The 108,007-nt window shown below is 48.6% G+C and overlaps 3 protein-coding genes across 4 annotated transcripts; all 3 read right to left on the bottom strand.

Moving 5' to 3' along the window:
- Positions 1-1,117: 1,117 nt before the first annotated feature.
- MYBL2 (MYB proto-oncogene like 2) lies at positions 1,118-31,321 on the bottom strand. 2 transcript variants are annotated; one of them, XM_081256254.1, is made up of 14 exons: positions 31,095-31,321; positions 26,868-26,961; positions 21,522-21,593; positions 20,552-20,644; positions 20,145-20,365; positions 17,759-17,918; positions 14,325-14,612; positions 10,753-11,172; positions 8,487-8,626; positions 6,925-7,027; positions 5,014-5,127; positions 3,663-3,767; positions 2,221-2,367; positions 1,118-1,634 (listed from the first exon to the last, which is right to left on the bottom strand). In XM_081256254.1, the coding sequence occupies exons 1-14, from the start codon at positions 31,112-31,114 to the stop codon at positions 1,506-1,508; spliced, it is 2,106 nt and encodes a 701-aa protein (XP_081112380.1). In that variant the 5' UTR covers positions 31,115-31,321; the 3' UTR covers positions 1,118-1,505. The 2 variants fall into 2 exon arrangements, with proteins under 2 accessions (XP_081112380.1, XP_081112381.1); XM_081256255.1 differs by having other exon boundaries at positions 6,925-7,024; positions 31,095-31,319.
- An 11,342-nt stretch (positions 31,322-42,663) lies between these two features.
- Positions 42,664-77,312, bottom strand: IFT52 (intraflagellar transport 52). Its single transcript, XM_081256771.1, has 14 exons — positions 77,151-77,312; positions 73,804-73,928; positions 73,041-73,128; positions 68,672-68,801; positions 68,303-68,378; positions 66,948-67,019; positions 61,396-61,522; positions 57,972-58,058; positions 56,605-56,673; positions 52,104-52,258; positions 48,111-48,198; positions 47,014-47,122; positions 44,767-44,912; positions 42,664-42,934 (listed from the first exon to the last, which is right to left on the bottom strand). The coding sequence occupies exons 1-14, from the start codon at positions 77,169-77,171 to the stop codon at positions 42,887-42,889; spliced, it is 1,341 nt and encodes a 446-aa protein (XP_081112897.1). The 5' UTR covers positions 77,172-77,312; the 3' UTR covers positions 42,664-42,886.
- Positions 77,313-80,997: 3,685 nt separating this feature from the next.
- Positions 80,998-101,080, bottom strand: SGK2 (serum/glucocorticoid regulated kinase 2; the record flags this gene model as incomplete). Its single annotated transcript, XM_081256453.1, has 14 exons — positions 100,883-101,080; positions 95,328-95,573; positions 94,151-94,210; positions 93,247-93,296; positions 92,683-92,740; positions 92,392-92,475; positions 91,359-91,490; positions 89,954-90,066; positions 89,622-89,658; positions 88,499-88,585; positions 85,760-85,855; positions 84,916-85,071; positions 82,779-82,868; positions 80,998-81,162 (listed from the first exon to the last, which is right to left on the bottom strand). Exons 3-14 carry the CDS (start codon positions 94,184-94,186, stop codon positions 80,998-81,000), a joined length of 1,104 nt encoding a protein of 367 aa, XP_081112579.1. The 5' UTR covers positions 94,187-94,210; positions 95,328-95,573; positions 100,883-101,080.
- Between the last annotated feature and the right edge of the window lie 6,927 nt (positions 101,081-108,007).

The following is a 108,007-nucleotide window of genomic DNA, read 5'->3' on the forward strand; positions in this document are numbered from 1 at the left end:
ACAGCCCTGTGGGGAGCAGTCAGTGACAGCACCTGGGTCACCAGGGGAAGGGATTTGGAGGTGGGCAGAGGGGTGTCCGGGCCAAGAAATCAGCAAATGCACAGGGGCATGAAGCTGGCATGGCCCAGCCATGGGATTGGCTGGAGTGTCCAGCTCAGCCACGTGGGCAGGAGGCAGGTGGGAAGGGTAGAGGCCCGTCCCGGGTCTCAAACGAACACCAGGACGCAGCCAGGCCCAGACCAGGCTTGGCTATGTGTGACCGATGGGGGCTGCCTGGGGAGGGCTGTCAATGCTGAGTCACAGAACCCTGTGTGCAGCCGACAGGACAGGGCTGTGTCGGAAACAGGCAGACTTGAACCCTGGCGTCCTAACTCCCAGTCCTCTCTTTAGAGGCTGGGGACCTCAGGCAAGAGGACCTGCCCCCGTCTCCCTTGGGAACCAGAGGCACTGAAGCAGGGTGTGGATACCGGGCTGCCCAGACAGATGCCATCCTGCGGTGAACTGAGACCACAGCCCCCAGGGATGGTCACATGCCCTGCCCGACGGACCCCACTGCTGAAAACATCACTCCCTGATTTAGACCCCTCTGAATCAGGCACCTGCCCCTCTTCAATCCCCAGGGACTCTTCCCGGCCACCAGTCAAGTGGCACAGTCTGTGCACTGGGCCATGACCAGGGTCCAGAGTCCAGGCTGGAACTGCTGCCTTGGTCTTGGGAAGTTAGGGCCACTGTGGCCAGAAGGTTCTGCCCAGCTGCCGGTCACGCCTTGTTTACCAGCCTGATCTGGGGGTGGGGCTCATCACAGGCCAGTTCAGCCAACCACCACCCGCGGCAAGGGCCAACCACTGCTCCACCCCTTCCCCAAGTCCTCAGAGCTTTGAGAAACACCCACTGGGTACAGAGAAAACTGCCTCCAGCACATTGGGTCCCTGGGGCCAACAGAGTCCAGAGACCCAGGCCTGGGCTGTGCAGACAAGGTTGCACTCTGAGGATGAGGGCCCCGGTCCCCGCATCCCTCAGGGCCCTAAGGACAGTCACCAGGAAAGCACTGTCACCAGGGAACCTCGAGCAGGATCCAGGAGGAAGGTGGGGTCCAGAGCACAGGAGAAAGACTTTTATTCTTTCAAGAAAATGTACCAACGGGTTGAAGGAAGGAGAATGCTGGCCACATCCCCTGTCCTAAGCAGGGGTCTGAGATGAGGCCAGGCCTGACCAGGGCTTGGGAGAAGCTAACGGGGCTCCCTGTGGCACTGAGGGGAGGGCTGGGCCAGCTCAGAGGTGGGACTTTGTTCTGTTAGCACCAGGAACCGCCCACAGCTGCAGCCGGACTCGGAGACAGGACAGTGGGTGGCCCTGCTCTGTCTCCACCTGAGCAGTCTGGGGAGGGGCCGGCGGCAGAAGGCTCCCTGCAGGCGGTCATCTTTGTGTGATTCTCAAATTCACAGCCTAGACTTGGCCCCCCAGCCCCCTGTAAACATGAGAATGGGCTCGTGACTGCCAAGCCCCTAAGACAAGATGAGGGTCCGAGATGTGTGGCTGGGCTTCAGGCGGCCCAGGAGCTGCCGGGCTTTCTCCTGCATGAAGAGCTGGTCCCTGGTCCCCCCGCAGGCCACCATCTTCCAGGCACTGGTCATCTGGGAGGAGGCAAAAGGGTTACCATCCAGGCAGGGGCAGTGTGCTCCCAGGGAAGCCTGGCGACCCTGGTCGGGGAGGGGTGGGGACATTTCTATGACGCTCCCTCCCTCTAGAAGCCACAAGTCTTTCTGTGCTCACTGCACCTTCCTGGTGGACCTGGGGAAGTCACTCCCATCTCTGGGAGTCCTCAGATGTAGAGCAAGGAGGCTGGACCAGGACACAAGCCCCCCACCCCCACCCCCACCCCTACTATGCAGCACCAGCCTCTGCATGAGGAAAAGCTACAGCCACGCAGGCTGGTGAGGAGCAGAGAGGGGTTGACCTGTGCAGAGGGTGAGAGTAGCAGGCAGGGCCCCCCCGCCCCTCAAGGACAGAAGTCACAGAGACGATGTCTTAATTACGAGTGAGACCACATCAGGAAGGAGGGGCTTAGTGGAGGGGATGGTCTCTAGTACACAGATTCCCTGAGGGAGTGACGTCCGGACAGAGATGTGAAGCCTAAGTTAATCAGGAAGAGGCAAAGCCTGTGCAAAGGCCCTGAGGTGTGAAGCACACAGAGCAAGGGTCCGAGGAGGATGCACTCACGGGGGCAGGAGTTGCAAAGTGGCCTCGGGGCTTCTGGGCCGCCGGCTTCTCCGGCTTGGCCTGCAGGAAGCCCTCGTTGAGCAGGCTGCTGTCCTCTCTGCTGCCCGACGGGGTGAGGCCGGAGGAGCCTGGTGGGATGTTGGTTGGCTGAAACCAAAACCAAATTGAAGGCTCAACATTTTGCCATGAGCTCTTTGTGGGAAGGAGAAAACAAAACAGCAGGCACATCCCAGCACCACCACCTCTGTTGGGATCTTGGGCAGGATATTCCTTCTCTAAGTCTCAGTTTCCTCTTCCAGATGGGAATTCATTTAAAGATTCAGTAGGAAAACAGCTGTAAAGTGCCCGTTTCAGAGCCTGGCACCTAGTAAACGCCCAATAATGCTGGTGCCTTTTTACATGAATCTGGTTCCTCCCCGTCCCAGGTGGAGACAAAGATGCTCCAGCTTCTCCTGGGACCAGAAACACCCACAGAGGTGCCTGCGTCGACTAGAACTCACTGGGAGCTGCACAAAGCACCCCAGGACTCCCAGACAGGCCTTTACCCTCCTAACAGCCTACTGGGCTCAGTGCCCTCATTACAGGCAAGAACCTGAGGCTCAGGGACCTAAGAGATGCCACAGACCAGGGCCTGGTGTCAGGACTCACCCTAGGCCCCCCACTCCACCTCCTCTGCTCTTAACCACTTGCCCTAACTTTTTCTGCTAATTATTTTACTTGCCCAAGGCGATGCTGGCTGCAGGTCTGGCTGGTGGGCACTAAGTCCCCAGCCTGGCGGGGATGCTTGGCCCAAGGGAGGTTTGTCTGCACGAGCTACGAGAGCAGCAGGCCACCTGCAGGATCTGGTCAGGCAATCCTGTCTCATAAGCTCTGCCACAGCCCTCACTGTCTGCTACCAGCGGAAGACGGGCTCACCCCACTGTCTGCTGCAAGGGATCAAGAGCATGGCATGGTTTCTGGGGCCCAGGCTCTGTGTAGGCAGCAGCCCCCTTGCTGGAGGTTGGCCTGGGAACTGGGAAGCACCCATGCCAGAGCTGAGGTGCCCCAATCCCCTGGCTATGCCCTGAGGCACGTCGCCAACCCTCTCCTGGGTCACCCTCAGGAGCAGAACGCAAGGGAAGGCGCTGGGGACTCAGAAACCACGGCTGTCAAATGGGTTCTAGCAAAGCAACTCTTGCCAAATAAACCTTTCTGTGAAAGACACAAGCAGGGCTGTCTGGACTGAAGCCAGGGGGGTGGTGCCCAGCTGCCCCCTCCCTGCTGAGCCCGGCACGTGGAAGCCCAGCCCAAGAATCACCAGACTCCACCTCCAGGGTCCTCTCCAGGCTAAAGGGCTCAAGAGGCAAAGGCCCCCCGGGAGACTCCATCCCCCCAGCCTTCTGCAGCTCGGGTGGGGAGTAGCAGGTAGCCTCACAGGATGGCTTCTCTCCCAGACCCCTTACCAAAGGCAGAGCCTTGGGCAGCGTGGACATCATCAGCTTCACGTCCTCATCCACAATGTCAAGAGCCAGGGACTTGCGGACTTTCTTGATGGGGCTTCGCCGCAGCTGAGGGAGGAGGAGGTGCTTAGGGCAGGCGTTTGGATTCCCCTGGGTCACCACCAGCACCTGATGATGCCTGCCCCAGCTGCCCTGGTCACAGAACCAGGCCCTGGTGCAGGGGAGTCCTTGAGCATGCCCGGCTGGCGAGGATTTTCGGGGGGGGGCATGGGGGACCGGGACACTTTGGCCCTGCTGCAGACTCTGCCCACAGAGCAGACTGTCCTGCCAGACGCTCAGTGTTGGTACTGAGGACACCAACGCCATCCTCCACCCAACCTCATCCCCAAAGGGACCAAGCACAGCCTCCAAGCCTCTACTGCACGAAACGCTCTCCTAAACAGCCAAGTTACAGCTAAAACACCTACCTGCCGGTGAGTGACATGGAGATGTGGGGCCCAACGGGACACAGGCATTACAGGAATGCTCAGCCCCACCCCCGCACTTCCTATAAGCAGGCCAGGGGTCAGCTCCAATGTCAGGGAGGGGCTCTGAGACTAGTACTCACCCCCCAACCCAGCACTGTGCCCCAAACAGGTGCCACCACGGCTCAGAACCACCTTCGGACACAGAGAGGCCACGGAGGGTCCCGGCCATGCTCTACATACACGCCCAGGGGCCCAGCCCAGTGGGTCCCTCCCAGCCTGGCCACCCACCTTCCCAGCCACCCTCCACCCCGGCACACTCCCATCTTCCTTGCTCCCCAGGAGAGCACCTGGGAAGAAAGGGGCACAAAGACAGAGGGGACATGGAGCCACCTGCTGTTGGGAAACCCCACACGCCAGGCGGCGGGAGAGCTTGTCCAGTATGGCCCGGCCCTGCCCAGAGCAGCTCCCCACCTCACCGGAGCCCACTGTCCCCGACCTGCTCGTGCAGCCAGGACACCTGGCTGGCTCCATACCAAGGATTTCCCTTGAGATCCTCTTTGTGCCCTTTCTACCCCCTTAACACCGTATGTACTGAGTCACTAGGGTGTTTGCCGTTTCCACCCACTGCACTCCGGGAGGGAGCAACCGCTCTGGGTCTTGCTCACTGTTCTGACGCCCGACCCAGCCCAGAGCCGGGGTCCAAACAGTGCTGAGTAACTAAGGCACCAGTTCAAAGGGGAAGAGGGAAGGGTCCCAGGCACCAAGGCCTTACCTTGGTTGGTTTCACAGACAACCACTCTGCAGGAACACAGGGCCGGGGCCACAGTTCCACTTGCCCCGGTGCCTTATGTCTACCAGACCCGCTCCCCACTCCGCCAGCCACTCACCCCAGCCTTCCTCTTCTGCTTCTCGGGCCTCACTTCATCCTCAATGATGAGCTCGATGCCGGCCTCGGAGCGCAGCACCTCCTTCAAGTCCTCCTCCAGGTGCGGGGTCTGGGGCTACAGGCAGGGATGTGAGTGAGGCCCTGCACCCAGGCCGTAGGACACAGGCAGAGCCTGCTCACGGGAGCAGTGGGGCGGACGCGGGCAACGCAGGGAGGAGGCCCAGTGCCGGGACACTGGCCTCACACACAGTATCCATGGCCGCTAACTGCCCTGCCTGGGACACTGGCCTCTGCTCACTGAGAGCCGCACAGGCCCGGAGTGTCCCCACTTGACCACAGCCAACCTCACACAACCCGGGGAAATAGCTGTCTACCTCTTCCACGAGGTAGAAACGGAGGCTCAGAGAGAGTGAGACCCCAGCCCAAGGCCACACAGCTGTGAGGTTAGAACCTGGATGCGCTCAAAACCCTAACTCCTTCACCCCTTGGTCCCACAGTAACGGGGACATTGATTCCATTTCCCTTTCTCAGGCCTGGGGGCTCAGGCGGCAGAGACCAGGGGAGGGAGAGAGCTACTGAGCAGCAGGGGTCGGGTACAGTAACACACGAGAAGTCACTCTAAAAGCCCCCAAGTGGGCTTCCCTGGTGGAGCAGTGGTTAAGAATCCGCCTGCCAACGCAGGGGATACGGGTTCGAGCCCTGGTCTGGGAAGATCCCACATGCCGCGGAGCAACTAAGCCCAGGCGCAACAACTATTGAGCATGCGAGCCACAACTACTGAGCCCGCGTGCCGCAACTACCGAAGTCCATGCGCCTAGAACCCGCGCTCCACGAGAGAAGCCACCGCAATGAGAAGCCCATGCACAGCAATGAAGAGTGGCCCCCGCTCGCTGTAACTAGAGAAAGCCCGTGCACAGCAACGAAGACCCAACGCAGCCAAAAATAAATAAATTAATTAACTTATTAAAAAAAAAAAAAAGTAAAAAAATAAAAGCCCCCATGTACTTGAATTATCGCTGCCAAGGGCAGATTCACCCTCCAGCTGTGCCTGGAGAGCACACAGACCTCTTAGTATCCGGGAGCCGAACCCCACTCAGACAGGAAAGGGCAGTGCTGACTGGGGCCTGACCTGGGGCCTGTGCAACTCCACCAGCTGCATCCCAGGATGGGGAGACCACGGCCCCACCACCCAGACCCCACGTGGTGAGCACAGAGGGGAGCTCGCTGCAGGCTTTGTCCACAGGAAATGCTTCTCTACAACCTGCCTTTCTCCCACCTTCAGCTGGTTTCTAAGACACAGCCTATTTGGGAAAACCCGGGGTGCCAGCTCTCTCTTCCGCCCTTGGGGAAAGCAGGACCGTCCCATGAACCGGGAAGAGTCAGGGGAGAAGGGCCATTCTCACACTGCTGGGGAAGCACGCCAGGAGGTGTCTCCTCACTGGCGAGCCATCTCCAGTCCCCCCCGCCCCGAGTGCTTTCCCGTGTTTTGCAAACAACGGGCAGTTGGTCAAACGGCTTCGGTTTGAGGAGCAATTCGCCACTTTCATGAACCAGCCCCAGCGCCCGAGCAAGTCCTTCTCCATCCCAACTCCTGCCCATGTTCTGCTTGGCATGGCCATGTGCTGAGTATTCAGTCATTTATGCACATACATGCTGAATGCCAGCTTCCACCACCCCAAACTCCCAGCTTCACCGGGACGCCACCGTGGCTCCAACACCCAGCACCGCCTGGCACGTGGCAGCTGCTCAGGAGACGTCTGATGAACTGGTAACTCCACCCCGGGGGCCCCATTTGTAAAACTAGGGTATCTGCAACTTCTCAAGGCTGTTGGGAGAGTCTAATGAGATCTCAGAGGGACGGGGCCCTGTGAACCGTAAATGGCTGGAGGACCAGCCCGGCCGTACCACGTACCAGGGGCTTTAGTGGTCCGTACTTCTCCAGGGCGTTCTTGAACGGGGTCGGCGTGTGAGGAGTGCTGTCCCTGGAGTACTTCTGATCTGGGGTTACAAACCTGCTGGGGACAGAGGAGGAGGTGTCACGACGGGGCTGGGGGCAGACACCAGCTGCTCTGCTGCAGGCGCCCGTGAGTCCCACACCGCCCTCCACCGGACCTCTGCCTCGGCAGCAGGGAGGCCACCCCCGGACACAGTCTCTTCCCATCACACTTGCCCACACACCCACCTCCCCACCCCCGAAGGGAGTTACGGGGGCTGAGAGGAAGGGCTATCCTCAGAAACGGGAAAGAACGGGGAAGAGTCCGAGGGTCCAGCACACCCGAAAGGCTGGAAGAACGACTGAGAAGGCTGCTGTTCACTAGGATTCTCCGTAAAACAAGGCCGGCCTGTGGCCACACTGCAGAACCAGCGAGAGAAGGGGGAGGCGAGGAAGGTGGGAATCCAGGAAGGCCGCATCCCTCTCCAACCTCTCTCCGGAGAAGCAGCGACTCCTTTTGTGGTTCCAGCTGTCTGTTTAAGAACTTCAAGTCCAGGATTTTGGCTTGAATAGAGAATCATTTCTCATGAAACGTATCTAAGTATCAATTCTTTTTCTTGGTTCCAGCATACGTTTAAGAGCTTAGATTTGAAGTCCAAGATTTCGGCTTGAAAGGAGAATCATTTCTCAAGAAGCCTACTTATGTTAAATGTTAGACCAACTCTTGAGAGACTGACTTCTGACCAAGCGATTCATACATCTTTTCTGAAATTACATATCATTACAAGAACTAAAACTCCTGAACTGATTCCTGAATTACAACTTAACTGCTGAAACATAAATAGCAACTCTTCTCCCCCGGCACATGTAACAAGCAGAAGACCAGTTAAGTAACTCTCTCTACCTGGAATTCAAGAGTCACGATGACACAAGGAAGGAAACTTATTGTGAAAGCACCTCCACAGAAGCAGGTAAGCAACCTGTACAGGCTGAAGGTGAAACGCTGTGCTTCATACGCACGGGAGGTGGGGCACGGCCGTCCCTCCTGACTAAGCACCAGAGAGACGGAGAGAACCGGGGGCTCTTCCGTCCTTCACGTAGGGCTACTCAAACACAGTGGATCTGCACTTGAAATTTATAAAGGATGCAGAGATTAAATTTTTCGTGGCAGTGTGGACTCTCTCCATTTCTGAGATTAGAAAACCATCAAGTTAAAAAATAAAAACGGGGAATTCCCTAGCGGTCCAGTGGTTAGAATTCCGCGTGCTTTCACTGCCGAGGGCGCAGGTTCAATCCCTGGTCAGGGAACTAAGATTCCTCAAGCCATGCGGCGCGGCCAAAAAAAAGAAAAACAAAAAAGAAAGAATTAGAACAGAGGTGAAGCGGCGGACTATCCTGACGGAAGTGAAGAGGTGTGGTGACCAGGAGGAGGCTGCCTTCCTGTAACAGAGTCTCAGGTGGTTTTCCAAGGGGTCCCTCCCCCAGAGAACCTTCTCCACCAGGCCGGCCACTGCTTGGGGAGGGGCAGGCCCAGCACTCACGCAGCGTGTTTCTGGTGCAGGGGCGTCTTATCCCGGTGCAGCGGCGTGGTGACCACCACCTTCTGGCTGCACACGGGGGTGGACGTCAGCGAGGGGCTCTCCAGCTCTAGTGTGTCCTGTTTGTTCCAGAAGTTCAGAAACTGCCAGGAAGACAAAGGAAACAAGACAAGGTGATGACCTAAGAGCCCACCGGCAGGCGCCAGAGAGCAAAGGCCAGGACAGATGGGCAGGGACCCACTGAGCAGGTCCATGTAGACCCCAGGCCGGGCATCACCCAATCCTCGTTTTGCCAGGAGGATGGGAGGTCCATCTCCCATCCCCACGTGCTGCTGACAGTGTACTTAAGGCAAAGGAAACTGACCGAGAGCAGCTCCTTTTCAGAAGAAAAAAGAAAGTAGCTCTTAAATGAACTGCGACAGACGACAGACAGGGGTCTGTGATGATAGAGAGAGATGGTGACATCAACACTTAGACACACCTTCTCACACCAGAGCTGAGCACTGCACACTGAGAATTTCACATAGTTTTCACAGATCCTCTGAAATGTAAAGATTCCAATCCCCCTTTACAGATAAGAGAGGTTTGGATTCTTGCGCTGAGTGCTAGAGGCGGGTCTCAAACCCAGATGTGAAGCACCACCCTCTCCCCTCTGCCCTGAAGGTGCCCTTGGCAGCTCAGGGCCACCTGCAGCCCTCAGGCCCACTGCCCTCTGCAGGGTCTCTGGGCAGGGCAGCTGCACTCCGTCACCCTGGGCTGTTCTCTGGGCAGCTCCAGCCCTGCTGTCTTCCTTCTCCAGCCAGCAGCCCTCACGGGAGGCCTGCTATGGGCTAAACTGTGATCTCCCCAAGTTCACATGTTTACACCGTAACTCCCAGTACCTCAGACTGTGATTGTATTTGGAGATGGGCCTTTAAAGAGGTGATTACGGTAAAATGAGGCCACATGGGTGGGCTCTGATCCAATAAGATTGGTGTCCTTAGAAGAAGTTTAAAAAGAAGAAGAGATTATAAGAGAAAAGAGGTTAGGACACAGACACTGAAGGAAGACCACCTGAAGACACAGAGAGGAGATTACCACCTAGAAGCCAGAGACCTCAGAGGAAACCAGTCCTGCTCACACCCTGATCTCGGACTTCTAGACTCCAGAACTAAGATAATGAGTACGTTGTTCCGGTCCCCCTGTGTGCAGTTCTTTGTCATGGCAGCCTGAGTGAACTAACACAGGGCACCTTGCAGAAACACCACCAGACATCCCGACACATAGGCCTGGCCTCAGGCCCTCTACAGCAGAGAGGGTGGCCTCTGGAAACATGCCACGACTGGGCCTCATTCTCTCACGTCCCCACAGGAGGGAGGAGACCCTTGAGACCCAAAGCCTCTGCCCCCCCCCGCCTCCTGCCTTGGGCCTGCCTCTTGCCCACCCCTCCAGCCTACCCCCCACCCCACAGCCCCCAGCGCAGTGCATAACCCCTAGCTGTACCCAGGACCCTCCGAGGCCCCAGCCCCCATCCCTCAACCCTCCTCCTGTCCCCATCAGTCCTCCTGCCCCCCATCCATGAGTCCTAGCTCTGGACTTCACACCATACTCTGCTCTCCCCTTGACTCCAAGCCTTTATTCAAGCCGACCAATCGATCAACAAACCCCACCTGAGACACCACTCTCTGAGTGCCTCCCTCACCTCTAGGAAAGACAGGGCCCTTCAGGCTCCCCCCAACACTGTCTATTACAAACAGAGCCTGGGAAGCAGTACTCAACACAACAAGCTCTCAGCGACTCAGTAACTGCTCCTCCCACAGCCCTTTCCTCAGGACATGCTGACCACCAAATCCCCCACCCCAGCCATCCTCTCACCCCAGCCATCGTCTCCATGGGCAGGGCTGTCATCAGCCCCTTCCCTCCCCAGGGCTGGCAAATCTGCTATAAAATCGGTGCTCAGTAAACTCACTCTTTTAACACACACTGAGTCCTCTTCCCTTCTTGGTCTGTTTATCACCCTCTGCCCCCAGCTCCAGCAATCCCCCTTCTCATAGAAGCCTGCCTGGCTGACACCCTTTCCCGACTAGATGCACCCTAAGTACCATAAGCTGCCTTTTTCACTCCATTCATCACGTTTATTTGGGTCCTTTTTTATTAACTGGTCTTCCCATCAGCACGGCTGCTTCATGAGGGCAGGGCCAGGCCTGTTTCTGCCCTCCAGGGTCCCCAGCACTGGGCACAGGGGGGCTGTCACCGCGCCCAGAGAACAGTCGGGGTGGGGTCCACGCACCTGGGAGGGCGAGAAGGGAAGGGTCTTGACGGGCGTGCTCTTCGGGGTGAGGCTGTTGCAGGAGTCCAGGAAGGACAGGCTGGCGCTGTTCTCCGTGACAGGTGACAGGGCGACTCGCCTCTTCTTCTGCCGCTTGAGCACCGAGGGCGGTGTGCTGATGCCCGAGCCCCCCACGTCAGTGCTGGGGGAGATGGGGATCAGCTCGCCCCGGCTGCTCCGGCTCAGGTCAGAGATGGTGTGGCCATCCAGGCGGTACTCGGTCACGCTGGGCACAGCGGCGGCAGGCTGGCGGGTTGGCGGGGCCTGCTGCTGCTGCTGCTGCGATGGATGGGGCTGCACCGGACTGCCGCCAATGCTGCCCTCTGCAGATGGCTCCTCGGGGAGGTCAAACTTACTCAGGTCACACCAAGCATCGGGGTCCTGCCCAGAGAGGGGGTTTAGGAATAACTGCAACGGCTCTGCTTTTCTACCGGTTGATATACCACAGGGCTCATTCGTTAAAGGAAAATACACAAGCATCAAGCATGATCCTACAGGGACTTCCCTGGGGGTCCAGTGGTTAAGACTACACGCTTCCACTGCATGGGGCATGGGTTCGTTCCCTGGTCAGGGAACTAAGATCCCCCAAGCCGCGTGGCCCAGCCAAAAAAAAAAAAAAAAAAAAAAAAAAGATGATCCCACAGCCCAGAAACGATCACCTTTAACATTGTCTTGCCTTTCCTCAGATTCTTCTAAGTCTTTGTATTTGGAAACATAACTGAAGTCATATCGTGCCTATGGCTGCTTCCTGTTATTTACAAAAATGTTCTATGCGTTTTTAAGATATACAAAAAGCACAAAGAAAAATACAAAGAAAATTCACATACCCATCAATAAGCCTAAGAAATAAAACCTTATCACTAAAACTCCAGGTCCACCTGGCACATCCTCTGCCTGCATGCAGGAAATCACTGCCTGAATTTAGTATTTACCATCTTTATGCATTTGTTTATCAATTACCACTTACATGTGTCCCTAAATATTTAGTACTTTCAATGTTTCTAACTTTAGTACAAATCATTTCTATTTAACTTGTTTTTTCCATTTAAAGTTTCGGTGAAGCTGGAATAATGATTGCACCTCATTCTATTACCTATGAGTTTAATATTTACTATCAATATTAGTTGTTATTATAGTGAAAAAAGGTCAACTTTTAACAATTTTAAGGGCTGTAAAATATACCATCATTTGAACATGTTACATGATTATCCCCTTTCTATAGGACATTAGGTTTTCCCCCCTAATTCTTTTTTTTTTTTTTTTTTTTTTTTTTGCGGTACGCGGGCCTCTCACTGCTGTGGCCTCTCCCGTTGTGGAGCACAGGCTCCGGACGCGCAGGCTCAGCAGCCATGGCCCACGGGCCCAGCCGCTCCGCGGCATATGGGATCCTCCCGGACCGGGGCACGAACCCGCATCCCCTGCATCGGCAGGCGGACTCTCAACCACTGCGCCACCAGGGAGGCCCTCCCCCCTAATTCTTAAAAATTAAAAATAGCATCTTTATGAACATCTTGGATGTAAATCTTCTCCTGCGTTTGTAGCTATTTCCTTAACAGATTACTGGAAGTGAGGCTTTGGGCCCAAGGCCGTGAGCAGGTTGAAGGGTGTTGATTTGCCAGCCACGTACCCAGAGAGCACCACTGGGCTCCATGACCCTGTCAATCACAGCGCCTCCTTGGGTGCTTCACCTACACTGTTTCCAACCCCACAGCCACTCTGCTAGAGAAGCATTACTTTCCCCTCTCATACTGAGGAAGCCAGGTCAGAGAGGGTGTGATCGGCCTGAAGTCACTAAGTTTCCAAGAGCAATTCTAAGAGGCATGCCCAGGTCTTTCTGCCTTTGCCCAGTAAATTACAACCCAGCCCAAGGGCTTCTGGATACAGAAGTTTCCACTGGTCCCTGGAGGTCTGGCCCTGAATGGACCGAGACCCTAGTGGTGACTTCTTCTGGTCCTTGGAGCTCACAGAAGCCTGGCAAGTTCATTGCTAAGGGGGGAGGCCGGCTCAGAGCTGTGCTGTCTCCAGGCATTCCTCCCAGCAGCCAACCCCAACCTCGGAGAGGCCCCGGAATGGATGGCATCTAACAGACCGGAGCACATGCTACAAGGACTGCCCGGAGAGACAGACGGCAGTGTTTCTGCAGCTACTATCACTCCCCATCAGTCGCCGAAGGTCATCGTGGAGAGCTCGAGCTCGGCACTCACCAGCTGTGTGACACTGGACAAGCCTCCTAACCTCTCTGAGCTTGAGCTGAGTCCACCACCCACTTCACCGGCTGTTAAAGAACTAAGAGCATATACAGAGGTAGCAAGTAACAAGCCTGGCACATGGCAGGCACTCAAATGTTAGAAACTATCATTACAAAAGCAGCACCGGGCCTGGCATACAGCGGGTGCTCAAGAGAGCAGTCTGAGGATGGACGGAGGCAACACCGTGAAGCACCAGCAGTGCAGAGTGGGCCCACTCTCACCTCAACCCTTCCTCAGAGCCCAAAGGAGGGACAGCCCACGGTGGCCCCGGGGCTATTTGCTGAACAGACTGACACACGCATCGCTACTCTGAAATCCCTTGTAGTGAAGGGGACACCACAGTCCCAGCCACTAGGGGCAAGAGGTGAGACCCAGAGCCAGAGGGTCTGAGCAGACAGCCCACCTGAGACCCACCCCACCATCCAAACGCTCATTGGGCAGGACAGTGGAGCACAGCATGATGGTTAAGACCTAGGCACCTTACTTGCTGTGTGACCTTTGACCTTTGGGTACACTTACTTGATCTCTCTGAGCCTCAGTCTCATCTGCAAAACACAGAAAGGACACCCCTCACAGGATACCGTGTGGACTATATGTTAAGCCCACAGCCTGGTATTTAGCAAATGCTCAATAAACAGCGTCAATGTTCTCAGCCAATAGGAGGAAGCCCAAGTGGGAAGGTGAGTGTGGGTGCTGCCCACTGAACCCCTCTACCCCTGGTCGCCAGCCTCTTGCCCACCACCTCCTAAAACCCACTTCACACCACAGGCCTGGCTGGTGGACCTGGGAGGTCACACCAAGAAGTACACCCCCCACCGGGGTGCCTTCCCCAAAGGGGCACAATCCACAGCCAGCGCGGCCCCAGGGGTGGCTGTACCTGAGTAATCAGGACCCACTCACCACTGCAGCCCCAAACCCTGGCCCTTCCCAGGGTCCTCTCCAGGGACACCCAACCACCTGTGCTGCCACAAACACCAATGCCCACCCGGGCTGTGTTACCGCTTCAAACACCCTCCCCCGTCAGCCCTGAGGACTCTGGCTTCCACCGCGAGCCCTCCCAGCCCACCCTGCGCTGTACAGGTGAGGCAGGAGCTCCCCGAGGGCAGGCGCTGCACAGCCACTATCTTGGCATCACCAGGCCCCGGTGCTGGGCTGGGCACTCGGCACCACCTGAGCCACATCAGCGAGACAACGAACGGACGGAAGGACGGACGCCTACAGAGAGAAAGCGCTCCCTGCTGGGGGTGCTCGGGGCCCACTGTGAAGTGCCGTGACCAACATTACCGACTCGATCAAGTCCAGGGCTTCAGAGAGGCTGGAGCCCACGGCAGGGATGAGGAGGTTTGCGGCCTCCACCACCCACTTGTAGGGCAGGCTGGTTTCCGGCGAGGAGCCCTCCTGGTCCTCACGCTTGGGGAAGTCCTCCAGGGGCTCTGGCGTCCGCACTCCGTCCAGCTCTGTGGGGACAGGCTCCTGCTCCTGGGAGGGGGCAGCCGCCGTGGCCTCCTCCTCACTGCTCTCCTCTTCCTTCAGGGCAGGGAAGGCCGGGGGCCAGCTGGTCACAAGACTTCCCTGGTGGGCACAGGGCACGCGGTTTGGATTTTTCATTATGACAGATAAACTATGCCGTATTCCAGCTAACAGTGCACAACCCGAATCTAATAATAAGGAAACTCAAGTGAACCCAGATTGAGAGAGAGTCTGTAACGTAACTAGCCCTACCTTACGCTTCAAAAACATCAGTATCGTGAAAGACTAGGAAAGGCTGATGAACTATTCCAGATAAAATTAGACGAAAGACATATGACAACGAAACAGTGTCTAATCCTGGGCTGGATCATGGGCAGGAAAAAGTAGAATCTAGATGGTAGATTAGTCAAAAGTCCCGCACCAATGTTAAATTCCAAGTGCGTACTGTCGTCACACAGGTGAATGTCCTTATTTTGAGGAAACACACACGCAAGTATTAAGAAATAAAAGGCACAATGTATGGAACCAACTCTCAAATAACTCAGGTTAAAAAATATGCATATTGGAACTTCCCTGGTGGTCCAATGGCTAAGACTCCACGCTTTCGCTGCAGGGGGCCTGGATCCGCATGCCACAGCCATTAAGTAAATAACTAACTACAGGGTCTTTTAAAAAAAATAAATGTACATAGAGAAAGATAAAGCAAATCTGACAAATGTTAAAAATTAATGAACCCAGTAAAGGATATAGGCGAGCAGTCTTCTTGCAACTTTTCTGTATACTTAATATTATTTCAAAATGAAAGTTTGAAAAAGGAGTGGAGACTAATTTTGTGACAGAAAAGAAATAAAGAAAAAGAGGTAGATCGTTATGGCAATCGCTCTCTTGGCAGAACCTCGGAAACAAGCTTGACTCGTTGACCTGACAGCCCCCGAGGAGCCTTGAAAACAGCACAGGTGATTAACACAGGCCTGGTGGAGAGCGAGAAGCGGGGTCCCGTGTTACTGGGGGGAGAACATGGGCTCTGGATGCAGACAGAGCTTTGCCATTTCCCAGCTCGGGCAAGCTTGTGATGAGGGTCAGTTTCCTTGCCTATAAAATGAGGACACTGAGGCTTACTGAGCAGGGAGGGTACACAGATCAACAACTGTGTGAAAACCTTTCAACCTAATTAGTAGCTATTATTGCCACTGCTGTCAAGTGAACAGAATGGAAACGGTTTGTGATATAAGCAAAGGAAGAAAAGGAGATAAGAGCAGATTGGATTAAAAGCTTATAACTGCTATAACTGGAGGGGAAGAATGCTATGAATACTATTTAAAAGCTACCAACATGTGATTCCCACTTCAGAAAACAGCCACTTTGAAAAAAGTCTGGCAATTTCTAATAAAGTTCAGTACTTATCATTTATAATTGCAAGCACTGACTAGTGAGGTAGGCCCATACACACAGAACAGGCAAACGTTTTCTGGCAGGCAATCTAGCAAAATGTATTAACGTCTATTTTGTTTTTGTTTTTTGGGGGCGGGGGGTGATGCCACACGGCACGCGGGATCTTAGTGCCCTGATCAGGGAATCAAACCCAAGCACCCTGCACTGGAAGTGGGAGTCTTAACAACTGGCCCACCAGGGAAGTCAGTCCCTTATAGTTTTTAAAGAATGTATCTATCTACCTCTAGGAATTTCCCAAGAGACAACTGAGCACATAAGCAGTGATTTAGCTACAAGGACAACCACAAAAAGTCAGGTGTAACCTTAATTAAATAAATTACCAGCACAATAGAACCATTAAAATGACAGTGGAGAGGAGTGGGTGAGGCTGAAACCCACACTGGAACCTGACCTGTGTGCTCAGGATCAAGGTCTGGAGCTCCCCCAGACCCAGCAGGGCCAGCCTCCCAGACACAAACCTTCACGGGGGTGAAAACAGAGTCAAGGAAATGACTTTCAGCCAAGGAGGATTTTCAGAGACCTACTGTCCACTCTGCCCTATCCTGAAAGACGACTTCTCCATGTTTGCTGACGCACATTGTTTCTCTCTGGGGCACGGATGCTTTTTATTTAATCAGAAGTAAAAGCCTGGAAAACATATTACTTAGGTATACAAGAAACTGAGAAGTGAACTCCTCTGGTTAGGGGACCCATGGGGAATCCAGACAGGAGGGAGAAGTCCTTTTACGTTTCACTTTACAGCTTTTTCAACTGTTACCGCATAGATGCTCTCATATCTGGGAAGCAAGGAATAGTCTCTGAAGCTGAAAAATCCAGAAAGAGGCAAAAACATGATATAACGCTCCAGCAGGGTGTTGCAGAAGCACTGGATCAGTGAACAGTTATAATCTGGCCAGCAGGAAAAGGAAAGGTGGAGTATTAAAAAGAACTATTCAATAGTTCACGATTACAGAAAAGATTGGAAAACAGTGTAGAGGAAGCGTGTCACCTGCCATGTACCCAGCAACGTCCCATCTTCATACTCTGACACATGTGCTTCAAATCTTTGTTTTTTGAGAATAAATCATATGAGATAGTTCAAAAATAACCATAAACACCCAAAACTACTATAATATTGTAAATCAACTATACTTCAATTTTTAAAAAAGTATGCTCTGGAGTATAGGATGGGAGATGTTAACAATTGTAAATGTAACACCATATGACTTCATTTATATGACTTCCTAGAAAATTATAGAGACAGAAAACAGATGAAGGGTGCCAGGGACTAGGGATGGGAAAAGGGCTGAAAGAATATGGGGGGTGATGGAGATGTTGTGTGTTGACTATGGTGGTGGCCACAGGACTGTTTAAAGCTGTCATGACTCAGACCTGCACACGAAACACAGTGAATTTTACTGTATGTGCTTGTACCTCAACAAATCTGATTTTTTTTTTAGAATTGCATATGTGCTTTTAGTATGAAAAGGCTGGAAACAGCAACGGGTAGGAAGGAAGCTGTTGAGGACAGGAGGAGGCTGAGGACCTCCCCACCTGACCCTTCTTCACCTGGTGTCGGCTCTGGCATCCTGCATCTGTGGACAGATGAGCACCAAGCATGGGCACAGGTGACACAGGGAAAGGGCCTCGTGAGAGATGAGGCCACAGTGAGAACCTCTTGTAGGATTAAGGAACAGCCACGGAACAGGTGAAAAAGGAGGAATAGGTGTTGGTGAGACGGCATCGGATACACATGAAAACAAACCAACTAACCCAAGGCCAGTGGCAGAGGTGCCTGACATCCCCGCCCCACTCACCTGGCCTTCTGAGGCAGGGGCACTTTGGCAGCCGTCCTTGTCCTCCACCTCCAGCAGCAAGTACATGGGCTTGCTGTCTCTGGACTCACTCAGGAAGCCTCCCGTGTCCACCTTCCTCTTGATAGTGGAGTTCCAGTGATTCTTCACAGCATTGTCTGTCCTACAGGGGCCAACCGGGGATCTTTGACCCCAGCACTGGGGCCCGTGCGCCACCAGGCGCGTCACTAGCCTCCCTGAGCTGAGCTCCCGCTTCTGTAAATGAGGGTTCAATCTGAGGAGTTCTAAGGGCTCTTAGCTCTAAGATGAAGTCTGACATGCTTGCACCCTGTAACAATTTACGGAATATTTCCACACACCTCTGAGAAATAAGCAAAGGTCTTATTCAGCCTACAGGGCAAAATCCTCACACTGAAACATTCTGGGAACTCTCATTCCCTTTCCCACTCACTCTGCATTTGTAGAAACCGTAAGCAAGCTGCTGGCCGCTGGCCCCTGTCCTGAGGCTCAGTGACCTGGAACACAAGCCCTGATCACGTCCCACAGACAGAAAATGGCCAAAGGGGGCACAGAGGATCCACTACTGACCACTCTGAGCCTTGGCTTTTTTATCTGGAGAATCAAAAGACTACTTCACTCGCCATCACTTGCTGAAGATTAAAGAGGAAACATATATGGTATAAGTCAGAGTAGTACACCACACTACAGAAGCAGAAAGTAGCACAGTGGTACAGGAGTCAGGGAAGCGTGGAGGGAGAGAAGCAGACAGGTACCGTAGGACAGAGTAACAGAGTAGTAGGAGCAGACAGCAGGACGAAGCACAAAGTACGAAACTACAGAAGCACACAGCAGCATCACAGTGAGTAGCAAAGGGGCTCAGCAGCGTCAGAGCCCACAGACCTACAGCAGTTCAGAAGTGCAGACACACAGAGGCGCTGCCTTCTTTGGGTTTCCGAGCAGAGCACTTTTCCCTCGAACCGTGAACAGAGAATAGCAGCTTGACGGAGCCACCAGTCTAAGAGGAGGCTCTAGATCTCTGTTCATTCCCACTGCAGGCTGTCAGGACACAGTGCTGACTGGGCAGGGGTCGGGGCACGGTGCGGAGGTGGCCAGGGACTGACCACAGTTGGAAAGGACAGAGAAACCTTCCCCGAGGAAATAACGTCCCCACTGAGAACTAAAGGATGAGAGCGTGTTGGCTACATGATGGGCACAAGTTAGAGGGCATCCAAGCTGCCAGGAGCACAGGGCGTTCGTTCTCAGCAAAGAGCTCTCCCGTGTCTAAGGGAGAGAGGAGGTCGGAGCAGCTAAGTCCCCACAGATGAGCAAGGGTGACGGGAGATCAAGGCGAGGCTGGTGGCATCAGCCAGGCCAGGCTGGCCACACGGGGAAGAGGCTCGAGTCCTCAACCCAAGTGTTATAAGAAGTGCCAAAAGGAAAACACACTCCGGGGTTTGAGTTTTGGAAACAGATGATTCCAGACTCCAGGGGAAAGAGACCATCGGGCATTTTATTTCCTCTCCTTCCCAGGACCGCAATGCCATGGCAAAGAAAGGAAACAAAATAAGGTAAAAAGGCACACAGACGGGCTTCCCTGGTGGCACAGTGGTTGAGAGTCCGCCTGCCGATGCAGGGGACACAGGTTCGTGCCCCGGTCCGGGAAGATCTCACATTCCGCGCAGCGGCTGGGCCCGTGAGCCATGGCCACTGAGCCTGCGCATCTGGAGCCTGTGCTCTGCGACAGGAGAGGCCACAACAGTGAGAGGCCCACATACGGCCAAAAAAAAAAAAAAAAAAAAAAAAAAAATGCACACAAACGAAAAGAGCAGGGTAGAAGACAGTGGTGAGTAAGTGATTTTTTTCCAGAAGATGGAAAGCAGTTAGGGGAGCAGTGAGCAACTTAGGAGACTGGGAGTTGACCCTGGAGGAGGATTCTAGCAAGAATGGAGCCAAGTCGTCCTAATGCTCCCTGCAGAACACCAAGAGGCCCAGGGCTTGGAGGGGCCAGGCCCAGCGTGAAGAGTAGGGTGAAAACGGGCAGTGGTTCAAACGTCCAGATCCTGGCCCTGACCTCACAGGCAGGAGGAAAGAGGTTTATTCTCTAAAAGAATAACCAGGCCACCCCGGCCACAGCAGAGGGCAGGGATGGCACAGAGCCGAAAGCGGGACCAGATGAGAGTCTGCACAGTGAACGGGAGGCCCCCAGGCCCCCCTCCCTTCCCTGTTCCAGACTCCCTGCAGCTGGGGCCCCCCTCCCCCCCCTCCCCTATCCCCTCCCAGCCCGGCAAGAATCTGAAGGACTCGTTCACTTCTGGGAAAAGTGAGCAACTCCAGAGAAATCGGACTGGGCCTTGGAACATCCCCGCAAAGGCCCCGGCAGGCGGCTCACCTCCCCGGCAGCATCTTGGCGATCTCGGCCCAGCGGTTGCCCAGCACCTTGTGGGCCTCGCAGATGATGCGGTCCTCTTCCTCCGTCCAGCAGGACTTCTTCACTTCGGGGTTGAGGTGATTGTGCCAGCGCTCGCGGCACTGCTTCCCCAGCCGGCCCTTCAGGTGCTTGGCGATCAGCGTCCACTGCTTCGTGCCGTACTTCTTGACCAGCTCGATGACCTTGGGGGAAAGCTGCTGTGAGGCCAGCGGGACCGGCCCTTTTCCCACCCCAGCACCGACCAGTGGGATGTCACACACCCAAGGTCCAGCTGGACAGCCCAGCCAACACCCAGGGGAGCCTCAGTCCCTTGACTCCCGGGGGTGGATGAAAGCCCGCCATGTGGCAGGCACTGTCCTGGGCGTTACCTTCTGGTCCTCCTCTTTGGTCCATGGCCCCTTGACGAGGTCTGGATTCAAGACCCTCAGCCACCGGTACTGGCACTGCTGGTCAGTGCGGTTCTGGGAAGAGGACAGGCACCCGTGAGAACTCCTGGGATGGTGGCCCTGGACCCCGGACACACACAGGTCTCAGGGGACACCTCAGCGGGGTTCTGTCTTGTTCCCTGCACCACCACACACTGCCTGCCCACGGGAACACGCATGGTTTCCCTGTGCTACCAGAGGGCCCGGATGGAACCAGGCAAACTCAGAACCATGTGGGAAGCCACCGCCAGCTGCCCTAACACAAGGGGGCCGCCCTGTCCCAGCCTGCAGGCTGTATCAGGGATCCTTGCTTGCTTCTGGGAGGGTAGTATCTCCCTGAAGGTTTCAGACCACATGGAGGAGGGGGAGGTGAGGAGGGTCTGGTGACTTGGTCCCTGAACTGCCCGATGAGCCAGGAAATAAGCCGACAGCAGCTCCTGCCACATCCCCTCCCTGCCAGACGCCTGCAGTGCTGGGGATGGGGGACCTGAGGGGGACCCACATCACCAGGAGCCTCTAGATGCTGGACATGGTGGCACCAGTCAGCTCCGCAGAGGCCTCACCATGGAGCCTGCTCAAGTATTGTTTCCCCTCAGTTTCAGTCTCACGGTTGAGAAACCGAGCACCAACTCGCTCCTGACTTGCAGGAAGAAATGCAAATATGTCACTGATCTGATTTCATGATCACGGAGCCCAAGACCCCCAGGCACACGGAGGCTGCTGCGTGGAGACGCTTACACCAGGGTGCCTTGGATTCCGGTTTGGGAAGAAAGGGCCTAGGAAGCCTGGAAGGTTGTTTTGTTGGGAGAGCTGGGGGGGACTTGGTAAGGAACCCCCCTTTCTTCTCCTTGACAGAAAGTCTGTCCCGGGCCCACTGTCCTGGGGGAGGGGGCCGCAGAGGGGCTGCACTCACGGGAAAGTGGCTGGCCAGGAACTTCCAGTCTTGCTGTCCAAACTGCCTCACCAGGGCCCTCAGCTGCTCATCCTGCCAAAGCCGGAAAGACAGAGGGCTCAGCTACACGTGTGCAGAAAACAGCTGCTCTTGACGGAGCCCTCCCCAAAGGAAACAGCCTCCCTCATCCACTCAGTCATGAAGTGACCACCTACTGCACACCAGGCACGCCAGGCATGGCAGCGGGCAGCATCGGAGCTGCCCAACCTTACGGGAGTTAAAGTCTAGAGGAAAGCAGATGTTAATCAAAGGCTCCTGCAAACAAAAGGAAAGGTGCTGGGGGGGTACGGAGAGGTCGATGGTGAGGCCTATTTGGGGGGATCCAAGGGACAGGCTCCAGGGAAGTCCAGTGAGGCTAGAATGCAGGAAGCAAGCAAGAGGGATGCAAGGGGGTTCTGGAGGGGCCGGCAGGGGCCAGACCACATGCAGGGTTGATTCGGGCCTCTGCGTCATGCAAAGCCACTGATGCACTGAAGCAGTGGGTGGTCACGGTTCAATGTGCTTGTTATGAACTTCACTTTGGCAGCTGCAGGAAAAGGGGCTACAGGTGGGCAGAATGAACGAGGGGAGGCCATTACAGGCACCTGGGCCAGAGACGACAGTGACCCAGCACTGGAGATGGGGGACGTGGGCAGAATCAAGAGCACTCAGAGGGGAAGGAAACCAGTACCTGCTAAAACGTGCTCCTGAATATAAACTACTGATTTACGCCACAACACGAAATCACAGCACCACTGTGATGAGGGAAAGAAGCCAGACATAAAGAGTATACATGGCGGGCTTCCCTGGTGGCGCAGTGGTTGAGAGTCCGCCTGCCGATGCAGGGGACACGGGTTCGTGCCCCGGTCCGGGAAGATCCCACATGCCACGGAGCGGCTGGGCCCGTGAGCCATGGCCGCTGAGCCTGCACGTCTGGAGCCTGTGCTCCGCAGCGGGAGAGGCCGTGGCAGTGAAAGGCCCGCGTACCGCAAAAAAAAAAAAAAAAGAGGATACAATGCATGATTCTGTGCTTAAGAACTTCTAGAAAATGTAAACTAAGCTATAGGGACAAAAAGATAGTCAGTGGTGTCTGAGGTCAGGGGTGGTGGTAGGGAGAAATGGACAGCAAAGGGAGCAAGAAATGCCTGGGGTGATGGAAACGCTCTACAATGACGGTGCTGGGAGTTTCATGGTAGCACGTCCATTGAAACTCGCTGAATTGTACTTTAATGGTTGTCATTGATTGTATGTAAAGTATTCTTCCATCGAATCAATTTTTTAATATCTTATATATATAAAGGAAATGTAGGAAATTCCCTGGCGGTCCAGTGGTTAGAATTCCGTGCTTTCACTGCCCAGGGCCTGGGTTCAATCAAAAAAAAAAAAGAAAAAGAAGAAAATGTAGTATATCCATACAGTAGAATATTATTCAGCCTTAAAACAGAAGGAAATTCTGTTACAAGATACAACGTGGATGACCCTTGAAGACATTATGCTAAGCGAAATAAGCCAGACACAAAAGGACAGTGTATGAGTCCACTCTTGTGAAGAATCTAAAGCAGTCAAAATCATAGAAACAGAAAGTAGACAAAGGTGGTTGCCAAGGGCTAGGAGGTGGGGGGTGGGAATTAAGTGTTTAATGATTCAGTTTTGCACGATGACAAAGTTCTAAAGACCTGCTGCACGGTGAGAATATACTTCACGTACTGAACTGTACACATTTAACGTTAGGTGTTTTTACACACTCTCTCTCTCTCCCTCTCTCTCTTTTTTTTTCTCTCTCTCCTGGACAGAAAAAAAGGCCACCAGAGAAATCCAGACCCTCAACTGCAGCTTGGCCACAGCCCAGCATCGGTTGGACAAAGTCCCCATAAATCCTGTAGCTGAGCCAGCCCACGCGCACAGAGCCAGCCCCGGACACCCGGCCCTCCCCTGCTGCCTGCCCGACCTGGCCAGGCCAACCCCTGCCTTCTGCCCATGTCCCCTGTGTCCATCTCCAGCACCACCATCCTCCCCGACGACTGGGGGGGACACTTTCGTCTCCAGCTCCTGCCGGACCCCATGGGGTCCCTCCACCCGTCCACTCCCGCCTGCACTGTCCTCGTCCCTCTGCAGCCATCTTCTCCCACCTGCCCGGCACAGCACCCTCTCCAACTCCCTCAGCCTCAGGCTGCCCCCAAATCCCTTGCCCACGCTACACACAGCAGACTAGCTCCCTGGAGCCCAGCTGTGGTCATGTCCCGCATCTGCTTCAAAAACCTTCAATGGCTTCACCTTGCCAGCTGAACAAGCCTACATCTCTGAGTCCGAAGTCCAAGGCCTTCCGGGATTGGACCCCATTCGATCTTTCCATCTTAATCAACCACGCTTCCTCTTTAAGGACCCTTCGCTCCAGCCAAACGGGGGCTCCTCTTGCTTTTCTCCACCTATAACCCGTTTCCTATTGACTTACCCACCATTTTGAACACCTGACTGCTGAATTTCCAAATCCTTACCCCATGAAACTGTTCTTAATTTCTCAGACAACAGTAAACTCAACTTCTAAAAGCATTTTGGGGAATTCCCAGGTGGTCCAGTGGTTAGGACTCTGAGCTTTCACTGCTGAGGGTGCGAATTATAATCCCTGGTCACGGAACTAAGATCCCACAAGCCTCTAGGCCAAAAAAAAAAAAAAAAAAGAGAGAGAGAGAGAAAGAGAAGGAAATTTTTAAAAAGGCATTTCGGGGCTTCCCTGGTGGCGCAGTGGTTGAGAGTCCGCCTGCCGATGCGGGGGACACGGGTTCGTGCCCCGGTCCGGGAAGATCCCACATGCCGCGGAGCGGCTGGGCCCGTGGGCCATGGCTGCTGGGCCTGCGCGTCCGGAGCCTGTGCTCCGCAACGGGAGAGGTCACAGCAGTGGGAGGCCTGCGTACCGCAAAAAAAAAAAAAAAAAAAAAAAAGGCATTTCGACAATTACAGGTGGCTCCTACATCTAGGAGGCTTAGTATAAGACAGGAGAGACACCAGAGTGAGCACAAAAGACACTAGTCTTGGGACTTCCCTGGTGGATAGTGGTTTGGAGTCCGCCTGCCAAAGCAGAGGACATGGGTTTGAGCCCTGGTCCGGGAGGATCCCACATGCCGTGGAGCAACTAAGCCCGTGCACCACAACTACTGAGCCTGTGCTCTACAGTCCACGAGCCACAACTACTGAGCCCACATGCCACAACTACTGAAGCCCATGCGCCTAGAGCCTGTGCTCCACAACAAAAGAAGCCACTGCAGTGAGAAGCCTGCGCACCACAACAAAGAGTAGGCCCCGCTCACAGCAACTAGAGAAAGCCCGTGTGCAGCAATGAAGACCCAACGCAGCCAAAAGTAAATTAAAAAAAAAAAAAAAAAAAGACACCGGTCTTGCCAGCACCATGATGGCCATAGCATGTCCACGGGCCTGGGCATGGTCCAGGCAGAGAGATGCTCTGGGGTAGGGACCCCATCTTGCTTGTTCTTCTAAGCCTGCAAGAGTGGAATATAGTCCCTGGTCCACAGTGGGATGAACAGAAAAGGCTGGCTTAGCACTCCTCTGAAGAAACATCTTTTATGATTTAAGAGTGTTTCACAACTCAAACAGTAAGGGGGGAAAAAAAAAGACTTAAAACTAAACACATACAGGAAAATAGAGGTAGAATAAAAAGATAAGGCCAGTAGGAGTCTAAATTGGTACAACCAAGTCAGAAAAAAACCTGACAGTTTCTAAACTAAACATACATACACCATTAGCGTACCTAAGTATCCTCTCTAGATGAATGAAAACATAATCCTCAAAAACACTTAGGCAGTAAAGAAGATGTGGCACATATATACAATGGAATATTACTCAGCCATAAAAAGAAACGAAACTGAGCTATTTGTAATGAGGTGGATAGACCTAGAGTCTCATACAGAGTGAAGTAAGTCAGAAAGAGAAAGACAAATACCGTATGCTGACACATATATATGGAATTTAAGAAAAAAAAAATGTCATGAAGAACCTAGGGGTAAAACAGGAATAAAGACACAGACCTACTTGAGAATGGACTTGAGGATACGGGGAGGGGGAAGGGTAAGCTGTGACAAAGTGAGAGAGAGGCATGGGCATATATACACTACCAAACGTAAGGTAGATAGCTAGTGGGAAGCAGCCGCATAGCACAGGGAGATCAGATCGGTGCTTTGTGACCGCCTGGAGGGGTGGGATAGGGAGGGTGGGAGGGAGGGAGATGCAAGAGGGAAGGGATGTGGGAACAGATGTATATATATGACTGATTCACATTGTTATAAAGCAGAAACTAATAATAAAAAACAAAAAAACAACAAAAAAAACCAAAAAACACTTAGGCAAGAATTTTCACAGCCGCTCTATCCACAATAGCCAAAAACTAGAAATAGCCCAAATGCCCATCAACAAGGGAAACATACTATGGTCTATCCATACAATGGAATACTATTCAGGAAGAAAAAAATGAACAAATTACTGAATCATGCAACATTATGCTGAACAAAAGAAGCCAGATAGAAAAGAGTAGGGCTGTATGATTTCATGTGTAGGACATTCGAGAACAGGCAGAACAATCAAACAGAGAGACATGGATGGGCGATTGCCTGGAGCCGGGAACGATGGACCACAAAGGGAACTTCCGGGGACAGTCAAGGTGGTGCTTATGTGAGTAATAGAGACTTATCAAAACTGTTGGAACTGCTCACTTTAAAAAGGTGCATTTAACTGTATCTAAATTATACTTCATAAACTTGATTAAAGAATAAAATCAATTCAGAGCTTGATATCGCAGACAAAATACAATCATTTTTTAAAAATGATAGTAAAGAGGGGGTTTGCAGATTTGGCTAAACCTCCCAGCAGTTAAAGGACAAGAAGCACAATTAAAGTCCACGATGCAGAACACACCAGCCTTCAAGAGACACAACAGCAATTGCTGGCCCCAAGGTCTGGGAGGTGCATCCCCCTAAGGGTCCTCAATACTGAGAGTGCCCAGGAATGCTCTGAGAAGAATCATCAGGCAGAACCAGAGTGCCTATCTGCTTCTTTTTTTGTTTGTTTTTTGGCTGCACCACGCAGCTTGTGGGATCTTAGTTCCCCCGACCAGTGATTGAACCTGGGCCCCCAGCACTGGAAGCACCGAGTCCTAAAGCTGGACCGCTAGGGAATTCCCCCATCTGCTTCTTTCATCAGCTCCTCCTCTTCATCATACTGGTCGGGGCATCAGGCAGACACAACCCAGGCTCTGTTCCTGGTCCAGCCTCCCAGCTGCCATCACCTCCACCCCCGCAGTTGCCTCTCGGTGTCACTCACCTCCTCGTGGGTCCACTTGACCTTGCACTTGCTGTCTCGCTGCTCCGGCACATCTGAATCTGTGTCCTGGTAGTGCAGCTCATCCAGCTCCTCACTGCAGGGAAAGCAAGCCAAAGGTCAAGGACATGCGTCTCTCTACCTGCTGCTACATGATGGACGGACACTGTGGACTGTGGCCATGACCTCTAGGGAAAGGTTTTGGGGACGCAGGCTTTTACTGTAGTTAAAATGTAGGTACTTCCACTCTCCTCTTTTTAAAAACTTTTTAATGAAATGGGATTATGGGCTACTTTTTTCTTTACTCTCTCTTTTTCCAAAATTATTTATTTATTTATTTATTTTTGTCTGCATTGGGTCTTTGTTGCTGCGCGCAGGCTTCATCTAGTTGCGGTGAACAGGGGCTACTTTTCGTTATGGTGCACAGGCTTTCTCATTGAGGTGACTTGTCTTTGTTGCAGAGCGTGGGCTCTAGGCGCACAGGCTCAGTAGTTGTGGCTTGCGGGCTCTAGAGCCCAGGCTCCAGTAGTTGTGGCGCACCGGCTTAGTTGCTCCGCGGCATGTGGGATCTTCGTGGACCAGGGCTCGAACCCGTGTCCCCTGCGTTGGCAGGCAGATTCTTTACCACTGCACCACCAGGGAAGTCCTCTTTACTCTTTCATTTTCAGTTAACACTCTAATGATTTCAAAAGCTACAAGAAAAAGGAAGTTAAGATTTCACCAAGGACTTCCCTGGTGGTGCAGTGGATAAGAATCCACCGGCCAATGCAGGGGACACGGGTTCGAGCCCTGGTCCAGGAAGATCCCACATGCCATGGAGCAACTAAGCCCATGTGCCACAACTACTGGAGCCTGCGCTCTAGAGCTGACAAGCCACAACTACTGAGCCTGCACGCCACAAATGTTTAAGGCTGTGCGCCTAGAGCCGGAGCTCCACAACAAGAGAAGCCACCGCAAGGAGAAGCCCGCGCACAGCAACAAAGAGTATCCGCCACTTGCCGCAAGTAGAAAAAGCCCATGTGCAGCAATGAAGACCCATCACAGCCAAAAATAAATAAATAAATTTATAAAAGAGAAAAGATTTCACCAAGAATATTATATTCAACACCAGACACCTATTTCAAATTTTCTTTTAAATAACAAAACTTTTTCAACTTGCATGGGTATTTTAAGGATTAAAGCTGATGATGTATGTGGGCTTCCCTGGTGGTGCAGTGGCTGAGGATCCGCCTGCCAATGGAGAGGACACAGGTGTGAGCCCTGGTCCGGGAAGATCCCACATGCCGCAGAGCAACTAAGCCCCCGCGCCACAACTACTGAGCCTGTGCTCTAGAGCCCACGAGCCACAACTACTGAGCCTGCGTGCTACAACTACTGAAGCCGGCGTGCCTAGAGCCCATGCTCCGCAACAAGAGAAGCCACCACAATGAGAAGGCCGCACAACACAACCAAGAGGAGCCCCTGCTCGTTGCAATTAGAGAAAGCCATATGCAGCAACAAAGACCCAACACAGCCAAAAAAAAAGCTGATGATGTATGTAATCATCAAGCACCAGGATTTTAAGAAATATTGTTTGAGAAAACCGTTTAAAATACATTATCTCAGTAACTATGCCCATTTTTGCATACCCCTTCTCAATCCTTGCCTACACATAGGTCTAGTTTATGGAGCGAAAAATCAGAGTACAAGCAGCTTTGAATTCTGGATGCTTTTATTTTCTAACAGGTAATTTTCCAAGTTACTCCAAAATCTTCCTATTTATCAGGTTTAATAGTTACAAAAATGGAGATCATGCTATCCACCCCCAGGCATGTCCAGGGCTCACAAGAGCACCCTCCCAACTCCACTAAGTCACCTCTGTCAGGGACATTCCGAAGTCAGGCATTTTTAAGTGGGAAAAAAGCCTACACGTCTCCAAACAAGCAAGGCAAGCACAGGCCTCTCCAAAAGAGGAAGAGGACTTCCTTCTGTGGCCACGCTCCTTTCCCCTTCTCAGCATCTTCCTAATCACACGCACACTCCCCAGAGCACATTGGAAATCCTCCCCTCTCATAACATAAGCACTTAGGCTGCAACTGCCTGTCTCCTTGACAACCTGGACAGAGGTCCGCTCCACCTCATATCTGTAGGGCCTTTGGGGGGTAGCAACAAAATGCCTTAAGAAATGTTTGCTCTGGGAATGGCTGGATATAGGAATGAATAAACATGCAGAACTGCTGCCTGTTAGTCGATAAGAAATGCTAATATAAGTAAACTTTTTAGAATTAGGAAAGGGACAGATGGATTCCTAAACCCAGCAATACACCAGTCATAGGAGGAGCTGGAATTCAGCCTTGTCTTGTCATTCCCAACCCTATTCATGGGGTCCTCCACTATCGCAAAGTAGGAGGCAAAAAAAGCTCTACAAGATGCTAATAACAGAAGGAAGCTGGCTTTAACATTAACTGCCCCCAGACTCCGTTTTGACAGAAACTACCTTTGGTTCTCCAGCACCCAGCTTCTGAGAGAAGCTCAGCAAATGTTCCTTCGAGGAAGAGACTGTTTCTGTGTGAACACTCTCTGGTGCTCGAAAATACTCTATTTAATGGGGAGAGCAGCTCAGACGGCTGGGAGAATTCTGTGAGGTAATATACTTCTATCACCAACACGACGATGACTGTCTACTTCACGTGCATTCTCATTATCCCCATTTAATAGATGTGAACATAGAGGCTCACAGGGGTTATGCCACCTGCCAATTCCACTAAGCCAGGCTCCAGCCGGCACCTTCCAGTCCTCATCTCGTAATCCCAGCTGGAAAAGCAGAGGCGAAGTCAGTAGTGGCAACCACATGGAGGTCCAACACACCCTTTCTATGCCCTTTCATGTGCTGGGCCCTGCTCCAGATAGGGTGAGTCAGAAGCTGAGCAGGAAGTGGAACACTGGTGCCGAGGAGAGTTACAGCGAGTGGCCAGGAATCAAACTGAATGCTGTTCCAGGGTACAGAACTCATCCCTCAGCTTGGGGGGGGGGGTCCTCCACTGAGCCCCAGGGGAGAAGTAGCAGAGGACCTGGGGGTTGTCTGGGGCCTTGGTTGTTGCCTGGAGTTAACACTTCCTGAACCAGAAATTCAGGGCCTGACAAGTGCCTGCCCAGAACAACCCTTGGGAATTGGAGCTGCCCTGAGAAATTGTCGCCTGAGGAAGACACACCCTGAGCCTTACCACGGCCCAGGGATCAGATGCTTCCTTGCTGAAAGGAATTCTAGGGAAAGCCAGCAACGATGGCTTCTCAGGTCTATATGCTGGGCCTGAGAAGGCAACCACCATCTGAAGTGGGGTTTGAAGTTATCTGGGCTGCATGAATCCAGGGAGGGAACAGGGCAGAATCCCATTGTTCTCCGTGACTCCCAGGCTGGTTGAAAAGCCCAGAGCTCAGGCACCGGGTGCACGGGTCTAAGACACGGACCTGGAGCCCACAGACCTGGTTCCTGGCTTGACTCTGCTACTCATTCTCTGGCGAGTTAAGTAAGATGGAGACCGCAGTTCCTGCCTCCACCCCAGGGGCTGCTGGCACAGAGCAGTCTCGATACACATCAGTCTCTCTTCCCCTCGCCTTCAACCTCAGCTGCCCCAAACCCCTCATGTGGAACAGGAAGACAGGTCTCCGAAACGAAAACGAGCTGGGGTCCGCAACCCAGGTGGTGGGGGACCAAAAAGTCACCCCCCCCGCCCCTGCATCCTTCCTAGGTCGGGGGAGGGAGCTTGGGGTTCTGTGTTTCCCCGAATGTTAAGAAATGCTCACCGGCAAATCTGAACCCCAAAAGGCTTGAACGACAAGAGTCTCCCCGGCTTTGGCCGCCCGCTCGCCGTCACTTGGAAAATCACTTTCCTTCTCCAGGGGTCGCCTCCCTCCCCGGTAAAGCCCCTTCCAGCTGACACCGCCGTCCCACCCCCACCCCGCAATTAGGCGGGAGACAAAATGACATCATGCAGGGCTTGGCCCGTGTCCCAGAAGACCCGCCCGCCCCAGCTCCGGGGCCCAGAGAGCCGAGCGAGGGGCCCCCGAGAGACCCCGGCTTCGCGCGCACCCCCCGCGTCTCCCCGCGTCGGGCGACACAGGACACTGCGTTTCCTGAGGACCCCACCCCCGCCCGGCTCAGAAGGGCCACAGCGAGGGTGGGGGCAGAGGTCGAGGTTGGGGAGAGGTCGGGGAGGGGGGAGGGGCCCTTAGCTTCCCGGCTCCTCTCACCCGCGTGTCCGCCGAGACATCCCCCCGGCCCGGGCCGCGCCGCGCTCGCCCGCCCGCCGGCTGAGCCCGGAGCGGGAGCCGGGCCGGGGTCAGGGTGCGGGCTGCTTCGGCCGCTCCGGGCCCCGGGGCTGCGCTGCGAAGCGTCAGCGTGGCCGTAGGTCCCGCCGCTGCTCGCAGGGGCTGTGAGAGCCGCCGGCGCGCACAGAAGCACTTTTCTATCTCCCGCCAAGCGCGTCGGCGCCGCCCGGGCCTGGCGCGCGGGCGGGCTGGCGTGCGCGGGGCGGGGCCAGCGGGCGGGGCGTGCTTGGGGGGCGGGGCCGGAGAGCCGAAGAACACCGCACCTGCGCAGAGCCCTGAAGCCCCAGGGCAGGGAGAGGGCGTGGGTGTGGCTCAGAACCGGCAGCCAGGTGACTGAGGCCTGGCTGGAGCCAAGAGTGATCGGGGCGGCCCTGGAGGAAAGACTGAGGAAAGGGAGTGAGCCGCAAGGATGGGAGAGCCAGGCCGGGGAAACCACCTGTGCAACAGGGCCAGCTCTAGTCCAAGCCGCTCCTGCGTCCCTACAGCCCCACCCCAAAGCGGCCCCCTGACCCCCACCTAGACCGGGTCTGTGCCTTGAAACCATCTCCCTGCTTCCTTTCCAGCCTCGAATTCAATGGCTCCAGCTCCTCAGCTTGACTGCTGGCGGCCAAAAGCGAGCCTCCTAGAATGCAAAAGTGATCTTGACTCTTCAGAACTTAAAATCTAGGTCCTTTCCCTCAGGGTAAAATACTCTGTAATCAGGTATTTATAGGATTCTGCCAGATCACCGCCCCACCCCCCAACCCCCCCCCCGCCCCCAGCCAAAGAAAACTCGCTAGCGTCCTGGCCTTTACTCGGGCCCAGTACACTTCCTACCCCTCCCACCCGACTAGTTCCTGTTTATCCTTAGAGTCCCTGGCCCACAACCTGCTTGTTGACTTGTGCGTCTCCCCATTTGAACTATGGGCTTGCTAAGGTCCAAGTGGCCCCTCAATTCACAGCAGTATCCCCAGGGCCCAGAATTCAACTGTTGCACTGAATTCAGTTTACTACATGCTTAAACTCCTAGAGGCTTAGCAAGGATTTTCCATTTTAAGTTGCCATTTACCAAGTACCTCCTGAGTGTCACCCCACATCCAAGACAGGGTGATGAAAGAGGGGTAACTGAATTATGAGACAGGAGCCTGGGGAGATGGGCTTAAACCTCAACCTCTTAGCCCCTACTTATGCCTCGGACCCCACTTCCAGAAACTTCTGGCCACCTGGGGACAGTCCAGCCCACTGCTGCAAACTTCACTTACCACAACAGAAGGAACACTGACATCTTATTATACTTGCTAGAAGCTTCCACATCAATTAATTCAGGGCTGCCCCCACCCACTTCCCTCATAAAGTAATTCATGTGGACATCCCCTTTTCATTGCTAGGGCATAATATTTAAGAGTGTAGGCTCTGAAGCCAGACTTCCTAGGGTTTGATTCCCAGCTCCATCATTTACTAGTTATGTGATCATAGGCAAATAACTTCTCTGTGCCTCAGTTTTCTCATCTATAAAAATGAGATTTATCAAAGACTTAGATAGCTTTTACTATGTGCCAGCCACTGTTCTGTACGCTTTATACATTTTAATTCATTTAATCCTCATAGCAACCCTATGAGGTAGTATTAGTATTCTCTTCTTTGGGCAGATGGGGACACTGAGACACAGGCCTCCCCCCAGGTCACACTGTTAGTAAATGGCAAAGAAGGGATTTAAGCCTGGGTTGTCTAGTTCCATAGTATATGCTATTAATCACTACACTGGTACCTACTTTGTGGGGTGGTTTTAGGATTAAATAAACTTATATATGTAAACCACTGAGAACAATCTCTGGTACATAATAAGCCCTATATTACTTTTTGTTGTTATTATTATAACTCTTCAGCTGCTCTCATGCTTGTCCTTTGAGGTCTAGGAAGTTGCTTTGCACACAGCACACATTCTCACATGGATTATTAGTCCCATTTCAGGAGAGAGACAGGACATGCTAGCTCAGGCAAGGTATTTGCCCAAGGCAAGAGACAGGGAGCAGCTGTCTCCAGTTGCTAGCCAGTTGACCAATACACTTACCGACTGAAAAAGAATGCACAACCTAGAAGTTGAGAATTTTGTTTTCTTCAGCAGTACTACTGAGGACTTAAGCCTGGGATATAGCATCTCAGATAGCTGAGGGACTGTTCCGAAGAGGTAAGGGTGGAGCCAGGATATATAGTAGTTTTTGCAATAACGAAACAAAAAAACCCCAAGTAGTTGGAAATCAAAAGATTACTGCTAATTAAAAGAAAACCAGACATCTTAAGTTAATGAATTTAGCACTCTTCTATGTGTGGAAAGATGCAGAAGTCTGAGCTTATTGAAATTACTTGTTTGATACACACCTTAACTATCTAGGGCCAGTATCCTATTTTTCTCCAGCCTGAATCCTCTCAGGGCGCACCATCAGGGGTGGCTGCAGTGGCTGCTGGCTTGATGGCCACAACATCCTTTGTTTACTGAAGTGGCAGGTGATGTTCTTTGTCCATATCAGAGTCTAAGAAGCCTGGAGTCTGCTGCGAGTCAGAGAGCAGGGACGTCACCCTGGCACCAGATGGAATCTGGTTATCTGCACAAGTGTGTCTTCTCCAGTTAACATCATGCCAACAGATACCCCTGGAGAGAAGACTCCAAGTGTCCTGGGTGCAGCCAGGAGTGGTCCCTGGGCTCAGGACTGATAACATACAGACTGCACTCTACCAGGAACCTTTTCCTGCACATGCCCACCTTGGACAGGGAGGCTTCAGTCATTTGGTCATTCCACAGTTTGCCCCACCCCAGGTTCCAGACCCAGGGCCTGCCCCCGTCTTGGGAAGGCAGCATCAGCCTGGACACAAAACAAACACGGATTGATGACAAATAAATGATAAGTAGGATCACATGTCCCTCTGCCTGGCGTCTTCCCCTCCACTTACTGAGCACCTCCCTTTTCACCCTTGTCCTCCCACCACCTACTTCCTCTGCCCATAATTTTACTGCTCACTCAAGAGCAGACAGCCCCACATTCACATTTCAGCTTCAGATGTTGACCATAATGTTTGGCTCCAGGCAGGTACTCACAGAAGGGGTTTTACACATTTTTAATTGAATGAATGAAATGTTAAAGATAACATTTGGGCTGGAGAGTTGTTAGGAAGGCACAGAACTGGGGGAACTTGGAATGCTAGAGTTTCGACTGTGCCTTATAAGGACCATCAAAAGAGATTTTGAAACAAAGGAATGTTTTTCAGATACTTCTGCCCAAGGAATTCCCTGGCGGTCCAGTGGTTAAGACTCTGCACTCTCAATGCCGAGGGCTCAGGTTCAATCCCTGAAGGGAACTGAGATCCTATGAGACACACCGTGCGGCTGGAAAAAAAGAAAAACGTTTTAAAAAAAAGATAACGTCTGCTTCATCCCCAAGGGCATCAGTGTAGAGGACAGAGTCATGGCAGCAGGTAAGTGGCCGGAGGCATGAGAGGTCCAGGACTAGCAGTGAAAATGGGAAACTTTCAACAACAGGGTGGATCCCAATGCAGGGAAGCAATTCAATTAACTGATTCAAGAAATCAGACCTCAACAGAGAAATTTCCTCGCCCACTTCTCAAAAGATTGAGATTTTATGAATAACTATTTGCAAAGCACCTATATTTGAGTTCCAGCAAAGGACCTGCAAAATATTCAGGTCAGAAAATAATAGCTGGATTTTACTGCGGAAGACACCATGGGCCAGGCACAATACCAAGAGTTTTGCCTTCATTTTCCATTTAATGCTCATCACTATGTGAGGCAGGTATCAATCAATAAGCTCCCCATTCTAAAGATAAGGAAACTGAGGTACACAGGTGTTAAGTTGCCATGATCACACAGCTAGTGGGCTGGTGGCTTGAAGCAAAGCACCCATACTTTGAAATGTAAATTGAGAGTACAGTTTGTGAAAATATGTCGAAATGATTGAGGCTGGGCTGCACCAGGAGCTAGTCATCAGGAGACAATCCAACATCCATACTCTCTAGAACCTCACCAGCTGATAGGAAAGACAGTGAGTAAACAGAAAATTAGATCTATCAGGGTGAAGATAAAAGCAGGGGCTGTGGGTATCAACCAAAGGGGTCACTGAAGGCTCTTCAAAGCTGGGTGATTTAGGAATTTGCAAGGTGGCCAGAGGGAAAAGTCAGTGCCTATCAAGGAGAGAAATATTAGGAAGTACTCAGACTGCCCAGAGTTGAAGTCACTTTTTTTTTTTGATTTTTAAAAAAAATTTTATTGGAGTATAGTTTCTGCTGTACAGCAAAGTGAATTAGTTATGCATATATCCACTCTTTTTAGATTTCCTTCCCATTTAGGTCACCACAGAGCACTGAGTAGAGTTGAGTTGAAGTCATTTTTGATTCTTCTCTCCCATCATTTAATCTGACCCATCTGCAAATCCTATTGGCTCTACTACCCTCAAACTCTACCTTCAAAATATATCCGGTGGCAAAGCACACGAAAAGATGCTCAATACTATTTCATTTGGGAAATGCAAATTTAAAACCACAATGAGATTTACACACCTATTACAATCGCTGACTAAAAAGACTAATCACGTCAAATGTTGAAAATGGGGAGTAATCAGACTTCTCAAATACTGCTGGTGGAATGTAAAACTGTACAACCACTTTGGAAACAGCTTAGCAGTTTCTTAAAAACATATACACCTACCATATGACCCAGCCATATGGAGCCAAGAAAAATGAATGCACATGTTCACACAGAGCCTTTTACATACTTTTATTTGTAATAGCCCCTAACTGGAAACACCCCAAATGTCCATCAACAGGTAAGTGGATAAACAAATTATAGGTATAAAACAAATATATCCACTCTGACAATAAAAAGGAATTACTTATACAATGTGAATCTCAAAATAATTATGCTGAAAGAAGACAAAGAGTACACACTGTGTGATTCCATTTAAACACGACTCCAGAAATTGCAAACCAATCAACAGTGACAGAACCAATCTAAAGTGACAGTGGTTGTAGAGAAGGGATGACAAAGGGACACGAAGAAGTTTTGGGGGAGTGATGGATATGTTCCATTTGCCTGACTCTAGGGGTCCCTCTTCAATCACTGGGAGAAGTGTGGGGTCATTGACCACAGAACAGGGCAATCAACCCTGCGTGGGCTTGTCCAGACTCATGCCTGCCCCAGCTGTGTCCTCATTTATGCAATCGCAAAGAGTGAGAGTTTGGTCTCTTAGAAACCTCCTGGGAATTTCCTGACGGTCCAGTGGTTAGGACTCCGCACTTCCACTTCACCGGGCACGGGTTCCATCCCTGGTCAATCGGGGAACTAATGCAAATCTCTTGCATTCCTGATGAGGGGGATGAGACTCCAAGAGAAGAGCCAGGATCCTGGACTGCTTTAATACACACACCACGTCCAGCCCACACCTCTGACTTCTTATCCTGGGCCTTCTGGGGCATCAGCTTTCACAAACATTTAGTTCTTCCTTTTGTAACATGGCCACTTGCAGTTCAGCAATCAAGCTGGAAGGAGTCGCGGATTAAGGAGTTAAGGCACAAATTCAGGGAGGGAACGAGCGACGGACACCAAGGTCTAGTCCAGAGGCGAGTGGAAACCACCTGCACGGCCCAGCCCGGCCAGGCCCCGAGGCCGCACTTGAAGGTAACATCACCCACCTCTGTGAAGATGGAGAGGGAAAATCAGGCCTTGGAGTCCACCTGGCAGTCTCTCGCCGCCCACAGTGACCAGGGACAAGAGACGTGACCTGTTTCGAGGGGTCCAACTAGTGAATAAAGGCCGAAGATCCCAGGCCCTCTGACCGCGGAGCCCGCGCCTCCGCCCAGAGCGGATCCACTTGCAAGCGCGCGCTCCTGCTCAGGCTCCGCGCGAGGCATCGCGGGAGTCGCACCGCCTGACGTCACTATAGGGCGCGGGCTTGGGGTTAGGTTGGATCCCGGCTGCTGGGCTGCGGAGCTCCCGCAGACTTTCTCCCGCGACGCGGTCTCGCCCGGTGACCCCGCCGGCCCCGCGCCCTCTGAGCCATACTCCCTGGGAGCCTGATCGTGAGAGGATGGGTGAAAGGCCCAGGGGAGGAGAGGGAGCAGGGCAGGTACGTCGCCGGCCTCTGACACTATGGCGGTCACGGCCCGGAGCCCGGTTGACCCCCTTCTACCTCGAGCCGTCCCTGACTCGCCGTGTGGCTCAGCAAGCCCTGCACAAGCCCCCGACACTGCAAGTTTCCTTCACGCTATTTGTCACCGTCAGCAACTCTTACGAGGTTAATTTCTCTCTCGCATTGTGAGCTGCAGGAGCGCAACCCTAGAATGAAACAATAGTGGGCTTCGTGTTAAAATTTGGTATAAGCAAGATTTATTACTCTTTTTAAAGTACATATTTCTTCCTGTCTCTTCAAGGCAGCGGAAGAAATTAATAACATTGGTTGCAGAAAGAGGAACTAAATGGCTAAAGAGGGTGAAATTCTCTTTCAACATCCTTCAGCGCCGTGCTTACGTATTACCTAACATTTTTTAAATTAAAAAAATTTAAATTTCCTTAAGGCATACGTAGCGCTCTAGGACCTTTTACAGGAGAGTTTGAAAACCTCTCATATATGATTTTATGAATAAGAAGTAACTTAGCAAAAGCCACACAATGGATCTATGATCTATCATAAGATCAAGTTTTCCTCCGTGCTCTTGGGGGAGTAGAGAGACCTTTTGTCACCCATACATCTCTCTCATTATGTTATCACCTCTTCGTTGTTTTTTTTTTTTAAGATTTATTTACTTATTATTTATTTTTGGCTGCATAGGGTCTTAGTTGTGGCACACCGGCTCTTCGTGGCGGCCCGCAGGCTTCTCTCTAGTTGGGAAGTGCGGGTTTTCTCTCTCTAGTTGTGGCATGCAGGCTCCAGAGAGCATGGGCTCTGTAGTTTGTGGCATGCGGGCTCTCTAGTTGAGGTGTGAGAGCTCAGTAGTTGTGGCCCGTGGGCTTAGTTGCCCTGCGGCATGTGGGATCTTAGTTCCCCAGGACAGGGCTCGAACTGGCGTCCCCTGCATTGCAAGGTGGATTCTCTACCACTGGGCCACCAGGGAAGTCCCTCCTCTTCGGTTTTTTTTTTTTTTAATAAATAAATATTTATTTATTTATGGCTGTGTTGGGTCTTCATTGCTGAGCGCGGGCTTTCTCTAGTTGTGGCGAGTGGAGGCTTCTCATTGTCGTGGCTTCTCTTGTTGCAGAGCACGGGCTCTAGGCGCGCAGGCTTCAGTAGTTGTGGCACGTGGGCTCAGTAGTTGTGGTGCACGGGTTTAGTTGCTTCGCGACATGTGGGATCTTCCCGGGCCAGGGATTGAACCCGTGTCCCTTGCATTGGCAGGAGGATTCTTAACCACTGTGCCACCAGGGAAGCCCCCTCCTCTTCGTTTTGATAACAACATTTCTCTGATGAGAGATTTTTTGAGTTCAACAAAGTCTCCAACAATTTTTTTTTCCGCTGCTACCTGCTAGGACTGGTACTACCACTTTATTGTTTTGTGTGTATGTGTGTGTTTTTTTTTTAAAGAGTAAAGTTGAAACACCTGTTCGAGTCAGTTAACTTTTTCATCTCAAGTGGCTTATGTGCCAGAAAAAGTATGTGCACATAGGTGGACAGCATCTGGGATAAAGGGCTCATGTTTGAATTTAAAAACAGCCCTGCTCGTTATCTTAACCAATTGTTTAGACTTAACTTCACTAATAGTGGACCAATCTGACATACATAGCATCACCTATGAAATATTCTTGCCAAAAATGTTTAATTCAAAGCTAGCCTTTTATGTCTAACTTCCAGTATGCAGGAAATAAAGGAAATAAAGGGACAAGTTAATAGACATCAGATAAATCTAGAATGTGGGACACCTAATTTAGTCTCTTCAAAAAGTCAATGTCATTTAAAAAAAAAGGAAAGAAAAAGGAACAAAAGAAAGAGGTAGGGAGACTGTATTGGATTTAAAGAAACTAAAGAGACAAATCCAATATGTGAAACTTGACTGGCTCCTGGCTTGAAAAAACATCTATAAAACATTTTGGGGACAGTTGGGAGACATCTGAATAAATATTAAATATTAGATATGATAGTGGTGTATTGTAGTTATACAATGATGTATATTAAGGGGTAAAGTATTATAATGTCTGAAATTTAATTTCAGATGTTCAGTAAGAAAAATTACATACACAACAAGTATATATGGCAATATGTTAACTTCTGAAAGTAGGTGGTGGGTACTGGTGTTTACTGTACTATTCTTACCACTTTTCTGTATGTTTCAAGTTTTTCGTAAGAAGTTGGGGAAAAACATACATCCTTGCCACAGGTCACCCACAGACGAAGGGGAAAAGGCAGCTGACGCATGGCAGGACAGGCCTTGCTTCCTCCGAGGAACCTTCTCGAGTCAGGAGTGTGGGGGGAGAAGCTCCAGGTTAGCAGCAGGCAGTGCTCCTCTGGACCTAGGTTTCCCTAGTCCTCTGTGTCCCAGTTGGAAAGTGAAGTTGGATTAGATTCAGATCCAAAAAGTTGCTCTAAAATTGTAGGTATGGGGCTTCTCTGGTGGCGCAGTGGTTAAGAATCCGCCTGCCAATGAAGCGGACACGGATTTTAGCCCTGGTCCAGGAAGATGCTACATGCTGCAGAGCAACTGAGCCTGCGAGCCACAACTACTGAGCCTGCACACCACAACTACTGAAGCCCACGCACCTGGAGCCCGTGCTTTGCAACAAGAGAAACCACTGCAATGAGAAGCCCTCGCACCACAACAAAGAGCAGACCCCGCTCACCGCAACTAAAAGCCCACGCACAGCAATGAAGACCCAACGCAGCCAAAAATAAATAAGTAAATTTATAAAAAGATAAAAAATAAAATTGTAGGTATGAACACGTAGATACAAAGAACAGAGTAGTGGTTACCAGAGGGGAAGAGGCAGGGGGGAGGGCAAAATGGATAAAAGGGATCAACTGTGTGGTGACAGATGGAAACTAAATTTATGGTGGTGAGCACACTGTAGGAAATAGAGGAGTAGAAATGTAATGTACACATGAAACACAGAATGTTATACACCAATGTTACCTCAATAAAAAATAAAATTGTAGTTATCTATTGCTGCATAACAGTTTACTCCAAATTAATGGCTTAAAACTGCCATTTTATTATGTTCATAGATTCTGTGGGTCAGGAATTCAGGAAGGTCAGAGCAGGGACAGCTTGTCTCTGCTCCATGATGTCTGGGAACTCAACTAGGACAACTCAGAAGACTAGGGGTGACTTCCTGTTTGGAGTCCTCTTCATTCATGTGTTTAGCAGGTGATGCTCGTACAGGTTGGGACCTCTGGCTGTTGGCCAGACCATCTATACATGGCATATCCACGTAGCCTATCCAGGTGGCCACAGACTTGTATGGAGGCTCCAAGTGCCCCAAGTGAACCAGGCAGAAGCTGTATAGCCTTTTATGACCTAGCCTCAGAAGTCACAGTGTCAGTAACATAGTGCCAGATTGAGAGGGAGGGAACAGAGATCTCACCTCAATGGCAGGAGAACCAAAACCACAGTGTAAGAGAAGAGCACATGGGGGCTTCCCTGATGGCGCAGTGGTTGACAGTCCGCCTGCCGATGCAGAGGACACGGGTTCGTGCCCCGGTCCGGGAAGATCCCACATGCCGCGGAGCGGCTGGGCCCATGAGCCATGGCCACTGAGCCTGCGCTCCGCAACGGGAGAGGCCACAACGGTGAGAGGCCCGCGTACCGCAAAAAAAAAAAAAGAGCACATGGGATGGGAGGTAATTGTTGAGCACATTTTTGGAATGTATTCCAAATACATTTCCATGACACTCCCTGCTGTTCCACAGCTGCTTGTTCTCAGCTGGCCCCTAGGTTCTGCCCTTTGAGCAAAGTGGGCTCCCCCATCCCTAACACTGTGTTCTGGCTTGGCTACTCTGAATAAGCCCTGCACTAGGGCTTCAGTGAGAGAGAATGGAAGCCTACAGAGCCTTAACATGAATAAATCATTTGAAATTCAGGATGTGACTTGAGCCTTTCTCCCCAAGGTTTTAAATTTCCAAAAATGTATAAAATAGATAACTAATGAGAACCTACTACGTAGCACAGGGAACTCTACTGAATGCTCTGTGGTGACCTAAATGGGAAGGAAATCTAAAAAAGAGGAGCTATATGTATACATATAACTATTCACTTGGCTGTACAGCAGAAACTAACACAACACTGTAAAGCAACTATACTCCAATAAAAATTTTTAAAAATGGGGCCTCCCTGGTGGCGCAGTGGTTGAGAGTCCGCCTGCCGATGCAGGGAATACGGGTTCGTGCCCCGGTCCAGGAGGATCCCATATGCCGCGGAGCGGCTGGGCCCGTGAGCCATGGCCGCTGGGCCTGCGCGTCCGGAGCCTGTGCTCTGCAACGGGAGAGGCCACAGCAGTGAGAGGCCCGCGTACCGCAAAAAAAAAAAAAAAAATTTTTTTAAAATGAACTTCCAAAAATGTTAATTCCTCGACAGACTATTTTCCTGGCTTCAATTATCAACTCCATGTGAACAACTCAGATCTTGAGACTGGACACCTTTCCTAAGCCTTAGTTAGGTATTTCTAACTATTTACTGGTTATTACCACTTGCACGAATTGCCATTGTCTCAACTGGTTCTTATGCTCTGAAACAGCTCACCCTTCAGAATCCCCGTCTTCCAAAAACTCCACCACAGTCCCAGGCAATCAGGCTCAAAATCTTGCCAACCTGACCTCTAACGCCCGGACCAAATCTATTTCAGAATGCCACCTTTCCTACAACAGCATCTTAAATCCGTGCTCTCATTACTTCCTCTTGGAGTTATACGACACTCCCCCTAAGGGCCTTCCTTCCAAAGTTCTATCTTTACAGAACCCACCAGCTAAGCTATTCCCATTGCACCATATCCCTTACACACTGGCAGTGGTTCTGCAATCTTCTATCTGGCTTTCAGGCTTTCCCCAAAGCTGGTTCCCAGTGTATCCAGTACATTTGCACAATGCACAAATGCTGTGCATTTCCACATCAACTGCTCCATTCAAGCAGGTACAGTCTCTCCCATTGTCCTTGGGACTGATGATCACATTTTGCCCTGCATTATAACCTAAAACGATGACAAAACTGAGTGGTTCAGGAGCTCAGAGGAGAGGGACAAAGTGTGGGTGAAGGCAACAGCCTCCAAATGGTTGTGCCTGTGTGCAGCTGGGAGATGGAGTGAGTGAGCTATGTAAAGAAGATACCTATCAACTATTTTACCTTTTTCATTAGGTACAGTGGGGCAAACAGACTGTGGGTTAAGTTTGTTTTCTATCCTTTTGAGCTAGTCCAAAAGCTGTACAGCATTCATAAGCTTGAGAGTTATTTATGCTTCTGATAAAAGAGACTCAAATCTAGAACTGGAGTCAAAAGAAAAGACTTCAATGAAAGACTGATGCATAAATTATAAAAGTACAGATTCAAACAGATTTAATTTTAAAAATGGAACATACCTTACAGAAGTTAGAAATGTTATCCCTCTCTGGGCACTATAGAAGATGCACAGACCTTCCACAGCTATTAGAAGAAAGACTGTATAGACAATTTTGATAAAGAATTGAGGGACAATTCAAAAAGAGTTTATAAAGAGAATCAGGAGGCAGAAAATGCTTGAAGAGGCTTGGTCCTCAGAAATTATTCTGGAATGCCGTTTCACTTGTATCAATATCATGTTCCTGGATGAGGGAATAAGACATAGAATTTTAGAATTTCAGTTCAAAACCTGAAATGTGAACTCTTTGTTGTTTTGGACTTTGATTAGGGATTCTAAATCATCATTAATTGGGACACATAGCTAATCTCTGGGCTTTAAGGCTAAATCCAGCCCGAGGATTAAGTTTTCATGACCAGGACAGGGCTTTGACCACAGCCCACCACCCACCATGATGAATGGGAAGCAGATACATTTGAAGGTACTGATGCAGACACCACACCAGACTTCTTACCTTGGCCTTAGGGGCCTGACCCTGCCTTGCCACCAAGGTAAGTACTGTTGGGAATCTACCTGGCCCCCATCCCACATTTCAGTGCTGAGCAAGTATACCAATACCTTGCCTCTGAGTTGCTTTCCTGGTACTGATCTCAGAGCACTCTAATTGCCCAGATGTTCCTGTCTCGCTCACTGCTCGTAGCTCAGGCAGACAGCAACGACTGCATTCACCGCCACAGCCCTGACATCTAGCGCCAGGCCGGCACATACGAGGTGTATATTATAGTATGAGTACACAGCAGAGCCAGCCCCCGCCAGTGGTGGCTCAGATCCTGATCAGTCTTTCTGTTCAGCATCTAAAATTGTGTGTGTGTGTGTGTGTGTGTGTGTGTGTGTGTGTGAGAGAGAGAGAGAGAGAGAGAGAGAGAGAGAGAGTGAAAAATGGACTTTCTCTTTATACTGTTTTATAGTCCTTTCCCCGTATCATGAATGTCTTCCTAAGTCCTTAAACATCCTTCTAAACATTCTTAATCTTATGGATGCACCCTAGGTACTTGTTCCCTACTGATGAAAGTTTTTCTTCAATTAAAACAATGCTTCACTGAGCATCCTGACTGGTAAATCTACACACATTCAGGAATATATATATATATATATATTTTGGCCATGCCACATGGCATGCAGGATCTTAGTTCCCTGCCCAGGGATTGAATCTGTGCCCCCTGCAGTGGAAGTGTGGAGTCTTAACCACTGGACCACCAGGGAAATCCCAGGATTATATTATTAAGACAAATTCTAAGCATTAGAATTGCTGGGTCAAAGGTACATATATATATATTTAGGGCTTCTGAACGATATTATAAAAACTATCTCCGTAAAAGTGGAACCAGCTTATTCTCTCATCAGTAGTATATAAATGAATGCCCATTTACCAACCTTGGTTGGACATTTAACTTTAGAAATCCTGTCCAGGGATACGCAAGATGAAGGCCAGGCATAATTTTTAAGTTCTTGGTCCTCAGCCCTGGGCATGATGATTTCTAACATAAGGTGCTGACCTCACGTCCTGCTGCTCCATCCTTGGTTCAGTTACCTCCAGCCACATAGGCATTACTGCTGTCCCTCAAACAAGCCAGGAAGAGCCCAGCCTTAGGGACTCTGCACAGGTCTTCTCTCTGCCTGGGACACTTGTCCCCCAGCTATCTCCATGGCCAACTCCCTCGACACCTTCAAGTCTCTGCTCCCGTGTCAGCTTTGTAGTGTGGCCTCTCCTGACCACCCTATTTAATATCACCACATTCAGTACACTGATCCCTCTGACCCTGCTCTACTTTTTAATAGCGCTTATCATCTCCTAGCATCCTATGTGACTCACTTATATGTTTATTGTTTACTGTCTCCTCCAGCTAGATATACATCCCGTAAGTGCAGGGAACATCGTCTGTTTTGTTCACCTAGTAGATAGTGAAATGCCTGCAGAATGAATGAATGAATGGCCTGAAACATGAGAAGTCCAGTTTATGGATGATATCACCACTGGAAGGGCTCCCACTTGAGTGGGCCTTCTGGGTTCTGTACCTGGTTCAATTTCTTGAATTCCACCACTTGGAAAAAGATGTGCTCGAGGATATGTTTGGCATCTTGCTGGTCCTTTGTTAGTTTATTGGTGACTCCGAGGATGTCGCCACACTTCCTGATGTAGAATTCCAGGTCTTCTTCAGTACCTAAGCACAGTTGGGGCAGTCAGATTCACCCTTGACTCTGCCCTTCCCCAAGTACAGACTAACTGTGGTTTGGGTATCCCTGTCAGGTTCCTACATCTCTCAAGGTCACTCACCTCTCCCTTGGGTAATGTGACCAAAGGACTTAAACAGTGACAAACTGTAGAGATCTCTGATGTGCTGTTTTTGTAAATTAGGACAAAAGTGTGCCGCTCCTAATTAGAATAAAGCTAGCCAGGTTCTGGCTCACTACTGCCAGATCTGGCATTCCTACATGACAAAGAACAGGAGCAGCCAGCGGGGAATCCAATTACCTTTCTCTGACTGCCGCAAGGATCACTGTGTGAAGGACATATGGGTATTTTACTTTATTTATATTATTTATTAAAAAAAAAATTGGGGGCCGCACCATGCAGCTTGCAGGATCTCAGTTCCCTGACCAGGGATCGAACCCGTGCCCCCAGCAGTGGAAGCGTGGAGTCTCAACCACTGTATTGCCAGGGAAGTCCCAGGGGTATTTTAAATAGCATTTACTATAGCAATATTATAGGAAAGGAAATAAAAGAAACAAAAAATTATCCATAATTCTCTGTGTAACCATCCCCAGCCCTGTATCAAGGATGGACAGCCATTACTGCCCTACTTACACTATACTGTAATTTCTTTTCTTCCCCTCTGATTTGCATTTTTAAAGTTATGGTAGAAATGATCTCTCACTCTAGCTCTACCCCCACCAGTACTTCCTAGGGTAATTACTGCCATGTATGCCTACATGTCTACATATGTGTAAAAAAATGGGATCAAACTATAATAGTTCTGTAAGTTGACGTCATCATTTAACCATGTAACATGGACATTCCATGTCAAAGCTTATGCTCCACATCCTTCTTTTAACAGATGTATAATATTCCACTTTGTCTCATATTTTTTTAACCAATTCTCCTACTGATGGACTGTTATAGACTGTTGTCTATTTTTTGAATGCTACAATTAATATCTCTGTATCTTTTCTGTTATGCATTTCTACTACGATTTCTGCAGGATAAACCGCTAGAAACAGAAACGCAGGGTCAAAGTGTCTGATCCTTCACAGGCCTATTATTCCCACTGGACTAATTACTAGGTCTTGCTAATTTCTGATTGCCTAGCACCTACCAGAATGCCTGGCATGGAACAGAGATGCAGTAAAGGTGTCTGACATTGAACTATTTTCATTTTTGCACATTCCTTTCTGGTCTTCGAGCACATATAGTTGTTCACATAGTTGGGATCCTACTCTAAGTACAGTTTTATATCTTGTTTTCTTCATTTAGGAATCTCAGTGTCACCCCCTGGCCTTTGTAAACCTCTTTTATAATGACTGCATATTGTCCCACTGATTGAATGTGGTGCAATTTACTACCGTTTCCCTGTGAGTGAACACTAAGGCTATTCCCAATTGTATTTTATTTTTTAATAAGTAATGTCGTAGTCATCTGTGTACCTTCATTTATCTCCCTAGGTTAGATTCCCAGGAGTGGGGTCACTGCCTCAATTTTCTGTCTCTGAGTCCATATGTGCAGGCCCACCTGCTGTGCTGGAGGAAGGGCATGTCAGGAGGAGCACGGGGCCGAGAGTCGGGAGCACCACTCACCCTGCAGCTGTGCGGCCCGGAGCCTTATTTCCTCACCCACGGGTCAGGGTGGGCACATTTGACTCTCTCTAGAATCCTTTCCAATTTGAAGTCTCTGTAATTCTCTTAGCCCTGACTGAATTTTTTTATTCAACGGCTCCTGTGACCAATGGCCTAGATTTGCTAAGAGGCAGCCGGAGTCAGAATTCATCCTGGGGTCACCCAACAGGTCAGAACTAAAGACACACAGGAATTAAAGCTGAGACCCTGGCCTCTGCCTGGCACCATGCTCTAGCTCACTGAGCTAACTGACCCCTAGGGAAACAAGCCACATCATTCACATGAAGTAAACAAAAACTGTGCTTTTATACTTCCATTCATATTCTGTTCTCCCTAAACAAACTCTTAAGCTTTCTTTCACAGCAAATCTCAGAAATTCACAATTTAATAAAACTCACAAAAGAAAACAAGCAAGAATTTGACCACACTCACACTTATTGGTGATCTGAGCAAGCCGGGCCTTCTCAGAGGAGAACGTCTCATCTAAGTCAAACAGCTCCAGCGGAGGGGGTGATAATTCCCTGAAACTAGGAGGGAAAACCTAAAAGGCAATAAGGTCTTTCATGAGAGAGCGCATCCAAAGCCATAACTGACGGTGATGAGACGTAAGGAATATGAGGCGACGAACCGCCCAGCGCTCATCACCTCCTTCCACCCTAACCCATGAGACCACATCAAGCAAGACGGCGGCCCAGTGCAAGCAACCCAGCAGAACCAGCTCCAAGCACGCCGCCAAACTTGCCAAGCTGATGTACCAGCGCCCGTTAACTCATGCAAGGACACACAGCTTGGGGCTTATCCGGCTTATTTGCATTTTGTGCAAATTTGTGTTGAACATTTGATTGCACGAGTCGTTTCTCATCTGATGATGAGTTCTTCAGGGACAGAAATTGGGGAAACAGATGTAGATTAATGTAGAAAGTGCTGAACTTATAGCCAGAATTCGCAGGTATGAAGCAGTGGTGTGCTGATAAATGTTGAGCTATGACTCAAAACAAGAGGCCTGATCTGTAGCATTTGTCATTTCCTATTTTGTAAACACTTCCACTGTGGCCGCTTTTCAGGTTACCAAGGTGAAGCCAACTGGCTCATAACATTCCAGAATGTGGTGGGATAAGCCAATTCTGAAGGCAAGGGGAGCTCACGCTGGACTGGAATGTTGAAAAATAACCTAGAGACACATGACTGTCCCCTGGGCTCTTAGAACTGTGCTGTGAATCTGAGTGCCTGTTGCCTGGAGAGCTCAAAGCTTTCTAGCACAAAGCTCTTCCTCCTTTTCAGCCAGGTATTCTCATATGTGCCCTTCAACCTCACAAGATAGGAAACGTTTAACAGCCAGACAGGTCCACACCCATGATTCCTCAGTTGGGAACGACACCAGATGAATACTAACAGGTTTGGTCTCTATGCATGTTTCGAGCCAGAGAAACATGACCCCATGAGGAGGCCAGCCCCACACGAGGACAGCTGGTGAGGGAGAGGCAAACAGCGGGGCTCTGCGGCAGGATGCCCCCCCCCCACCCACTCACCGCTGGCTGAAGGGCTGGCAGTGGCGTCTCAAACTGAGGTTGGATGAGCTGGAGAGGTTCATGTTTCACGTTTAGCTGTTCGTGAGCCCTGAGTTAAGAAGAAGATAAAGAAGCAGGAATCAAGATGAGACACTGATGCAGAGCACGTCTAACTGATCTCACGGTGCTAGTCTCCAACGATCAGGAGGCTCAGCACTTTGGCAAAAAAAATAAAAATCACACAAAATGTATTGTTACATGTAATGTAATGATCCTTTCAGGAATCTTCTCTACTGCAACAGAGGGCATGACTTTAGTGAGAACTGAAAGGGAAAGTTCATTCAAGTTTCCTATCGGGCTTCTCCTAAACAGGCTTTTCATTTTTACCCACTGGACACCGTGAATCTTGTAACTCACTGTGTTTCCTTACTTGTTTTCACCATCAAGAGACAGGAGTCAAATCTGAAGTCTGCTTCTGGCGACTGAACAGATCCACAGGATATGCACTTCTATGTGCTCACTCACTCCACAAACATCTACTGAACACCTACTGTGTACCAGGCAGTTTTATCTGCCAGGAGTACAGCAGCAGGGGAAAAAAGAGACCAAGGCAGGGCCTCGTGGGACTGACATTCTAGCGGAAGAGAGACACACAATAAACAAAAGCCAGGATGCCAGGGATTAATAAGCATTAGGAAGAAAAGCAAATCAGGAGAGAGGGACAGAGACAGGGAAGGGGCAGGGAGTGGGGCTTTGCCAGAGCAGCCCTGAGTGAGGGGAGGGGCAGGTCAGGCAGTCTCCCTCAGAGGCGTCCCAGGCAGAGGCCAGAGCAAGGAGAAGAGGGAAAGGGGAGCGAGACATTTTCACAGAACAGCAGGGCAGCCAGAGCAGCTGTGGCGGAGTGAGAACGGCACGAAGGAGTTAATGGAGTCAAGGGCTGACCTTCCCCCACGGTAGTTTTTTTATTGCCTCTTCCCCTTTGCCTCCGTTCTCCCAAACCTTAATTTGACCTTTTGCATTAGGGTATAGATTGTACAAGCTCTGTGACCTCCTCTGGGAATGAGGCAAATTAAAATATACTCACTCACCCAACTTAAATTGTGTGCTTATCTGTGGCCTTTCAAAATTCATCTAAGCAAGCAAATGCCAAGGGGTGTGGACAAAGTTCATGACCGTTTCTCTGTAGGGGTGCTTTCAGAAAGGAGACAGGTCTATGACCGCAGAAAGAAGACGGCTAGCTGAGCTTATGCCGTCGCCACCTCCACTAGTCCCAGATGCTTGGGGAGCGTCTTTCCTAGCAATGAGCAGATGATCCCCACGGAGAGAAGAGAAATAACTTTTCTTGAGCATCTACCACATGCCACGAGCTGTGCCTGACCCTGTGCGAGGCACTTATTTAATGTAATCCTCAAAACAGCCCTGGACAGTGGGTGTAATCTCTTACAGAAGAGGAAACTGAGGTATAGAGTTGAAGTAGCTCCCCAAGGTCATGTGCTTAGGAAGCAACAAAGGCAAGGTCAGAACTCAGACCTGGCTAATCCCTGCCAACCAGAAGCCCCGCGACTCAGTCTACCCAGATGGCAGAATTAGAGGCAGTAATCAGCTAAAGGTCCTAGTACCCACAGACAAAGAGCCCTGATGCCAAGTCCTGGCCTTGGTCATTCTAGCCATGACATTCTGTTTTCTGTCCCTAGGTAGAGCTGACTGTGCTGAAGCCCTGTGTAAGTAATAAAATAAATTCCATTAAGTCTTCCCTTTCTCCACTCGGCTCACCACCTGCCCAAATCTTCCTCCTACTAGTAGCCAACATGTACTTGATGGGGGTGGGGAATGGGTGAAGAAGCTCATCTTAAAAGCAAGCAAAACCTAATTCAGAAAGATGATCATTATGGGAAAAGGGGAAGGATAAATGCCATTGCTATACACAAATCTGTGAAATGGGGCTGCTCTATATTCCAGAATACTCTGGCCTGACCTTTGGTGGTGCATTTTCACTGCCCATGTCTCACTCTCCATCCCACCATGAACCCTGAGGGCAGGGACGCCACACTGTTTGTCTCTACCTCACACCCCACAGGCATCAATAAAGACCGGCTGGACAAATGAAGTCACTTCAGAGCAATACCCTACAGTTGACATAAATATTTAATGACGAATGCAATTTTTACTCAAAAAGAGAAACTGCATTCAAAAGTTGTTACATGCGAATAAAAATACCTAAGAGCTCCATACAGAAACTGTAAACCAGTAACTCCTGCTCTTTGCTGTGGTAGGAAGGCAAACACAATTAAAGGAGCCGTCCAAGCCTCTGAAACATCCACGACCTGACTCTGCCGACACTAAAATAGCAGACAGTTCCAATCAATCTCTCATTCAACACTGAAGAATGGTCATGATGGCCTGGTCCACCTGCATCAGGAGAGAAGCAAGTCAAAACGGCAGAAGCCGGTTGGACTGGAAGCAGCCAGCGGGGCAGCCTGATGGAACTTTTGTTATTCTAAGAAAAGCCCTGAGTTAGAAGGAGAACATCAGAGCTCAAAACCAAGCAAATGAAGAGCCATATGTGCAGCCAGGATTTACAACCTGGCTGTTACCTGCAGGCTGCAGGTGGTGAGGGGGTGACAGAGATGCCCTGGCAGCTCTGGGGGTGTCAGTGTTGTTCTCTTTTTTAGAGACTCTCTAACTTCCTCCAGTAATAAATCTCCAGATAATTTCTTCCCAGGTTCAGGGTTAAGACTGGCTGGATTCAAATTCAGGTGCCACCAAAAACTAGCCGTGTGACCTTAAGCAACTCACTTATGTTTTCTGTGCCTCAGTGTCCTCATATGTAAAACAGGGGTAATAACTGTATTATGATTATTACATGATAAAGCAATGTACATAAAAAAATTAACATGGTACTTGTTAGGAGTCAAGGCTAAATGCAGTTCAAATGGCAACTAGGAATGAACTTCCTTGCCTGGACATACCTGCCTTTGCTCAGAAAGCAAACTCCCTGCACAATGTTCTCTCCCAACATCCCAAACTAGCTCCTGAAATCCTCTCACCCCTTAAAGTGCGCCATCCATCAGAGGGCCAAGCAGACACAAGACACCCAGAAATGATTTTTGAAATCCTCAATGCCTGGCTAAAACGGCCCCTCTTTCTTAAAGCCTTCCCTGCTCACCCCAGTCAGGATCGAATTCTCTTTCCTCATTATGCCATGGCCTCCAGTTTTACATTTCACATTTAGCATTAGATTAACCTTGCATCACAGCTTTTGTCTGTCTCCTCCATAAAACCATACACTTTAGGTACGGTGCTCAGCACAGTCAGAGCTCTATGAGTGCTTGATGATCTTGAACATAAGTACAGGGCCAGGACGTTAGACAATCATCTGTAGCTGTGCCTTCAGCCTTTGGTTTATCCAGATGTAGATCCTGTGCCAGGCCAGAGATGCTCAAAAATGTTAGTCCCTGCCCCTGTTGTTAGGGATGTAGAACAACACCAACAAAGCTGGCATGAAACAGAGTCAAGGACTGGCCTGAAAGACACTCAGGCCTGGCTTGAGATCCCTGCTCCCACCGTGGGAGAATCCTTTCCCTCTCTAAACCTCAGTTTCCTCAGCTGGAAGTGAGGCAGGTAACTCAGAGGACCACTGAAAGTATTAAATGAAGGCACAGTGTGGAGTGCTTACAGGGTGACTGCCCACCTTGGTTTACTGAGGGGGGTCTCTGGGACGTGGGACTCTCTGTGCTCAGACCAGGAATGTCCTGGGCAAACCGGAACAAGTTGGTTTCTCTAAATGTCCAATACAGAGCCTGGAACACAGCAGGAACTGACAACTGCTGGCAGTTTCCTCTGTATCGAGCCCCGCCCCAAACTCCCAGCTGTCTCGGCCAACCTCATCACAGGTCTGAGAACACGTTTTGCACACCGCACTCGCCCGTGCCCCTAACTCCCGCCCCCAGGCTAGTGTTTTCAAACCGAACACCCAATGGAGTGCAGAGCAGCTGAGAGAGCCGAGGTACTGACTTGATGACCTTGGGGAGGGAAGTAGTATCCAGCTGGTAAATGGACAGGTCGAAGAGGGTGGTGAAGTCCCGAGGGTTCTCATCGCCCTCCTGGAGACACACTCGCAGCCGCTCAGACAGGGTGGCCGTGTCGGGCAGCATCATGTAGTCGGAAATCTGAAAGCCACAAGAGGGTTCCTTTCAGCATAGCAGGGGCAAGAATTTACTCTGTCTGGTCTCCAGCGCCTCAGGTCTAAATCTGCAATATTTCTACTCTCTTGCTAAGACATCTCACTGTTCATGATCACTGACAACTAAAGCTTAAATAAGCCACTCTCGGTGGAAAGAGGGACAAAGGTCACCTGGGTAATCCCCAGCGCTGACAAAACCCAGCTCTGTGATGATTCATGCTGGTCCGCACACAGCTGAACATGGCTGGAGAAACGCACAACCCTGCTGACTGGTCTCCTTTTCGTTACACACTGATCTTGAGTGCTCAGCCATCAATTAAATTCTCAAGTTCATTCCCTTTTCCCATTCTCGTAGGCAACACTTTCCTTCGGTCACTTCAACCATCTAATATGATTTTCTATCTCTTAATTTTAGCTGATGACCTTATTTTCTACATCAGTGAGAAAACACACACAATCATAAAAGAAAGTCTTCAAGCTACCATTTCAACATCTATCCTCTCTCCACCCGCTAGCACCTGGGCCGTACACTCTGCTTTCTCTCCTGTCCTGTGTACGAACCACCTGTGATCCCAGCACAGACAACCCCTCCTTGGACACTAGACCCCAGCCCTTCTCACCTAGCCGAGGACATGCCTGCAGCACTGCTGAGAACCCTTAATGATGACATGTGCTGTCTGTTGGTAACAGTAAAAGACCGGGAAAACCTAAATGACCATCAATAGGAGACTGGTCAAATATACCACAGTACAAATAATGGAAAATTCAGTTTTCAAAAAACAAAACAATGGGCTTCCCTGGTGGCGCAGTGGTTGAGAGTCCACCTGCCGATGCAGGGGATGTGGGTTCGTGCCCCGGTCCGGGAAGATCCCACATGCCGCGGAGCGGCTGGGCCCGTGAGCCATGGCCGCTGAGCCTGCGTGTCCGGAGCCTGTGCTCCGCAACGGGAGAGGCCACAGCAGTGAGAGGCCCGCGTACCGCAAAAAAAAAAAAAAAAAAAAAAACAAAAAAAAAAAACAAAAGAAAGCTCTTTATGAATGAGTATGGAAAAACCTCCAAGACCTACTGGTAATTGTAAAAAGCAAGGTGCTAGACAGTGTATATACAAAGCGTACATAGCACCATTTGGGTAAAACATGGGGGAAGGAGAGCATGCACGTATGCATGTTTGCTTCTCTCTATATAAAATCTCTCTGGAAGAACATACAAGAAACTGCCAAGACCGCTGTCACTGGGGAGGAGAACCAAGGGCTGCGCAAAGACAGAAGGAAGACTGTTCATTGTGTATGCTTCTGAATTCCAAACTATGTGAAGGCATTACCTGGTCGAGCAATAAATTTAAATAAATGCATGCTGGCAACCAGGAGTTTGTGTATTCTTAATTTCCCTTTGAACTGCATTTAGCCTTGACTTCTAACAAGGCCAACTTGGTGATAGTTTTAAAAACTGGTCTCTGAAGTCACCCACAACATACTGTGTCCCACGTTCTCCAGAGCCAGCACTTGGGGAAACGTGCCTGAGCGTGACGGAAATGAGACGTCAAGACAAACAGGCTCACTTTTCCCTATATCCCAAGCGTCGAAAACTCCTCCAATTCTCAAACTTTTTTTTTAGACAAGAAACAAGGGAGAAGCATCAACAAATAAATGCCCTTCCTAGCACTATTTGGCTGTTGTAGAGGCTTCAACCCTCTAATAGGACGGGGATGAAGGTGAGAGCAGTAACAAGGGCGCTGACCATGGAAGAACATACACCCGGGTCACGGCAGAGATTAAGTATGGGCCCAGCGATCCCAAAGGTCCCGTGGCTGATTCTTAGCTCTGCACAGAAGACTGCTACAAGATCCTAGTTCAGGCAAATAGCAAGGCCTTAGATGTCCAGACAGAAACATAAAAAGAGTGCTCCCGAGGGAGATCAGCTTGGTGCTTTGTGACTACCTACAGGGGTGGGATAGGGAGGGTGGGAGGGAGATATAAGAGGGAGGAGATACGGGGATATATGTGTATGTATAGCCGATTCACTTTGTTATAAAGCAGAAACTAACACACCATTGTAAAGCAATTATACTCCAATAAAGATGTTAAAATAAATAAATAAATAAATAAAAATAAAAAGAGTGCTCCCAAGATCACTGGTTTTCATGACTTCCTGGCAGATTTTGAGGTTAAAACTTGTTATGTAAATTCCTTCAGCTCTTTATCAAACTATTATTTTATTAAATATCATTTGAAACTGAGCTATTGTCTGGGTTTGAAACCCATTCCAACATAATAAGATTTGATCTGAAATCACAGGAAGTTTAGATTTTCAGAATTTCTTACTGTACAATGTTTCTTACTGTACAATGTACTGTCCAGTGTTTTACTTTCCAAAGCCTTACAATACCAAGAATGTTTTTCACCAGGTCTCACAACTGGAAGATATACGAAACTGCACGGTTTTAGAGAAAGGCCTTAACAACACTCCCCTCCTCTGGTTTCTACTGATGCTTCCCTTTGGAACCAGCCCAGTGTCACACGTGGTGGAGTGTGAACAACAGAGCAGCAGAAAAGGCTCAGGCTCCGGAATCAGCCTGAAGTGGGCGTTAAGAATGGCTTGAGCAGGTATTAATCGAAGTGGGAACCTTGAAGAATTTACTTACTTCAGTTTCCTCAGCTAGAAAACAGGAATGACAGAAACTTAGCAGGAGCAAAGTGGCCACACAGGACAGGAGCAGATGCAGCACCTCTTAGCGCTGCTTCCCTCGACCCACGACACTCTAAGTAGGATTGGCGGCTGTCAAAGATGCCGTCCACTCAGAGTTGGGTCCTGTGAGACCTGAAAAGCGAATTCCTGGCTGTACCCCAGTTATTCTGTTTTAGGGGCGAACATCACTTTTCAGGAGAAATTTAAGCAAAATAGCTCCACACTTAATGTTTCCATGTAAGGGAGTATTTTAGACATAGGGCTCTCGCATTTGCTAACCCTAGTCAGCCCCTGGGTTTCCCAGAGAAGTCAGTCCTCAGCCGAGGGCAGAAGCAGTCAGCGGGCAGCCATTTCTGATGGCCTCTGCCCACCTCCTGCTACCCATCGCCAAGAAATCACTTTCCTGACATTTCAGAGTTTAAGAAACACAGAACTAAAGGAAGAACGAGTAGACTTTGAATTAGGAGACCTCGGTTTGAGTCCCAGCTCTGAAATTGCTTGCTCTTTGGGCATATTACAATCCTGCAGAATTTCAGTTTCCTCATCTGTAAAATGAGAATAAGACCATCTACCTCCCAGGGCTGTGGTGAGGTTTAAACAGGATGATTTATGTGGAAGTACGTGATATACATTGCTTGGTAGATAATAAATACAAGATTTTTTTTTTAAGTCTTGATAGATATATAGCCCTTTTTACAGCCTTTAGTTTAACAAGTAAATTTACATCTATTCATTTAGGCCTCACAATTATCCTGTGAGACAAAGAACACAGGTATTAGTGTCCCCAAAACTAATGAGAAAACTAAGATGAAAAAGGTCTGAAATAACCTGCTTAAGGTCCCAGGGCTCATGGTGGATTGGGACCTAGAATGTAGTTACTGGTTCCTAGTCCAGTGCTGGTCTCACCACTCTGATTTGTCTGATAAGTATTATCATAATGCCCTTAGGATTGTTATTCCTAAAGGCAACAAAATGAGAGTTTAAAACTTAAATTCTGATGATCTTTGTTTCTTCATGAAAAAATTGTTTTTATATCCTTCATATTTTTGAAAGAAGTATTTCTCTACAGATACTGACTCTGAAAGTTTGGGCCAGAGAGCATACATTAAATTAAATTCCAATTATTACATATACAGAGACAGGCTCCCACCCCACTGAACTCTACAATGAATTATATAATTCATTGATTTATTAGTTTTTTACAACATGGCCTTCATCTCACCAAAAAGCATCACTTCTTGGGCTTCCCTGGTGGCGCAGTGGTTGAGAATCTGCCTGCTAATGCAGGGAACACGGGTTCGAGCCCTGGTCTGGGAAGATCCCACATGCCGCGGAGCAACTGGGCCCGTGAGCCACAACTACTGAGCCTGCGCGTCTGGAGCCTGTGCTCCACAACAAGAGAGGCCGCAATAGTGAGTGGCCCCCGCTTGCCACAACTAGAGAAAGCCCTTGCACAGAAACGAAGACCCAACACAGCCAAAAATAAATAAATAAATAAATAAAATTTAAAAGCATCACTTCTTGCCTTCTGTCTAACAGATAAAGGAAGAGACAGATATTCCTTTGGAACTGTTAGAAGTGGTGCTGAGAAGCTGGACCCATTTTTCACTTCAAAGTTTTTTTTTTTAATGATTCACAACCTCCTACCTCTGGGTCCTCAGCATCAATCTGGTTTAGGTGGATGTCTCCTGTTGTGAGCCACTGGAAAACAACATCCTAAATTAAAAAAAATAAACACAGAATTACCCATTTGGTTATCTGAGAAAGCTGAGGGCAGGACTAGAGAATTAAACCAATCAAGAAAAATGATAAAGGGAAAGAGAATACACACCAGTGATTTGAAAAAGGGTAGCCACCCTTATCTTGGTGAAATCATATGAAAACTGCAAAGTTTTCCTTACCCTAGTGCCATTTTTATTATTGGAAATTTATCATTTATCTTAGGGCACTCTAACCTTTAATCACCAGCCAGAATTTATTAAAATTTGTCCACTGTTCTGAAACAATCCCTGTGTAATGTGCTGATGACAGTCTGGACTTAAAAAGTACAATATAACAAGATGCCCCCAGAATGTGATAAAGACGCTGGAACTTCGTGTAGATTCTACAGAAACAAGATCCTTTTTTTTTTTGGCTGCAGCTCACAGCTTGTGGGATCTTAGTTCCCCAACCAGGGACTGAAACCAAGCCCTCGGCAGTGAAAGTGCAGAGTCCTAACCATCGGACCGCCAGGGAGTTCCCAGAAACGAGATCTTAAGTCAATCTCTCAATAAGACAATAATCCTTAAGGCTGAAGGAACTTATTTCATTAATGAGAAAGCTCAGTGGGACCTCCTCCCTCTGGTTGAGGGAGTCACTGGCATCACGCCAACATCCAGCTCTGGCCGGCACCCTGTCACCCTTCACGGGACATGTTTCCTTTGCACTTGCCGTGCCTTTCCCTCCTTCCCCGCCTCAACCAGGGACAGTCCTATCATAACCCCTCCTAAATCCCACTCGTGCTGGCCAGCCCCTCCCCCCACTCACACCTTCCCTGCCTTCATTCAGGTCCTTGTTCCTTCTCCGCCAGTCTCCTAACTGGCTCCAGATTGCCCTCTCCCTTCCATCTTCTGCACTCACAGATCTGACTATGCCCAAGGCTGCTGGACACTCTACAAGGGCTCCCCGTGGCTTTTCGAAGAAAGTTTGAGTTCCTAGGCTTGATACGGGAGGCCCTGCTTGGGTCTGCTCCTCCTCGCTTCTCCAGGGTGGCTCCCAGCCCGGGGTGCTGTGCTTAGAAACGCTCGCCACGTCCTTCTGGATTTACTTCTCTGTCTCTCACATCCTCTCTCAGGGTCCTGTATACTTTTTTAGAGCAGAGACTATGCCTGACTCGTCTTTGTATCCTTAGTGTCTAGTGTAGAATGGGTTCTGAATAGCTGGTTTTAAATGACTAGATGAACTCAGCAGTACTTTTTTTTTTAATGACAGGAAAATCATACATACTGTTCATTAGATAAAACAGAAGAGCTTACCATGATTTTGCTGTTTTCTTCTTTATCCAAATATTGGTCACTGAACATGTGACATGAGCCAAGCACTGCCAGTTTCCCACCTTGGTTCTGTTGATGACAAAGCAGTGTCAGATATTCAGATCCCCAAAGGTACCACGTGCATTTCAGTCCCCAAACACTTATCATTACAACCATGTGAGCAAATGTCTTATATACTAAGAAGTGCCAATTCACATGGGTATTTTAATGGTCTAGAAATGTCAATTATGATAACAACTATATTCCAACCTGCTTCTCAATTTAGACACTTCTGTACCCTTCAATTTGACTTTAATAGAAAGCAGTGTGAATTCATTCGACAGTATTTCCCATTGTTAGTGAAATTATAAATGAATATCATAATCTTAAAGGAAAAAACAGACAAATCCATAGATAATCTATAAAGATTTGGACATTTATGAATACCAAAAAACAGTATTTAAGATCCAAACAGAAAACTAAGCCACAAGCACGAAAAATTCACAAAAGAAACGACTGGTTAATAATAAAAACTTTAGTATTAGTAATTAAAAAAAAATCAAAACAAAGTACTTTTTCCTATCAGATTAATAAGAAAAAAATGACTATAAACAGTGTTGGTCAGGTTTAGTGAAGTAACTTCTTTGACACAATGTTGCTGAAACTGTCAACAAATGCAACAAAGCAGAATATAAAATATACCAAAAACTCTGCACAACTTTATAGTCATAATCACAAAAGATTAGAAACAAATCCAAATGTTCACCCACAGAAATATGCTTAAGAATAATGGAACCTCCCCCAGTTGTTAAATTATATATTAGGAAGGTTTCTCAATAATATGGGAAAATGCTTCTGTCATACCATTGGGCTAAAAAAAAGTGTACCATCAATTGTACAGCTACTGGAGTTTAAAGCCTGTGAGGCAAGTAAACAAAAATGAGGCACAAGCAAAAGTGGGAGAAAATGATCAAAACGTCGGCCTGGGCTGCCTCAGAGTAGCACATCTCTGCATTTAAAAATTTTTCTACAATGAGCATATATTATTTTTGTAATGAGAAAAAAAACAGTGCAATATTAAAAACACAAAATGAAATCAGATTTTCTAGCAACATCACATACAGAGAACAGGCACAACTGCAACCACACCGGGAAAGAACGACACCTAAGCAGAGTTGTTGAGCTACAAATGCACAAATTCTGTAAATAAAACAAAATTTGCAAAACAAACTCTGACCTGTCCCACATTAAAAGCAAATGCTTCAGAGGAAAAATAATACGATTACTATACCATAACCACTGCAAACAGACAGGTTACTGAGAATAGGAAGTGAATTGGGTGGAATTCTATAGAAATAGCAGGGACGTGACTGAATGAACTGGGCTGCGGTTTGAATCCCTGTAGATGAGTAAATACCTACACCTCCCACAGTCAGATTTATATTATCTTTTCCTTAGTATACAGTCGACACTTGAACAACATGGGTTTGAACTGCATGGGTCCACTTACTAGCGAATTTTTTTCAATAGTAAAGAGTACTGTACTACACGATCCGTGGTTGGTTGAATTCACAGATGCACAACCGCATATACAGAGGACTGACTCTGTAACACACGATTTTCCACTGTGCGGAGGGCTGGCACCTCAAAACCCCTGCACTGCTCAAGAGTCAACTGTATTTTCTTTTCCCTACCTCATTTATTTCAAATAGATTATACATTGTCTTTTAATCCTTTTATTCTGTCCTGACTGATTCTACCATTTTCTTCAGCTTCCTTTTCCAGCATCTGTCTATAATTTGTTCCAATTAAATAAGAGTATGTCTACTCAAGGACCAATGTGCTCCTTCAATGTTAATGAGTCTATCCCAGTAAACCAAAGACCTAGAAAGGACCATGATAAGCTCAACGAAGGCAATGGCCCTGGGCAAGAAGGCAGAACGCCCCGGTGCTAGCCTGGCGCTGCTATGGGTTCCAGATGGAGCCTCTCCCTGGGATCACTGCTTCACCTCACCAACAAGAGTGACAGGCAACAACCTCTCTGAAAGATTGTGTTTATAAGGCAGGACTGAAAGCCTATCAGGAGGAGAAAATGGGCTTTAAATAGCTAGGCAATGAGCGCATGATAATCTCATGAATTCTAGAAGAATCACCACACTTAGCACAGAATTCTGTACCCAACAGATGCTCCATAAAAATCCACTGATTAAGCCACGTAAAATCTCTGTGCACAGTTAAAAAAATCAAATAATTGTAACAGTTCTAGTATTATACTACCAGAGGCCCCTTAAGATGGTGTCTCATTACTTTTGTGCCTATAAACAGACATTTAATGTAAAGTTATTTCCACATCTTGAATCATTTAATAACATGTTAATTTGGGTTTTTTTGGCCATGCCATGGGGCATGCGGGATCTTAGTTCCCAGACCAGGGATCGAAACTGTGCCCCTTGCAGTGGAAGCACAGAGTCTTAATCACTAGACCACCAGGGAAGTGCAATAACACTTTAATTTTAAAACAGTATTTCCTGCTGTTTAGGAGAGACTAACTACCATTAATAACTATACCAATTTTGTCTAAATATCATCTTTCAAACACAGCATAGACATTTATTTACTTCCTAATAAAAATGACATCAGAGCTTTTAAATATGAGATGGAAAAGTAATACTTAGGTCCCACAAAGAAAAATAGAATCATGTGTAGCTAGAGCCATGCAAGTCTCTGGAGAAAAACTGAGAGGTCAGCTGGTGAATTCCAAGTCTTGGTAGACAGATGAAGGTGAATTCAGCAAACATGAATTAAAAGGCAGTGGATACGTGGGGTGATAATGAGGACGGCTGTGTCCTCTGCGACCACCTGTTTCCACATTTTGTGGGGTTTCCAGGATGAGAACTGAACAACTAGTCTTCTGGTATGTTTTCCTGGGATACACTAAAATACCAGCAGCACAATTCTGTGCACTGTGGTATAGGTTGCTAACTCAACCTTTCTCTGAGTGGATTCTCTTACACTGAGGGTGAGAGCTGGTAGTCAGAGACAGTTATACTACAGTAGCCTCATGCTACAGTGGAAAGGCTTTGGATCTAGAATAAGAGCTAGGTATAGTCTTGACTCCATCAATGACGGGACAATCCACTGTTTTCCCCATAAGTAAAATGTAGTTCATTGAAATCCTACTTCACAGGACTATTGTGAAGACCAATGAGAAAATATGGGAGTTCCCTGGTGGTCCAGTGGTTAGGACTCCAAGCTTCCACTGCAGGGGGCACGAGTTCAATCCCTGGTCGGGGAACTAAGATCCCACATAGTGGTGCAGCCAAAAAAAAAAAAGAGAAAATATATGAAACCCCATGGAAACTAAAGTAGTTCTTACTATTTCAGTAATAAAAATTACATATCCACCCTTATCTAAGAAAGGCTGTACCTTCGAGTGATAGAAAGCCAGGATGGGTCTGTTAAGTGGGAAACAGACAGAGCCTGTGGACAGAACAGCCACTGCTGGTTTCATGACACTCAATGTGGCACCAAAAGGATAGACAAAGGTGAGAGCCCTGAAAGAAATAAAGAAATATTCAAGGTTTTTTTTAATGAATAAAAAATTTTTGAAGATAATCTCAGTGTTTCTTGAGCAAGTCACAATCAAACAGAAAATATTCTATAAGCTTTGGTTTGTTAACTTAAAATTAGTGTCACTCTAGCTACAGGTTTAATAAAGCATTTTAAGAAATGTGAGTATACATGAAAGGATGCTCAACATCTTTACTCATTAGAGAAATGCAAATCAAAACTACAATGAGATATCATCTCACACCAGTCAGAATGGCCATCATCAAAAAATCTAGAAACAATAAATGCTGGAGAGGGTGTGGAAGAAAGGGAACACTCTTGCACTGCTGGTGGGAATGTGAATTGGTACAGCCACTATGGAGAACGGTATAGAGGTTCCTTAAAAAACTACAAATAGAACTACCATATGACCCAGCAATCCCACTACTGGGCATATACCCTGAGAAAACCATAATTCAAAAAGAGACATGTACCAAAATGTTCATAGCAGCCCTATTTACAATAGCCCGGAGATGGAAATAACCTAAGTGTCCACCATCGGATGAATGGGTAAAGAAGATGTGGCACATATATACAATGGAATATTACTCAGCCATAAAAAGAAATGAAATTGAGCTATTTGTAATGAGGTGGATGGACCTAGAGTCTGTCATACAGAGTGAAGTAAGTCAGAAAGAGAAAGACAAATACTGTATGCTGACACATATATATGGAATTTAAGAAAAAAAATGTCATGAAGAACATAGGGGTAAGACAGGAATAAAGACACAGACCTACTAGAGAATGGACTTGAGGATATGGGGAGGGGGAAGGGTAAGCTGTGACAAAGTGAAAGAGCGGCATGGACATATATACACTACCAAACGTAAGGTAGATAGCTAGTGGGAAGCAGCCGCATAGCACAGGGAGATCAGCTCGGTGCTTTGTGAACGCCTGGAGGGGTGGGATAGGGAGGGTGGGAGGGAGACGCAAGAGGGAGGGGATATGGGAACATATGTATATGTATAACTGATTAAATTTGTTATAAAGCAAAAATAAATAAATAAATAAATAATAAAGGAAAAAAAAAAAAGAAATGTGAGTATAAATTAACAATTTACAATCGTACGTGTAAATGACTGTAACTGGAAGAAGTAAAGCAGCCCCAACGGAGGAAGAGGAAGAAGAGGGGGCCTCATCTAAGAACTGCACCAGAGCTACACATGAGCCTGCTCTGTGCAACAATGTCTTAGCTGTAAATTCTTTCCTCTCCCTTATAAATGTGACTGATGTTATCTCTAAGAATGAGTGTCTGTCATCAGAAGGGTATGCTACCTGTTGAGCGCTTATATCAATAGAGGCATATATTTATCCCACACTGGACACTTTTACACAGACCTGCTTTGGAGTCCCTCTACTCTCCACTGTCCTAGCAAAGACTGCGAGTGTCTTGAGTGAATCAGTACCTGGGGCAATGTACTCCTAGAAAGGGTGTGGGATGGAGGGGATAAGGGTGGGGTAGAGACCTAGGGGAGGCCAACCCCTGCAGGAGGGGCTAGGGTTTTGAGAAAGAAAAATGGAGCTCTGCAAAGGTATTTGTTGGAAGGAAGTGTCCTCAGAAAGGAGAGAAACGGGAATCTTAAAACCAAAGCATACAACTGGAAACCGGGGCAGGGGGGAGGGGGAATGGGCAGCGGGAATACCCATGAAGAGCTCCTTATGAAGATTTTAATTTTCCTTTCTCTTAGACCATTCTTCTTAGCTTAAGTTTTAAATTATTTCCTTCCAGTGTTAGTTTTCCGCATCCCTTCAGTAAAGTCTCACCTACCACTATGACTTCTGTGTCTCATCGTGGTTGAGAAGTGGTACCTGCCCCATGTTCCCCATTCTCCTCCTCCGCCCCTACCCCAGTAGTATCCCAGTAAGGGGGTGCAGCCCATGATTTCCAGGACAAGAACAGAAAAAAAATGAGCAGTTGCCAAGGAGGAAGAAAAGGTAAGTGGGAGGAATAGTTCTGTGGATGTCAGGGCACATCCTTCCCCACACCTTCCCCAAATGCACTCAAGGGAGATAATTCTTAAGGAGGAAGGTAGAATGGTTATATGACGGAAATTGTCAAGCTATTATTTACACTCCTCTATTTCTTTTATTATTACTAAGAAATCAATCAGGCTGACATTTTGATAAGACTTTAAGCATAAGGTTAAACACCCACCCCCAAAACAAATACAGGACTTTTCCTAACCAAGTGTGAATGAGTAAGATTAGCTGGGAGAGTGTATGCCTGGAAGAGAGAGCAGATATGTGAAGGCCCTAAGGTGAGAGAGAGCTTGGCACACCTAAGGAGTTAGAACAAAGTCAGTGCAGCTACGGCTGAGTAAGAGAAGGAAAAAGGGACATGATAAAAAATGGGGCTAAATGAATGCTTGAGACTCCATCAGGTCAAGATATTTCAAAGCACAGAGCAGGACTGCTTATCCCACCTCAAAGCCTCCCAAGACACTGTGCTGCTTCCGGGACGACCCAGGAAATTAACAACCTGCCATCTGCCCTTCACGACAACTACTGAGGAAGTAATGACGGTCACATCACAGGTAAGGTACACTGCCCTCTACCTTACAGAGCACTTCCACAAGCACTGCCACACTGGAGTTTCCCAAGAACTTTGTAAGATTAATACTGTCCCCATTACACAGATATGGCAACTGAAGCTAAGAGTTACTTTGCCCTGGGTCACCCTGCAAGTAAGGCATGAAGTCAGGAACTTCTAAATCCTTCTAACTCCAAGTCCACAGTTCTTTCACTTATTCACCAAGAATCAGATTGTGATTCTTGAATGTCAAAAATGTCAACTTATGATATATGTTGCTATACATTTTCCCCTTTATGACTTTACCTTGGTTTCACACTAAGAAAGGTCTTTTGTACTCTAAGATTACAAAACATTCACCTATAGTTTCTTTTAGTGCTTTTTATGGTTTCATTTTTAATATTTAAAGATTTAATCTATCTGAAATATATTTTGGGGTGTGGCATGAAAATGGAAATGTTTTTCCAAATGATTAGCCGAAATTATACCAGGGCTTCCCTGGTGGCGCAGTGGTTGAGAGTCCGCCTGCCAATGCAGGGGACATGGGTTTGTGCCCCGGTCTGGGAAGATCCCACATGCCGCGGAGCGGCTGGGCCCGTGAGCCATGGCCACTGAGCCTGCGCGTCTGGAGCCTGTGCTCCGCAACAGGAGAGGCCACAGCAGTGAGAGGCCGGCGTACCGCAAAAAAAAAAAAAAAAAAAAATTATACCATTCATTCCCCAATAATTTGAAATGTCACTTTAACTATAAACTAATAACCCCTACCTTCCACATATTTTGGATCTGATTCTAATTTTTTAATTTATTTTTCACTATTTCTGTATTAGTATCACATTATTCTAACTACTAGAGCTATGTAATATGCTTTAATTATATAAAAACATTCAACTTCTATGGGGCAAAATACCCCAAAGTAAAAAGGTAAACTGGGAAAAAACATTTGCAACACATGGAGGTCTTATAAGTGAATAAGAAAAGATAAACCATCAATAGAAAAACAGGCAAAAAAGCAGTGAGCAGGAAATTCACAGAATAAATACAATCAGCCAGTAGACTTTAAAAGCCATCCCATTCATAATAATCAAAGAATTGGGGCTTCCCTGGTGGCACAGTGGTTAAGAATCTGCCTGCCGGGCTTCCCTGGTGGCGCAGTGGTTGAGAGTCCGCCTGCCGATGCAGGGGACACGGGTTCGTGCCCCGGTCTGGGAAGATCCCACATGCCACGGAGCAGCTGGGCCCGTGAGCCATGGCTGTTGAGCCTGTGCGTCTGGAGCCTGTGCTCCGCAGCGGGAGAGGCCACAACAGTGAGAGGCCCATGTAACGCAAAAAAAAAAAAAAAAAAAAAAAAAAAAAAAAAAAAAAAAAGAATCTGCCTGCCAACGCAGGGGACACGGGTTCGAGCCCTGGCCCAGGAAGATCCCACATACTGCGGAGCAACTAATCCCGTGCACCACAACTACTGAGCCTGCGCTCTAGAGCCCGCGTGCCTAGAGGCTGTGCTCCCAACAAGAGAAGCCACCGCAATGAGAAGCCCGCGCACCGCAACGGAGAGTAGCCCCCGCTCTCCGCAACTAGAGAAAGCCCACGAACAGCAACGAAGACCCAACGCAGCCAAAAATAAAATAAATAAAAATAAATAAATTTATTAAAAAAAAGAAAAAAGAATTGCAAGTTAAAATAAAGTGGTATCATTTTCAACAGAATATTCCATGCTGGCAATAGAGGGAAAGGGGGCACGTTCATAGGGACTGTAAATGTTACAAAAGCCTGGAGGGTGACTTGGCAATGCATCACATTTGGCAATGCATCGACTGGAAGACCTCTGACCCAGAAATCTGAATGCTAAGAATCTGGCCTACTAAGATATTAGCATTAAGTGCACAAATTGTACAAAGACGTTCACCTTGTGCTTTGTTATTTATAATATAAAACTGTTTATAATAACAGTAAGGAAAAGAAGTTAAGAGTACAGGCCCTAGAGCAGACTGCCTAGGTGTGAAACTCAGTTTTGACACTTACTAGTCAAGTGAGCTTGGGCAATTAAACTGTTATCTTGTCAACAACCTTATAGGTGGTTGTGAGGACTAAATGAGGTAATAATACATGCCTGTGACACAGTAAGTGCTCAATAAATGTTAGGTGGTATTATTAAAGCAAAATATTATCAACTACCTAAATGTTCAATAATAGGAGATTGATTAGATTAGGATACATCCAGTTTAATCCAGTCATAAAAAGGATAAAGTACCTAACTCTATTTTTTTTTTGCGGTACGCGGGCCTCTCACTGTTGTGGCCTCTCCCATTGCAGAGCACAGGCTCCGGACGCGCAGGCTCAGCGGCCACGGCTCACGGGCCCAGCAGCTCCACGGCATGTGGGATCTTCCCGGATTGGGGCACGAACCCGTGTCCCCTACATCGGCAGGCAAACTCCCAACCACTGCGCCACCAGGAAAGCCCATAACTCTATTTTTATATATGAAAAAAAATCAAAAAAATCTGAATACCTTTTTTTTTTGGCCACACAGTGCGGCATGCAGGATCTTAGTTCCCTGACCAGGGATTGAACCCGTGCCCCCTGCAGTGGAAGCACGGAGTCCTAACCGCTGGACCGCCAGGGAATTCCCGAAAAAAATCTAAATACAGTTAAGAAGGATTATCTTTGGGGAGAGGGGCATGGATTTACACCGGAGGACTTCTATTTTCTTCCTTTTGAACTGATCAATCTGGTTTTTGGTGAGAATTACTTTTGTAATCAGAAATGAAAATGCTTCGCTTTGAAAAAGAAAACTCTTCAAATGGCAAATATGTCCCCTTCAGGTGGCCTCAGAAAACACTCACTGGGCATTGTTTCCACTGCTCTCCTCTTCAATGATCCCAGGCACTGCCTTCCCTGCAGCTCGGCTAATTTCCCTTGAAGAAAAAAATTAAAATCTAGTAAACAAAAAAATTTAGGAATTTCACAATCCATTCATTAATAGTAACTATGAATTAGATACAGGTACTGTGCAGACTTGCTCAACATACCGTTCTTAAAAATCAAATAAAGGTATTCCTACACACCTACATCTCTTTTGGGAAGCCTGCAAAAGTTAACATGAAAATATAAGAATCAGTTCCTCTTTCTTGAGTCCTGAGGGAAAGGTCCAAATATGTACTAGACCTGCATTCTAGTCCTGTGTTCTAGACTCTCTATCTTCAGACCCAGCAGAGTACCTGGCAAGTTCAAGTGTGGAATGAATCGTTTGGAATTTAGGGAAAAGCTCCCAGAAGGCCCCTGTTGTTGCCCCCTCATGCATTCATTTCTCACTTTCTCAAAGCTCTTAATTTATGTTTTAGGATCCAATGGATGAGAAAAAACTGACTTCATCCTAGATTCCAGGGGTGGAGAATATGACATAACTGTGCCACCAGGGCATTCTATGCCCTCTGTCACAGCAAACCCCAGGTCTACTATTGCTGGGAATGCTGGGACCAAGGCATACGCTCTTGCCCTAAATGGTGTGGCATGAGGATACAAATTTGGGAACTGTTACAACTGGTCAGCTCCCCACCACAGGACAGCAGAGCCAAGAGAACTGCAGAGAAATGGAACTGCAGCCCTGATGACCTGACGAATATTACAGTCAATCCACACCCAAAGCCTGCCCTAGCTCTCGACTTTTCAATGACATGAATCAATAAAGTCTCTGTATTGTTTAATCCCATCCGAATAGGGTTTTCTTTACTTGCAACTGACTATATTCTAACCATCAAAAAGGTGATGTGGAGTAAGGTTTCAAAAGATGGGAGGAATGTAATATGATGGATGAGAAGTAACATAATAAACTATGATATAATAAAATTTTTTAAAAAGGCAAGAAAGGGGGGCTTCCCTGGTGGCGCAGTGGTTGAGAACCTGCCTGCCGATGCAGGGGACACGGGTTCGTGCCCCGGTCCGGGAAGATCCCACATGCCGCGGAGCGGCTGGGCCCGTGAGCCATGGCCGCTGAGCCTGCGCATCCGGAGCCTGTGCTCCGCAACGGGAGAGGCCACAACAGTGAGAGGCCCGCGTACCACAAAAAAAAAAAAAAAAAAAAAAAGGCAAGAAAGGAAAAAGGGCCAGAGAAAGGAACGTGTGAGAAGGGAGAAGGGAAGAGTCACATAGGAAAGAGGAGAGTCATTGGCAAAGTCATTTCTGTTTTCAATATGCTTACCTATTCAAGACTCCATTGGAAACTAGAGCTTCTTTAGGATGGAAATACTTATAATATACATTTCTAACCACAGCATCTTTAAGGGAAAAAGAGAGGAAGGCGTTTCTTAGATTAGAAGTAAGTTTGATATTATAGACACATACAAATTTTGATCTGAAAGGAATCCTGGAACTATATTCCAATCTCTCTCAATTTATAAATGGAAGAAGCTTAGCACTAGAAAATTCAGACTGCCGGTGAGGCCAGAATCCTGGACCATGCACCCTCACAGCCCAGGGCTTTTTCCATTGTACTATTAGGCCCAGAGGACTACGACATAAATAATAAACAGGAAATTACTGCCTCTATTAAAACAATAATAATAATTACCATTATTAACCATGATTCCATATTCTTCTAGGAGGAAATTAATGTTGGTGTCAAATCTGGATTCCCCACCCTCTCCTAGCATCACAAGGATATCCCCACCGCCATCAAGGTACTTCTTCAGGACTTCAAACTACACAAAGAAAAAGAAACAATCTATAAATATACCTTGAAGACTTTTATCCAAACTACTATGAATAAGACCTTAACTAGGGAATTCCCTGGTGGCACAGTGGTTAAGAATCCTCCTGCCAATGCAGGGGACACGGGTTCAAGCCCTGGTCTGAGAAGATCCCACATGCCACGGAGCAACTAAGCCCATGTGCCACAACTACTGAGCCCGCGCGCCACAACTACTGAAGCCCATGTGCCCTAGAGCCCGTGCTCTGCAACAAAAGAAGCCACCACAATGAGAAGCCTGTGCACCGCAATGAAGAGCAGCCCCCACCTGCTGCAACTAGAGAAAGCTTGCACGCAGCAACGAAGACCCAACACAGCCGAAAAAAAAAAAAAAGACCTTAACTAGATGAAAAAGAAACAACTTCAAATCTATAAAGGCACTTAAATGTAAATCTATATTAAGATAATATAAAATTTACTCTCTGTGTAGGATTTCCACACTTGTCTTTAGTATAAAGCTCCAAAATACTCAAACTGAAATGACATTTTCCAAGTTGACTATCTGGACAGCAAACCAAAAGTGGAAAACTATTAGCTAAAGGAAGCTCACGGGTCTCCTCCAATCAGCAGCATCCCTGGTCTTTACCTACTAGATGCTAGTTGTACCCACCCTCTCTGGACAATCAAAAATGTCTCCAGATGTTGCCAAATGTCCCCTGGGGTTGGGGGAGGGGGTGTGGAGTGAGCAAAACCATCCCTGTTTGAAAACTATTGATAGAGATCATACCTTTTCCTCACTGCCAGCCAAGGATATCAGGATAAAGGCATTTCATACCATCTCTCAGGGACGAATTCTGTTCAAGTCACTGACTGATCAAACCACATAAGAAAGGCATGCTGTCTACCGATCTCTTGGAAAGCTCTCTTGCTTTCACAAAGCTGGGGAGAGAAGAAAATCTAGTGCTGATTTTGTTGACCCAGCCTAAGAACACCTGGGGTGGGCGGTCTAGACCAACAGTCTCTCAACTTTCTTCAAGCACCCCCTCAGAAAAAAATTTGAATGTGCGCTCCAGTACGTATAGAAAGTACGTATATTTATATCATTACAAAATATACTCCCCAGGGAATTCCCTGGCAGTCCAGTGGTTAGGACTCTGCGCTTTCACTGCCGAGGGCCCGGGTTTAACCCCTGGTTGGGGAACTAAGATCCTGCAAGCCGCGTGGCGTGGCCAAAAACAAAACAAAACAAAAACTCCCCAAAAGAACATTTTTAAGGATGATAAAGATATGAATAATTTCCTTCTGGCACCCCAGTGGTTCATCCCATGCATCTCACTTGGGAAACCACTGCTCCAAGGCAGCTCTGCTACAGCACGGCCCTCTTGCTCTTGCACACAACCTGGATTTGCTTCTCTCCCCCAATCCCCTAAATATAGAAAATACAGTGCAACAGTTAACATCGCCAAGATGGCTTGCTCCCAAATGAGACAAAACTTCACGGATTCTGGACACCACACAATAGGCTGTCCCATTCATGGTGATTCTATATACTTAGACTTACATTTAGCCTTTGTTTCAAAATGGCAAATGTAAAGAAGTGTTCTAAGTGTATGTAAGTTCAAGGATTAACACACTAAAACATACATATTCTTCTAGAGTATATATGCCCATACATTTACAATTTGAAGTTCATATATTTTTTTAAATAAATCATCTCCCTTTAATATAGTTAGAGCATCAGCTTTTCTTTTTAAATGGTGATGAGTTATATTATCTATGCTTTTCAATTCAGTATGATAAAGGGGCATTTGTAATAAGGTGGCCCTTGATCTGACAGGGTTGGGAAGCATGGCGTGGGCTGCTGGAGATAACTGAATATCACCGCTAAGTGAGTGTGATGAGCCAGTGGAGGTGAGGTGGGAAACAGGGGAAGACTCTGAATTCAGCCTCGCCTCTAGCTTGATTCTTGCATCTAATGTCAGACATATGATGTCTGTTCTGTCACAGAAGTTTCTGGAGGACAACATCAAAGAGAGATCACATAGCCCTGGAGGTGTGAACTGACCCTTTATGAGTCCTCAGAGACCAGCAACGATGACCAGGAAAGTGGTGATCTCTGCCCTGGATGAAGACCTCTGCTGACCACTAGGATCAGCCCAGTGGAAGCATAAAAACACAAGAGGATGTTGGTTCTTAGGAAGAAGTTAAACGCTTTTCTCCCTTTCCTCCCCGCCTCACTCCAACTCTAAAGAGAAAACATGGTGCCAGGGGCTGGTCTGGTGAGAGAACATTAGGCTAAAGTTCCAAAGGACAAAATCTGCCTCTCAAGGGACCCTTGTCTTTTGGAAGCCACTGCTTCCCATCCCTGAAAGCCTGAAAAAAGGTTTGGCCTGGCGCTCATCTCCTCTTGGAAAAAGGCCCAGGCATGGGTCTCTGGCCCTCTCTCTGGATGCCCTGGCTTTCCTGAGGCTGCTTGCTCCTTGGCCCAGACGGGGACACCTCTCTTTCCTCCCTAGCTGGAGAAGGGAGGTGGAAGAGAAACTATCAGAGCGTGGGACCAAAGCCCAACAGTATTCCTTTGCAGGCCACTGCCCGCTGTGTGTACTTTCCGAGGGGTCTCATGGGGTAGGAGTGGCTGGTCACCTCCACGTTCCCAATGATAATTCCTGCTCCTTCTCTCAATTAAGCTGATTAAATAGTTATGTCTCCCTCCATGCCCCTCCCAGATGAGAGGGTGGCCTTGCAGTCAGGTTGAGAAAAAAAAGGACGACAGGGGCTTCCCTGGTGGCGCAGTGGTTGAGAATCTGCCTGCTAATGCAGGGGACACGGGTTTGAGCCCTGGTCTGGGAAGATCCCACATGCCACGGAGCAACTGGGCCCATGAGCCACCACTACTGAGCCTGCGCGTCTGGAGCCTGTGCTCCGCAACAAGAGAGGCCACGACAGTGAGGGGCCCGCACACCGCGATGAAGAGTGGCCCCCACTTGCCAAAACTAGAGAAAGCCCTCGCAAAGAAACGAAGACCCAACACGGCAAAAATAAATAAATTAATTAATAAATTCCTACCTCCAACATCTTAAAAAAAAAAAAAAAAAAAAAGGACAACAGGAATGCTCTCCTGTGGACCACTCCCCGTGGCCTCACCCAAAGTAAGAGAAGGAGACCTTGGACACCTAAGTCTAAGGACCACAACGGCCCCACCCTGCCTCCTCCCCACAACCCTCCCAGAACACCAAGCACTTCCAAGTCTCTGTGAGAAAGGCTCTTGCTATGTTCTGGGTTTTTTGCTTTTTTAACTATGGTAAAATACACATAACACACCATCTACCCTCTTAACTACTTTTAAGTGTACAGTTCAGTAAAGTTAAGTACATTCACAATGTTGTACAAACAATCTACAGAACTCTTCACCTTGCAAAACAAAACCTTCATACCCATTTGGCAACTACCACTTTAACCTTCTCTCTACGAATCTGATTACTCTAGGTACACCACGTGAATGGTACCATACAGCGTTTGCCCTTTTGTAACTGGCTTATTTCACTTAGCATAATGTCCTCAAGATTCATGCATGTCGTGGCAAGTACCGGAACTGCCTTCTTTCTTAAGACTGAGTAATAATTCATTGATGTATTGATCCCATTTTATTTATCATCTGTTGGTGGACACCTGCATTGCTTCTACCTTTTGGCTACTGTGAATAATGCTGCGATGAACATGGGTGTACAAACACCTCTTTGAGACCCTGCTTTCCATTCTTTTGAATATATATATCCAGAAGTGGGATTGCTGGATCATATAATTCTATTTTTAATTTTCTGAGGGACCGCCATACTGTTTTCCATAGTGGCTGCACCATTTTACCTTTCCACCAATAGTGCACAAGGGTTCCAATTTCTCCACATCTCTGCCAACACTTGTTATTTTTATTTGGGTTTTACACTTAACGATTCTTTGTCTATCCATGAAATAGAATAAAAAAACAGCTTAATTTTAAATGGAATTTTCCTATTTTTAAAGCAAAAACATGGCAAAGAAGTATGGTTAATATTGAGTTAGCCTGCACTATGTATTTGGCACTTAACATGCATTAACTCAGTTAAACATCACAACAACTCCATGATGAAGAAACAGATGAAGTGACCACCTTAAGGCAACACAGACAAGTGGTGAAGAGGGATTTAAGCCCGGGATTTCAGAGCCCATGCTCCTAACTATCTCACTACATTTCTTCTTTATGGATATTTCTTACCTCAGCTGCAGTAAATTTTTCCCTTGGCCCCGCTGTAATCCACAGCTTCACCCCAGTTAGCTTCTCAGATGTAATTTCATCTTTTAAGCTAGAAATATGATTTTAAAAGCAAGTGTTAGATCCATTATTTAAACCAAGTTATGAGCCATTTTAGCATCTAGACTGTATGGAATCAGAGGCTACAGAGGCACAGAAATGAAGGGATTTAGAGGTACCTGGTCCAGCCTCTCTCCCAAAGTGAGAATCCCCTCTAATAGGTCTGCCCCAGTCATCAGCCTGTGCTCAAGCACTACCTATAAGCCAAGGTGTCCAAATTAAACCACACTACAGCTTAAAGAAGTCCTCCAACTACAAATTCAATCAGCTCTACCATTAGCCTGTATGATTACACATCCTTTACCCATTAAGAAAAACCACACACACACACACACACACACACACACACACGGATATTTTCATTTTTCCTTTCCCTAAAGTACTGACCCAAGTTAAAATATGGGGAAAGCCTCTAACCTCTTAAAAACTTGCATATGTACAACTGGAATAATTACTTGATTTGTGATTTGGGGGGACCACTTAATAATATGCTAATTGTCAATTTTTGAAAGATATGTTTTAAAAATCATTTATTTATTTCTGAATGACCTTTAAATGGAATTCCTCCCGCCTAAATAATCTATTTTACATAAGAAAATAAAGACTTTTCAGTGTTATCAGCAGGCTGTTATCATCACTTAGAAGGGAAAACAATTCACTCGGTCACCTCTGAATCTTCCAATTACTCCGAAGTCTTTTCTGCATGGATTTATAGCCATTGCTGGTGGTAAATACTTCCTTTTTGCATGCATTGAAAAGAATGGTGCTCCGAAGCTCTTTCTCCATGGTCACCTTATGGAAAAAAGGGATCAGAAAAAAGGGAAACAATAAACAATATTCCAAAAGAAAGACCCTAAAAGGAACCAATAGTCTACTTCTTATAATTCATTAAGAAAAGGTGGGCTTCCCTGGTGGCACGGTGGTTAAGAATCCGCCTGCCAATGCAGGGAACACAGGTTCAAGCCCTGGTCTGGGAAGATCCCACATGCCGTGGAGCAACTAAGCCCGTGCACCACAACTACTGAGCCTGTGCTCTAGAGCCTGCGAGCCACAACTACTGAAGCCCGTGTGCCTAGAGGCCGTGCTCCACAACAAGAGAAGCCACCGCAGTGAGAAGCCCGCGCAACTCAGTGAAGAGTAGCCCCTGCTCAGCGCAACTAGGGAAAGCACACGCACAGCAACGAAGACCCAACGGAGCCAAAATTTAAACAAACAAATTAATTAATTAATTAAATCTATTTTTTAAAAAGGTACACAGCTGCAACTTAGCTACAATTTCACTACAATTCAAAGGTTGAAAGTGAAATGAATAATCACGGCTGCAGAAACCCAAGGCAAACCCTGGGTTTCCCATCAGCCCACTTCCATGGCCCTGCCCTGCCATCACGCTACCATGTGGGGAACCATGTTTCCAACCTGATTCCTCACTGCTAACTACTGTTAAATGTGGGGTATAGTTTTCTAAATTCTTTTTATACATATGGTAACTTATAGTTTTATTTACTAAATAGGACCATATGCACTATTCTGCAACACACTTTTTTCACCTAACCTGTATCTTTCACATCTTTCCATGTCACTATATATGGATCTACCACTTTTTTTTTTAACTGCTGCACAGCATTCCATTTTATGGACGTACTGACATTTATGTAACCACTCATATACTGATTGACATGTTTTTTTCCCCCAATTTTTGCTAGTAAAAGAATACTACAGGGCCTCCTGGTGGCGCAGTGGTTGAGAGTCCGCCTGCCGATGCAGGGGATACGGGTTCGTGCCCCGGTCTGGGAGGATCCCATATGCCGTGGAGCGGCTGGGCCTGTGAGCCATGGCCGCTGAGCCTGCGCGTCCGGGGCCTGTGCTCCGCAACGGGAGAGGCCACAACAGTGAGAGGCCCGCGTACTGAAAAAAAAAAAAAAAAAAAAAAAAAAGAATACTACAAACATCATATTTGAACATGTTGTTTTTGTTCACTTTGCATATCTATAGAATAAATTCCTACCTGTTGAATGGCTAAGTAAATTATTTCCAAATTGCCCTCCAAAAAATTGTACTAATTTTTACTTCCACTAACACTAATACATTTGTTTCCACACAATCTTATTTTTAATTTTTTTAATCTTTGCTAATAAGATAGGCCAAAAAAATCCTTACTATTTTAATTTGCACTTTGAAATTAGTGAGATGGCCATCTTTCACTGTTTATATTGGCCACTTGTATTTCTTCTGATTTTCTTGTTCATATACTCTGCTGTTGGGTTTTAAATTTTTCTAATTGATCATTAAATAAAGACTTCCATAAGTTTATTTGTCTTTAGACTTAGCTGCTGGTAGTTTTTTTGGTTTAGTTTGCTTGAATGTTGCAAGCCACACAGAAAGTTTTAAATTTTATTTCCCTTCTGGCTTCTGGATTGCATGACATATTTAGAAGAGTTTGTTTATTTATTTATTTATTTACTTACTTACTTACTTACTTACTTATTTATTTATGGCTGTGTTCGGTCTTCGTTGCTGCACGCGGGCTTCCTCTAGTTGCAGCGAGTGGGGGCTACTCTTCGTTGCGGTATGCCGGCTTCTCATTGCGGTGGCTTCTGTTGTTGCAAAGCACGGGCTCTAGGCGCGTGGGCTTCAGTAGTTGCAGCACATTAGCTCAGTAGTTGTGGCGCACAGGCTTAGTTGCTCCACGGCATGTGGGATCTTCCGGGACCAGGGCTTGAACCTGTGTCCCCTGCATCGGCAGGCGGGTTCTTAACCACTGAACCACCAGGGAAGCCCTTTTGAAGAGTTTTTACCATGCTAAGATTATAAATACATCCAGGGGCTTCCCTGGTGGCGCAGTGGTTGAGAGTCCGCCTGCCGATGCAGGGGACATGGGTTCGTGCCCCGGTCCGGGAGGATCCCACATGCCGCGGAGCGGCTGGGCCCGTGAGCCATGGCCGCTGAGCCTGCGCGTCCGGAGCCTGTGCTCCGCAAAGGGAGAGGCCACAGCAGTGAGAGGCCCGCGTACCACACACACAGAGAAAATAAATAAATAAATAGATCCAACAATGCTTTCTCCTAGTACTTTTATGATGTCAAAATTTTTAAGACTTAAATTTTAGTCCATTTGGACTTTATTTTGGTGCTTTAATTTTGTTATTGTTTTAATTACTAGCAAGCTGCCTGACACCAATCCATCCTTTCTATGCTAATTTAAAATACCACCTTGCCTATATAATAAATCCCTAAAAACTGAATTTTATTATGAATTCTATATATTCTATCTGCCTGTAAGTTCCTGCCCAGTTCCATACTATTTTAATTACTACAGGTTTATAATATGTATGTTATAATACTTGGTGGTGCTGATACGAGCTAATCTCTTTTATTACTCTTAAGTTTTAGAATTTTTCTCGTTAGTCCCACATATTTATTTTTTAGGTTGAACTTTAAAATCATTTTGTCAGGTTAAAAAAGAAAATCCCCCCATGATCCCACCACAGCTATCTTTTCATGTTCCATTCCATCCATGCCTATGCTTATTTTCACAGTGTGTACATACAACATTGTATTCTGCCTTCTGATTAGGTTAGTGGTTGCGTGGTTATGCCATAATAAACTCAATCTTCATGAGCATCTTTTCAATTTTTTGCCATCGTAGACCCTACTGAAATGTACATATTTCTGCTTCTGCCATTAATTATTTTTGCCGTAGGACAGATTCCTAAGAGCAGGATTCCTAGAAAAAGGGGATGGAATTAGGATGTCACATTATGGTTTCTTGTCCAATGCTCTTTCATACTCAGCAGGATGACTAAACATCTCCCAGCCGAAGGCGAGTTAGATTCGAGCCCAGTCTGAGGTCCGGGATCCGGGCCTATATCTGCGCCCCCCCACCCCCACACTTTTACTTTACCCTAGCGGACCTCGATTTTCTCTAAGACGGGCCCAGCGGCCTCGAGGACAGTCCGGCGAGGCCCTCGCCAATTCCCAACACCTCGGCCGGCCCACCACGGTAGGAATCCGTCTTACCTGAGGCCCAGTGACCACCATCTTCACCTGACGCCGCCCAGCATCCCGCGGGCAGGTATCCAAGGCCGCTTAGCAACTGCGGAGGCAAAGCTGCGCGCTGGAAGGGCGTGGACCCGAGCGTGGAACTACCTCCGGAGCGACGTGATGACGACAGGACGGAAGAGGCCGATTTACCTAGCTAGCGAGGAGGGAGAAGTATGGGTGGGGGCAGGGGGCGGGACTAATGTGGGGCTGTACCATTATTTTAGATGAGGGGTAAATCCAAATAGAATGTGGATTAACTTTAGGCCAAAGATAAACTCATTTCATTTTCTCCTTTAATATCCAGTCTCATTAAAGCCTGATAAAAATGATAGGCCCAAAGGGCCCAAACTTCGCTCCACCCTGAGGGAGGAGACTAGCGGAGGCTTCCGGCGGAGAGTGCGGAAGGCCCAGCCTTGATCCCAAGGGCGCAGGCGCAGAGCGGGGGCCCGACGCGGGGCGGAGCTTTGCGGCTGAGGCTACGGCTGCGGTTGTGGGTCCGTGCCGCCCTTTTAAGAACGCGGGACTCGAGGCACGACGCGCGTTACAGGAGGGTTTCAGCGCCCTGGGAGGCCGGGGAGGACCTCCAGGAGGAGGGAGGGCAGGTTTAGTAGTGAGGATGGGAATATGAGATAGTTCTTTCTGTTTGATTAGCCCTGCATCTCTGAGCGCAACAGTGCCACGCCCAGGATGTGGCGGTGAACCAGCCTCTGGGCATCCCCTGGCGGCGAGTTAGACCTGACCAGATTCTACCAAAAAATAAAAATATAAACTGTTTTAAGGGAGGTGTGAGAGGCCGAAGCTGGGCAGACAGGGGTCCCCGTTGAGCAGAAAAGTGAGAGAAGAATGGTTCATTAAGGCAGGGTTGGGGAAGGGCATTTGGGCAGAAGGAAGTGCTTATGCGGAAGAGCCATCACCAAGTACGGTTTGCCCTGCTGTCGTCGTGAAAATGAGAAGCCAGACGCCGATAACCACAAACAGGCAACCCTTCTCCCCAGGGGAGGGCTCAGTGCCTGCCCTGAGGGAGCGTGGACGTGTGTGCAATGCAGCTGTCTCGCTGGCTCAAACCGATGTGAGCAGAGACTTTAGAATTTTTGTTACAGTCTTCAGCGGGTACAGAGTAGTCGGAGTTTTAGGGTCTTAAAACACACACACTACTCCTGTTGCTTTTTCACAACTACTGTGACTGCAAAGTTAAAAAGTGAAGAAGAGGGTGATTGTGATTTCTCTTCCTGAGGATGCTGTCCTTTGGTACCAAATTGGGTGAATACAGTTTGCAGTCAGGCTTTGCCAGAAGACCAAAAAAGTAGCTGCCCAGAGCACTTCTTCCACTATTGGAGGTTGTAGACAGAGCAAGAGCCTTAGAATCAGCTGCCACCAAGTTCAGCTCCTGGCTGTGCCTTGTACCATCTGGGTGACCTTGGGCAAGTTGCTTACTATCTCTGAGTGAAAGTTTCTTACCTGTAAAGTGAGGTTAATAATTTCTAAATGCTGGCTTATTGTGAGGATTGTAGATAATGCATATGCAGCTCAGAATGTGCCCAGTAAACCGAGGTGTGAACATATCTGTTCTGATATTGAGCAGATCAATTCAAGATTCATAATTTTTCATTTTTATTTTCTATCCTGGTAAAAATTTTTTGATTTTACAGTCTTAGAGCAGATAGAACCATTACGTGTTTCACAACCCATAGCAGGTTGTATACTTTGACAATACTATCACATTTCTGACAATTACGCTCTGTTGCTTTTTGCTTTGGGAAGTTGGGGGGATTTTGGCCTCTCCCTCATCACAGTTCACATTTGTCTATTAGTAGACGCTATTAAGATGGAAATCAAATCATAGTGTTTCTCTCAGAATTCACAGCACATATCAAAGGATAATAGTAGCTCTTCTTGACTCAGCTTTGATCCCCAGTAGGTCAGTGTCAGTGTCATTGGTGTGTTTTCCATGGTCTTCCAGCTTCATCCCCCATAATTCCTGGGGCAGGGGGCTGGATAAACAAAAATGTAAGGCAAAGAGTGGGACTGAGTTAAGAGGAAAAGGCAGTAAAATCACCAGCACACACTGATGTTAAGAAAGTTCTCTTGTTCACAAATCAGAAAGCTAATGAGACCACCATGAAGTAGGTGATGAACCACAAGCTTGTGAAAAAGACTTTTGTTGCACTGAAGTAAGGCAGCAAGATCCATCAGATAAGTGCAGGGTGTCCTGGACTCATGGGGTGTTATATGCTCACATTCTGTCCAATCAGAATTGCTTTTAGAAATGGCTAATCACCAGGACTGTACCAGCCCCAGCCTGGGCTCCCTATGGCCCTAGACCTGCCAAACATACAGAGGTATGTGAGGTAGAGCATAGCATGAACTTGGCAGCCAGGCTCAGACGATGAGCATCCAGTTGAATGCCTTCTCTTCAAGACCCCGTTTCCCATAACCAGGCTTTGCTCTCCTTAGAGATTTTGAAAGTCATTCTGCTTGGATCTAACAGAGTGAGAGGCAGACCAGTGCAAAGGTTACCTGTGAGAGCCCCAGAGTCAGCTTATATGGCTCCAAGTCCCAGCTCTGGCCCTTATTAGCTATGTGACCTCCAGGCAAGGTACAACTTCTCTGACTCTGTTTCTTCATCGGTAAAAAGGGGATAGTTCCTACCTTGGGGTTGTTTTGATGAAAACTGAGACTTGAAAAAGTCTAGCACAGAAACTGGTTCAGCATAGGCAGATGTTCTCAAGCTGACTTTGACCAGTTAAGCAAAAAAGGAGTGGTTAACAGGATCAGAATCTCTCAAAATCATTGGGAAAACTAGAGAATAAGACTCAAGGATTCCCAGGAATGACAGGAATGATGCTGCAGCACTGATCTGTTGAGGAAACTGATGCTGCCATAAGTACTAATTGCTATATCGTTGCCACTTCTACACCAGGAACTCAGTTTTGTGGGTGTTGTTACCGCAGCTACCACATGAAAGAGAGCTCCCAGTTCTTCCTTGAGTCAAAAATCTGGCACAGGTGCATCCTGAGGCCACATGCCTGGCCCGAGCCACAGGGTGGGCTGGGAAAGTTAGTACCTAGTATTTTCAGTTACTGTAAGTGGAGGTAGTTATTGCCTCTCATTATGGCTCATAAAACAGGAGATTCCCTGAATACAGCAAGAGGTTCAGATGCCAGGCAGACAAACCTAACAAATGTGCAATCCACCCACCCAAAGAAAGACTTCATCGACATAGAAAAATAAGGGGGTGTTGGGTGATACCCTATAGGCTTGTTACATCTCCGTCATTTTACACATTGAGATCAAACTCCAAACACCAAGAGACCCTCTGGTAAAGAGGCACTGGTTGCCTACCCAACATTTCCCCCTTCTCTCTTAGTGTTGGAACCCCTGTGTTATTGTAGGGAGTAATGTGCCCAGTTAATCAGACATATATCCCAACCTCCATTACAGGTAGGGTGGACGACCACTGAGATGCAAGCAGAAGTCATTGGGTGGGGCTTCTGGGGACACTCTATAAAGGTGCCCTTTTGCCGTTTCCTCCTTTTTCCCTGCCCAGGACACAGAAGCAGTGGTTAGAGCTCCAGCACCATCTTATGATAATATAATAATCCTAATAGTAGAAGCCACTTGCCAAGGATGGCAGAGCAGAAATACAGAAAGCCTCTGATGACCTGTCATACCAGCCCTGGACCACCTAACATCACCCTTCTTTTAAGGGCTGGGAAAAAAAATCTTATTTAAGCCATTGTTACTTTGGGTCACTGTGAATAGCAGCTGAAGGTAATTCTTACAGATACAAGCTGGCTTCAGTGGTTTCACAGGTGCTTCTCTTCTAGCAATCTAAGATGGCATCATCCTCCGGTGCATAGGAAAATCCCAGGAAGGCACTTGAGGCCCCAGAACTGCTGGCCATAGTGTCGGGAGTGCAGCCAATGGACTTTGACACAGCTTCTTGGGTGAACTCTGGGTCAAAGTGTTTCAAGTCAGCAGGTCCTGCCTGTGAATATAAGCCAATGATAAGAAGGGAACACTGGGGTCAGAGCTGCCAAAGGAGCCCACAGCCACGAGAGAGATGTTAGTGCTCCCCTCTGAGTGCCGCAGGGGTATCCTTACTTAATTGTCACTTATTCACACATTTACATTGGTCATTGTACTCCATGAGGTCCAATAACAATCTATCAATTCCTCCATCCCCCACCCCAGCACCCTACCTGCTCCACACCAACCCTCCAGACGCTGCCAGTAGGAAGTAGATTGTGACATGAATGCAGTATGAATCAAGGACATAAAAAATGTGCACAACAGATACAGTACAGAGAACAAACTAGTGGTTCCCAGAGGGGAGAGGGATGGGAGGAAGGGCAAAATAGGTGAAGGGGATTAAGAGGTACAAACTACTAGGTATAAAATAAATAACTTACAAGGATGTAATGGACAGCACCGGGAATATAGTAATACTTTATAATAACTTCATATGGAGTATAATGTATAAAAATATCAAATTACTATGTCGTACACCTGAAACTAATGTAATACTGTAAGTCAACTATATCTCAATAATAAATAAATTTTAAAAATACATTCACATTCTTTGACTTGGTAATTCCCCAATTGGAATCCATCTTAAGGAAATAATCACAACTGTGGGCATAGATATACACTTAAAGCTATTCATCAGTCCATTATGATAAAGAAAAAATGGTAATAACCTAAAGTTCACCATTAGGAATGTGGTAGAATAAATTATGTTGCCCACATAGGGCTGAAATATTATACAGCCACTTAAAATCATACTTATAATGTCTTATATGACAGGGAAATAATGACATCGTTTTTAGCAAAAAGAAAGAGGGAAGAGATGATATTTATATGTATGAAGTGTGACTTATGTAAAAAACATAGAAAAGACTTGAAGGAAACATGCCAGTGGTGCTTTCTCTTGGGTAGTGAGATAATAAGCTTTTTCTCCTTGATGCTTTAAACATCTGTTTTACACACTTTCTAGAAAGAATACATGCCATTTTTATTATCAGGAAAAAAGCTAAACATAGAAAGAAAATCTTTACGGGGCTTGGCTCTGTCTGGGTGTGCTCCATGACACAGCGCTTTAAAAACTGTAAAGAGCTCTGCGATGAGGGTTATTGGTGCTAAAAGTAAAGAAGTGCAGCCTGGGGCTTCCCTGGTGGCGCAGTGGTTGAGAGTCCGCCTGCCGATGCAGGGGACGCAGGTTCGTGCCCCGGCCTGGGAAGATCCCACATGCCACGGAGCGGCTGGGCCCGTGAGCCGTGGCCACTGAGCCTGCGCGTCCGGAGCCTGTGCTCCGCAACGGGAGAGGCCACAACAGTGAGAGGCCCGCGTACCACACACACACACACACACAAAGAAGTGCAGCCTGGCTCCTCACACAGAGCTGAACTGGCGGTCAGGACTTCTGGGCTCTAGACCCAATTCTGCCTCTAACTTATGGGGTGGCCTTGGACAAATCACTGAGCCTCTTGGACCCTTGGTTCTCCCATCTGTAGAAAGAGAGCAGGCTCAGATACCCTCCCCAGATACCCTCCAAACTTCCATTAGCCCTGGGAATCCAGAATCTAGAATGTGAAGACCTCTTACCACATTAGGGTTGAAGGGTGGAGTCAGCCTCTTGTGGTACAAGTCGTCCCAGTTTATGGGGCTGAAGAATACATGGTTCTTTATCTCAAGCTGCAGGAAGAAGGTGCTGATCAGAAGTAGCCCTTTCCATTGGCGTTCCCACCCCACCTCACATGCCTCGGAGCTCCAGCTCTATTGGCAACTGGTTGTCAAGCCCTAAACTCTTCACTAGGAAGGCAACTTGCCATTCTGGCTGGTTTCCTGGGACAAAGGAGTGTCTGCAGTTAGACTTCTCCCCTTCGCCATTATCTCGAACTCCAGCCTTCTCCTCGTAGCAGTTGTTTATTCCACAGCTATTTAGTGAGCATCTACTCTGTACCATACTAGGCTGTAGAGGTATGTCAGTGAACAAGACAGCAGAACCTGCTCTTGCGGGTGCCGGGGGATCTTGGGGACCCCCTGTCCCCCATTCTGCTTCAGTGCATCCTGACTCTTCCAGAGTTCTAACCAGAGAAATAGAGCAAATCGACTCACTAAGGAAGATTTGGGAAATAAAGCCCCAAGAAAAGCTGCAGTTTCCCAAAGATCCAGAATTTAGGATTCAGCCCTGGGCGTGACTCACCATTTCTTTCCTAATCCAAACCAGTGCTGGCACGAACTTCCACCTGTTCCAGCAGGACCCTCTCTTTACCTGTGTTTCTCAAAGAATGATTCTCTGGCTCCATATCAACCCCCCCCCGGGGGGTTGCTAAAAAGCCAGATCCAAACTATTTCCAGACGCACACCCAAGAAACTGGTAACACTCATTGTCCCCAAATTTAAAAAACTCAGTGGCTGGAGGGACTTCTTCTGAATATCCTTTGGATTTTGATCTATGGGAATGTATACCTTATTTTAAAAATCATACATATTTTTTAAGATGAAAATTTCCTCTGGGAAGGAGGGGACCTGTCTTCATGAAAGCCCTGTTCTTTAAGCTGTCCAGGGATGGGTAGGCAAATGCCCTAAATGTTATTACACTTCACAGTATCTGGCATATAGGGCAGTTTGTACAAACACTTAAAAAGCACTACGTGCCAGACACTGGCCTAAGTGTTTGTATATATTATTTAATCTTCATAAGAGCTATGAACTCGGTGCTGTTATTACAGACGGGAAAACAGGTGCACAGAGAGAGGTTAGCCATGTGCCCAGGGTCTTGCACCTAGTAATTGGCAGAGGAGGGATCTGAACCCACGTAGTTTGTCTCACAATCCACGCATCTCAACTTCTACGCTAGAAGAGCAAACTTCTAGGGAGCATGCACAGTTGGGACAAATTATGAACCATAAGATACAAAAAGGCCAAAGACCAACTGTCACTTCTGAGGTGCTGGGGGCAAAAGCAGGATACCAGGGCTTCCCTGGTGGCGCAGTGGTTGAGAGTCCGCCTGCCGATGCAGGGGACACGGGTTCGTGCCCCGGTCCGGGAAGATCCCATGTGCCGCGGAGCGGCTGTGCCCGTGAGCCATGGCCACTGAGCCTGCGCGTCCGGAGCCTGTGCTCCGCAACGGGAGAGGCCACAACAGTGAGAGGCCCGCATACCACACACACACACACAAAAGCAGGGTACTGGGCATGAGCCCTGCATACAGCACCAACAAGGGGCTGGGCAGACAACCTAAGCCACCCCTCCTGCCCAACCCACAGATCTGCCCCTACTCTCACCCCATTTAAAGAACGAGTCCACCCTCCTCAGAGAGCAAGCAAGGGCACCTGTTACTTTCTTTTGCCCCCTCGTGCTATATAGCACAAGTCCCAGCAAAGACTCGCCTGAATTCCTGTCTGGCCTCTTATTGTATTGTCACAGTCTGTAATAATTTGTGTTTGTTTGTCTGCCTTCCCCTCATAAACTTAATAAGGGCAGAGACCCGGTCTAACGAATCCCTAGCATTTAGCTCAATGCCTGGCACATAGTAGGTGCTCCATAAATACTGGTTGAATACAAGTGTTAGAATGAAGGAAATAAGTAGGCAGCAGCAGCTGTGAATCTCCAAATGCGTGAATTAGCAGTGCCCGGTTTTACAAAATAGCTGGATGCATGTCACTGCTTCTGGGTTGCCTCTGCAGGAAGCTGAGAGCCCCACGAGGGGCCAGTGCTCCACTAGCAGGTCACTTACAAAGTCTGTTTTGGAGCCCAGCCGCTGCCTCTGGTCCTTGTGAAGAAGGGCTTGCAGGAGGTCGCAGGCGGCCACTGTCAGGCCCCCAGTGATCCGTAGCGGCTGGTTCAGAATGTTCTCATACATCTGGGACAAATCTTGGCTGTAGAAGGGTGGCTGGTGAGAGAGAGAGAGAGAGAGAGAGAGAGATGGGAGGATCATCCACGCTAAAGTGGGCACAGTTCTCAGGGACACTTGGAGCAAAGTGGGCAGCTGGAAGGATTCAGCCAGACCTGTGTCTGTGCGATGGCTCACGTGGCAGATTGGAGAGAGACAGAGACCTAAGGGCATCCAGCACAGTGGACAGGCTGTTGGGAAGGCTGAGAAGTCTCTCCCCACCAGTGTGAGGCTTGTGGATCCCCCAGGTGCCTCCTCCATCCCATGTCTCTTAATCCAGCTTGTGCCACGACTTCGCACTTTGCAAAGTTAACAGTTTCCTGTCATCATTTCATCCCAGCCTCACAAGCATCCTTTGAGACAGGTTGTAATTTTTCAGATGAGGAGAGTAGGCAGCCTAGGATTGGGTCCAGGGGCTGGTTCCACAACCTCCCAGCACTGTGACCTTTCTGAGTCTCAGTTTCCTTGTCATGAGGCACCACAGGAGTAACATGTGAGATGGTATATTGTAAAGTGCGGAACTGACTTTATTGAAAAAATATATCTAATCCTTGTATTCACTTTGGCATCATCTCTGTTCAGCTCGGAGACCAGTGATGGCTCATTCAGTTCCTCAAGGAGCCTGAGGAGGCCACACAAGGGACAGATCCACCCCCATCTCTTCCAGAGTCCACTATACCCCACTCACCAGGCCTTGCAGCATCTCGTAGAGAACGGCCCCCAAGGACCACCAATCCACTGCCCGATCATAAGGCTCTTTACGAAGCACTTCTGGAGCCAGGTACTGTTGAGGGGAAATACATTTATCTGAAAGACACTCAGCCTCCGTCTCCCCATTTGTAAGCAAGGCACTTGGAGGAAAAGCTCAACAGGGGTTGATCCTGCTGTGATATTTACTTGTCTGTGCCTGTGTTTATTCAGCATCCATTTGTCGAAGACCTGATTTGCATGGGGCTCTTTGCCAGTGTGCTAGGGACATAGAGGAGATCAGGCAGGACTGCCCTGTACAGTTGTATGTGTTGTGCATCACACAAAAGTACCAGCCAAAGGGGTAAAGGGGGCTGCAAGCCTGGCTATGATCAACTTACCAAGCCATAACCCTAGTATAGGGGTGCATCTGACAACTGACATATATTTATTTTAAATATTTATTTATTTATTTATTTATGGCCATGTTGGGTCTTTGTTGCTGCTCAGGCTTTCTCTAGCTGCAGTAAGTGGGGACTACTCTTTGCTGTGGTGCACGGGCTTCTCATTGTGGTGGCTTCTCCTGTTGTGGAGCACGGACTCTAGATGCACGGGCTTCAGTAGTTGTGGCACGTGGGCTTTGTTGTTACGCGGCGTGTGGGATCTTCCCAGACTAGGGCTCGAACCCATGTCCCCTGCAATGGCAGGTGGATTCTTAACCACTGTGCCACCAGGGAAGTCCCAACTGACATATATTGAAAGGGGAAACTTTTTCTAATTAGTCTGCACAAAGTGGGTGCCTTTATCGAATTTGTTCAAAAGCATCCAATCAGTGTCTTGGGACTAGGAAAGCCCTGGGAATACTCACGGGGCAGTGGGAAGACTAACGGATGAAGTGTAAGTCAGTGTGGCACATACTCGCTCTGGAAATATTAGTAACAGATGAATGGAAAGGAGTCAGGAAAGAGGAGGTGGCACTTGCATTCCTCCTGACAGCTGAATGCGTGCCTTGTATCTGTGCCTTGCGCAAGGAGAGAACCTGAGCTGTGCTTCCTGCCAAACCCGAGGGCTTAGTGGCCTCTTAGCCTGGTGTCTCTGCCACTGAGGAAAGGGGTATCAGCAACAGACAAAGCCACTTCGAGAGACTGTGCGTGCGGAGAGGGGCAGGGAATTACGCAGACCTGAGCTCTACTGGGTGTGTGGTCACAAGCAGGTCATTGAACCTCCTAGAACCTTGGTTTCCTCATCCACATAATGGGACCACAGAATCCCTCCCTACGGGCTGTGTTAAGAACACATGCTAACATATGTGTTACCCCTTGAACAACGGGAGCAACTGTGGTTACTCCTGTCTGTGCTCCCAGCACCATGGCAGTGGCTGAGTCATGGAAGAGACTTGTCAGGGCCACATGTCTCCGACATGATCCAAGGTGCCATATCCCCTGCTCCTTGCCTCAGCAGCGTCCAAGGAAGGGACGGCTGGGATTTTAGGCTTTGGGAGGCCAGTTCTGTCTGTGGACACCCTGCCATACCCAAACACAGACAATAGCTCCTGCTTAGAGAGGCCGTCTGTCCATCAGCTCCCCTAAAACCAACTTGAGGAGACAGCGGAAATCTGAGACCCAGATTCTCAAGCACATGGAGAAAAACAAAAGCTAAATTCCTGTCCCATGCCAGTTCGGGAGGGCTTGCCAGCCTTGCAGCCTCAGTCCCCCACCCCCAATCCAGACATCTGTCCAAGCAGCTGGGAAACCCTTTGGGCCCAAGGTCCAAGGAGTTTAAGGAAAGGTTTTTAACCCCAAAGCTGCAGGGAGGCCTTGGCAGGACAGAGAGATGTATGTGAATTACTGCTGAAACTTGCAAATTTTAACCCTCCAGGATCTTGGTGGCTGGAAGAAGGAGGTAGACCAGTGTCTTTACCCTTGCAAACCTTGATCTTAACTGTCAGGCCAGGGCCTCCTGTGGCACATGGACTTCACCCTGTAGGGCAGTGCTGTCCAAGACAGTAGCCACTAGCCACGCGTGACTGCCAAACATTTGAAATGTGGCTGATCTGAGCTGAGAGGGACCATAAGTGTAAAAGGCACACCAGATCAAAGACTTAGTTAGAAAAAAAAGAATAAAATATTTCAACAATTTTATGTTGATTGTATGTTGACATGATACTATTTTGCCTGTGTTGGGTTAAATAAAATATATTACTAAAGTTGATTTCTCCTCTTTCTTTTTTTTTTTTTTGTTTTGTTTTTTTGTGGTACGCGGGCCTCTCACTGTTGTGGGCTCTCCCGTTGTGGAACACAAGCTCCGGATGCGCAGACTCAGCGGCCATGGCTCACGGGCCCAGCCGCTCCACGGCATGTGGGATCCTCCCGGACCGGGGCACGAACCCGTGTCCCCTGCATCGGCAGGCGGACTCTCAACCACTGCGCCACCAGAGAAGCCCTCTTTTTTCTTTTTAAATGTGCTTGCTGGAAATTTTTAAATTGCATACATGGTTTGCATTTCTGTTTCTACTTCTATCGGACAGCAGTACTGCAGAGTTTCACCAGCCGGGTCCCAGCAGCCCCTAGAGCTGGTGCCCCCATGACACGGAGGAGGGAACCAAGGCTGAGTGTACAGCCAGCTCGGGGAAGTGCTTGGGTGGAAGAAGTGGGTCCCTCTGGTATAACCTGGTGGCCCTAATCAGGAGCTGTGGCCTTGTCCACTCCCAGCCTTGCCCCTCCCAGGAGGTTTAGCTCACCTCGGGGGTGCCACAGAACGTGGACGTGGTCTCCTCAGGCTCTATACCTTCCTTGCAGAGGCCAAAATCCGTCAGCACCACGTGTCCCTATCGAGGAGGGAGGGCAGGGGTGGGAGGGTGGTCTGAGCCAAAGGTATACCCAGGTCTATCCCCAAAGCCCAGATGCCACATCTGGGGCAGCAGCTGTGGGGTCTGATGTCCCTGGCAAAGGCACGGGCTGGCGGCTCCACTCAGAGACTCAGTGCTTCTAACCTGGATGCTAAGAGCAGCACAGGGGCCAGGTGGGGAGATGGCACTGCACTGTCTACCCCCACTCATCACAAACTCAGATCGACAACCTACAACAGCAGCAGTTCCAGAAGGTTCTCGCCGGAGGGGCCTAGTGGCAGCAGCCCCCTTAACAGAGGGTTGGGGACCCAGAAAGCACGCCTTGTGGCAGAGAGGGTGGTTGGTAGAGCAGTGTGGATGCTGCAGGGCTCTGTCCAGATCCCTCTTTAGGAGCCGTCCCGCCCATCCCCCCATGCTGGGCCATTGCCCTCATCCAAAGTCATGCCCCCTCTCAAGGGGCAATCCCCATCCAGTGACTGGTCAGTGTAGGCGCACAGATGCCCAGCCTCCTTGCCTCAGTTTGGAACAGTTCTAAAGAGCCATCCCAGCTCAGGCCCACCCCACCCCTGTAAGATCAGCTGAGGAGGCCTCACTTACAACCACAAGGCAGGCGAGCTGCTTCCTCTGCCCAGTCCTGCCTCCTCACCCCCTTAAACGTGAATCTCTTGAGAGTGTTCTCCAGGAAGCTTCTGCACCCAGTGCTCCATCTCAGAGTCTCTTTCCAGGGAACACAGTCTATGCCATGGAAGGACTAGAAAATCCTTGAGCCTCCACATGGCTCCATCCCTGCCCCCCACCCCGTATACACGTACATGCACATGGATACGTAGCCACGTGTACACATAACGCACATGTGTGTACCTATATGCGTGTATGTGTGTATACAGGCATAGGCACACATGCGCACACATACTTGAATGCGTCCTTAGCCACATGCACGCATGCACAATGCGTGCACACACACTCAAGGGCACACAGCACACACGTGCGCACGCACACACACATACCCACCAACCTGGCAGTCCAAAAGAATGTTCTCTGGTTTCAGGTCCCTGCAGAAAACGAGAGAAAAGGGCGCTGTGATGTCACAGCTGCTTAGTGACGTGAGCTGGGGACCGGGGTCCTGCAAGAGGACTATTCATGGAGATGCAGAGATGCACAGGGAGAGCCCGAGGAGGATGGGCACTCAATCCCAGGACGGAAGAGGCTCCCACTTGCTGGCGGGCCCTCCTCCTCAGACAGAGGACCAAGTTCACCAGGATTACAGCAGGATCTGGGGGTCCATACGACGCCTGGCTGTTGGGGCAGAAGGGCCAGGCCTAGCTCTGAGCCACAGGCAGGCCTCACCTGTAAATGATGTTGAGGGAGTGCAGGTAGCCAATGGCGCTGGCCACCTCGGCGGCGTAAAACCGGGCCCGGGGCTCCAGGAACCGGCGCTCCCGCTGCAGGTGGAAGAAGAGCTGGAGGGGGAGGAGACATGTGAGCGGGTTCCTGGGGGGCTCCAGCTCCTCGAGTGTGGGGTGGGGGGCAGCTGGCCAAGTAACCCACTCTCTAAGCTGCAATGTCCTCATACAAGGAAGGGCATGCTGGCCCCTGCCCCACAGAGCAGGCAAAGTGTCAGCAGGAAAGATGAATTAGCAGGGATGGAGCACCTATTGAGTTTCAGTCTCCAGCCAGACCCTTTCACGTCTCTAATCTCCTTTAATCTTCCTGACTACCTTCCAGGTATCAAGTAGGAGGTCAGTTTCACAGAAAAGGAAACTGGCAGAGTCAGAGCAGTCAGGTGACTTGCCCAAGGTCACGTACTGTAATTGGCAGAGCTGTGATGTGAACCCGGGTGCGTCAAAGATGTGTTTTTCGGGCTTCCCTGGTGGCGCAGTGGTTGAGAGTCCGCCTGCTGATGCAGGGGACATGGGTTCGTTCCCCGGTCTGGGAAGATCTCACATGCCGCAGAGCGGCTGGGCCCGTGAGCCATGGCCGCTGAGCCTGCACGTCCGGAGCCTGTGCTCCGCAATGGGAGAGGCCACAACAGTGAGAGGCCCGTGTACCGCAAAAAAAAAAAAAAAAAAAAAAAAAAAAGATGTGCTTTTCCTCCAGCCCAGGTGATAAAATGATTATGATGGTCAAACTGAGCCTGGGTTAGATCTGCTCCCGGGCCAGTTGCTTTGGTCTATTTGGCTGGCAAAGAAAGCCCTTTACCTCCAGCAGGGAATTTAGGGATGCAGGACAAAAACTTCCCTCTTGGCATCAGGCTAAAGAGCATGAGGTCACACAGGTTAAATCTGGGGTCACTGAGAAGGGCCATCTTGTCATCTTGCTCAGAGTGGCAGAAGAGGGAGCCCAGCTTATCCCAGCTGTGCTTCTGGGTCACCAGGTGGCCTCAGATCATTCCCACAGGGACTGGTCACTCCCATGCAGTGGTCTTTGGTGTAAGATGGGGGCATTAGAAATACTGACCACAGAGCTCCTCTAACAGTGACTTTTCCCAGGTCCACTGAAGGGATTCTGGGCAGCTCTGCTTGGCTGGGAGTTAGATAGACCCGCCTTCAAATCCTGGCTCTGCCGGGTACAGGCTGAGTGGCCTTGAGCAAGTGAGTTACCTGCCCGAGCCTCGGTTTTTTTCAGCTGCAGAATGGGTCTGTTGTAAGGATGAGGGGAGATTGTTCCAGAACCTGGGGCACCATGAGCATGTGGGATGGAAAGCTCCTGCTGAGAGCCGGGCAGGGAAGGCGCCAGGTGGACCTATACCCACCTCTCCCCCATTGACATAGTCCAGCACAAAGTAGAGCTTCTCCGGCGTCTGGAAGGAGTAACGCAGGCCCACGAGGAAGGGGTGGCACATGTTCTTCAGGAGGACGCTGCGCTCCGCCATGATGTGGCTCTGCTGCAGAGTCACACAGACAGGCCGTGTCACCGCCTACACGGCCACCTCACCCAGGACCTTCTCGTGCCCCTGCTCAAACACCCACCGTGACTCCTCACTGCCCTCAGAGCCAAGCCCAGCCTCCTTGCTTAGCATCCAGGACTCTGTGTGGTCCACCTCATCCCCGACCAGTCCACGTGGGTGCACCTCCAGCCCTGGATCCAAATGCCCCGCCCCCTTCCCTGGGACAGTAAGCAAAGCTATGTTAATACCGCGTAAATGAGTCCCAAGGACAATCTTGCAGAGGGAAGAAGCTTAGCACTATCCACATTCAGCTTTGGTTGCTGTTCCCCTGCCTGGATGCCGTTTTCAGACCATCAAAATCCTATCTTCAAGGCCAGCGGCAAGGCCACCTCCTTCAGCTTTCTGAAGGACACCTTCCCTTCGATGTCCTTTTTCACATTAATTCCCTCCCCTGAGTCCTCCAACTTGACATTCAGTTCTCTCTCAGGGCCCGCTCTGTCCTTCTCATGGAGTTGGTGCTGAGAGACTCAAGTCAGCCAAAGTATCTAGAACTCCCCATTGGCTGTAGCTTGAAGGGCCTTTGGAGAGCCTGAAGTGTGACCCCCACGTTGCACAGATGGGGAGGCCGGCACCTGACAGAGCAGAGGACTGGTCCACCATGGAGCCCTGAATCTTTAGGGGAAAGCAGAGAGCCAGGCCGGGTCACCTGCAGGCCCTTGGGGTAAGGCGGTTAGCCTGCCTTCCTGGAGAAGGGTCAGCATCCCGGGCACCACCTGACCCCCCTGCTGGGCCACCTCTGTGCCCAGAGTTGGGACGCATCTTAGGAAGCCACCTGAGGCTGGGGGCGGGGGGCCGTCAAGAAGCAGGAGAGGAGATGCCTGGGCCCAAGCCCTGGTACCTCTTTCTTCTTTAAGATGGACTTTTTCTGTAGCACCTTCACTGCGTAGAACATCCCATCGGACTTGTGCTTGGCCAGTAGGACCTGAGCAGAAAGACAAAGTGCAGAATCTATGGCGACTACTCCTCCAGGCTTTGTATTTCTCGATGGCAGTGCAGGCCTCCAGCCCCTGCCCTGCGCCCATGATTCTGCAGGTTGTAAGCTCCCTCTCTGCATGTGCAAGTCACAGCAGGGGGCAGAAGAGGCCGGAGAAGGGGAGACCCAGGCCTTCCACGCTCACGGGTCACTCACCTTCCCGTAGTTTCCTTTGCCAATGACTTTGAGGAAGTCGAAGTCGGTGGGCCGGGCACTGCGGGACGAGGGAGGAACATGGGTCATCATTTGCAAGCTTGGGAAACTTGATGCTTTAGTTCAAATCAGAGCTTCTTTTTAACTTTGAAGCTGGAGAAGGCAGGGAGCTTTCTAAGAACGCCATGTTCTCCCAGCCAAGAGGGTCTTAGAAGACTGGCCCCTGCCCCTGGGGATCTCACAATCGTGTAAAAACAGACAAGGTCCGGAGCAAACCAGACGCAACAGCATAGAAGGCAAAGGAATCTGACCCCCAAAGACTGAGAAGGGCCTGGAGGGTGGGGAGCTGCTAGTCATGCAGACTTTGGGGGGTTACTTCAGCCACAGGGCTCAGCATGGGCAGAGGCTGGGGAGTTCGTGGGGGACGGAGCTAGGGGCCGGTCCTAGGCCCACAGGGCAGAGGATCTCGACGCTGGGCCAGAGAATTGGATTATATTCCCAAGGTGAGAGGGGAGCCAGGTATGAGGGCAGCTGGGGCGGAAACTTATATGAGAGATGAGAACTCACTTTGGGTTGGCGGAAGGCCCCAGGTTGATATTCCCATTGGCCCTTGGGGGCTAAAGACATTTAAAGAAAGAAGTGATTAAAATCACAGGGTCCCTAGCCCTTAGCCCCCTCTCTTTCCCCTGGTCCAAGCCCTGCTCCTTTTCCAATATCTCTACTAGGCTTCCTCCCTCCCTCCCTCCTCCTCCCTCCCTCCTCCCTCCCTCCTCCCTCCCTCCTCCCTCCTCCCTCCCTCCTCCCTCCCTCCTCCCTCCTCCCTCCCTCCCTCCTCCCTCCCTCCCTTCCTTCCTTCTTTCCATCCACCTGCCAACCCACCCACTATCTCACCTGCTTCACACAACAGCCTTGGGAGGCTGCTGGCCGTTGTACCACATGTGAGCGTGAAGAAACTGAAGCCCAGAGAAGAGCCATCCAGGATGCCCCACTGGCATGAGAACGCAGGTGTCCTCAGGGCCAATCCCATGATTTTCCACCCCATTTACTTCTTTTTTTTTTTTTTTTTTTTTTTTTTGCGGCACGCGGGCCTCTCACTGTTGTGGCCTCTCCCGTTGCGGAGCACAGGCTCCGGACGCACAGGCTCAGCGGCCATGGCTCATGGGCCCAGCCACTCCGCGGCATGTGGGATCTTCCCGGACTGGGACACGAACCCGTGTCCCCTGCATCGGCAGGCGGACTCTCAACCACTGCGCCACCAGGGAAGCCCCCCATTTACTTCTTGAAGCCCTTGCCCAAGTCCCTTCTCTCTTTACCCTGTAAACGGCCCTGTTCTGGGGGCTCACAGGGATTCCTGTGGGCACCCCCAGTCCTGGGACCGCCCACCTGGCTGACTGGGACTTCCAGGGCTTTCCTCAGCCTTGGGAGGAAGTGAGCCCCCTGTTGGTGGGTGGGGGAACCAAGACCCACTCACCTGTAGACTGGGGGTCCCAGCCGGGCTAGAGTCCATCTTGTAACAGTGATCAGGTGGGCTCTGGGGACACAAGGAGAAACAGGATGAGAGAGCTGATGTTGGGGAATTAGTGTCACCTGTCTGGGGCCTTAGGCACCTCTGCCCTCTCCACCCTTCCCCAACCCAGACACCTGCCCAAGGTCAGCAACCCCCGCATGGGACAAGAAATGATATCCCCTGGACCCAGCCTCTCCCATCAAACGTCTCAGGAGGGAGAGAGGGAGGATGGTCAGGGGTGGCCCCTCCTAGGCTGAGTCTTTTCAAGGGTTGAGGACGGCCAGGGCAGCAAGATCCCTGGGAGCCAGGGCAACTCTGGACATCTGGGGTGGCCAAGGCTGGAAGGAGTCTTGCAGAGCATGAAGTCTGAGCCCTTCCCCCCATTTCACTGGTGGGGAGTCTGAGGCCCAGAAAGGGACTTGCCTAGGGTCCCACAGCTTGTGAGGGGCAGACTGGGCTCCCCTGGATCCCTGGGGACAGCCCCGGGCTGGGATCTGTGCTGGCTATTATCTCTCTGCCACAGAGACTTCCGCCTAATGTCCCTGGAAGGGCAGCTGCCCTGGGGACCTTGGGCCAGAGCCATGGACAGACCCACTGACCTATGTCTATTTGAGATGAAACAGTGGAGAGTGTGACCAGCGGTCTATGTGGCCAGGAGCATATGTCTTCCCTGCGCCCAGCCTGCAGGGTGGAGGAGGCCGGTATGTCCAGGCCCTGGCTCAGCATGCCCAGTAACCCATAGCCCTATCCCTGCTTGGAAGATCAAGGCCAAGAACCGAGATCTCACCTGAGAACCCAGTTGCTCGTGTGGGCTGCTGGGCACTGTGCATGCCAGGACCACAGCTTTGGCCTAATGTGGGACCTGGGCTGCCGTAGAGACCACCTGTCTTTACAAGGGGATCCCTGGAGCAATCACCCCCTGGGCTTCTTGGGAGCTGAGAAAGTGACCACAGGGGAAGCGAGGGAATGGCCCAGCCCTGTGGAGCCCTGAGAGAGTGAGCCACAGAACTGGCCAGATAGGGAGTGCGGCCTGGCTTCAGCCAGTGCCCCGTGTCTGTGCTCCCGCAGGCAGCTCACACCCCCTCCTGGCCTGGCCCTGACAGCCCCTCTGCCAGGCCCCGGCCTCCCCAGCCCCACGTACCTGCACAGCCTGAGGAGAGGCCGCTGGGAGAACCAGTGGTTGGAGCCGGAGGATGGGCAGTGGACAAGAGAGCCTCTCTGTGTTCTCCCAACAAGGGCCGAAGTGTCTGTGCCTGGCGCCGGCCCGGCCCCGGCACCCAGCTCGGAACTCCCAGCCGCAGCAAGGGGGCTGCTGATGTCACGCGGATGCCAGTGGGGCTTAAGAAGGGACCGAAGACCTCTGTTCCCTCGGGGACATCGCCTCCCCCTGGGGGGTGTGGGTGGAAGGCGGTGAGCGACAGCTGCCGGAGAGCCCGGGCGACGCTGGGGCTTGTTAGAATGCGTGTGAGAGTGTGGGGCAAGGAGTGTGTGTGCAGGTGTTTGGTGCAGAAATGTGTGTCAGTGTGTCTGTCTGGTGTATCAGTGTGTCCCTGTATGTCAGGGTATTTGTGCATCAGTGTGACCATGTTTGTATAATTTTGTCGGTGTGTCTGTACATCTGTGACTCTCTGTTCTCACTGTGTGGAGATGTGCTTCAATGAGTCTCTGTGTAGTGTAGTGTGTGGACATGGCAGTGTGTACCTCTATATATGTTAACGTGCTGTGTGTATGTGTGTAAGTGTGAGTCTGTGTGATACCTGTGTGTGACAGTCGTCATTGTGTGTCTGTGTTCATATTGGTGTATATCAGTAAATTGTGTGTGTGTTGTACGTGTGTGTGTGTGTGTTTGTGTGTGTGTGTGTGTGTAGGGGGCCTGTCTGTGAGGATACATGTTCCCCGGGGCCTACCAAGGCCTGGTGCAGACCATCTAGGGCTGAAGATGAGGTTCTAGAGACCTCACCGTGGCAGCCAAGAGCCCTTTGCCTCCCAAGAACCTGCAGGTGTTTCAGAGCCCGGGTGTCTGGTTCAGTCAGCGTGGCCTTGGTCTTTGCTGAACACCTGGCCCTTTGGGCCTTTCCCTGCCGGCGCTCCGGGGCTCTGGCCGCTGTCTCCAGGGCAGGGCTGGTTGGCTGTGTAAGAGCCAGGAAGCAGGGTCCCGGTGGCACCCTGGTGCATGAAGGCCTTGCTGCCTGGTGCGATAATCAGGTACTCACAGGGTCCCTTCCTCTCTCTCGCGGAGGTTATATGGGGTGTTCTGGGGAATGAAGGAGTTGACAGGGCCTGACTCAGCTCCTGCCCTTCTGGAACTTTCTGTGTGGTTACCACATGCCACACCCAGACCTCTGTAGTTCACCACAGGGTGGGTATCTGTGCAGCTGGGGCTGAGGGGTTGGTCAGGGAGGGACCTAAGCCCAGTGGCCTTGGGAGTTCTCTGTGGGCTCTGAAGCGGGGGTGTCATACAAGGAAAACCCAAGACCAGTATCAGAGCTCTCCATTTTTTAAGAACAGAAATGTTGAACCAATACACAGATGGACAGGATATCATGTTGGCAAAACAAATGCCCAGAACAAGGACATTTCTTTTCAATGACAAGACGCTGATGCAGCCTTCATTTAGGAGCACTGCTTAGAACAGGAAAACAATAATAAAAATAATAATAACCTCAGTGTCCCACCGTAGGGCACTTCAGAATACCCGCCAGCTGTAATAGCTCCCTCTCTGGAACTTACATCCCTCTTGAGAGACTGTCCCACTGCTATGTTCCCTTCTCAGTTAAAGTCCTTGAAAGAGTTGTCTGGACTTAGTCCCCACTCCCCCTCCTTTTCTCTCTTGAATCCATTCCAAAGAGGCTGTCATCCCAACATGCCTCCAAGAGACTGGACCAATGACCTCCTGTGCCAGAGCCGGCGATGGATTCTTTGTCCTCACCTAAGTCAGTGTCTCTGAGGACATAACCTGCTTTTCGCAGCTGGCTTTAGGATCTCCCAGTTTCCCTCCTGCCTCGTGGATTGCTCTTTCTTCAGATCTTCCACTGTATTCCCCTCTTTTTTACCCTGAAACGCTGGCCCCGGCCTCTATCTATACTTGTTCCCCAGTTGACCACAACACGTTTAATGGTTTTAAGTGTCGACTAAACGCCACAAATTCCAAACTCATCTCTCTAGCTCTGCTTCTCTCCTGACTCTGGCTTCTCCGACACTTCACTAGTTAGATGCCCAGAGGCGCTTCACTCTTAACATGTCCAAAAGGAAAGTCTTGACCCTTATTCCTTCCACTCTGCCCCAGACTACTCCTCCCTCGGACATCCATCTCAGTCATGGTACTGCCACCTACTCAAAAGTCCAAGCCACCAACTCAGAATTCATTCTAGAAACTCTGCATCCTCATCCCTCCTCCATTCCACCATGAAATCTCATTAGACTCCACCTTCAAAATATATCCAGAAACTACTGCAGCCACCCTGTCCTGAGCCACCATCATCACTTGCATGGATTATTGCCTTAGCATCCCTACTGTGTCCCTATTTCTTTTTTTTTAAATTAATTTTTATTGGAGTAGAACTGCTTTACAATGTTGGGTTAATTTCTGCTCTACAGCAAAGTGAATCAGTTATATGTATACATATATCCCCTCCTTTTTGGATTTCCTTCCCATTTAGGTCAGCACAGATCATTGAGTAAAGTTCCCTGTGCTAAACAGTAGGTTCTCGTTACTTATTTATTTTATACATAGGAGTATATATATGTCAATCCCAATCTCCCAATTCATCCCACCCCTCTCTTCCCTCCTTGGTATCCATAAGTTTGTTCTCTACATCCGTAATTCTATTTCTGCTTTGCCAATAAGTTCATCTGTACTATTTTTCTAGATTCAGCATATAAGCGATCTTACACAATGTTTGTTTTTCTCTTTCTGACTTACTTCACTCTGTATGACACTCTCTAGGTCCATCCACATCTCTGCAAATGATACTATATCGTTCCTTTTTATGGCTGAGTAATATTCCATTGTATATATGCCTGCGTCCCTATTTCTATCTTGAGCCTCTACAATCTTTCTTCACCAAAGCCAGAGTGACTCTTTAAAACTGGAAATCAGATCATGTGACTTTTTTGCTCAAAAACTCCATTTTTCTTCCCACCACACTTAGGATTCAGATCCAAAGTCTTTACCATGGTCAACAAGATTCCACGTGACCCGGCTCACATCTCCATCTCCACCTGGGTCTCCAGGCCCTCCCTCTCACTACGCTAGAACCTGTCTGGTCTTTTTGCTGTTCCTCAAACACACAGAGCACCCTCTAGCCTCCTGTCCCTTGCACTTATGTTTCCCTCTGCTTAGAATATTCTCCCCCACCCCCACCCCACCCCCCGATGTCTGCATGGCTGGCTTCCACTAAAATCACAGAGGTCTCTGCTCAAATGTCGCCTCTCAGAGAGGACTTTTCTGACTGCACATAACTGATTGTCCCGGTTTGTCTCAGACCTAGGGGTTTCCTGGGATGTGAGACTTTCAGTGCTTAAACCAGTACAGTCCTGGGCAAACCAGGATGGCTGACCACACCACAATACAAGTCCCACTGGTTCCCCATCCACATTTTCTGCTTTATATTTTACTCTGTAACACATCACTCTCTGACACCTTATCCTGCAACTCTTTGTTTATTTTCTGTCTTGAAATAGAACATCGGCTCTGCAAGGGCAAAGACTTTTTTTGTTCACTGTTGAACCTCCAGCATCTAGATCAGAACCTGTAATATAGTTAGTGCTCAGTACCTATTTGACTAATGAATCAAGGGATGAACTGATAAGATAAATTATAGTACATACATAAAATGGAAAATTACCCAGCTAAAAAATGGTATACAAGGGCTTCCTTGGTGGTACAGTGGTTAAGAATCCTCCTGCCAATGCAGGGGACACAGGTTCGAGCCGTGGTCTGGGAAGATCCCACATGCTGTGGAGCAACTAAGCCTATGCGCCACAGCTACTGAGCCTGTGCTCTAGAGCCTGCGAGCCACAACTACTGAAGCCTGTGTGCCTAGAGCCCGTGCTCTGCAACAAGAGAAGCCACTGCAATGAGAAGCCTGCGCACTGCAATGAAGAGTCGCCCCTGCTCACTACAACTAGAGAAAGCCCGCAGCAACGAAGACCCAACGCAGCCAAAAATAAATAAATAAAATAAATAAATTTATTTTAAAAATGGTATACAAGCTTATGTGAATCAAAACGGGAACATACATGTGATACAATGTCAAGGCAAAAAGCAGGTTTCCAAATGGTAGGTGACCAGGAATACCATCTTTGTAAAGAAAGTAAAGACATGCACATAACCATCAAAAAAACGGCTGGAGGGACATGACCCAAGGTGACAGTGGGTTAGGTTCCTTTTTATCTTTGTACCACTGTGTAAAAATTCTCAAAGTGTTGCCGTTCACTTAATACTTAGGTACTAAGTCCTGGTGGGAGCTTTGACATGCTTGCTGCCCCCAAACACACTCTCCCATCCGCTTGACTGTGACTCCTACACCTGAGCAAACTCTCAGCATCTTTCTCTCCTGGTACCACTGCCCTCTGATTTTTCTGGCCAGAGGCTGAATGAACATCAATATTTTTTCCCCGACTCTTCAGACCTACAGAGACCCCTGCAAACTCCCGGCGGGTGCGGGGTGGGTAGTCCAAGCTCCTCCGTGAACCCTCCAGCCTGTTCCTCCCCTAACTTGCCCCAGCCGAGACTTGCACCCCTTTGCCCCATCACTACACTGACCTGCCCCCATCTCCTTGGACCTGCTGAATGCGGTGGGAGTGCGGGTGGTGTCACACAGCTCCCTCTTCTGGGAACACTCCCCTGACCAATCTGGTCTGCTCAGCTATAACCTTTGCATCTGTCCTCGCTCGCCTTCCCCAGAAGCCCCCCCAGACCACCCCCAGTGCCATGAACCCTAGCTCCCTTCTTTGGGCCCACTTCTGTTATTACACTGTCTTCACTCTACCGTCATTTATTCCTTGACAAGACTGCCTGCCCACTGCCTAGCAATGACATACCAATGACAGTGCATACCAACTGGGTCTTATTTTGTTCCTGCAGTGCCATGGGTTAGGAACTATCATCATTGCTGTTTTAAAGAGGAGGAAACAGGCATGGAGAGGCCAAGTGACTTGACTGAGACATTTAGGTAGTAAATGATATAACTGGGTTTTGAACCCAGGCAGTCTGACTCCAAAGCCCATGGCCTGGAATTTCAGGAAGAAGTGAGGAATTTAGAAAAGAAAGGAATGAAGTTAGTGGGAAGGAAGTTAGGATTAAATGGGTTAGTTAGGAAGGAAGAAAATTAGGCAGCTGAGAAGGCAGAGAATTAGTTGAGAGGGAAGGAAGGAAAGGAGCGAAGAAGGGATGGAGGGGGACTTCCCCGGCGGCCCAGTGGTTAAGACTCCGCGCTTCCACTGCAGGGGGTGCGGGTTCGATCTCTCGTCAGGGAACTAAAGATCCCACAAAAAAAAAAAAAAAAAAAGAAAAGGAAAAAAGAAGAAGAAGGAAGGGAGGAGGGAAATGATAGAAAAAATGAAGGAAGGGAGTTAGGAAGGAAAGAAGTCCGTAGGGTAGTTAGAAAGGAAATTAGCTAGGTAACTAGTTCCCCAGTTTGGTAGACCAACAGGCCGGCAGGCAGGTGCCCTGCTCACGGCTGAGCCGCTCACCTGAGAAGGCTGGATCCCAGCTCAGGTCCTGGGCAGCAGTCCCGTGCCCAGCTCTGCCTTCCGGCCTCTCTGCATGGTCCCTCTGACCTGAAACCCAACCCTGACTTGCCGAACAACCTTCCCGGGTCAGGAGCGACCTGTCACCCAATTGCTCAGGCTCCCAAACCAGCTGAAGTTCAACCTCCCAGCCCTGCTGGCTGGGAACCGGCTGCAGGGCTTTCCAGTTACTAATTAACCGCTGGACCTGAATCACGATACTGACTCCTTCATGGGGCCCTGCCCTGGGGACCCTTTTGAAAAAGGTACAGCACAGCTTAAGTTGTGTGACCTTGGGCAAGCGACTCCAGCTCCCTGAGCCTCGGTGTGTGTTCTGCCATACAGGGAGGAGCTCCCTTTAACACTGTCATATTTCACTCTCTGAAATCTTCCCTCCGCCCCCCTCCATCGCTCCCCACCTCCAATTCCAGCTCAAATGCTGACTCTCCCACATAGCCTTCCCTGATTCCAACAGCGGAGTCACTTTCCCTTTCTCTTAGAGCCTGGAGAACTGACCATGGAAAGGGCTTGTCTTGCACAGCTCTCCCTGATGGGGACCACCCGACTCTGGGATTAGCCCAATCGTGGATCCATCCAGGGAGGGGCAGCTCATTCCCTCCGGAGCCAGCCTCATCACCTGACACCTCTGGCACTCTCTTGTGTTGAGCCAAAGCCGGGGCACAGAGCTCACCTTGTCTTGCACTGCCTGGGCACCGTCCTGGGAGGAGAACCACAGCTGAGCTGAGACCCTTGCCCCGCTCTGCTTTTTGAAGAACTGAGGCTCAGGCACCAGGGCTCAGCTCGCCCCAGGTTTTCTCCTGCTTGATCTGAAGCTGCCCAGACCAAGGGTTCTAACTCAGGGCAGGGGTAGGGCCTGGCCTGCTGGACAGGTGAGAAAAGCTCCGCCCAGTGCCCCCTTCTTAGCAGGCAACTCAAGAGTCTGACCGCCATGCTGCCTCCTTCACTGCCTTTTTATTAAAATGTCAACAACTTCCCAGTCATTCTAGTGCCTTAGAAACTGGCTGCTCTAATGCGCTCTGGAGGAAACCTGCACACCTCATTCTCAGCCTCCGCCAACACACAGCGGCAGGTGTCTGGCTCCTGCCCCGAGAGAAGTGGTGGCTGGCCAAGGGCACCAAGCAAACCAGGGCGGAGCCCCGGGTCCTGCCTCTTTCCGGACAGAGCTGCCCCTGCGCTGCCAAGCTCCTCCTCCTCTACATCCCTCCTCCCACACACTCACAAAGCCAGTTTAAAAAAAAAACAACCCACATAATGGTGTTGCATAAACTGTAGGGAAGAATTCCAACATACCCAAGACTTTGAAATAAACAGTGAAAGCTTCTCCTCCAGCCCACCTTCAATCTCATTGCCAGGGGTAACTGCTGTTAACAAAATGGTGATTCTCCTTCCAGACTTTTGTCTGCGCCCTCATCTACATATCGCATCCATTATCCCCCCAGAAAAATGGGCCGTACTATACATATTGTTCAGCAACTCACTTTCTTCCCCTCACACACAGCTTTCCATGTCAACACATACAACATTTTAAAAAACATCTGTATCACATTGTATATTGTGGGATTAATTTCCCATTCCTATTTCCTATTCACTGTTCCTTTGCTGATGGACACTCAAACTGTTACCAAAATCGCAGTAATTCTAAGTGAGGCCGCAGAGCATATCTTTGTGTTAATATCCTGTGACCTTGGGCAAGTGTTTCTGTCTGATAAACTCCTGCAAGTGGGAGTGCTGGGTTAATTTTGACCTATCTACCAAATTACTGTAACGAGCTGTACCAACTGACATGGCTATCGGCAGTGCTTAAACTTGCCCTTTCCCCTCAAAATGCTGCAGAAAATAGCCAAGGCCACCCCTGCCCTGATGCCACTGCAGTAATGCAATCCCTCTCCATCTTCATCTTCCTTCTTCTTTCCCCTTCCAATCTCCCTGTCTCTTCTCTCTCAGCTGGCTGGATTCTGTAGTTGGGGTGCGAAGGTCAAAGATTTGTTCTCAGGGATGAGAAGGGGAAACGAGAGCCTGAACCAATAGGAACCCACCTCCGTAAATATTCCCTCCACCTTGACATTCCTCAGCTCACTTTTCTGTGCTTTATCTGGCCTCCTGTTCCTACTCCCACCAATACCCCCCACTTGCACACACCCTCTCACACCTGCAGATTCATCCATAGGCAGAGGGAATAACAGGCATTGGACTGAAAAATCTGTTACCCACGTGGGCTGGGCGCAGGATGCTTGGGCCAACATCATTCACACACAGGCCAGAGATGAGCCCCCCAGTTTTCTCTTAGGAAAAAAGATTTTAGAAAGATTTTTAGAAAGTGATAAATGTAGAAAATTTTAAAAATCAAGCTGGACTATGAGGTGGATAATGAAAAACTTCAGTTCCTTGTCTCATTCCTCATCGACAAGGAACGCACTTTAGCTGTTTCCTTTGGTAATTACCTCCACGTGTCTAAATAGCATGATTATACTGCGATTCCTCCATCTGTCATTTTTAGAAATTCTCAAGTGGCTTCCTTCTTTTCCTTTTTTTAAACACCTTTATTGGAGTATAATTGCTTTACAACGCTGTGTTAGTTTCTGCTTTATAACATAGTGAACCAGCTATACATTTACATATATCCCCGGATCTCCTCCCTCTTGCATCTCCCTCCCACCCTCACTATCCCACCCCTCTGGGTGGTCACACAGCACTGAGCTGATTTCTCTGTGCTATGAGGCTGCTTCCCACTAGCCATCTATTTTACATTTGGTAGTGTATATACGTCCATGCCACTCTCTCACTTCCTTCTTACAATATTTAGATCTCGCTCATCCAAATACACACTTCTGCTTTTCCTAAAGTTAATTAGTAATTGCCTCAGTTGATGGCTTGAAATATTGAACATATACCTCTGTATACATACACACACGTATATAAATTCTCTCTCAAACTCTCTGATAGAGTTGAAAATAGCCTCCTAATACAATAATATATCGATTTCAGTTTGTTTGGTTGTTTTATTCTCATCCTTCCTGGAGACTTTCATCCTTCTGTTTTCATCTGGGCAGCTGCTCAGTTGTCAACTTAGCCCTTCCTTTCCATCACTCTAGAAATTCCCTTTGTCCCTCTCCTTTTATTTTAAATTAAATTAAATTAAATTTTTTTGGCCATGCCACGTGACATGCAGGATCTTAGTTTCCTGACCAGGGATTGAACCTGCGCCCCCTGCAGTGGAAGCACAGAGTCTTAACCACTGGACCACCAAGGAAGTCTCCTTTTTGTCCCTATCCTTGTTGGAGGCCCTATTTCCTGGATCCTATGTTGTCCTCTTTTTTTTTTTTTAACATCTTTATTGGAGTATAATTGCTTTACAATGGTGTGTTAGTTTCTGCTTTATAACAAAGTGAATCAGCTATACGTATACCTATATCCCCATATCTCCTCCCTCTTGCGTCTCCCTCCCACCCTCCCTATCCCACCGCTCTAGGTGGTCACAAAGCACCAAGCTGATCTCCCTGTGCTATGCGGCTGCTTCCCACTAGCTATCTATTTTACATTTGGTAGTGTATATATATGTCCATGCCACACTCTCACTTTGTCCCAGCTTACCCTTCCCCCTCCCCGTGTCCTCAAATCCATTCTCTACGTCTGCGTCTTTATTCCTGTCCTGCCCCTAGGTTCTTCAGAACCACTTTTTTTTTTTTTAGATTCCATATATATGTGTTAACATATGGTATTTATTTTTCTCTCTCTGTGTCCTCTTTTTTTTTTAATCTTTAAAATTGTGGTCAAATCTATATAAATAAAATTCGCCATTTTAACCATTATGAAGTGGACAATTCAGTACCATTAAGTCCTTTCACAGCGTTGTACAACCACCATCATTATCTATTTCCAAAACTTTTTCATCACCCCAAAGAGAAACTCTGTAGCTATTAAGCAGCAACTCCCAATTCCCCCCTTCACCACAGCCCCTGGTAACCTCTAATCTACTTTCTGTCTCTATTGCCTATTCTAGATACCTCATATAAGTGGAATCATACAATATTTGTCTTTTTGTACCTGGCTTATATCACTTAGTAAAATGTTCATCCACGTTGCTTAGTCCATTTTATGGTTGAATAATATTCCATTGTAAGGATGGTTACACCACTTTTTGTCTACCTATTCATCCATCAGTGGACACTTGGGTTGTTTCTACCTTTTGGCCATTGTGAATAATGCTTCAATGAACACTGGCATACAAATAATCCATTTTCAAATCTTTTATGTGTATACTTAGGAGTGAAATTGCTGGGTAATATGGTAATTATATATCTAGCTTTTTGAGGAACCAAACTTCTCCTTGAAGAGCCAAAGTTTTCATGGTGGCTGCACCATTTTACATTCCAACCAGCAGTTTCTCCACATCCTTGCCAACAATTATTATTTTTCTTTTTTTTTTTTTCGATTAAGGCATCCTAGTGAATGTGACATGGTATCTCATTGTGGTTTTCTTTTCTTTTTTTCTTTTTTCCCACGGCACGTGGGCCTTTCACTGTTGTGGCCTCTCCCATTGCGGAGCACAGGCTCCGGACGCGCAGGCTCAGCGGCCATGGCTCACGGGCCTAGCTGCTCTGCGGCATGTGGGATCTTCCTGGACGGGGGCACGAACCCGCATCCCCTGCATCGGCAGGCGGACTCTCAACCACTGTGCCACCAGGGAAGCCCTCTCATTGTGGTTTTGATTTGCATTTTTCCAATGACTAATAATGTTGAACATCTTCCCATGTGTTTATTAGCCATTTGTGTCAATGTATCTTCTTTGGAGAAATGTCTAGTCAAGTCCTCTGCCACTTTTTATTTGGGTTGCTTGTCTTTTTGTTGTTTAGTTTTAGGAATTCTTTTTATATTCTGGATATTAAACTATTGTCAGATATAAAATTTGCACCTATTCTCTCCCTACAGGTTTTCTTCTCACTTTTTTGATAATGTCCTATGATAGACAAAAGTTTTTAATTTTTAAAAATAAATTTATTTATTTATTTATTTTTGGCTGTGTTGGGTCTTCATTACTGTGCACGGGCTTCCTCTAGTTGCGGCGAGCGGGGGTTACTCTTTGTTGTGCTGTGCGGGTTTATTGCGGTGGCTTACTTTGTTGCGGAGCATGGGCTCTAGGCACGCGGGCTTCAGTAGTTGTGACTCGTGGGCTCTGGAGCATAGGCTCAGTAGTTGTGGCACACAGGCTTAGTTGCTCCGCAGCATGTGGGATCTTCCTGGACCAGGGCTCGGACCTGTCTCCTGCGTTGGCAGGAGGATTCTTAACCACTGCACCACCAGGGAAGTCCCCAAAGTTTTTAATTTTGATGAAGTTCAACTTATCTATATTTTTTCTTTTGTTGCTCGTACTTTTGGTGTCACATCTAGAATCCATTGTCAATTCCAAGGTCATAAAGATTTGCCTCTATGTTTTCTTCTAAGGGTTTTATGGTTTTAGCTCTTACATTTGGGTCATCGATCCATTTTGAGTTCATTTTTTATATAGTGTAAGGTAGGCATCCAACTTCACTTTTTTCACACGTGGAAATCCTATTGTCCTGTTCTTATCCCTATTGAATGGACCTGCCACTCTTATCAAAACTCAATTGGCTGGGGCTTCCGTGGTGGCACTGTGGTTAAGAATCCGCCTGCCAATGCAGGGGACATGGGTTTGAGCAGTGGTCCGGGAAGATCCCACATACTGTGGAGGAACTAAGCCCGTGCGCCACAACTACTGAGCCTGCGCGCCTAGAGCCCATGCTCTGCAACAAGAGAAGCCACTGCAATGAGAAGCCTGCGCACTGCAACGAAGAGTAGCCCCCGCGTGCCGCAAGTAGAGAAAGCCTGCACGCTGCAACTAGAGAAAGCCCACATGCAGCAACGAAGACCCAACACAGCCAAAAATAAAAATAAATAAATTTATTAAAAATATCAATTGGCCATAAATGTATGGGTTTATTTCTGGACTCACAGTTCCATTCAATTGGTCTTTAGGTCTGCCCTTATGTCAGTATCATACATTTTGATTACATTATCTTTGCAGTCAGTTTTGAAATCACAAAGTCTGAGTCCTCCAACTTTGTTCCTTTTCAAGATTGTTTTGGCTTTTGGGAGCCCCTTGCAATTCCATACAAACATGAGAATCAGATTTTACATTCCTGCAAAAAAGGCCATTGGAATTTTGATAGGGTTTGCACTGACCCTATAGATCACTTTGGGTAGTATTGACATCTTAACAATATTAAGTCTTCCTACCCACGAATATTAATTCTTTCCATTTGTCATGTTGAGGAAGTTCCCTTCTATTCCTAGTTTTCTGACAGTTTTTATTGTGAAAAGGTGTTGGGTTTTTGTCAAATGCCTTTTCTGCATCAATTGAGATGATCATATGTTATCCCCCTTCATTCTAGTAACGTGGCATATTATATAGGTTGGTTTTCTCATGTTGAAAAGACATATCCTTGCATTCCTGGGATCTTCCTCCTTTTTTATATACTCTCTCATTTTGATGGAACACACCCTCCAGTGGCTTCCCGAGGAAAGGTGCATAGGAGGTAAAAGTTTGAAACCTTGTACATTTGAAAATGTTCTGCTTTCATATTTGACCGATAGCTTGGCTGGGTACAGAATTCTAGGGTAGAAATAATTTTCCTTTGGAATTGTGAAGACATTACTCCTTTCTCTTGCTTCTAGCATAGCTATTGAGATGTTCAGTGCTACTGTAATTCTTGTTCCTTTGTATGTGACCTGTCTTACTCCCTCTGGAAGCTTTTAGATCTTCTCTTTGCTCTCATTATTCTGACATCTCACCGTAATGAGGCTTGGTGTCATTCCTTTTACATCCATTGTGCTGGGCATTCAGTGTGGTTTTTTAATTTGTCTCTCTGTGAAATTTCCTTTTTTTTTTTTTTTTTTTTTTTTTTTTTGCGGTACGCGGGCCTCTCACTGTTGTGGCCTCTCCCGTTGCGGAGCACAGGCTCCGGACGCGCAGGCTCAGCGGCCATGGCTCATGGGCCCAGCCGCTCTGCGGCATGTGGGATCCTCTCGGACCGGGGCACGAACCCGTGT

Source organism: Mesoplodon bidens (assembly GCF_964165515.1).
Source record: "Mesoplodon bidens genome assembly, chromosome: 15".
In the NCBI taxonomy this organism is placed as follows: domain Eukaryota; kingdom Metazoa; phylum Chordata; class Mammalia; order Artiodactyla; family Ziphiidae; genus Mesoplodon; species Mesoplodon bidens.

What these genes read in the sequence shown, in the direction of transcription:
- MYBL2 (XM_081256254.1), bottom strand. Translation starts at nt 31,114, where the DNA reads ATGTCTCGGCGGACACGCGG. An exon ending in ATGTCTCGGCGGACACGCGG is followed by an intron (nt 26,962 to 31,094) that starts GTGAGAGGAGCC and finishes CTTTCCCTGCAG; the next exon opens with TGAGGAGCTGGATGAGCTGC. An exon ending in CCCTGGACTTGATCGAGTCG is followed by an intron (nt 11,173 to 14,324) that starts GTAATGTTGGTC and finishes CTCTCTGGGCAG; the next exon opens with GACCCCGATGCTTGGTGTGA.
- IFT52 (XM_081256771.1), bottom strand. Translation starts at nt 77,171, where the DNA reads ATGGTGGTCACTGGGCCTCAG. An exon ending in AAAAATTTACTGCAGCTGAG is followed by an intron (nt 68,802 to 73,040) that starts GTAAGAAATATC and finishes TTCTTTGTGTAG; the next exon opens with TTTGAAGTCCTGAAGAAGTA. An exon ending in TTGATGCTGAGGACCCAGAG is followed by an intron (nt 52,259 to 56,604) that starts GTAGGAGGTTGT and finishes TGTGGCTTTCAG; the next exon opens with ATTTCCGACTACATGATGCT.